The 144,179-nt window shown below is 35.4% G+C and overlaps 2 protein-coding genes across 7 annotated transcripts; one reads left to right on the top strand and one right to left on the bottom strand.

Annotated features, from left to right (window-relative positions):
- Positions 1-24,112: 24,112 nt before the first annotated feature.
- Positions 24,113-24,729, bottom strand: LOC136035124 (uncharacterized). Its single transcript, XM_065716700.1, has 2 exons — positions 24,622-24,729; positions 24,113-24,472 (listed from the first exon to the last, which is right to left on the bottom strand). The coding sequence occupies exons 1-2, from the start codon at positions 24,727-24,729 to the stop codon at positions 24,113-24,115; spliced, it is 468 nt and encodes a 155-aa protein (XP_065572772.1).
- A 7,263-nt stretch (positions 24,730-31,992) lies between these two features.
- On the top strand, positions 31,993-106,614 carry LOC136043076 (LIM domain only protein 3-like). Of its 6 annotated transcripts, none has more exons than XM_065728028.1 (6): positions 31,993-32,736; positions 65,919-66,050; positions 81,386-81,510; positions 96,124-96,249; positions 101,147-101,288; positions 104,291-106,614. In XM_065728028.1, the coding sequence occupies exons 2-6, from the start codon at positions 65,928-65,930 to the stop codon at positions 104,504-104,506; spliced, it is 732 nt and encodes a 243-aa protein (XP_065584100.1). In that variant the 5' UTR covers positions 31,993-32,736; positions 65,919-65,927; the 3' UTR covers positions 104,507-106,614. The 6 variants fall into 6 exon arrangements, with proteins under 6 accessions (XP_065584100.1, XP_065584111.1, XP_065584092.1 ...); XM_065728039.1 differs by having other exon boundaries at positions 31,995-32,736; positions 101,147-101,273; XM_065728020.1 differs by lacking the exon at positions 31,993-32,736 and adding an exon at positions 43,592-43,660 and having other exon boundaries at positions 101,147-101,273; positions 104,294-106,614.
- Positions 106,615-144,179: the final 37,565 nt, after the last annotated feature.

Here is a 144,179-nt window from a genome sequence, read left to right as displayed (position 1 = left end):
ATTAATATGCAAATTTCGTTTTAATTATTTATGTGCGGAGAGCTAAGATCAAAACATGCACTAATTAAAAAATGTCCAGAAATTAAATAAAAAAAAGTTTTTTTTTAAGAAAGTAAGGAGCGACATCAAAACTTAGAACGAACAGAAATTACTCCGTATATGAAAGGGGGTTTTCCTCCTCAACGCCCCGCTCTTTACGCTAAAGTTTTTTGCTGTTTTAAGAAGTAGAGTTAAGAGAAAGAGTCAAACTTTAGCGTAAAGAGCGAGGCGTTGAGGAGGAAAAGCCCCTTTCATATACGGAGTAATTCCTGTTCGTTTTAAGTTTTAATAATATGGCTCCTTACTTTCATTTAAAAAAAAGTCGTTTATTTTATTTAATCTAATCTTGAACTGATAGATTTTAGGGAATAAAGGAACCTTAGATATCAGGAAAAAATGTAACCTGGTCAAACGTTGTGAAACAGGAAGTACAAAACATTTTTGAAATTTTTACATTAACTAGGCTTGCCTGTTCTCTTCATGATATTGAATAAAAAAATAAGTTTTTTAAATCAAACAGTTCGTGGTAACGAACTGTAGTAAGGAGCGACCCGGCTCAATAGTAACCAAAACTCTAAAAAATTGAATTTTGATGTCAATAGTTACATCAAAAGAATCGCATTTTAATGCTGATTTTAAATATATAAGTTTCATCAAGTTTAGTCTTACCCATCAAAAGTTACGAGCCTGAGAAAATTTGCCCCATTTAGGAAAATAGGGGGAAACACCCCCTAAAAGTCGTAGGATCTTAGCGAAAATGACACCATCAGATTCAGCGTATCAGAGAACCCTACTGTAGAAGTTTCAAGCTCCTATCTACAAAAATGTGGAATTTTGTATTTTTTGCCAGAAGACAAATCACGGGTGCGTGTTTATTTGTTTGTTTGTTTTTTTTTTTCTTTTCCCCAGGGGTCATCGTATCGACCAAGTGGTCCTAGAATGTCGCAAGAGGGATCATTCTAACGGAAATGAAAAGTTATAGTGCCCTTTTTAAGTGACCAAAAAAATTGGAGGGCATCTAGGCCCCCTCCCACGCTCATTTTTTTCCCAAAGTCAACGGATCAAAATTTTGAGATAGCCATTTTGTTCAGCATAGTTGAAAACCATAATAACTATGTCTTTGGGGATGACTTACTCCCCAACAATCCCTGGGGGAGGGGCTGCAAGTTACAAACTTTGACCAGTGTTTACATATAGTAATGGTTATTGGGAAGTGTACAGACGTTTTCAGGGGGATTTTATTTTGTTTGGGGGTGGCGCTGAGGAGAGGGGGCTATGTTGGAGGATCTTTCCTTGGAAGAATCTGTCATGGGGGAAGAAAAATTCAATGAAAAGGGCGCAGGATTCTCTAGCATTACTATAAGGAAACAATGAAAAATTAACATGAAAACGTTTTTTCAAATGAAAGGAAGAAGCAGCATTGAAACTTAAAACGAACAGAGATTATTACGCATATGAGGGGTTCTAAAAATACTTTAGCATAAAGAGCGAGGTATTTAGGAGGAGATAAATACCTCGCTCTTTATGCTAAAGTATTTTTAGTAATTTCAACTATTTATTCTACGGCCTTTCTGATTCAGGGGTCATTCTTAAAGAATTGGGACAAAACTTACGATTTAGTGTAAAGAACGAGGTATTAACGAGGGTACAAACCCCCTCATATACATAATAATAATTAAAGAATATAAAAGTTTGTTACGTAAGTTAATTCTAAAGTTACGTATATTTTTTGCTAATAAAAAAATTCGTTAAAATTAAAATTAATAGTTGCCTTTTTATGTAACGGAAAAATTGCATGGCAACTAGGCCTCCTTCCCCATCCCATATTTCTCAAAATCGTATGATCAAAACTAAGAGAAAGCCATTTAGCCAAAAAAGGAATTAATATGCAAATTTCATTTGAATAGTTTACGTGTGGAGAGTCAAAATCAAACATGCATTAATTCAAAAACGTTCAGAAATTACATAAAAAAAAAAACTAGTTTTTTTTAACTGAAAGTAAGGAGCGAGATTAAAACTTAGAACGAACAGAAATAACTCCGTATATGAAATAAATTGTTCCCTCCGCAATCCCTCGCTCTTTACGCTAAAGTTTGACTCTTTGCCACAATTCTGCTTTTTAAAACAATTAAAAGCTTTAGCGTAAAGAGCGAGGGATTGCGGAGGGAAAAATCTATTTCATATACGGAGTAATTTCTGTTCGTTCTAAGTTTTAATGTCGCTCCTTACTTTCAGTTAAAAAAAACTAGTTTTTTTTTATGTAATGAAAGTAAGGAGCGACATTAAAACTTAAAACGAACAGAAATTACTCCGTATATGAAAGGGGCTTTTCCTTCTCAACGCCCCGCTCTTTACGCTAAAGTTTCGCTTTTTCTCTTAACTCTACATTTTAAAACAGTAAAAATCTTTAGCGTAAAGAGCGGGGCGTTGAGAAGGAAAAGCCGCTTTCATATACGAAGTAATTTCTGTTCGTTTTAAGTTTTAATGTCGCTCCTTAATTTCATTTAAAAACTTATTTTTTTTATTTAATTTCTGAACGTTTTTGAATCAATGCATGTTTTGATTTTGGCTCTCCGCAGAGGAATAATTAAAAAAAAATTTGTATATTTATTTTTTTTGGCTAAATGGCTTTCTCATAATTTTGATCGAATGATTTTGAGAAAAAAAGAGCAGGAGAGGAAGCCTAGTTTCCCTCCGATTTTCGGTTAATTAAAAAGGCAACTAGAACTTTTATTTTTTTACGAATCTTTTTATAATTAAAAGATATACGTAACTTAGAAATCAGCTTACGTAAAGAACTTTTGTATTCTCATGTTTTTATTACATATATGAGGGGGTTCTCCCCCTCGTCAGTACCTCGCTCTTTACACTAAAGCTTAAATTTGTCCCAATTCATTAAGAATGACCCCTGAATCACAAAAGCCGCAGAATAAATAGTTGAAATTACTAAAAATACTTTAGCGTAAAGAGCGAGGTATTAGGAGGAGGTGAGCCCCTTATATGGGTAACAATTTCTGTTCGTTTTAAGTTTTAATGCTGCTGCTTACTTCCAGCTGAAAAAACTTTTTCATATTTATTTTTTCATTGTTTTTTTTTAAGTAATGCTAGTAAATCCTGCGCTCCCTTCATGGAAATTTTCTTCCCCCATGACAAATTCCTCGATGGAAAGTTCCCCCAGCATATCCCCCTCTTCTCAGCCCCTGTCTCCAACCAAAAAATCCTCCTGAAAACGCCTGTACACTTCCCATTAACCATTACTATATGTAAGCACTGGTCGAAGTTTTGAACTTGTAACCCCTCCCGCGGGGACTGTAGGGGAGTAAGTCGTCCCCAAAGACATAGTTATAAGGTTTTTAGACTACGCTGAATAAAATGGCTATCTCAGAATTTTGATCCGTTGACATTGTTAAAATAATTAGCGTGGGAGGGGGCCTAGGTGCCCTCCAATTTTTTTGGTCACTTAAAAAGGGCACTAGAACTTTTCACTTCCGTTAGAATGAGCCCTCTCGCAACATTCTAGGACAACTGGGTCGATACGATCACCCCTGGGGGAAAAAACAACAAAAAAACAAACAAACAAATAAACACGCATCCGTGATCTGCCTTTTGGCAAAAAATATAAAATTCCACATTTTTGTAGATAGGAGCTCGAAACTTCTCCAGCAGTGTTCTCTGATACGCTGAATCTGATGGTGTGATTTTCGTTAAGGTTCTATGACTTTTGGGGGGTGTTTCTCCCTATTTTCTAAAATAACGCAAATTTTCTCAGGCTCGTTACTTTTGATGGGTAAGACTAAACTTGATGAAACTTATATATTTAAAATCAGCATTAAAATGCGATTCTTTTGATGTAGCTGTTGGTACCAAAATTTCATTTTTTAGAGTTTTGGTTACTATTGAGCCGGGTCGCTCCTTACTACAGTTCGTTACCACGAACTGTTTGAAAATTCTGGGGGCCTTCAGTTCAGAGTTGAAAGTTTCAAAGGCCGTATGTTTGCATTAATTTCAATGTGGAACATATTACGAAGGGTAATGGACCCTGTTTTTCACGCTTATTTACATATTAAAAACGAGCATGTATTAACTAAAAAGAAATTATCTGCTGGAAGTAAGTACAAATTTGAAACTTAAAACGAGCAACAATTTCAAAGTTACTTGACAGATTATAGTTTTTTTTTTCAAATTATTCGGGAGGGGTCAGATGAGGTTGAAATCTAGGTTATTAAAATTTATTTGACAAATTTGACAAATTAGTCAGATTCATTTCTGAATTTGCCTGATTTTGAAATAATAACTGATTTTGTTCTTGAAAATATTGTTATAAAATGGTAAAACATTTAATGACTTTGGTTTTACTTTAGTGCCGAAGTACTTGATTGACTCTAAAGTTTATGCAGTCACAGAGACATTTTCTTTCTGAACAAGTAATAATATGAAAAAACAACTAACAGCACACTTTTCTTTACCATTCAACACAATTTTTTGGAAAGACAATTGAGATAAGTCCTATTCTCAAACCGCTCAAGAAAATCCAAGAACACAAGCAATCAGCTAAAAGTCCGGGAATTATTACCACTGCTGGGTTTGTGTATATGATTAAAAACAAACAATACATGTTCTTTCTGAATTCTTTCCGCTGAATATTTATAGATTTGGTCAAATTATCCAATGAAAGGTACATATACCAACACGTGATCTCTCAAATATGTACTTCACAAGCTAGAAGAAATCGAAGAAGGAAAGACATTTTCAAAGGGTTTAGATAGAGGGGAGAGAAAGAGAGAGTGAGAAGAAGAGATACTTATATATATATGGGAGAGAGAGAGAGACAGTGTGAAGAAGAGAGAAGGAGGCAGAGAGAAAGGGAGGAACCGTATTTTTTCATACGAAAGATATACAGAAAGCGGGATTATATACGTAATATTTGCGCCCGCTCTGACGTCAGAGAGCTGGCAGATTCACCCTTTTCTAAGATTTAGTGGGGGCAGTGATAAGTTTCAAAGGGATTACGATGCCTAGTGGCCAGCTGCTTTTGGGATTTAGTGGAGCCACTCTCCCTTAAAAACCTGTCAAGCCGTCAGCGATGGTCTTTTATCTGATTTTTAAGAAACAATCTTATTTAAAAATCTATCTATAATTCTGAACATAATTGTTTTACAGTCCTTAAAAAACAAATTACACATAGTGAAAACCTAAAAATATAATGAACTCCTTCTTTCAAGATATATTAGCACCCCCTACTTTTCCCCAAACCCTACCAAGGTAATTGCGTTTCTTCTCTCGCTTGAACATACATCCAGGGGGCCTCATTTGGCAATGATGATGAATGTTGGGGAAAAAACCAACAGGTGGTTGAGGTATTCACACATAGTAAGATCCCAAAATTGAATTAAGTTTAATACAAAGCCAAAAAATAGATATTATTAATAACGTAAGTGATATGCTTTCTTTGACCTGTGCCCACCGAAAAGGGTTTCAGATTTCCTTACTGGAACGATTTCTTATTGGTGATATATTTCGAAGCATATAAATTGTTCGAAATATGGAACTTGAAAAAACTATAATAACAATTTTAGTATGAGTAATATGAAAAAGGACAAAAGTCTGTCAGGTCTACTTTTATGCGCTGATTTCCCAATTACAATGTAAGATATCAAATTTGGTCCTTCTGAGAGCAAACCATTCACCTATCGTGTCAAAGAGCTATGATTAATCGTATCTGTGTCAAGCATTGACTGATCAGACTATCCCATTTGACACAAAAGTCAAAATGTGCAATTTGTCACATCACACTTTGTCCCTCAATCCCTACTTTAAACTTCGTATAACATTGAATATTGTGTGCCAATAGCATATACTTGCCAGTCAATGCCTAAGTCTGATTGCAAGTCTGTTGGAAATTACGTATATATACCTAATCAATGTGAGAAAAAAACGGCAATAAAAGAAGGGTAATATTGACGGAAATGATAGAACCATAGAAAGAAGATGAAAACAACATATTTGATGAATTATAAGTAAACATCCTCAGGATTGTTTAAAATTTATGTTTTGGAAGGGGACTCAAACAATCAAATTAAATTCTTTTTCAAACGAAAGTATGCTAAGGAGAAATTGTCAGGCTGAATAGTCCACAAGAAATTTTACGGTGGGGAATGAGAATTTTCACCGTGAATTAAATTGCAAGAAGGAAATTTAAGATGGGAGGGGTGTATTTCACGTGGGAGGAACTTTCCACGGAAGAGTTTCCCTTGAGGGGTTGAAATTTTTCATGGATGTTGAGCCTGATTTACCGGCATTATTTGAAGACGATCAGAAATTAAATGAAAGAATAAGTATTTTCCAATGAAAGTAAGGAGCAACATTAAGACTCAAAACGAACAAAAATTATTCAGAATGTGAACGAGTTAACCCCTTCTTAACACCTTGCTCTTTACTCTAAAGTTTGACAGTTTGTCTCAATTTTTTAAGAACATGTAAACTTTTGAATTGATGTCAGTCAATGCTATCTTACAATGTATATTGGATTCTAGAACCCTAAGTAGGACACGGGTTTATAGAATTTATGACGCTGTGTCTTGTGGAAATGGGAATAAAAAAACTAGGTTTATAATACCAGAAGGTGGAACTCGGACAATTTTAATATAGTATAACGTGTTTCTAGGGACCTTGTAAGGCATTTACATACAAATTTCTGAAGTATTTAAAGTAGTTCCTCTCGTGCAGTCACTCTGTAAAGTTCTTCTCTTGTGTCTGTTTTCAAACCATATATAGGCAGTTCCTCCCGTGCAGTACCTCTGTAAAGTTCTTTCCTTGTGTTTGTTTTCAAACTAGGTATATAGACTATGTAGAATAAATGAATAGTTTATAGTAAAGAGACTTTTCTTCTATCTCCTCCCATGTGAACCCACAGCTCTGAAAGATTTGGCTATACGCTTACCAGCGCATGCACACCGATATTAAACGATATCAATGTAAACCAGATATCACCAGAAAGGAGTAGTAGAGGCTTACAAACGACTCCTGAAGCACAAGGGCCGTTTAATCAGAATAGGGAGCTTTTTTTTAAAGGTGCTAAAAACCTTAGGGCGAAGATCAAGCTATTGAGGAGGGGGGAAAACCTTTCATATACGGAAAAATTTTGTTCGTTTCGAGTCTTAATGCTGCTCCTGACTTTCAGTTGATTTTTTTTTTTTTTTTTTTTTTAATCCCCCTTTAAACCTGGTACCTACGGCAAAGAAAACCTTTACGTGTCAATTTTTTTCTTTATAAAGCCGACAAAATCAAGCTGTAAAATCAAAAATTCAGTGTCACCTATAAAATAACTCTTAAACGTTTACCAAATGCTGACTTAAGATCAACCCAATTCTTCACTTTAAATGCATGAGTTGTGACTTTCGTAAATATCCCCAAGAAGAATAACACGACCAGCTATATGAAATTTTCTAATAAATAGAACATTTAAATGCAGCAACATCGTGTGGTTTCATGTTCTTCTCTAAAACTCGGATGAAATCTAATCAACTTGGTAGGATAGGTCCGTCACTCCATTAAACAAGAAGGATTAGATCTGGGGAATATTGGATAAAGCCTTTCCATTTACCTTCTTAACACGATTGTGCTGTTCAGATTACCATTTTGAGGAGTTGGAATCTGATCAATTTATTTATGTAGAATAGAACATACCTGAATAAAACTTTTCCACTCAGACGGCAATACGTAGGAGCTTATTTCAAGGCGTGGAAGGTCAGGACCCACAATTTGGGAGGAAGAGGAATTTGTAAAAACGCGAAAATAGCCAAATTAAAAAAAAGCTCCTGGACCCAGGAAAAACTCACGGAAATAAAATAAGATTGTTTCGCCTGCTTACAGATATAAAAAAGGCGGAATAAGAAAAAAATGAGCTGAAAAAATATGAAGAAAAAATCCACTTTAAAAATACTAAACACGGAATTAAGCCAAAAAAAAACTTGTAAATAATGTTATATTGCAAAAAAGAAAACAAAAGACATATTTGTACTAAACATGTCGCTCTATGGATAATTAAACACATTTTAAAGCTTTGGAACAGAATGTTTTTAAAAAATGAAACTAATCCTCCAAAACAACGTGAAACTTATAAAAAAATTAAATAACAACAAAATCTCGAACGAACCTTCAGCTGCTCAGTTTTAGACAGTAAATTAAATAAAAAAAAGTTTGATTTTAAATGAAAGTAAGGAGCAACATTAAAACTTAAAAGACACAGAAATTACTCCGTATATGAAAGGGGCTTTTCCTCCTCAACGCCTCGCTCTTTACGCTAAAGTTTGACTCTTTCTCTTAACTCTATTTTTAAAACAGTAAGAAACTTTAGCGTAAAGAGTGGGGCGTTGAGGAGGAAAAGCCCCTTTCATATACGGAGTAATTTTTGTTTGTTTTAAGTTTTCATGTTGCTCCTTACTTTCATTTAAAAAAACTTGTTTTTTTAATTAATTTCTGGACTTTTTGAATTAATGCATGTTTTGATCTTGGCTCTCCGCACATAAATAATTAAAACGAAATTTGCATATTAATTAATCGCAATTAATCGGAATATTTTGAGAAAAAAGGAGTGAGGGAGCCTAGTTGCCCTCCAAGTTTTTGGCTACTTAAAAAAGCAACTAGAACTTTTAATTTTTTACAAACGTTTTCATTGGCAAAAATATACGTAACTTACGAATTAACTTACGTAATGAACTTCTATATTTGCATGTTTTTATTGCGTATATGAGGGGGTTCAACCTTCGTCGCTCTTTAACACTAAAGCTTAGATTTTGTCCCAATTCCTTAAGAATGACCTCTGAATCACAAAGGCTGTAGAATAAATAGTTGAAATTACTAAAAATACTTTAGAGTAAAGAGTGAGGCATAAAGAGGGGGTACCCCCCTCATATGCGTAATATTTTTGTTCGTTTTAAGTTTTAATGCTGCTCCTTACTTTCAGTACAAAAAACTTTTCATATTTATTTTTTCATTGTTTTTTCAAATAATGCTAGAAAATCCTGCGCCCCTTCATTGAAATTCTCTTCCCCCATGAGAAGTTTCTCCATGGAAATATCCTGCCACGTAACCCCCCCCCCCCTAAACAAAAAAATCCCCCTGAAAACGTCTGTACACTTCCTAGTAACCATTACTAAATGTAAACACAGGTCAAAGTTTGCAACTTGCCGCCCCTCCCACGGGGACTGCGGGGGAGTAAGTCGTCCCTAAAGACATAGTTATTAGGTTTTTCGACTATGGTAAATAAAATGGCTATTTTAGAATTTTTATCCGCTGACTTTTGGGAAAAATGAGCGTGGGAGGGGGTCTAGGTGTCCTCCAATTTTTTTGGTCACTCAAAAAGGGCACTAGAACTTTTAATTTACGTTAGAATCAGCCCTCTCGTGACATTCTAGGACTACTCAGTCGATACGATCACCCCTGGAAAAAAACAAAAACAAAAAAATGAACGTGCATCCGTGATCTGTCTTCTGGCAAAAAATGCGAAATTCCACATTTTTTTAGATATGAGCTTGAAACTTCTACAATAAGGTTCTCTGATACGCCGAATCTGATGGTGTTATTTTCGATAAGATGGTATGACTTTTAGGGGGTGTTTCTCCCTATTTTCTAATATGAGGCAAATTTTCTCAGGCTCTTAACTTTTGATGGGTTAACTTATATATTTAAAATCAGCATTAAAATGCGATTCTTTTGATGTAACTATTGGTATCAAAATTCAATTTCTTAGAGTTTCGGTTACTATTGAGCCGGGTCGCTCCTTACTACAGTTCGTTACCACGAACTGTTTGATCCAAAAGTGGCAAAGTATACAGTGGGTAAGACACAGCTTTAAGACAATACGATACGACGTGTTCTCCGTAATTACACGAGTACTATGCTTGTCTGGACCATGTACTAGGCCTGAATATTTCTCCAAAGTAAACTCTATAATTGTTGTACTTGCAATGCCCCATCTACAACAGATGAACAAGATGGGATTTTTACCACGGGCGTTCAAAATTGAAGAAATAGGATAGTAGAAATGTTTAATCTTTATCTTACTTAGCATTGAGTTGGATTGTCTCAGAAAATTTCTTCTAGGCGGTAGAACAAAATCCAATAGGTTTTATATTTTTAAGCAGAGTCAAAATGAAGATGATTTCTTATAAAAAAAGGAAAACCTACTAAGGGTAGAATCGAAATGAGCATTTGTTTTGACTTCACAATTTAGGCATAAACAAGATATTCTGATTGTTTCTCCTTTCCGGCAAAATTAATGAAGGCCGGAAAATTTTGGGGGACGAGACACCCTTGATGAGGTGAAACTGGGATATTAGTAAGATGCATTTAAAAATATGATATCTTGAAATGAGAGTTTGAGCCCTGAGGAACAAAGAGTTGACTATTTTCTAAAAAAGCCCACATTTTAAGCAAATTTTTATGAAAATTTCAAATCATCGCATTTTATTACTTTTCTAAGACAAATACTACAAAAATATAAATATATCAAAAACTCATAGAGAAGCTTGAAACTGTAATAAGGTTCGTTTTACTTGTTCTGATAACTGGTAAAATTTATTTTTCTACTTTTACGTATTACCTGCTGGTTAAAATAATAAACATTTTTGACTGTGTAGAAAACAATATTCCTTATTGTAGGACTATCAGCCCTTAATCCATATTTGTGTCTTTCCATCTTTTACGTCGAAGGTAAAGCAAATAATACAATTGCCTTCTTAACCCCCTTTATACCACAAATATTAAAAAAAAAAATTAGAGTAATTTTTTACTCTCAATTTACTTTATTTCATTTACTTCCATAAGAAAGATCACGGATGCGTGTTTATTTTTTGTTTTTTTCCAAGAGTGATTGTATCGATCCAGTGGTCCTAGAATATCGTGAGAGGGCTCGTTTGACCGAAAATTAAAAGTTTACCCATTGTATACATACAGTATTGGTTATTGGGAAGTATACAGGTGTTTTCAGGAGAAATTTAAACAGGTTTTAAACAGAAATTTAATACAGGTGTTTTCAGAAATTAAATAAAAATAACACGTTCTTTCAGCTGAAAGTAAGGAGCAACAGTGAAACTTAAAACGAGCAGAAATTATTATATATATGTGGGGGGTTTGCCCACCAGTCAACACCATGCAGTGGGCAAGGGATGCTATAAATATTGAAAAACATATGTTTGTGAATCTTTCAATAAATAGGGACACGGGAAATTTAAATATTGACCCAATTTATGATTATCTTTGTAAAAATAAACCAATAGTCAATAAGGGAATTAAAATTTTACATAATCAACAGGGGACAAGATTACCTACTGGACCAAAAAGAGTTGCTTCAATATTAGCTAACAAGAGGATTTTTTCGCAACAGAATAGTTAACTTAGTTTCAATTTTTATAATGTTTCTTCAGTTGCTTTGATGTTCTCATTGAGGTAACTCTAATAGCTTCTTTTCCCTACGTGGATCAGTAGCGACAATAGTTTTTATTATTATTTGTGGTGGTCTTATTTGCTTTTCGTTTTGTAGTTTTTCTTTTTATCTTGTGCCGAGGACACCTAGTTTATATACAGGCTAAATATCCGCGTTGTTTTAGTCTTTTCTCTCAACTGGTCGCAGTCTCGTTAGATGGTTTTTTTGTTCAGTTTTTTCTGTCTTTGTTGTCATGGCTGGCTAGTTCAGCTTAAGAACTTTCATTTGTCAATTGTACGGGTAATAATTAGCCGCTTCTGTCAATTATTATTTTTCTTTGGTTAAAAAAAAATACAAATTTTTTAAATCAGCAAATTTTCTTTAGAAATTGCAAGATGGAGTCAGTGATTTCCAAATCTAATAGAGTCAATACCCATTTTGACACTGAAAATTAATCAAAATAAAAAAACAAACCAATTAAGCCTCATGGCTTTAAATCACCTGACTTCCGAGCAAAAAAAAAAGATGTTTTAAGTTGTCCTAAGACTTAAATTTTGTCGAAAACTTTTTGAGGAATAACCTTCCATTTGACATATTTCTGAGAATTAAGGAAATGGCCGTTAGATCTTTTCACCATTATTTCCATTTATCAAAGGTTCGTTTGGCCGACAAGTTCAATAGACTTATGTTTGAGAAGTTCCAGGATTCGGATATTTTTTATCCTCGTTTTTGTCTGGGTCCTGCCACTAAGATTTTGTCATCTAAACCTCTTAGTAGTCAACAAGAGGTAGTTTTGTCGAAGGGTTTTAAATTCTGTTTTCCAACATCAATTTCTTATTCAAAAATAATTTCTAAGGTAGAGTCAGGAATTATGGCTTCTATTGAAAAAGTCGAAGCTCGTCAGGAGCTTAGAGCCGATATCGTAAGGAAACTAAACACTTTTAACATGAGAAAAATTGAAATTATACCACAAAAAAATGACATTAAAATACTTTCTATCACTAGAGCATTTCCTTACTATCACTAGAGCAGACAAATGCAACACTATTGTAATTATGGACACTGATGATTATGATCGTAAAATGAATACAATTATTTATGAAACCACTACTTACAAAAAACTAGATTTCGATCCCACGGATAAATATGTAAATTCGATAAGAAAGGAATTGGAGTCACTGAAAAACAATTTACACATTACCCCACAATTTTATAATACATTTTATCCAAGAGGTTGTTCCGCACCCAAGATCTATGGTCTATCCAAAATTCATAAGACGGCTCTAGCTGAACATACATTCTTTCATCCTGAACATTTTATAAAATTTGACTAGGCCACAGATTTCTAGTGATAGGGGTTTTTCTCAGTGGGCGAGGGATGCTATGGAAATTAAAAAACATATGTTTGCTAATCTTTCAATAAATAGGGGGCATGGGAAATTAAAATATTGAGCCAATTTGTGATTGGTTTTTGAAAAATGAGCCAACATTCAATAAGGGAATTAAAATTTTACATAATCACCAGGGGACAAGATTACCTACTGGACCAAAAAGAGTTGCTTCAATATTAGCTAACAAGAGGATTATTTCACAACATAATAGTTAACTTAGTTTCAATTTTCATAATTTTTCCCCAGTTGCTTTGATGTTCTCATTGAAGTAACTCTAATAGCTTCTTTTCCCTACTTGGATCAGTAGCGACAATTGTATTTATTATTATTGGTGGTGGTTTTATTTGTTTTTAGTTTAATATTTTTCCTTTTTATCTTGTGCCGAGGATGCCTAGTTTACATACAGGTGAAATATCCGTGTTGTTTTAGTCTTTCATCTCTTTTCTCTCTACTGGCCGCAGTCTCGTTTAATGGTTATTTGTTGAGTTTTATCTCTCTTTGTTAATTGTTGTCATGGCTGGCCAGTTCAGCTTAAGAACTTTCTTTAGATTCAATATGACTCACGCAGCTCCTGAGGATAGGTCTGAGGATGAAAGTATGCTAAGAATAATGTACGATCTATGAAAACCAGTTTCATAGCCACAAAGACAAATTATGGGTGATAGAATGCATTGGACTTGTATAACTTGGGCTATATATTTGCACATTAAGAGGTGGGGGTAAGGTTAGGCGAGGTTACTTTACCCCACAGCCCCTAATTTGCAAATATATAGCGCCCAAATTATATCATTTTATAAACTAAAGTATTACATTTTTATCATATTTTGGCATATTTCAATAAGATTAACATATCTTTACTTCTCCTTTTTATGAAAAAACCAATGAGACCAATGCTTATCGAAATTTGTGAAGGGTGAAACAAATTTTCCCATGAACACATAAAAAGACCATTTTCAAAATTGTCCTTGGTGTCTCAGTAGCTCAACTGGAGTAAAATCAAAATAGTTTCTATATTTTTTTTGGGGGGGGGGATGAACTGGGTTTTGAATCGACAAGGAAAACAAAGAAAAAGCAAATATTGCGAATATATTACCGATAACCAATTTTCAGTAATCGGGGTATAAGCCAAGGGTTCCAATTGGGGAAAACACAGAGATGAAGCAAGGACTTTGTTCTGTTATCTGCATAAAGATGCAAAAAGGCATTTTTCGAAATTTCAAGGGTAATTTTCGCTTGAGAATAAAACCTCAATCTAAAGGTACTTTTCCGGATCTAGGGGGGTAATTTTACCCTCTTCCTGTATATGTGCCTGTATAGAAAATAGTAAAGAAACAAAACAGCTATTAATTACAATGATAAAGTGTATTATAATTCTAATGATTTCAAGTCAGTAATTATGTGCTGATTTAGTAACTTTTTGAAGAATCTAGTGAATTTTTTTTCACTGGGTGGCATCCCTGGCTAGGAACTTGCCAACAAACCACGATATCTGCATTTTACTATAAATTAATACGTCAAAGCAGGGTCGCCGCCCCTAGTGATTTATCACTATTTATAGTGAGTTTTATGCTGACTAGTAATTTTCTTCTAGTTAGTGATTTTTGTTCTAAAACTGGGGTTTTTTTCCTAAATTTGGTGATTTTTTCAAAATATTTAGCGTAGGTTCATGATTCAATTGAATAAATCATACAAGAAGACAATCAATAAAAAAGAACCCGCAAAATAGTGATTCACTACAGTTGCTAATATGTCCCAGATTAACATATAACTAGATAGATTAAATCGACTGTAGTTTGATGATTGAAGTTGGTTCGGAGTAAGGGGGTGGGGATCTACTCTGGGAATTGTCTAGTGGTTTTAATCTTTGCTTCTAATATCTAATCGAAACTCCAATAATTCTCTAAATTCCCTTATTTGTAATTGAAACACCTAATAAGCGCAGTTAACGTCCTATTCCTTAAGTTTTTGGATTTATGCGCTAACATATCAAGCAGTTTGTGGTAACGAACTGTAAGAACGGAGCGACAATAGTAAACAAAACTCTAGAAGCGGAATTTTGACATCAATGGATATATCATTGGCTTATTATGTTAATTTCAAATATATAAGATTCGTTAAGCTTAGTTTTACCCATAAAAGGCTAAGAAACTCCAAAAATTTGCCTGAAAGAGGGAGGAAACACCCTCTAAAGTTAAAGAATTTTAATTGCGAAAAGAATTTAAAGCGTAAAGAGCGGGTTGTTGAGGAGGAAAAGCCCCTCTCATATACGGAGTAATTTCTGTTCGTTTTAAGTTTTAATGTTGCTCCTTACTTTCATTAAAAAAAACTAGTCTTTTTTTATTTAATTTCTGGACGTTTTTGAATTAATGCATGTTTTGATCTTGGCTCTCTGCATATAAATAATTAAAACGAAATTTGCATATTAATTAATTGCAATTAATCGGAAGATTTTGAGAAAAAAGGAGCGAGGGAGGAGGCCTAGTTGCCCTCCAACTTTTGATTACTTAAAAAATCAACTAGAACTTTTTCAAAACAGAACTGAAGTAAACTAACGCTAAAGTAAACTAGAACTTTTTTACAAATGTTTTCATTGTAAAGAGCCTGCATATAGCCTCCTAGTCTCAAAGGCTGTACTGGCGTGTACATAACGCTTGTCATAAACACACATGCAGTCAATAGAAATCGTCAGGTCAGATATGAGAGAGAGAAAGAGAAAGACAAAGAGATAGAGAAAGAAAGAGATAAAGAAATGGAAATAGAATAATAGAAAGCACTTTCAGTGACGAATTGGCAGCTTTTCTTTTATTTAAAAATGCTCTCAATAAACTCTACTCATATTTGGGTTATTTCTGTTCGTCTCTAGTGCTGCTCTGTAGTTTCGTTTGGTAAAGCCTTTTTATTATTATTATTTGTAACGAATAGTCTTTTGTATCTGAAAGTCTCATGATTGAAGCAAGGTGTTTAAGCTCGCTTGCAAGGTGTTTAAGCTCGACCGATAATCAGGCATCAATTGGAGAACCGAGCAATAAATCTATATATGTTATGTCGTTTTATCATCAGACTTGTTGAAGTTAAAATTTTACATTTTTTCCCACGTTTTGGCCAAAAAAAATTACAAGCCTGGTGACGACCCGACAAATGATGCGACACAAAGACCTTAATAGTCAAGAAGCGTCATTAATCCGACACAATACAATACAATGCATAACAAAGGATGTGGTGGGGCAGTGGGTTTGACCTTAGCTTAGTAATTAGGGACACACTTCAAGGCCGATACAGGGACCTGTATCAAAGAGACCTGTATACAGGGACAGTAGTCAAAAAGCGTTGTTAATCTGATTACTTACTTACACAGCAAGTAACCTACGGAAATATTGCCTGATTCTCATATAATGGAACTCTCCATCAATAAAAGGAACTTGAACTCTCCAACTAATGCCTGATTATTCATAGCTACTGATGAGCTTAGAGACCTTCTTCCAACTATTTATAATGGGGATAGCCTAACAAATTATCCTAATAAGCCTTATAACATCGTAAAGTAATTTATCTGGAAAACGTTTCTCTTTCATGTCATTATTATTTCCTCAAACCTTTTTGGTCCCTGCAAAGATTTTGGTTTTCTAATTAGCTAATTCCCTAGTTTCTTTTCAAAGCTTAAGGTGCTACTTTTTTTTTATGACTTTAGATACAAGAACTGAAACTTTTTACTTAGACTTTAAGAATTTATCAATTTTAAAGGACGCTTTTAAGTGAAAAGCAGTATAGCTAAAAGCTAATCTGTTAATGGGAATAACCAACCTAGCTTTTAGGAATAATGTACAAGTTTTCCAGCTTCGAACAGGAAGTTCGAAAGAACAGAATCGTCTATCATTGGGAAGTGAAAAAGGGGGGAAATGAATTTCTAATTCAAGTTCAATAATATGAGATTCTGATTTGCAGCCATCTTTTAGATATTTCCAAAATGAAAAGAAATTGAATTCCTTTATCTGAGACGCCTCTAAAGTTAAAGTCGTTGGTCTTGTAAGACTAAGCTTGCATACTGCTCGAGACAAAATTCTTAACGTTAATGGCACATCAGCCAGTTTGCTTGTGAAAATTATAAAATATAAAATAATTATAAATGCAAGTAAATGGTGATAATCTTAATAATCTTGGAGAGGAACTGCACATGACAAAAATACACCTCCTCCATATGTACGTGCCTGAAGGTACTAATTTGATATATTTTACATGCTCTGACGGCCTACATACATCAATCTTTTTCGAAAGCCGCTATTATTTGTGTTTTTTAGTATTTGTTATGTCTAGAGCCTCGAGCTATGTTCTGACATGTTTTAATGCATTTGGTGAAAAGAGGGGTAGTTGGGGGGAGACTAGTTGACCTCTATTATTATTGAGTCTTAAAAGGGAACTAGAGCTTCCAATTTCAACCAGATGAGCCACGTGTAAATTTTATAAAGGCATCATTTCTATAAGAACCTTAAATGCCCCAGGGGCTTAACTTACAACTGTAGCCATAAGGCTCTGGTAGTTTGTATCAACATCAAAAGTATGTTGTATAATCTTTGGACTATTTAGTTTAAAAAAAAAAAACTGTCTCGAAATACCTATTGGATCGATCTCAGGAAAACACAACATATTTATGTGTGTTGGGGGGGGGGTGTTAGCTGCGCTATGATCACTTTGACTCTTAGAATAAGCATTAGAACTTCTGATCACCAATCTAATGACTCCCCTCCAAAGCATATAAGACCATCCTTAATATAAGAACCTTATATGTCCTCAGGGTTATTACTTACAACCCTTGCCCTGAGAGCAGTAGGGGGGGGGGGGTCTTCCTCACAGACATAATTTCTAAACCCTTCAATTACGATGAACAAAATTTGTGTCTCCAAATTTCGATTAGAGGTGTTAAAGAGAAATGATGAGCGTGGAGGGAGGTGCTTGTTGCTTTCAAATCACGTTGACTCTTAAAAAGGGCACTAGAACTTCAAGTATCAAATCTAATGAGCACCATCTGAAGTTTATACAACCGCCGATTCCATAATAACCTTATATGCCCTCATGGCATAGCTTATAACTCTATCCCCAGGGCGCTGGGGCTGTGTCAACCCTAGAGGCATTATGATAAGTTCTTCGGACTATTTTGAACAAAATCACTATCTCACAATTTCAATAGAATGCGTTTGGGAAAAACATGGGCTGTCGAGGAGGCAGGGGTGGGGTAAGGGCTAAATGACCTCCATCGCTTTTGACGCTTAAAAGGGAACTAGAGCTTCCAATTTTGAACCAAATGAGCCTCTTCTAAAGTTAAACTCCGAAGTATATGCGACCACCCCTTCTATAAAAACTTTATATGCCACCGGGGCATAACTTAAAACCCTTGTCCAGAGAGCTGCGGGGGTGGGAGTTTCTTCCTCAAAGACATTATTTCCGAACCCTTCAACGACAATGAACAAAATTGTTATCTCCAAATTTTGATTGGAGGTCTTTAAGGAAATGATGAGCGTTGGGGGGGGGGGTCTGGTTGCTCTGAAATTACTTTCGAATCTTAAAAAGAACACTATAACTTCCAATTTCAAATGAAATGAGCTCCATCTGAAGTTTATCTGAACATCCATTCAATAAAAACCATACATGCCCCCAGGGTATGACTTACAACCCCGTCCCCAGGGCATTGGAGGTTTTTGTCAACCCTAGAGGCATTATTATGTGTCCTTTTGGCTATTTTGAGCAAAATAGATATCTCAAAATTTTAGTCAGATTCATTTGATAAAGAAGGGTAGTCGGGACGGGGGCTAGCTGCTCTTCGTCACTTTTAACTCTAAAGGATAACTATAACCAGCAATTTTCAACTAAATGAGTCTCCTCTAAAGCTTATGCAACAATCCCTTCCATAAAAATTTTGAATTCCCCCGGAGCATAAATTACAACACTTAACCCCAAGCTCTGGGGGTTTGTTTCAACCACAAAAACCTTATTATATGATATTCAGACTATTTTGAATAGAATGACTAACTCAAAATTTATATTAGATGCATTTCGGGACGATACCACGTGTGAGTGTGTGCTGGGGGGGGGGGGAGAGTAGTCGCCCTCTGATTGGTTTGACTCTTAAAAAGGGCACTAGATCTTCTGATTACCCATCCAATTAGCCCCCTCAGAAGTTCATTTGACCATGCTTTCTATAAAAACCTTATATGCTCCCAGGGCATAACTTACAACCCTTACTCTGAGGGCTGAGGGGGATTTATCGTCCTCAAAGACATAATCCGTAGACCTTTCATCTATGTTGAACCAAATGGCTATCTCAAAGTTTTGATAGGAAGTGTTTAAGGAAATGATGGGCCTGGGGGGGACATTTAGCCACCGATCACTTTTGACCATTAAAAAGAGCACTAGCCATCTCAATTCCCAATCGAAAGAGCTCTTTTTGAAGTTCCTACGATAATGCTTTCTATAAGAGCTTTATATGCCCCAAGGGCATAACTTACAACCCTTGTACTGAGGGCTGTGAGGAGGGGCTGTCATCCTCAAAGACATAATTTTGGAACTGTCAACTACATTCAATAAAATGGCTATATCAAAATTTTGATCGTAAGTGTTTGGGGAAATAATGGGCGTGGGGGGGCATTCGTCCACTGATCGCTTTCGACTATTAAACAGGGCACTAGCCATTTCAATTTCCAATCGAATGAGCCATTTTTGAAGTTTCTACGATAACGCTTTCTATAAAAAAAAAAAAAAAACCGTAAATACAACCTGTAAATTATAAATTACAACCTGTGCCCTGAGGGCTGTGGGGGGTTGTCACCATCAAAGACATTATTCCCGGCCTTTCAACTAACTTGAACAAAATAGGTATCTCGAAAATTTGATTGGATGTGTTTGGGGAAATGGTGAGCGTTGGAGGGGGGTTAATTACCCTCCCCCCCCCAGTCACTTTAGACTATTAAAAAAGGCACTATCCCTCCAACAGAATGCAAATTTCCAACAGAATTAACCGTTTTTTAAAGTTTCTACGATAGCTCCTTCGATACAAAGTCCCTTGGTCTATGACAAACAAACCAAAAAAAAAAAAAAATAAAATAGTAATCATACATTGTGCCAACACCGTTCTTTACTTAGCCAAAGCGCTATTCCGTTGCCTGTGATTCCTTTTTGATTTGAGTTTGAATATTGCATACCTTCAATTTTAATCCGGCTCTTTACTTTTCTTTGGGAAACTTGGTTTTGCAAAAAAAAAAAAGTTTATCACCATAAAGAAAAATAAAGGCTCCAGGTGCCAGTATGATTAATGAGTTTCTTAAATATGGAGGCTCTGAGGTTAGGAATAAGCTACTGAAGATTATGAACATGATTTTTGAAAAAGGGGAAGTACCCAATGATTTTAGGAAAACCTTAATTAAACCACTGTATAAGAAAGATGACAAGAGTGAGTGTCGTAATTATCGAGGCATTAGTTGGTCTCTGTAGGTAGCAAATTACTTAGTAATATGATACTTTTTAGACTGAGAGATGCTGTAGACAAAGTTTTAAGGGAAGAACAATGCGGTTTTAGAAAAAGTAGAGGATGTGTCGACCAAGTTTTCACTCTTAGGTTAATAATTGAGAAGTCCCTTCGTTGTCAAACACCTTTGGTCCTCAGTTTCATCGATTATGAGGAAGATTTCGATTCTGTTGATAGAAGAGCGTTAACAAAAGTCTTATCTTTATATGGTATACCAGAAAAATACATTAAAGTGATTTGTGCTATCTACGAGAATAATACTGCTGCGGTTAAGGTAGGAAATGAGGTTAGCAACTGGTTTTGTATTAAATCAGGAGTTAAGCAGGGTTGTGTTCTATCCCCCTTTATATGGATCATTTTGATGGACTTCGTCTTAAGGAGCACAGGAAAGGCAATTGGAGACCACGGAATCCAATGGGGAGGAAAAACGTTCCTGGACTTAGATTATGCTGATGATTTAAGCATATTAGATGAAAGTGTGAGCAAAATGAATGAAGTTTTAGAGGTTTTGCGAGTTCAGGGTGCTAAAATAGGCTTGAAAATTAATGTTAAGAAGACTAAGTCACTAAGGCTAGGAATGAGTGAAGATGTACAGGTGACATTAGGTAACGAAAAGATTGATCAGGTTAGGAGCTTCAGTTATCTTGGCAGTATTATTAGTAAAGATGGTGGGAGCAGTGAAGATGTTAAAAGTAGAATAGCTAAGGCTCAGGGTGTTTTTTCACAGTTAACAAAAAATTTGGAAGAATAGAAAGATAAGTCTGCAAACCAAGATTAGAATATTGGAAGCTACAGTGATGACAGTGGTCAAATATGGTTCTGAAGCATGGGCGCTCCGAAAAGCAGATACAAATTTACTAGATGTTTTCCAGAGAAATTGCCTACGGATTGTTCTGGGTACCCGGCTGACTGACCGTATTTCAAACAGTAGGTTGTACGAAAAATGTGGTTCAATCCCGCTTTCTAGGGCTATAATGAAAGAAAGGTTGAGATGGCTAGGCCACGTTCTACGGATGAAGGATAACAGATTACCGAAGATTGTCCTTTTTGGCCAACCGTCTGGGGCTATACGGAAAGCAGGTCGTCCTTGTCTGGGTTGGGAGGATGTCATAAATAAAATTATAAAGGAAATGGGAACTTCCTGGGAGGGTGTAAAGAGGGAGGCTTTAGATATATTAGGTTGAAGGAGGAGCGTGCGTAGCTGTGTTGGCCTCAGGTGGCTTGGTGCTGCAGTGAGTTATTATTATTAGTAGTAGTAGTAGCGTAAAGAAAACTGGCTTCAGCAGGTTTTCGCCAATCAAAAAGGTTGAGAAGTGGGTGCGATTGTGGATTAAAATGAATGACACATACATAGTCATATTAAATAGACAAAATGTCACTATATAAATGGGTAGGCTGAGGGACAAATGGGCTGAAGGGTTATTATATAATTTGGTATAAACTTTAATTTTGAGACTTAATGTTATGTTTTGAATTTTAAAACTGACTTTTTAAGGCATTAAGTCGTAAAGATTCAAAGGCTATATCATAAAACTGAGTCATCACACCCATCAAATTACGGCAATTCCCTGCCGTACGACTCAACTAGCCCAGGATTATTAAGCGTCCTTGTCGTTTCTAACTTTTAAATGTCATTATTTCTTGTACGAATCCTGTCTGATCGGTATTTCATGTCGCATCAAAATGTAGTGAAATCTTTATGTTTTTCGATAGTAAAATTATTTAATGTTTATTCGTGCTTCCCCTCCTCTGTATTATTGTTCATTTGGTAGTAATCGGAACTATATCATAGGACTGTGCTACTGGCTTAGCTCTAATTAAAATCTTAGTGTCACCGTTGTAGTAGCAAACGGGGGCTGTTATGTGAAGGAATAAATTCGCTGTTTTTTCTTAAAAATAAGACCATAACACTCTCGAAACATCATGAAACTGAACTTTATGGACATCATGAAGAAGTGGAAGTGCTTTTAAGTGAGATCACAATGCGAATTAGAAACTGGAATTTCAGCAGTATTTACAAAAAGCATAGAAAAGTAAATGCATCTAAGAATTAACAAGTAGAATTTAAAAATAAGCACAAAATTCCATTGTACTGGGAACAAAAATCTGACACAATTTTGGAAATGGGTTAGAAATTTCAGTTGATATCTCCTGACAATTTTATAAACTGACTGTGTTTGGAATTATAGGAGAGTCCATAATACGAATTACTTAACAGGAGACTGTTATCTCCCAGCAATAGGAGTTTTGGTGTCTAGGAGTAAAGAAATTTATGAGACTAATAAAATGCAACAACAAATACAAGATTTAAACGTACCTAAAACTAAAGGGGATATCGGACAGTTTTATTAGAAAATCAGTTAAAAATTTATATTCTTATCTCCTGTCAATTTTATGGAATTGTAGGAGTTTGTTTGAATTCATAGCTCAGATCTAGTTCATTATACAAATTACCTAACAAAAGAATGTTATCTCCTAGCAATAGAAGTATTGATGTCTAGTAGCATAGGATTTTAGGACACTCTAAGTAATAGAATGCAGCAACAGAAACAAGATTCATCAAACCCGAGACGAAACAGTGTATTTGATGCTTCTTTTTACAAAATGAGTTAGAAGTTTAGATTTATATCTCCTGTAGATTTTATGGAAATATAGGAGTTTGTTTGAATTCATAGTTCACATCTAGTTCATACAAATAATTATTTAACATGAGATTGTTATCTCCTAGCAATAGGAGCATTGATGTCTAAGAGTATAAGAGTTTAAGAAACCCTAGTTAACAGAATGTAACGATAAATACAAGATTTCATCGTACCCAAAACAAAAGGGAGTAATTGCCACTTTTTTCAAAAATATGTTTGGAATTACGATTGATATCTTTTGTCAATTTTATGAACTGGCTGTGTTTGGAATTATAGAATATTGTTTTAGTTTATAGTACATGTCTAGTCCATAGTATCAATTACTTAATAGGACATTTTCGTCTCCTAACAATAGCAACATTGCTGTCTTGTATTGTCTTGTAACAATAGCAGCAATGTTGTTGTGTATTGTTAGGATTTGTCATTACTAGAACAGTCCGGGCGTATGTAGTATTGATAGCCATGGTGGGAGTAGTTGTGAAACAGGAGTTGTTGAAGGAGTAATGAGGCAAGGAACATCTGTAAGAAGAGAGCTCGAGGTAAGAATGGCTTCGCAAAAGAAAAGTCGGTGAAGCAGTCGTACTGGCCAGAACAGCAGAGGGAGAAGCCATGGGGCTGGGAGAATTCGCGGTAGAAATTTAAGAGTAGAAATTGTCACAGAAGAAGCAGTTGTGGTAACAAGAGTCGTGGTATAAGTAGTTATAAAAGAAGTGATTGGAACGCGTATACCAGTATCAGTAGATCAAATCGGAAGATAAGCCGATCGGCATAAGACTTTATTTTAATTTCGGCGGGAACTATATGAAGAATTGTCTAGCAGGCACCACTGGACTTTGGAATTACGTCCAACGACCACTTTCGTCTGTCGGTTGCAGCTTCCCCAACGATTTTCAGTCATTCTTTGTCCTATGTCCTACCAAGCCAACAGAAGCCTTTTTAGTGGCCATGTCTTGCAGGCGTAAAGTAAAACGATCCGCACGGATTCTATGTAGACTCTGACTTTGGTCTTTGTCAAGATCTCAAGTCTGGCTCATAGTGCCTTTTTCAGACTGGTAAAGACTCCCCAAGTCCTTGAAATCCAGGCAGAAATGTTTTTACCAGCTCAACCATCTACTGCTAAAATGGATCCAAGGTACTTTAATTTTTTAACGTCTTCAATTGGTTTGTCGTCCACTGTACTTTGACAGGGAACAGAATTACTGACGACCATCACTTTAGTCTCTGAACTGTTTACGGTAAGCCCAATGCGCTTCGAAGCCGTCAGCTGTGGTTTCCAGCAAGGCAACATCGTCCACAAAATCCAGGCCTGTCTGTGATTGAGAAAAGCCATCCAGGTGAATATAGACAACTCTCCTGTGGAACTATTAATTATCCAGTCTATCGTGTAGTCGAATAATGTTGGCGATATAGGGCAACCCTGCTTGACACCAGACTCGACTGTAAATCTCGGAGTATTGTTACCCTAGATGCGAACACAGATATCAGTATCAATGCATACTGAGGTCTTGTGGTGCTCCATTTTCATGTATAATTCTCCATAGTTCTTATCTGACAAGGGAATCGAAAGCAGTGGTGAAACCAATGAGAGCAATGAGCAATGGTAGATGATACCTGTCGTAATGTCTCTGGATGAGCTGGATCGTGGGTATCTGCTCCAGACTGCCTTTCCTTAGTCTGAAACCTGCCCTTTTTAGGACGGATGTTCAGCTTGTCACGCATATCTTAAAATATATTCAAGAGAATGAAACAGACGCTTTTCATTGCATGGTCAATTTAGAAAATACCCCTATAATTTTCGCTAACAGTCTTTTTTTGTAGACTGTCCCCTTTTTGTAGACTGGAACGAGGACTGATACTTTCCAGCATTCTGGGAAAGCCCTTGTCGTCTAGACCATTACAAGCAGGTCGGCTAGGCGGTAAAATAGGTTTGACGAAGCCTTGTGCATTTTAAAAGGAATTCCATCCTCTCCTGGTATTTTTATTAATCTTTATGTAACTAAGCGCATTTAGTACTTCTGTGATACTCGGTGGGTCCAGATTTATATTTTAAGGTTCCCCAGCAGTACCCATAAAAAGGCAGCTGATCACATGAGGCTTTGACGGCCTTCAGTAGCTCTGAGAGGTGGTCTCGCCAGCGTTCCAATTGTCCTTCTTGGGATTGGATGATTTCCCCACAATTGTCTTTCAGCGTAGCAGCTGTTGAAGGGGCTTTTCCCGTTGCTTCTTTTAGCAATTTAATCATTACTATTATGATGTTTGGATGCATGCTCGAGCTCACTTGCAATGTTTGACCATTACTTTTCTTGCTCCTGCTTGACTGATAGTTTAATTGCTTTCCGGGCTTCTTTTAAGGGTTCTTTTGCACCACCTTGGAGGGGGTACATCTTTTCAACTAGCTCTATAGGGTGGTCAGAAATCCAGATTCTTTTTTTCCGGTTGGTGTGGCCAAGAACTTCTTCGGCTATGTTATGAGTAGCAGTTTTTATATGTGCCCATTCGTGGTCAACGTCAGACAACTGCTTCAGGACTTCGAATCGGTAGCTCAGCTTCAACTCAAGCTCAGCTTTGGTTTCTGGGTAACTTAATTTAGAAATGTCAAAGCGGTTTGTTCTTATCTGTCGCCTTTGTCTGCTTAGACGATGGCAGACTATACATACAAATAGATAGTGATTAGACCCATTTAAAGACCCCATATCAGATCCTCTATATACTCTGGCATCTAACCAGGAGCTTTTCAATCTTCTGCTCACTAGAATGGTTTATCTGAGATTTTGTTCCACCGTTGTTAGAGTGCCACGTAAGGAGATTATTGTGCTCAAAGAGAGTGATAGTAGCACATTTATTGTTGTACCTGGCTGGCTGAAGAAGCCCTACTCCATTAACGTATCTGTTACCAACAGTGTAGCTTCCAATTACTGAGGCTGCATCAGTGTCTGCTCTGCCAATTCGAGTGTTCCAATCTCCACCGATGGAGAAAGCATATCTCGCCTTGGTGTTCTTTCGATAGTCCTTTGAAGGTCATAGTAGAAGGCACTTTGAGTGAATCACATGTCCCATCAGTTAATGATGGGACAGGGGCCTCAAGTAGTGATAAGAAAAGTGTTGTTAAAGAGAGACAGGCAGAACATATTGAGGATGTGTTAAACCGTGATAAAGATACGAGAGATGATATAGAAAATAATTAAAAAGTTTGTGAAATATGTGCGGTTGCTAAGCTAAAGGCAAGTTATTAAAGGTTATGAATATAATTTTTTAAGGGGGAAGTACCAAGCAATTTTAGGAGCCTTTAACTAGAACCGTTTATAAGAAAGGTGATGAGAGTTAGTGTGGTAATTATAGACAAATTAGCTTGGTTTGGGTGGAATTTTGAGAGATCAGTGTGGCTTTAGGATGGAGAAAGGATGTGTTGACGAAACTTTCACTCTTAGATTAGAAATTGAGAAACGCCTGAGTCAGAAAACCCCATTAGTCCTCAGTTTTATAGATTATGAACAAGTGTTTCTTCAGCCTATAGAAAAGCTTTAGTGAAGGTCCTATACTCTTATCGTATACCAGTCAAGTACATTAAAGGGATCAGTGTTCTTTATGAGAACAAAATTGCTGCGGTTAACGTGGGAAAGTGATGTTACTAGCTGTTTTCGTATTTAATCAAGAGTTAAATTGAGCCTTCAACTAGAACCGTTTATAAGAAAGGTGATGAGAGTTAGTGTGTAATTATAGACAAATTAGCTTAAATTTTAAGAGATCAGTGTGGCTTTAGGATGGATAGAGAATGCGTCGTCCGAACTTTCACTCTTAGATTAATAATTGAGAATCGCCTGAGCCAGAAAACCCTATTAGTCCTCAGTTTTATAAATTATGAACAAGCGTTTTTTCAGCCTATGGAAAAGCTTTAATGTGTTCTATCCCCGTTTATAAGGATCCTACTGAAGTATTTTGTCCTAAGGAACACAGGAAAGCCTATGGAAGAGTATGGAATCAAATGGGAAGATAAAACTCTCCTAGACTTAGATTATGGCGATTATTTGAGTGTCCTAGATGAAAATGTTAGCAAAATGAATTTTTTTTATATGGTTTTGAGAGTTCAGGGTGTAAGAATAAACTTGAAAACTAACGTTAAGAAGACTATGTCCCTTAGACCAGTAATAAAGGTGAGGAGGTGATGTTGGGTAAAGAGAAGATCCATCAAGCGAAAAGTATCCAGATAGTTTTATTAGTAAAGATGTTAAGTGCAGTAAATACGTTAAAAGTTGAATAGCTTAAGCCCAGGGTGTTTTTTCTAAGTTGAAAAAAGTTTAGAAAAAAGGAAGGTAGTTCTAAAAAACAAAATTAGAATATTGGAGGCGACTGTGATGACTATGGTCAATACAGTTCTGAAACAAGAGCAGTTATGGAAGATGGAGGTGGATTCGATAGAAGTTTTCCAAGAAAATGTTCTACATATTTTTCTGGATGCCCATTTGACTAGCCCTATTTCAGACAGTAAGCTGTTCGGAAAATATGGTTCTATCCCACTTTCTAGGACTCTAACGATGAAAGATCAAAATGGCTTGGACACATTTGTGGAATGAAGGAATTTCGGCTATCCATCTAGGGCCAAACGAAAAGAAAGTCGATTGCTCTCGAATGGGGTGGGAATAGCTCAAAAGAAAGTATTTAAAGAAAATTAGAACTTCTTGGGACGCTTTAAAATGGAAAACTTCGAATACATTGAGATGGAGAAGGAGAGTGCACAGTTGTGGCAACTTCGGGTTGCTCGGACTTCAGTGAGTTGTTGTTGCTAGTAGTTTTATCGCCAATACTGCTACTACTACTTCTTCTAACAGCTTACCACTCCACCAAGCCGCTTGAGGTCAACAAAGCTAAACAAACTCCTCTTCCACCCTAATCTACTCAAGCCTGCCTATTTGAACCTTATCAGGGAGTTCCCATTTTCATTAAATCTTTCCTTACGACATCCTCCCACCCCAACCGTGGACGACATGCTTTCTGTTTAGACACTTTGGTTTGCTTTAAGATACTCATATTGTAATATTATCATATTGTAATTGTAACATTGAAATTTGTAATTTACAATTATTTCCATATTACAACTTCAGCTTTACCCAGACAGGGACGGAGCAACCAGATGCGGGGCCCAAATGAAATTTCCTGCGGAGCCCTTTCTATATATTAAGTTTGTAAGCAAAACTCAAGTTCAGTATATATATATATATATATATATATATATATATATATATATATATATATATATATATATATATATATATATATATATATATATAGTCGCATTTTCATGCAACCTTTTGCATAGCTGGTTGTGTCTCGTAATATTTCTTCCAAGAGATCTGTTGGGTTAAAACTGATCAAATATTTTAAAAGATGTAAAATGTGCTCTTTAACATCTTCATTGGGGTCTAAATAGTACATTTGGCCGCACGAATATGGTCCAAAATCGCGTTCAGGGGTCTTTAATGGGTGTGTCACTAAATTGATTTCATGATAAATTTGTCCAGCTATTTAAAGCTGAGAACATTACGACTATTTATGGATCTTCGCTAACGTTGAATGAAGCTAAAGTAAAACATGATTTCCAGGTTCCTTTTTGTTTGTGGCACTCTTTATAGAGCAAGTGCTGTCCTATAACAGGTCAAACTAATTCATTTGAAAATTGTACATGTGGCAATGCAATTCAACGAAGCAGGTCCCAACGACTTATAAATAAAACTTAGGTAGTTTACAGCTTCTTTGTAGGTTTTTACTGGCTTTTAGGCCACATTTTGTTGGCATCGAAGTTGCGATAGTGTTGTTCTTCTAACATAATATTCATTTCTTCAGCATTTTCATTTTAGACTCACTCAGATTCTCGCTGTCTTCTAACAGCATGTTATTTTGCTCTTAACTGTAATTTTTTGCCCTTGCTGATACTCGCTTTCACGTGTCTGCTAACCCTACGATTCTTTGTTCTTCACTTTCAATTTTTGACACATTCTGATTCCTACTTTTGCTTGCAATTCTCGTACATGAGTATCTTCTAACTGCAAATTTCTTAGTTCTCGCTGTCGTATGTCTTCTAGGCACACATTTCTTTGTTCTTTATTTTCATTTTTATTCATTCTGATTCTCATTGTCGCATTTCTTGTAACCATATATTTTTTTTTCCTCAATTTTGTTCTTGAAATGTTCTAATTGTCGTTTTCGCTAGTATTCTAACTACATTTTTCATTGTTCTTTAGTTTCGTTTATCATTGCTTCAGACATTTTTTCAGTGCCTTTCACTTAAGCTACTTGGATTGGTCTTGTTACTTTTGATGGTCTAGGTCTAGATTGTTCATTACCAACCGTACATTTACATTTCTCAGGTCTTACTCTTGGTCTTGTCTCATTTGATGGTCAAGTTTGATCATATTAAACAAAACAAAAAACAAGTTTTTTTTAAATGAAAGTAAGGAGCGACATTAAAACTTAAAACGAACAAAAATTACTTCGTATATGAAAGGGGCTGCTTCCTCTTCAACGTCCCGCTCTTTACGCTAAAGTTTGGCTCTTTCTCTCAACTCTACTTTTTAAAACAGTAAAAAACTTTAGCGTAAAGAGCGGGACGTTGATGAGGAAGCAGCCCCTTTCATATACGAAGTAATTTTTGTTTGTTTTAGGTTTTAATGTCGCTCCTTACTTTCATTTAAAAAAACTTATCTTTTTTTGTTTAACTTCTGGACGTTTTTTAATTAATGCATTTTTTTTATCTCGGCTCTCCACGCATAAATAATTAAAACGAAATTTGCATATTAATTTTTTGGGGGGCTAAATGGCTTTTTCATAGTTTTAATCGGAAGATTTTGAAAAAAAAGGAGCGAGAGAGGAGGCCTAGTTGCCCTCCAATTTTTTGATTAATTAAAAAGGCAACTACAACTTTTATTTTTTACGACCGTTTTCATAAGTAAAAAATATACGTAACTTACGAATTAATTTACGTAGCGAACTTCTATATTCGTATGTTTTTATTGCGTATAGGAGGGGCTCACCCCTCGTCGATACCTCGCTCTTTACACTAAAGCTTAAATTTTGTCCCAATTCCTTAAGAATGACCCCTGAATGACAAAGGCCGTAGAATAAATAGTTGAAATTACTAAAAATACTTTAGCGTAAAGAGGGAGGTATTACGAGGAGGTAAACCCCTCATATGCGTAACAATTTCTGTTCGTTTTAAGTTTTAATTCTGCTCCTCACTTTCAGTAGAAAAAACTTTCCATATTTATTTTTTCATTGTTTTTTTTTTAATAATGGTAGAAAATCCTGCGCCCCCTCCATTGAAGTCTCTTCCATAATAAAACGTTCCTCCATTGAAAGATCCTCCCACGTAACCCTCCCCCCTTCAACTCTCCCTCCAAAGCCAAAAAAATCCCCCTGAAAACGTCTGTACACTTCCCAGTAACCATTGCTATATGTAAACACAGGTCAAAGTTTGTAACTTGCAGCCCCTCCCACGGCGACTGCGGGGGAGTAAGTCATCCCCAAAGACATAGTTATTAGGCTATTCTACTATGGTGAATGAAATGACTATCTCAGAATTTTGATCCGGTGACTTTGGGGAAAAGTGAGCGTCGGAGGGGGCCTAGGTGCCCTCCAATTTTTTTGGTCACTTAAAAAGGGCACCAGAACTTTTAATTTCCGTTAGAACGGGCCCTTTTGCGACATTCTAGGACCACTGAGTCGATACGATCACCCCAGGGAAAAAAAACAAAAAAAGAAATAAACACGCATCCGTGATTTGTCTTCTGGCAAAAAATGCTAAATTCCACATTTTTGTAAATAGGGGCTTGAAACTTCTACAGTAAGGTTCTCTGATACGCTGAATCTGATGGTGTGATTTTCGTTAAGATCTTATGACTTTTAGGGGGGTGTTTCCCTCTATTTTCTAAAATCATGCAGATCTTCTCAGGCTCGTAACTTTTGACGGGTAAGACTAATTTTGATGAAACTTATATATTTGAAATCAGCATTAAAATGCGATTCTTTTGACGTAAGTATTGGCATTTCATTTTTTATAGTTTTGGTCACTATTGAGCCGGGTCGCTCCTTACTACAGTTCGTTACCACGAACTGTTTGACTGAGATTACATTTTTGTTCTATTTTGTTCATGTTTGTCCTCATTCTTTGCTTGCGTTAATTACGCTTGTGTCCCCTAGATATTATGAATCTGCTGAAAGTGCCGTTTGAAATTTACGTCGTCGAGTACAGGTACATGAACTTACATATTTCTAAATTTTTGTTCTCGAATTTCTTCTGAAACAGCTTTAAAATCTATTTTCTTTGCGTCTTATTTTCAATCAACATAATTGCTAAACTATTTGTCTGTCCTGATTCATTGTTGATATCAGATATTTTATTTTACTGGTTTTAACCTGGAAAATGATCTCTTTCCAGAAGCAACTTTTACTGGAATTGTTAAGAATATTTCATAATTTCAAAAATCAATTGTTCATTCTGATGGTAGCACCATGCCTTTTCAGACGCTGGGGCCAAACTGTTCCAATCGCCCTTTATCTGACCCAGTAACCAGAAAATACCACTCAATAGTTCCATACTATATAAAAACATGGTCCTAAAGATAAGCATAACGATGAAAAAAATTCATTGGCATATATCTCTAGCCTATTACACTAGTAGGCCTATAATTGCCGAATTTCCAATGGCAAGCTTTTTTGCTTATAAATTGTATACATTTGTTACTCACAGATTATACAATTTTTGTGACACAATATTAGAATTGGCTGTTTCACCCTATATTCCAGAGACTTACCTTTAAAGAGGCTGCTCTACACCCACCAAATGACCTCTATAATGGTCCATGCCTCCCAAACAGAGTGCATTTTCATATTGCAATTAAGTGCTGATAAACTTGTTTATTGGTCTCACCGTAAGGACGGGAATGAATTGAATTTGGTTTTGTAGTCAGTTGTGTTTTGGATTTCACGGGCTGAGTTAATATTTGTTTCTTTAAGAGTGAATATTAGGGCAAAAGAGAACGAGGTGTTTTAACACTGGGTAAAAAGTGCATGATAATTTTTTTTTATTTAATACCCTAAATTTTCTTGGGGGAGGGGTTTCAGACAACTCTCATATTTACTGCTAAAGAAGTGTTTTCAGTAATTACTATAATATCTTTACAATACAAAAAAATGTTAAGATTCGTATTTTAGTTTACCTTATTGCATGATTTTTGGAGATCGTGGGCCGTACGGGCCCAAAGGCCCTAACTTATCGAATATGAACTCATTAAAGGCAGAAATTTACGCCTTGATTGACTAATTGTCATAGAAATGTGTAGCTATTTTAATGTCTAAGCTGAAAATAATGACTTGAGAATTAGAATGATCAAATACGCTTCCCTACAATATTCACATGCAGTTATTCCGTTGCCCCCCTTCGCGTTTGACAACACACTTTAGTAATGAAAAGACCTACTCAAACGTGTCTCGCTCCCATCACCTTATTCAAACCCAATCAAGGCAATCCCCCTATTCATACTTAATTGATCTAAGTGATTGAATATGTGATTGTAACTGATCCTCGCGCAGATTCCAGTCGCCTATTCTGCTCCGTCTCTTCTGGACATTTTGAGATGATGAGGATTCCAGGCTCAGTTGATTGTTGAATGTTCTACTGGAAACAAGTGTTGTAAAGGATTACAGTACTACAAGGGAAATAAATATACCATAATTGTAAGTATTTTTACCTTTACAGGAAAAAATATTTCGAAACAGAATAAGTCAAATTTAGGAACCGTAAAAAACTTATGATTGGAACAAACAGATCATTTTCCAAGAAACATATCTCTTGATACAATTCATCGTGAGAGAAAACTTCCGGACCTTGATAACCAGATAGGATTAAGCTGCCTTTGTATGGCCCTTTGGGTATAGGTGTCAACAGGCTTAAAAAACATATTAAAAATGGTAGAGTTTACTGTGTAACTTTCATATGTAGCAAAAAAGTGACATTGGAATGTCGATAAAGGTCTAGAAAACTGGCTTTCCAGAAGGAGACATGCTTAAACAGAAATAAAGAAATTTTCAATTGTTTTTCCACATTTTGTCTGTTTTTGAATAAGTTTTCATCAATTATTATGGTAGTTTTTTTTCCAGAACCCAGGGCTATATGAGACCATTAATGGGGGCTGGGAATGGATTCTCAAAATCAAGAACAAAACAATAAGAAATCACATAGAATTGGCAATCTTTAAATCTCTTTCATTTTCTTGTAGCTTGCCTCGTTCTGAAGAACTGCTATTCTAGACCTTTACCGTGATGTTAAGTCTGAATCCAAAATAACTCCCAAAGGGGTTAAACTTCCCTATCTTAGAAACACAGTGGCATTTAACTGCTGTTGGGTGATCTTAGTGTTATGGGTGAGCAGGTTAGCTTGAGACCATGTCCTTTTAGGTAGTACATTTTTAACCACATTGTTATTAATGCCTTTCTTTGTGACGCTTTTGCACCGGGAAAGGGGTGGTCTAATATATTCCTGGAGAGGGGTTAACACTTTTCAAGTTCCAACCCCTGATCCCCACTATTTGCCATGGATACATCCTAGAGACATTCAATAAAAGTTTTGCCCTGTATTTTTGGTTAAAATTGGTTTCTGTGGAAATGTTCCCATTATGTAAACTAAAGTTTTTCTTGGCAGGCATGAAAGGTGGAATGTTCAAATATATCAATTAAACGACTCTAAGAGGAATCTAAGAAATCTAAGACTTATCGAGTTTCCACCAACAAGGCTGTCATTCTTTAAACAGCCTTGTGGTTCAATAATTTATTACCTTGTTGGAGGTTTTTCTTCTGTGAGACTACCCTTTCAAAAAGGGAGGTAGGTCTCCTAACATAAACTGCTATAGCACGGTTGTCAAGAGGGACATAACTATGCTTTTTGGAAACATTCTCAATTGGTTCAGTATTTTTAATATTTGGCACATGAGGGACAGTATTAAAGAAACAGAAATAACATGACCGTTTCATGCATCGAGGCCCTCAATTAAAAAAAAGTCCCCATTTAAATGTAGTCCAAACGCCTATTAAGATTCACCTCTGAAAAAAAAGCCCAATCAAGTTCAAGTTATTTGCACAAAGACTACAATAGAACGCAATATTTTGAAATTAAATTTAAAGTATTATATCTGGGTGCATAATCTTGCGTTTCAATAATTATTAGTAAGACAATATCTATAAATACGATTTTTTGTTATTTGTAAAACATTATTTGAACTAAACCTAAATCTCTTTTAATGTTGCAAGGACTTTTTAATTCCAGACAACCCTGTAGTGTGTCTCTAACTGTATTTGCTCTTTATACCTTAGCAGTGTTTTAACGCCACCGCGGTTTTCCGCCACCTTTTAATTCAGGTAGGTCAGAATAGACAAAGATATAGACATAAGAACAGACATAGACTAACCTTAACTGTCTATTCTGACCCAACTAATCCTCTTGATGATGCAAGATTTCCTGGGTGGCGGAAAACCGCGGTGGCGTTTAAACACCCACACCTTTTATACAGCCCATTGCTCATTAAGACAGCTTGCTACCTTTTTTTGACAATAACAGTTGATTTTAATTTTGTAGATTATCCTATTCCGTAAAAAAAAGAAATTATAGATAAAGATACTTAAGGTTCACGCAGATGTTCAAGTATAAGTGATATTTGCTTGTCATGGCAATTTAATTGCCAAATTAAGCAATTTTAGCTGCTTTCTCAAGCAATTGGCGCAAGAAATTCAATTTCTGTCAGGCAGTTCGGCAATTTTTTCCACATAACAGTAACATTCATGTAAATCGGTGGCTAAATTTCTTCTAGCCAACAGCTGCTGTAGAGGATACAATTCTGTATGAACATAACGGCAACTATAATTGCTTATTGGCCTAATTCACGAATATTGCCTTTGGCAATAATCTTCTTTTTTTTTGTGTGAACCTAGAATTAGATGACAAATCTATACCGAATCAGCGCTGCTTTTACATTTTGCTGGATTAAGCCTGGTCCCAGGGATCATGGTGTGTAGATCAGAGGACTTGTCACATCAATTTCCCATTTTAATAATGTTTTGCTTGTGCCTTTCCTCCGCTAGTAATATCAAAATTACTCGCAACTAGCAGATAATCTCTGCAGACTCGGTCTTGTAGTCTACTTAGAAAAAGAAGAAGAAACAGACAGAATAGATGGTGAAAAGTAGTTTGAAGCAGCGTCACCTTTATTGCTTGAATTTCTGGTTGAGGGTGTTGCTCCGATTAGACGGAGCGTTTCATCTAAACGATTAGATGAGAGCGTCAGCGATATGCATGGCTTCATCACCAACCTCGGCCCTTGGGTGGGCAATAGCAGGGAAGGGAGACGTGAGCTCTTTTCAAAGAAGGGTGATTAAAAGTGATGGCTAATGGTTTTTCCCATTGTGGTAAGTTGTAAAATAATGGTATAATGAATAAAATGCCCCACAACGAGTATCTGCCATAATATCTTCTCCACTTTGCAGAGGAATAAAATGAGGGTTATTTGAAATTCGACTACTTGTCTCCAAAAATAGTCTCACTTTTTCTTAGTTATTTACTAACACAGGAGTACCTTGTAATATTAGTTCTGTCATTTCACCAATTAGTAAAAGGAATATGCATAAAAACATTAGAGCTTTTGGTGTTAGTTCTTAGCGTGCAGAAAATAAAATTTTATTTGAAAGAGTTTTCTTGGCAAAAGGCAAACTTTGAGGCTTATTTGGTATTCATTTTAGACACACAGAAAATACAATATTTAGTAGTTCTAGGACAAACTATGAAGAGATTGTAGTGGCAATTTTGAATTGAACTCATTTTAGTCTGTTGGGGATTGAAAAAAAATCGTTAAGCTCTGGAAAACGTAGTAAATATGATAGCTAATCATTGTTAATGTTTACAGTTATGTAAGACTTTGAATTGCAATTAGCAAGACTGGCGAGTTTAGAATTTGACAATATAAAATAAAGGAGGCATTAATGGCATTTTATGCCCATTAACTTACTTCCTTGGGAAGTAAGTTAAAAAACTGCTAGGAATATTTGTAAGAACGCTTTAAGCTTCGTACTTGAGTGAAGTCACTTGTTCTTTCTGAGTGACACATCTTAGGAGAATAAGAGGAAATTAAGGGAAACAGAGAAGGTGTCAAAGTGTGATATAAGGTATTTGAAATGGAGGCTATGGATAAAATTGTCGAGGATGTGGAAGATGAGGATTTTGCGTTGCAGCACATTATTTGCTGTAATTCTTGGAGTGTAATCCAGATATGCTTGGAATGCATCGCTGAAGGGGTTGATTCACTTAAGACGCAAAAGATATTAAATAAACTAAACATTGGTCCGTGACGTGTTGAAGTTGTATTGATATAACTGAATGTATTGAAATCACATTTGCTCCACGCTTCACAGTCAAATGTTTCTTTATTTTAAGTTTAGTTCTCTAAATAGAAAATAACACGAGGATCAGACGACATAATAGCACGATTTTGTGTTTTACTTTAAGAGATTGAGAGGAAATAGTTAGTCCAGACTTTTAAAGATAGGACAGGGCCTCAAGTAACGATAAAAAAATTACTCAAGAGAGCCGGGCAGGAAATTTTGGGAATGTATTAAGCAGGAGCTCTAAAAAATGAAAAATAACAGAACCAATCTTTTTCTAATAATTCAGTAGCGAAGGAAGAATCAGAAGGAGCCAGAGACAGTAGGCTATCTGCAAGCATTGAGAAATAATAAGGCCTCCAGTGCTGATAGCGTGGCTAATGTATTTTTCAAATATGGTAGTTACGAAGTAGAACACAAATTGGGGAAGGTTATGGACGTGATTTTTGAAAATGGGGAAGTACCTAGGGGCTTTAGAAAATCATTCATCTAACCCGTTTATAAAAAAGGTAATAATAGGGAATGCTTTAATAACAGGAGTATTAGCTGAATTTCTGTAGGAACCAGATTACTTACTATGAAAAAACTTTTACCACTAAGAGATGCTGTTGAAACGGTTTTAAGGGAAGAACGTTGTGGTTTAAGGAATGAGAGAGGATGCGTCAACCAGATTCTTACTCTGAAATTAAATAAAAAAAAAACAAATTTTTTTAGCTGAAAGTAAGGAGCGACATTAAAACTTAAAACGAACAGAAATTACTCCGTATATGAAATGGGTTGTCTCCTCCGCAATCCCTCGCTCTTTACGCTAAAGCTTTTAATTGTTTTAAAAAGTAGAATTGTGGCAAAGAGTCAAACTTTAGCGTAAAGAGCGAGGGATTGCGGAGGGGACAACCCATTTCATATACGGAGTAATTTCTGTTCGTTTTAAGTTTTAATGTCGCTCCTTACTTTCAGCTAAAAAAATTTGTTTTTTTTTTTATTTAATTTCTGAACGTTTTTGAATTAATGCATGTTTGGTTTTGGCTCTCCTCACATAAATTATTAAAATGAAATTTGTATATTAATTCTTTTTTTGGCTAAATGGCTTTCTCTTAGTTTCGATCAGACGATTTTGAGAAATAAAGGGTGGAGAAGGAGGTCTAGTTGCCCTTCAATTTTTCGGTTACTTAAGAATGCAACTAGAACTTTTAATTTTTAACGAATGTTTTTATTAGTAAAAAATATAAGTAACTTAAGAATTAATTTACGTAACAAACTTTCCTAATCTTATATTTTTATTATGTATACGAGGGGGTTTGTACCCTCGTTAATACCTCGCTCTTTACACTAAATCGTAAGTTTTGTCCCAATTCTTTAAGAATGACCCCTGAATCAGAAAGGCCGTAGAATAAATAGTTTAAATTACTAAAAATACTTTAGCATAAAGAGCGAGGTATTTATCTCCTCCTAAATACCTCGCTCTTTATGCTAAAGTATTTTTAGAATCCCTCATTTGTGTAATAGTCTCTGTCGTTTTAAGTTTCAATGCTACCCCTTCCTTTCATTTGAAAAAACGTTTTCATATTTATTTTTCATTGTTTTCTTATAGTAATGCTAGAAAATCCTGCGCCCTTTTCATTGAATTTTTCTTCCCCCATGACAGATTCCTCCAAAGAAAGATCCTCCAACATAGCCTCCTCCCCTCAGCCCCACCCCCAAACAAAATAAAATCCCCCTGAAAACGTCTGTACACTTCCCAATAACCATTACTATATGTAATCACTGGTCAAAGTTTATAACTTGCAGCCCCTCCCCCAGGGATTGTGGGGGAGTAAGTCATCTCCAAAGACATAGTTATTGTGGTTTTCGACTATGCTGAACAACATGGCTATCTCAAATTTTGATTCGTTGACTTTGGGAAAAAAATGAGCGTGGGAGGGGGCCTAGATGCCCTCCAATTTTTTTGGTCACTTAAAAAGGGCACTAGAACTTTTCATTTCCGTTAGAATGAGCCCTCTTGCAACATTCTAGGACCACTTGGTCGATACGATGATCCCTGGGGAAAAAAAAAACAACAAAAAAAAAAAAAAAAACAAATAAACACGCATCCGTGATTTGTCTTCTGGCAAAAAATACGAAATTCCACATTTTTGTAGATAGGAGTTTGAAACTTCTACAGTAGGGTTCTCTGATACGCTGAATCTGATGGTATCATTTTCGTTAAGATTCTACGACTTTTAGGGGGTGTTTCCCCCTATTTTCTTAAATAAGGCATATTTTCTCAGGCTCGTAACTTTTGATGGGTAAGACTAAACTTGATTAAACTTATATATTTAAAATCAGCATTAAAATGCGATTCTTTTGATGTAGCTATTGCTATCAAAATTCATTTTTTTTTAGTTTTGGTTACTATTGAGCCGGGTCGCTCCTTACTACAGTTCGTTACCACGAACTGTTTGATTAATAATTGAGAAGTGGCCGAATCACCGGACTGCCTTAGTCCTCGGTAGATTACAAACAAGCATTTGACTCAGCTGATAGGAGAGCTTAAGTGAATGTCCTATCTTATATGGTATACCACAGAAATACATTAAAGTGATTGGTTCTATGTACGAGAACAACATTGATACAGTCTAGGTAGGAAGTAGGGTTAGTTGTTGGTTGAGTATTCAATCAGGAGTTAACCAGGCTGCGCTCTACCCCCGTTTATGTGAGTTATTTTAATGTATCTCAAGGAACACGACAGAGGCTATGGAGTATGAAATAAAATGGGAAAATAACACCCTTCTAGACTTAGATTGTTATGTTTGACTATACGACTCTAGACTAGACGTTTGACTGAAGGTATATCATACTGCTGATCATACAGTAAGCTTTGCAAAAAAAGTACCTCTGTCCCACTAATTAAGTCCTTAGCGAAAAAAAAGGTTAAGGTGGTTAGATCACGTTTTACGGATGAAGATTACCAAACATTGTGCTTTCATACCGCCCACCTGGGGTTAAAAAATAACAAATGTATGACTCACGAAGTATTCTGAGGAAGCGGATGGGGAATGTTCTTTTTCAGTGTAGTCCTGAAGAAGGATGTATAAGTCGATTAGCTGGACGAATTTATAGTTGTTGAATAAACAGGGGTTGTTGGTAATTTTATAGAAAAGTGTTTGGGTAAAAAAATTGAATGGTTGATTGACTAGAGAGTGAGAATTATTCTGTTTTGGGGTCCACCCCAAAACAGAAGGAGTCTGAATCCCCGCCAAGAGATGGAGTTTGAATAGTTATTTTGAAACATAAGAGAAAAATAAACGTAATTTATATTTTTAGGGATAGCAACAGGTCCAGATCCTCAGAAAACTCCTCTGATTACGCCACGGATTGCCAATGGATAATAAATAAACTTGCATTTACTGTCAGATCATCCTTCTGACCCCCCCTGCCCTCCAGTTTGGCTTATCCTGTAGGAAATTGTCTTTGAAGTTGGTTAACTTGCTCCCTATATTGACGCATTGTCTACATTACTTTTTTGATAGTTCCCTTTCTTGGTCATACTTAACATGGATATAAAATGTATTAATAAATATTTTCTTGGGCTTTTTAAACAGAGCTGATAGTTTTTTTTCCTCTGCCACTGGAAGTATTCAATACTACGGATTCAGTCAGTCCCTGCAATCCGTTCTCGCTAATCTTCAAAATTAGTAACCAATAATTATTTATATCGATGAAGTCTTCTTCATTTTTGAATTAAAATCAACTTGGTGGACTGTGATAAAAAGTTGAGAGCCATGGCTAATTGAAGAAAAGGTCGAGACAAATGGTCTGAGTGGGAGGCAAAGCTGGCATAATCCTTTTGGACAAGATTATGATTGAAACTCCTTTTTCAGGGGCTTCAAGCTTCACGCATGTTCGTTTTCCCATATGGATCCAGTACGAAAAAGATTAATTAAGCCGTTAATGTTTACTGTTGTTTATAAAGTAGAGCAAGCAGGGTTAATTTCATTAACCTCCAACATACACTTTATTACTAATTAGATCACTTTATGACTTCAATATCAACTTTCAAGTTGGATATTTTTGGCTATTTCTTATGATTCATTTGGCATTTTCTAATTCTATCCAGCCACAAATTGGATTCTTCCTTTATTGAAAATCAGCTGAACTCGAATTAATTAAGCGTAGAAACTAATTATCCAAGTTGATTGGAGTTAATTTTCAGCACCTACTAATTTATAATCCATGCTGAGAATCAATTTAAATTCTCATACTGTGGTTGTCTCATGACCGAAATTGAAGATCATCCTATGTCCAAAGGAAATTGAAAAGCAAACCGCTAAAAATGTAATTATAATGATTTCTAATAGACTGTCAAGCTTTAATAAGTTTTCGCATAAGGTATTTTTTGATTACCTGTCAAAAATTACCATATTGCGCACTGTCGGCTAATTATATTTGTGAACGAAAATTTTAAATCACAAATTCACGAGGAACAAGGGTGCATTAAATTTATATCTCTTACGGAATTGGGGGGGGGGGGGAATTGAAACACTACTCCGGGGATTTAAGTCAGCCACAAAATATTTTTTGCTCAAGTTAGGCCCATACGAAGAAAGTCTTAGGGCTTGTATAAAAACTAAAATCTCGAGATTTTTTTATTTGTTTTACCTTAGTTCCCCACATCTTTTACACAATGTGTCTGTTATCCAGGTTATATCCAAGATTTTTGTTGGGGGGGGGTCACAGTATTTCTCCCCTCTCCTGGTACGAACTTGTTTGATTTGTTATGATTTATTTTCAAAGCCGTGCAGACCAGTTTGTGCATGAGGGAGCCATAGTTCAGAAAGATTCAGCTTGGCGAAAGTAAGCAAACCGTGGCGAAAAAGTATACCAATCAGGCACGCACGCGGTATTTTTTAGGGTGGGGTAATAAAAGAATTATTTGATAATTTGAATTTGAAAAACCAGCGTTGGGCCCCATGGACCGCCTCCTGTGTACGTCCCTGGTGTGACGTATGCCACATTCATGTGGCGGAACGGTTGTGCTTCGAGATGTACACTAGGTATCGGAGAGTGGGCCCCCTTCATTATTTTCATGGAATGCTCCTAGAAGGGGGTATAGGGACACCAAAGGATTCTGTAGATATGTTTTTTTGAGTGGTGGGAGGGTGACAGTCAAAGAGTTATTTATGAGGAAAGGGTTAAATTTTAGGAAATACTATTTTCGTCAATTTGTTGGACATTGGTTGTGGGCGTGTTTAAGTCAAGCCATTAAGATTATATATAAATCATAAATAAATAAAAAGGAAAAAATAAACGGATAACTAAAAGAAAAGCGAATAGCAAGCAACCACGGTTGGACCAAGTTTGTGCACAATTTTTAAATTTCCATTGATTATATATATATATATATATATATATATATATATATATATATATATATATATATATATATATATATATATATATATATATATATATATATATATATATATATATACGGAAACTTTGTCACTCTGAGTTTTTTTCTGGCTTTGTTACTTTCTGAGGGAAAGAGGACTGCAAGATTAAAAATTCTTGTATTTTGAAAATTTCGTTGAAAGTTCCAAAATAAAAAATTTAGTTGATTTTGAGATGAAATCAAGTAATATATATATATATATATATATATATATATATATATATATATATATATATATATATATATATATATATATATATATATATATATACTTCCACACTTTTATTCTTAAAAATTTTATTTTTAGATAAAAGGTAAAATCAAATTAGCAATTCTGAATGGGCATTTAATCTGTTTGGTTAACGTCAGGGGAATGATTTATTCACTATTGAAGTTTCTTACAAGTTATAGACATAAAGTACTATAACACTTTAAGTCATTCTCTGGCATTTTGCTACTTTACGAGCATTAAAACCAACACAATAAATTCAACTTTTATGGATTAACTTCAGGATAAATTTTGTTTTACAAAACTCATGCAGGCTGATGATATCTCTTTGATGAGGTTTGGTTTTTTTTTTGTACTAGTCTTACTGGAATATTCTTTTGGTGGATGTTTCAGTGTTTTTGCATTCGAATTCTGCAGTCATGAATCCCCACCTTGCTTGCTCTCAGGTGTGCCGATTCATGATGCCATTGTAGGGGGTGGCCAAGGTTTTTTTTCAGTTTATTATTAAGACATACAAAGAAGCATATCCTAAATCTACCCCTCTAGCTCGCGCTCCTCCTTGGTCTTGAGGATTAAGTGCTGGTTATCAGGAGAAGCTTGAAAGTTCCTTCTAGGGTACACCATCATCAAAGTCAATGTTTTTACTAGTCTAAATAAAGAAAGTGGTAGTTTCACTTTTTCTCTTCCTCGAATATTTTTGCTTATTTACCATCTTTTTTCTCTTTTTCTTCTCCTTTAAGAATTATTTCTTTTTTTTATCAAACATTTACGATTATATTCTAATGTAAAATAGTAGCTTTTACTGGATCTAGATCTAGAAGAAAGGAGGAGTGATATACAGAGAAATACACTGAATTACATGAAATTTATAACAAATTGGTTTGTCTAATTCAGTATTTTACAGTAAACATTTTTGAAAGAGGGAACTTGATGACAGTGAAGCTCCTCTTATTACTAGGATAACCCTGAAGCTTCCCCTTGGCAACTAAACTGCAGTTAAACAAACTAACATTTAGTTTTTAACTTACATCTTGCTTATACCTTATATTGGCGGTTTTTCATCCGTATCTATTTTAGTTGCAGACAGATATGTACAAAGGAGCCCATCCCCCCAATAAAAACTATTGCATATTTATTCCTATTTAATGGTTATTTCTTAAGTTTTCACGAACATGTGCCTCCCGCCCCGGCTATCCCAAAATAATTTCGTATATACTGTATACAGGTATTTATTTAGAACAGTGGGGGCGGGAGAAATCTTCAGTCGTTTTTGAGCAGATATGTATGTAGCATATGTGTCTGCTTACCTGCTACTTAGAAGCATTTTTTTCCTCTAGTATTATTGGAAGCCAGCGTGGTTAGAAAATCAAAATCATTTTCATTAATATCTGTGATGGACATACACAGGTGATACACCCGGATGGACATTGGAATTAATAGGGTGTGACGTGACCCGGAAACTCTGTTAAAATAAGCTTCGTATTTGGAGCAAGTTTCTGCTCTTTCAATTAGAGAGCCTCATGACAGATAAGCCCCAATTGGGTCCTTTTACTAATTATTTGGCCGCATCAGAGGTTAGTTAACATTTTTGTGTCCGTCCAGACAAAAAATTGGGAGTTTACAGTAGAGATAATTAAGAATCCAAATACTGATTGGAATTCTTCTCTTAATTAAAGTAAGTTATATGAAGCATGATGCTTAAAGAGAATATATCTCTGTCAGTGGTCTGAAATAATTGGATTCCTTCTGCTTTTAGCTGGACGAAATACATAAACTGTCTTTATTATTTCGAATTGTTTACAATATAACTACAATAAATTATGATTTATATTCTTCACATTTGGTCAATATCATAGGTAAATTTTGAGATTTTAATGCCAGTTTTTATTTTGAGCAGACAAAACAGAAATTCCACAGCAGGTCTGCATAGTAAGGAAATCAGGGTTTCGGTAAGCCCCTCAAAAGCTTTCAAATCATTTTGTAATTTCTTGGATACGACATTTTCATAAGTGAATGTAGAAATTGTCATACCTTTATAATGATTAATAGAAGGCTATACATTTAAGGGACGTCCATGGTGAGGGGGAGTAATTGACGAAGAGAATTTTCCCTAATCCATTGATATTTTTAAATTTGCAATTTATGGTATTTCAATGAAAAATAACATTTGGTATTTTGATTAGAAAAAAATTGAAAAATAAATAAAATCGTCCCCTCCCCTTAGATTAAAAAATACTCCCGAATTTCTGGGTTTCTCCCCTCCTTGTAATTTTTTGGGGTTCTCTGCTTATTTTGAAAATCAGTTACGCACGTAGATATTATTTTGATAATCGGAATAGGAAAAATATTTTAATTTCTGTCCTCAATCGGTTCGAACAGCCAGAGACTTATGCAGATAGATGCTTTATTTCGTGATTGAAACAAAACAAGGTATTTCACAGAAGATTTTTGCAGGTCTGCTTCTTAAATTTTAGTAACTGAAAGTCAAACTCTTTATTTAAGGTCAAAACCATGTTTCTGCCTGCTAGTAAGTGGTACACTGTCTTATTGTTCAAGCTTTCAATTATAATTTTGACTTCTCATCACAGGGAGACGGTTTTAGATGACAAAAAAAAATTATATGCTTAGGAAAGTTTTCTAATATATTTCTGTATAGACCTACTAGTTTACAAACATGATCCTTTTTTTCTAGCTCTCATTCTTTTTAGTAATGGTTTTTGAAGCTGTTTGGTTGGATTTACTGGTGTTTCAGACGAAAAACTTCCGAAAAATATCGGTGTACAAAACTAATGTAGCCTATGTTGAAAAAAAAAGACCTGAAATTTATTTTTGTTTCCAGCATACAAATACAAAACTAATACTATTCGTATTTTAAGTCAATAAAATTTAATTTTAAAAATTCAGAAGAGCCAAATTAAAAAAAGAAGTTTAAAAATGTATTATACATAAAACTCTGATAAGCAAAGTTGTGTTTACATTTTCGTATCAGTTACCAAAGTCTTAACAGTCATTTGATGTCAGGTATTGATCATGGAAGATGGTTTGGCAGAATCCAATAAAAAGGAAGAATTACAATACAAAATTCAAATCGTTCAAAATCAGTCAAGTTTATAAACTTAATGGGCGTCTCACACGCCCTAGACCGTCCCCTGGCTGTGACTCTGATCTTGGAGGGCCATTTTTTATTACAGTAACTCTGACGCTAGTCAAAGGTCAAAATTATTGAAGTTGATGGGGAAGGGTCTTTCGCCTGACTGCTATTTTCCTTTGTATATACAGCCTTGTAGAAAAGCTCTTTAGTAATAAAATGAGCCCTTGGAATCTACATTGTTCAGGAAGACATTGATTTCAGGGAAGAGAGGATAGTAAAAACGGCCAAATACGCTAAATAATTTTTGTCACACATAGACTAATCCCATTAAAAATCTGATAAAATATATATAAATATAAAGTTTTTTAAAGTATAATTTTTACAATATAAAACTTTTTTGACATTAAAAAAATCCCCTTCTTACTATTGGTTTAGCTCCTCCCTTGATTTATTATAATTGTAGTATTCCCGTTGGAAAGAAAGTGCAATTAGAGCTATAATCATAGAATCAGTTCGGCAGATTTGATATGTTCTCTAAAGCATGAACCAATTAAAAGTCTTATCTATTCTTTCACCTTAATTGTGAGATGCGGTGCAACTTTTCTTTGAACCTATTTTGAAAGCTCTTACTATAGAACTTTCTAAAATAAATTGCGGGCTTCCTACTAATGAGATTCTATCATCATTCTTCTATTACTAAGTCGTCTTTTGTTAATTACTCTAAGGGGCGAAGGCTCTTTCAAAATCCCTGAGTTGAGTTTTAGCCTTTTCCTAACAAGGGACGTAACAAGTATAACGAATTCCCGGTTCAGTACACTGTGCTCAGCTTGGTCTATGACAAAGAAAAGATCAGCTCTTATGCCGCGAGGACTTTCCTTGTTATTTTCCTTGATGAGATTGTTAGGCGAACCTAGATTATTAGACTCAACTTAGGTCAACCGTCAGATACAATCTTGTATAATGAGAGGTCGCTTGAACACTGACCTCTTTTTTGTATTTACAACTAAGGGTTTCGTTACTCCTAAGCCAACAACAAATCTTAAAGCGTTCGAAGAAAGATCATGCCCACATATTTATTTACAGTGGGAAAACTCTTTATTTACTCAGAAATGTGCTTTGTTTAAGAATAAAAGTTCAATCGGTGCTCTATTTCACTTCATTATCTTTCTGATTGTGAAATTATAGTACAGATGGTATTTAGTTTAGGGGATACGTATGAAAGTATGAATAAAATAAACTATACCTTAGGGGAGTTCAAGCCTTGGCCAGTAGTGGAGTAAGTATTACTAGTGCCTTCCACGTACTCAAGACATTACGCCCCTTTTCCCACTGCTGCAATTATAGATGTCACATATAGACAAATTGTCTCTCCCTTGTCCCATAGTAATGGTGGCCTTGGGTTAGTACACGTTTTTATCGTGGTTTGGTATCTGGTATGAGATGGGCTAAGAGGTTTGAAAACAATCTTTTAAATGTTACAAAATGTGCCTACAACCCTTTAAATATTTTTTATAAATATTCTATAGTAATTTTATTTAATTACCCTTAGTTATTACATGCTTTGCTTCCTTCTCCGGGAGATTTATGATTCACAAGAAAAAGCAAACATTTTAGGTATTTGGGGAAATCTGTGGTAAAGAAAAAGAAAAACAGAAAAACACTTTCTTCAAGCTTGTGAAGAGCTGCTGGTGCCAAATGCCTATGAAAGCTCAGTCCTTTTCCAGGTACAAAAATCCCCCCCCCCTGTGTTCTTGTCTCTCCCCCCTGTGTTCATAGCCAGTTATGGTGTATTTAATGTATGAAAGTTCTTAAGCCGAACTGGCTAGCCATGACAACAAACAGCAAAGAGAGAGAGAGAAAAAAAAAACATCAAACGAGACTACGGCCAGTAGAGAGAAAAGAGATGAAAGACTAAAACAACGCGGATATTTCGCCTGTATGTAAACTAGGAGTCCGCAGCACAAGCTAAAAAAAAACCACTAAACTACTAAAAACAAATATAACCACCACCAATATTAATAAATACAATTGTCGCCACTAATCCACGTAGGGAAAAGAAGCTATTAGAATTACTTCAATGAGAACGTCAAAGCAACTGAAGAAACATTATAAAAATTGAAACTAAGTTAACTATTCTGTTGTGAAATAATCCTCTTGTTAGCTAATATTGAACCAACTCTCTTTGGTCTAGTAGATAATCTAGTCCCCTGGCGATTATGTAAAATTTCAGTTCGATATTAGCTAACAAGAGGATTATTTCACAACAGAATAGTTACCTTAGTTTCAATTTTTATTATTTTTCCACAGTTGCTTTGACGTTCTCATTGAAGTAACTCTAATAGCTTCTTTGCCCTACGTGGATTAGTGGCGACAGCTGTATTTAATAATATATATATATATATATATATATATATATATATATATATATATATATATATATATATATATATATATATATATATATATATATCGTGGATTAGTGGCGACAGCTGTATTTAATAATATATATATATATATATATATATATATATATATATATATATATATATATATATATATATATATATATATATATATATATATATATATATATATATATATATATATATGCATGTATGGATGTATGTGTACATGTATATGTGTGTGTGTGTGGGTGGTTGGTTGTATATTTTACAGCTGGTAAAGCCATTTACTAAACTGATAGAATTAAGTAAAATAAATCAGCAGATACAAGTGAATGAAAGGAAACTCCTATTTCTGAACCCTTAAATCCTTTAAAATAAAATTACCTATTACTACTATATATTTAGGGGACGTTGATTTAAGGATCCCGAATACTAGCTCATTATCCCGGTCATTAAATAAATCTCCCCTTAGATTTGCCATTTCAGTATACAAGCATTTAAAAGTATATTTAATACACATGTATATGCGTGTATTTAAAAGCCAGTGGCCATATACACAAAAGAAATAACGAATGAACAAATCGAAGAAAAACACAAAATTGAACAAAGCGAAAAATAACACTCAACATGTTTCATTTATGTTATAAGTTAAAGGTTTATATTATAAGTTTATATTATAAGACATTATATACTGCAATATATTACGTAAATATAGGTAAGACTAAGGCCGTGTCCAGGGGAGGGTTAGGGGGTTTGGACCCCTCCTCTACTCCACTGAAATTTTAGTCCAATTAAAAAAACATTACAAAAATACATTTGTAAACAAATTTTTAATGAGTTTTTTAGTTGTTTTTGTAATCTCCCCTCCTACAAAAATCCTAGATACGGCCTTGGGTAAGACACTATAAATATATTATAAAATAGGTAAGACAAGGATGCAGACATTGTTGCCCAGATTTTTCTTCCTCTGGGATCTTTGAAATTAAATGTAAAATACGTTTTTTGTAATTTCGTAAAAAAAACCGTAAAAATACGTTTTTTTTACACTTAGCGGCTAATTTCTTTCCCGTAATTGAACTGTCCTCCCTGTGAAATATGTTAGAACCACCGAAATAGAATTCTAAAAAAAAACTTCTGTGTCACAATCCTTTATAATGCTGAGAATTTTAGTAATTTACCTCATTTAAAAACTAATGAGATATTTTAAACCCAATTATCTAGCTCTGTACATCCATCAACTTTTTGTATGCTCTCCCTTGTTGTAAAATTAGCGAGGGTATTCGAAGAATCGCTTTTGAAGCGCGCTAACGAAGAACATAATTACGTCTTCAGCTTACAATCAACTTAACAGCATAAATCAACCTCATTATATGCCACAATTTACCCGGTTATTATATGTATACCAAGCAATAATCATTTTTAACATCATTACCAAACAAATGAGTGAAAATCAACTATCATTGTCAAGTCAAAACTTGAATTAAGAATTTCTTCAACACAACAGCCCCTGATTGCAAGGAACAGTAGCATTATTTGCTGTAAGTTTGAACTGAAAAGGCTCATTAGAGATTCTCAGCTAGAAAACAAGTCTAATTCAAAGTCTTCGAAGATATCCGCGTTCATTTGCCGCTATTCACAATTGTGTCGCGCTTGATGTCAGGCGTGATTAGCCCCTTATGTGGCTGATTAGAGTAATGAATCAAGCCGAAGAGATTTTGGGCTACCTCCTGGGAAGCTATGGCGTTCGATACCCGCTACTTCGCAAATTAAACACAGATGTTTCAAAATTAGTAAAACTATCAAATGTCGGCCTTCCATCTATTTATCAAACAGTTCGTGGTAACGAACTGTAAGCAAGGAACGACTCAATAGTAACCGAAACTCTAAAAAACGGAATTTCGATACCAGTAATTGCATCGAAAGAATTAGAGTTTTATGCTGATTTTAAATATATGCGTTTCATCAAGTTTATCCCTACCCATCAAAAGTTACGAGCCTGAGAAAATTTGCCTTATTTTATAAAAAGGGGAAACACCCCTTAAAAGGCATAGAATCTTAATGAAAATCACACCATCAGATGCAGCGTATCAGAGAACCCTACTGTATTGGTTTCAAGCTCCTATCTGCGCAAATGTGGAATTTTGTACTTTTTGCCAGAAGAAAGATCACGGATGCGTGTTTATTTCATTTTCTGTTGTTATTTTCCCCAGGAGTGATCTTATCGGCCCAGTGATCCTAGAATTCCGCGATAGGGCTCATTCGAACGGAAATTAAATGTTCATGTGCCCCTTTTAAGTGACCAGAAAAATTTTAGGGCAACTAGGCCCATCGCCGGAACAGAATTTTAGGGCAAAGTCGCCGGAACAGAATTTTGAGATATCCATTTTTTCCAGCATAGTCGAAATATTTAATAACTATGTCGTTGAGGACGGCTTAATCCCCCCGAGCCCCCAGGGGAAGGGCTGCAAGTTGTGAAGTTTGCCCATGTTTACATATAGCCTAGTATTGGTTATTGGTAAGAACATTAACCTTATTTCACTTCTTGATTGGGATCGCTATGATACATAAGTACCTATATATAAGTAGGAGGGTAATTTGTGCCACTGTTTGGTCGTCGGAAGGTATCATAAGAACTTGAATATATAACCTTTTGGTTACCATTCTTATCTATTGTTATGTCTAGATTAAGGTGTCTAGGTGTAAGCAGTGAACTATCCTGCAACTAAGCTGCTACGGTACTGTGTTATGCTGGTACACTCGACATTTTCCGCCAAACTCTGTTATGTGTCTTGCTGAAAGGTTATATCCTATGAAAGAATTTCTTATTCTTGGTCTTCTTTTCCTAAAAAAGCTCATAAAACTGTCAAATCTTGAACAAAAGCAATGGTCATTGTGTTTAAACTTTCCTTTTTTGAAATTCAAAGCTCACAACCGATTTCAATCAACAAAGCAGTTGGTTGTATTTGTTTTGTTTGCATGAACGAAACAAAGAAGAACACGAAATGGTTGCTGATTTCTGAACCCCGTTGTAAGCTGGTTCGTTCCAGTCTGTCGGTATTTACCTCATTTTATGCATCAAGGAGTTTGATTTCATGGAGTGCAAAATATTAATTTCCTTGAATGAGTGAAAAGCGCGATACCGGAAAATTATTGTATTAGAATATACAGGTTAAAATTTAACATTTCAATGGAAATTAATCTTGAATGTATTTTCTCTTATGAGAATATTGAAATTCCAATGGAAATTTTTGTTATGTACTGAGGCTGGAAAATAAAACTACAATGTTTTTAAATGAGTCCTGGCCTGCAAACGTCTCCTGTAGATTCCTAGGTAAGCCAGGAATTACCAAGGGTCCCAGGCCTAGGGGGCGCACAATGCCAAGAGGTGCAATAAATTATCACTGTGTTAATGTTTTTTCTTAATGAAACTGAACTGTTATGATTTATCGTCAAAGTGCCAGATGCACTCCACCACTCCACTTCCTATTAAAAAAAATGATTTTAAAACAACACAGGAATTCCGTGGCCACTTATAAACTGTCAAATGTTTCCCAAGAACGGCAGCTGAGAGCTCGGTATCTCCTCTCTTTTTCATTAATTTTGGCTCATTAGTTGTGTTCTGTTCAGTGCTTCCACTATCTCCGAATTTCCTAGGATTTCCCTGAATCATACAGTTGGTGGTAACGAACAGTAGTGTGGAGTGACCCGGCTCAATAGTAACCGAAACTAAAAAACGGAATTTCGATACCAATAGTTGCAAAAAAAATCGCATTTTAATGCTGATTTTAAATATATAAGTTTCATCAACTTTAGTCTTACCAATTAAAAGTTACGAGCCTGAGAAAATTTGCCTTGTTTTAGAAAATAGGGAGAAACACCCCTTAAAAGTAATAGAATCTTAACGAAAATTACACCATAAGATTCGGCGTATCAGAGCTCCTGGATTGATTTTCTAGCTCCTATCTACAAAAATGTGGAATTTTGTATTTTTTGCCACGAGACGGATCACGGATGCATGTTCATTTGTTTGTATCTCGCAAAAACGGAGTGGCAAAAGTGTTTGGGCCTAGAAGGGTTACAGGTTTAAATCCGACCCTGCTCCTAGGCAGGAATTTATTCTGTAGAGAGGAAAGAGAATACGATGAGAACATGGAAACGAGTGAGTTATATAAAAAGGGTTGAAATTATTGCTAAAATCCTTCAAATACTGATGTTTGGGGTTTAGCGAGTGGAAGGAAGAACTAACCCTTGCCTATGTTGCTATTCATCTCAAGCAAAACCCATTCACAGTGAGGTATTGCTAATTTTGGGATTTAGTTAGCGCTAATTTGAGCCATTCAGAAGCTTTAATGAAATTTTTCAGCCAGTTGGAAAATTCTATGAAAATCCTATTGGCTGAAATTAGCAGGATTCGGTATAGTAAAATCTCATTGTAAATTGGCCTATAAATGAATCTCGTGATTTGGCAATTTCAACTGAATGGCAATTATGCTCTTTGATAATTCTTGTATGATTCACGATTCACAGCATTATGGCAAAGCCCCTGTCACCGTTCCTTCAAATTTGAAAGTATCTGGTGAATATCCAATGCATAGCCTAATTGAACTTGTTTCCAAATTAAGAATAACTAATTTACATCTCCTAAACGATATAAATGATTTAAACAGGTCTTAAAATAATCTTCATTTTTTACAACTCTGTTGTCTACCACGAGCGCCTGGAAAATTCTCCTAATTAAAATTACTGACTTGTTTTTAAAATCAATTGCAAAGCATGGTTCATTTTATAACAAGCTGAGACTGAAGAACCATTTATAAAACTCATGTCACTAACATTAATAGGAACCTGATGTAGACACTCATTAAAACTAATTGGGAATAGCCTCATCTGTTCATGGAGGGGTTCACAAATTCAATGTCTAATTATTCTTGCCGATCTTTAGATGACGAAGATATTCTATGACTTGCTTAATCCGTAGTTCCTCTTTGGAATTGGATCATTTACAATAATCATACACGAAGCTTGCTGCCTGTCACCATAATACGTAAAAATGTTATATTAAAGAAAAAAAACTATTGAAAGCATTGATGCCTTCTGAGTTCGCTTCGGGGGGAGGGAAAGGGTATAGATGCAAATTTAGGGGGAGAGTTGAAGACTTGCCAGAAGAAGTTTATAATCATCTTATGGCAGAATTAGAGGAAAAATCTCCAAGGCTTATCTAGAGGCCAAAAGTTTTTCATTCTTAGTCCTCAGCTCACCGTCCATACATATCTCCCTTGCAGCTCCCTTATTTTTTCACAAATCTTCTGTTGACTTAAATTAAAGACCCGTGAAGGTTGAAAGCCTTGATCATAAATGGGAGGGGTTTCAAAGCACATGGTCAGGTGACTTTTTCTGCTGGACTTAGATGAAGTATCAGGCTGGTAATAAACCATACATTGGGGACAACAGGAATTATAAAACAAGTGGTATCATACAAGGCTTGATGGCAAAGGGGAGTATACTTGCCTGTAGCCTTGGTAACTTAGGTTTGAATATTGCACAAGACAAATTTTTGTCTGAGAGAAGACTAAGGAATTTTTTCGTCTTAGAAAGGACTAAGAAACTGAAAATAATAATAATAATAGCTCGCGTTTTCACAATGGACTAAAAAGTGGAAATTTTTTCTCGAACGCCTTTAAATATCAGTGAAAAAGCGAGGCTAAATCGGATACAGCTTTGCATAATATGAACTTTTTAACTCGTTTTTCTCATCCCACCGACTTTCTTCATTTACGCCTTTATAACCTGGGCCAGTTTAATATATTCTTTATATAAAGTCTGATCATTTGCTAACGAGTTAATTTTCTTAGTATTTATAATTTATAAATTCCTGTCAAAATTTAATGGGTTTAGTTTAACTTCTGATAACAAAAAGAGTTATCATTTGCGTGGCAAGTAGGCTACTTTACAAAAGTACCTTCTTGTGTCCAAAAAATTAGTGCCATAATGAAGCAACTTTTTGCGGCCAACAGGAATGTCAAATCCCCTCCACCGATGCAATATCTGTTTATTGAGCTGCGTCTCCGATAGTGTCAATTGTCAAAATCTAATAAAGAATGCAGCGAGATCATGCTTATCCAAGCAGTATTTGTAATCCCGACCCCCTTGCACACAAGTATTAGGAATGCCAGCTTTAAATGGAAATTCAACTTGGTGCATGCCTAGTAGCTGTCGCCGGATATTAGGCAACGAACTAAGCTTTTGTATTCTTTGACACTTGTAGCGATTTTTCACGCCCGCACTTGAAATTGTTAACGGATATACGCATTATAGCGAAAATATGAGAATAATGAATAGCCTGATGTGGAGTGACAGGGGTGTAATCAAACTAATCTTATTACAGATTCGCTCCTTGTCTTTCAAAAATATGACAACTTCAAATTTTAACTTGTTCATGCGAATGTTAGAGTTTCTGCTCTAATGCCTGGCAGTGTACTAGAGTTTTTTTTTTTTTTTTTTTTTTTTTTTTTTTTTTTTTTTTTTTTTTTTTTTTTTTTAATATTCTGGTTGTTTACAAATTTAATGAAATTTTAATCTATCGCTGTTTCAAAACTGCTGATATTAATAAGAGACTATTTGAATATATTTGACTGTTGCAAAAGCTACATTATTTTATCAGAAAAAAATTATGAGCTAGTACATTTATTCTAGATTAATTTCTGCGGTCAAGCATCTGCATAAGGGAGAAGTACCGCATTCGGACTAGTTCTTTTCTCAGAAATCTAAAGACTTTATGGTTTTGTTTACATTTTCCCTATTGCTCAATTCTCAAAAATTGTTTATTTGCTTCTGCCACGACCATCCAATGGAAGACAAAGTTGACTTCGACTGGTGTTCCGCTTTCCGCCACCTGTTGTACATCTCAGAGCGCCACTTTGGCCACACAGCTCCATCACACATGGCACAGTTCCACCTCGCTTGCCGTACCTTCGCCACACTTGGCAGGCACCACCCGGTGAACATGACTTCAGAAGGTGGGCAACCCTCGGTTTGCTTATGATACGGGGTAGTGAAAATCATCGTTAAGAACGGCTGAAAAAGCAAAATATTAAAAATTCAGCCATGCTTCTATTGCCCTAGTGAGCATATCCCAGCAAACTGACATTTCTAGTTGGATCTCAGTTACAACTGCAAGGTTTTCGAAAATATTGTTCATTTTATAAAGTCATTGATGTTCAAAATGAAGAGGAGAGTGAAAGTTTTAGTTTTTTTTTTTCAAAGCCATGGTTGTATGTATTCACTTGAATTTGGAAATGGAAAGATGGAAAGATGGAAAGCTTTCAGATGGAAAGCTAAGCCTGCTTTGTTAGCTAGCTTGCATATAACGCCGTATAGTGACCGCTTTTGGAATACAGAGAACATATGTTGTCTTTATACTAAATGGAAAAACAAGGACGGCTATGCGGCCTTTTGTTTGACAGCCTCTAAATACATTTTTGTATAATTATTATTTGTTATTAGTATCACTTTTCCCTATTATTATCACAACTCTCTGGCTTCCTTTGAGGCCGGCGTTTCTTTGCCAGAGTAAGTTCTTATAAATTGCTGAAATTTTCGCTCTCTCTCTCTCTCTCTCTCTCTTTCGTTCAGGAGTTAGCGTTTCATTAGTATGTATATCATCCCCCTCTTTTTCAGAGGAGGGAGAAGATATAAATACTAGAGATACACGCTAGGAGGTGTTATCCCTCTCCAAACAGTGCCAGTTATTTGTTGTCTGATTTTGTTTTTTGTTTGTGAAGATGTCTTATCTTATTATTTACCGAAGTAATTCCTGCTCAAACATTTCAGATTCGCTCCTTGTCTTTTAAAAATATGATAGCTTCAAATTTCAATTTGTTCATGCGAATGTTAGAGTTTCTGCTCTAATGCCTGGCAGTTTTTTTTTTTTTTATTTATTTTTTTTTTTTTAAGTGGACATTCTAGCTGTTTACAAATTTAATTAAATCTATAATTTTTAAACTTCTTTAATCTTTGAGATTTTAATTTTATCTTTTTAAATATGAAGGTATAAAAACAAATCATTATTGTATACATTTAACCAGGAGAGAGCAGCAAGTGAAGCACCAATACTCGATCACAGAGGAACAGAGTGATGTAAATAAAAATTGCACTCAAAAATGTAGTTATTTCTCATACATTTAGATTGTTTACGAAACAAAAAATTAGATTTTATTCTCTTTTTACTCGCAAAAATTTGACATAGCAACGACATATGACTTCAGCGACAGGTGAAAAGGTGGGCCTATGTGGTTTCCATTTTTGGGGGGCTGCTGATACAGGTACTTTAACTAATTTATTTTTCAACGGAAGATAGTATTGGCGAAGAATGCTACTTTAAGTTAAAATCACCAGTTAAATGCATTATGAATCTAAATTTAGATGTGTGCCAATGTCTACCACTAGAAACAAATTGGATGGGCTTCTCTTTTCAAATTGGCTATGAACTTATCGACTGTGCAGTATTTTAAAGGATGGATAGGAACATCTTGTTCTTAGATATGATGATTTAAAAAACTAGGAGAGGGGTCAAATAATCTTGAGGACTATTTACTCACAAAAATTCACGTAAATTCACGGAAATATTGGTTGAGAAATGTATTGTATTTTTCAAAGTATTGGGGGATAATTATTTTGTTTTATCAATTTTTTTCAATAAAAACATTAAAAAGGGAAGATTTTCAAACAAACACTAAAGGAGGTATTTTTTTTTAAATTTAGAGGGCGTAGTTACCCCCTGCCTCGCCCACCCCCCATTGACCTGCCTGGTCTTAAGATGTATTTCAATCTTCATATATGATGAAAGCAATCGAATTTTATGGTATACGTTCAATGTTTATGTAAGGCTGGACATCTGTTTAATCAATTATATCGCATAATCAAGTGTACATCACTACAAATTACTTTTCGTAATTTCCTCTGATTGATATTGTCTTTAATGGGCAAACATTGGTCTTTTATAGTTATTACCTCCTTATTATTTAGAAAAGGGAGTAACATCGCTCGGCATCTATATAGACATTTTATTACTTTTATTTTTTACTGCATTTCTACATGATTAGATAAAAAAAACAAGTTTTTTTCAGCTGAAAGTAAGGAGCCACATTAAAAATTAAAACTAAAAGATATTATTAACTATACGAGGGGCTCGCCCCCTTGCCAATACCTCGCTCTTTACGCTAAATTTCAAATTTTGTTCCAATTCTTTAAGAATGGCCCCTGAATCACAAAGGCCGTTTAATTAGAATAAATAATTCTTTTTAAAGTAAAAAAAACTTTAGCGTAAAGAGACGAGGGGGTGAACCCCCTCGTATACGTAATAATTTCTTTTCGTTTTAAGTTTTAATGTTGCTCCTTACTTTCAGTTGAAAAAAATATATTTTTAAAAATTTAATTTCTTATCGTTTTCGAATAATGCTGGGAAACCCGGCGCCCCCTTCATAGACAAGCCTCTTCCCCAATGAAATATTCCTCCATGAAAAGATCCCCCCACATAATACCCTTTCCTTTATCCCCCCCCCTCCACCAGAAGAAATCCCCCCTTAAAATGTCTGTAAACTTCTTAATAGCGATTACTATATGTAAACCATGGGCAAAGTTCATAACTTGCAGCCCTTTCCCCCGGGACTGTTGGGGATTAAGTCGTCCTTGGAGACATAGTTATTATAATTTTTCGACTATGCTAAACAAAATGAATATCTCAAAATTTTTGATCATATGACTTTGGGAAAAAATAAGCGTGGGACGGGGCCTAGTTGCCCTCCAGCTTTTCTGGTAACTTTAAAAGGGCACTATAAGTTTTTAATTTTCGTTCAAATGAGTCCTTTCACGATATTCTAGGATCCCTGGGAGAAAAGAAACAAAAAACAAATAAACACGCATCCGTGATCTTTCTTCTGGGAAAAATACGAAATTCCACATTTTTGCAGATAGGAGCTTGAAACCTCTACAGTATTGTTCTCATACACGCTGAATCTGACGGTGTGATTTTCATTAAGATTCTGTGACTTTTAAGGGGCGTTTCTCTCTTTTTTTTTCAAAAATAAGGCAAGTTTCTCAGGCTCCTAACTTCTGATGGGTATAACTAAACTTAATGGAAGTTGTATATTTAACATCAGCATAAGAATCTGAGTCTTTTGATGTATGTGTTTTTTAGATTTCGATTACTATTGAGCCGGGTCGCTCCTTACTTACTGTTTATTACCACGAACTGTTTGATGGATATTATAATATATCTGAATAAAATTAAAACAAACATGAAAATAGAACTTGAATTAGCTTAGTTTAAAAAGGAAAAGAAATTAAGGCCCTATCCAGGATTATTTTTCGGGGGAGAGATTACCCTGGATATGGACGGAAAGAAGTGGAGGCAAAGCATAAAGAGCAAAAAGAACCAAACTACTGTTTGGACAAGTTTGGTTCCGTCAGGTGTAAACGCTGAGAAGCAGGAAATTTTCTTGTGAAAAATGTTAGCAATGACCGCCCTTTGGATTTAAGCCGACACATAGGGAGTAAGCCGGAAACTGCTAGCCCCTCAAGGCGTTATTACATTCACCTGTGCAATACTATATCGCACCTGTAATGGTATAGCACTGCTATGTAATGGGGAATGCCTGTTACGTAATAGGGATTGTTTAGTTATACAAAAGCTACGTAAAAGGGAGGGTTTTCTAAAAGATACAGGTGATAATTATGTCGTCGGGAGGGCTTTCTAAACGATGCGTGTGTTAATTACCTAGTAGAGGATGTTTAAAAACCTTCAGGGCCCCTGCCAAATAAGGACTTCCTTGGTTGTTACGTAACCCATCCCGCCAAATCAGAATTTCTTTGGATGCTACGTAATAGGGTTTAGTTGTTATATGATATTTTTTTTGTTAACACGTCCCATAACGCAACAGTTATAAAATATGATGTATGATGTATAAATATGATCAAATTTTATATAAAATAATAAAATATGAACCCCATTATATGCCATCCAAAGAAATTCAGATTTGTTGGGGTCTCAGAAGGTTTCTAAACACTTTCTATTAGGTGATTAACACCTACGTCTTTTAGAAAATCCTCCATATTATGTAGCATTTGCTTAACTAAACAATCCCTATTACTTAACAGGCATTCCCCATTACTTTGGCATACTATACCTTTGCAGGTGCGCTAGAGCAATGTGCAGGTGTTTGTTATAACATCTTGAAGGGCTAGTAGCTTCAGATTCATCCCCTATGTGCGCGCTTGAATCCAAAGAGTGATCACTCTAAATGTTTTGACTAAATAAACATCGTTGTTTTTATTGGGTTAGAATTTTATCCATAAGAACCAATCAAGCTTAGTACTCTTTCTACTCAATCAAAATTTGTCGCAGTAATTACAGGAAGATACAACAATGAGCAAAACAATAATGGGATTGGCTAAAAAAGTAATTCACAAAAATAACTTTTACTGTTAGGTGAACATAAATAGCAGTAAGGATTCCTGAATTAAATTTGAATTAATCAAAAGTAGTGGAGAAAACCTGAAAATAAATTTCATTAGGCAGTTTTTTTTCGAAACTCGTTCTTTAATTTTGTCTCAGTAAGGGGACTGGAAGCAAAAGTATTCATGGAGAGGAATTGTAGACTTCCAGTTAAAGGTTTTCGATGATTTAGGTTTCAATGGTAATCTTGTAATGATTCAAATCCTTCCTACTGCAGAAATGGCGCCAAAAGTGCAATTTTATGCCATGTGGATCTACACGATAACGTTATTAAAAAGAATTTATAAAAATAACAAAACACATCAGCGTTTAAAGTTTTTTCGCAAAATTCACAGAAATTTGTTTTGTGGTCAATTTTTACTATTAGAATATTTATTATTAACTATTATTATTCGTGAACCAAATTCAAATGAATTAATATTTTTTCATTAGCCAGTTTTTTGACGGACATCGCCCTCTTCTACTTAGAACATATCTGGTGTATGAGGGACCATTTGTAAAAATCATTTTAGAAAATGGGATTTGTTTTAAGATAATGCAATATAGTCTAACAGGTGATTTTCCGAGCATATATCGACATTTTCTTGCAATACTTTTGATGCTAGTACGCGATAGTGTACAATAGTTATGTACATAGCAATTCATTTAGGGGTAGGTGCCAAAATTTACCAAATTTACCCAGCATTTTCGAGATTTGGAGAGTAACTCCAAAACCTTCTTCGTATCCATTGGGCATGTCCCAGGATACTGGAACTTCCAATTTGCAAGCACATTAATGCTGTTTTGGCGCTTGCTTGGTGAGGGTAGAAATAAAGTGATTACCAGGGAGAGGATGGAAAATAAGTCTAAAAAGAAAAAAAACAGGTAGGTTATGGAAACATTATCGAAAAAATTGCGGTAGGCGCATGCAGTAAGATAGCTCACTGGGTCGGGAACATGCTAATGTCCATATATTTTTTTTCTTTGGGTTGTGAGGGGTAAAATCAGTAAAAAAAAGCCATGCAAGTCAGGATTTCTATAAGAGACATAAGTATTTATTTGGAATTAAAAACACATGATATTTCGAAGGGGTAATATTGCCCGTTCCTTTTTATGGATTTATTGGAATTAAATAGGCATTTATTTGGAATTAAAAACACATAATATTTCAAAGAGGGTGGGGCTTAATGACCCTAGCATAAGTGACTGGTCTAGACTCTTTTGAGGCTTGTCATCATCTCTCCTGGGGATATATACAGGGTTGTCGACTGTTCTTAATTTTATGAAGCTTTGTTCTTCCTTTAAAATTTTTTTCATCTTTACAGCTAACAGCTTTCTGATTGCCATGACCTTCGACGATCCAATGTGCAATAGATGGTGCCACCAATCCTGCTATTAAAACACATAAGGCTAATAAACGGGTAACATTATAGTCGCACATGGGTAAAATCAAAATTAGGCTTGGTTACAGCGCAATTTCGTATCCCATTCGTAACTTCTCGAGTTGAAAGATATTTGACTTTCAGGTACACAATTTACGAATGACTAGCAAGACTAAAGATATAAATTTTTGAAACTAAAAAGATGGAAGCTTGGAACAACAGTCTTCCTGTTTTCAAGACGAATCTGGCGAATAACAAGACCATAGTTGCCTATTAGTAGGCAATAGTTGGGAATAAATTAGTGTCGATACAAGCTTTTCAAACCAATTTCAAAACATTTCAATTTATGGATCTTTTCCGTCATACCTATACTACTATTTAATCGTTTATGAAGTTACTTCAGTTTAAGTTGAAACAAAGGTGGATTAGGCACAGATACTGGTAAACGGAGGACGTGAAATAAGATTATGAACAATCAATGTGCCTTAATGTGGCGGCACCCTAAACACTACGACTGGCAGGCCGTGACAAACACCAAGGAATCACCACCTTCTGATTTACAGCTTCTGTTACCTTAGTATGATGCATATATTCGGGAAACAAAGAAGCAATAGATATTAGCTGACAAATCATGTCTCTTGTGCTGCAGCCTGATTTATAACATTCAGGTGGTAAATCCTATCGTTGAGACAATTAGCATGTCGTTGCTATAAGATAGGCTGTCGGTTAAATAGACGAATTTATTGGTTATGGGAGTTCGTGTACAGGCCCTTTGGCGGCAAACAAGCCGAAAAAAACAACAACCAACGAATGAAGATCACTAACTAAAATATAGTATTGAACAAAAAACAAAATCCTCAACCTCTTAGATCGGTTTTAAAAGGAATTGAAGGACTCTTTTGAAGGAGGCGTGAAACTTGGGGCAGAGCACAAGTACAAAATAGGTGAATTAAGGGGTAAATATAAAATCACACAATTAATCGCAAAAACGTTGATATTATAAGGAGTAAATGAAACCAAATGCACCCGTCTTGCGCGCGCGGGTGCCTTGAGAAAAAGGAAGAACACATTATTGAGACATAAGAAACATTATTATTCTCAAAATGACGCTAAAGCCTCTTGGTGGTCACCGAAGTGATTAAAAGGGGGGTAATGCCCATAGATATATTTTTAGTGATTGTAAATAGCGCATTGCAGCTTCAATGCTAAAAGGAGATCGTCGTGATGTAGCACTACTCCTGAGACAAACGCAGTCGAGGATTAGGCTACTAAATTAATATCAGTATGCCACGTTCTCAATAAGATATTTGGATGATTTGTTTTGTATTACCTTTCTATTTTGAGTTGATAAAGTAGTGTCAAAATTTAAAGTATAAATGTTTCTAATTTACATTTTTCTTTACCATAGTTGACGAAAGCGGTAGAAATGTTAAACATATATCTCTGTTTAATTGATCTAAATGCTGATGATGAACACTGTATATGTGTTCGAAATATCCAGTTAAATAATTTTATATCTATTCACTGTCAATAAAAAGGCATCATCCCTATTTTGAACTGTTTTACTTTCGTCATGGAAAGTCAGTGTGGTCTTCGAAGTTATCTAATTCTTTAAGAATGACGCCCGAATCACAAAGGCCGTTTAATTAGAATAAATTTGAAAGCACTAAAAAAAAATTTAGTGTAAAGAGTGAGGCATTGACGAGGGCTAAACTCCCTCATATACGTAATCATTTCTGTTCGTTTTAAGTTTCAATGTTGCTCCTCTTTCGATTGAAAGAAACCTGTTTTTTCATTTAATTTCTGATGTTTTGTAAATAATGCTGGGAAATCTGCCCCCCCCCTTCATGGAAAAATTATCTTCCCCAATGAGAAATTCCTCCATGGAGATATCCTCCCGCGTAAACCCTTCCCCCGACCCCCCAACAGAAAAAAATCCCCTTGAAAACGTCTGTGTACTTCCCAATAACCAATGCTATATGTAAAAAATGGGCTAAATTCATGACTTGCAGCCCTTCCCCCTGGGACTGTGAGGGATTAAGTCGTCCTCAAATACAGAGTTATGAGATTTTTCGACTATGCTGAACAAAATGGCTATCTCAAAATTTTGATCCGGTGACTTTGGATTCCATTGATGTTTTAATTCTTTTGATTCTTTAGAATCAATTCTTTAATTCTTTATTTTTTCCCAATTTATCTATTACTAATACTACTACTAACAAATCACCGCAGCACCAAGCCGCCCGAGGCCAATCCGTTCCTTTTCATTGGGTTTAGGACCTATAGTAAGAATGACAGATTTTTTTTTTATACAACAATGATACTTTCGGTGGTACGTGAGCAGGCTGTAATCAGTGGTTCTGTATACCTTTTTAGTGGTATCAATTCCCCAAAATTCAGGAGGATAGAATGCATTTTTAGATATCTAGGGTTGACAAATTTTTTGATTTTCTATTTTTAATTGAAAACATTCATTTTTAAATGAAAAAGCTCATATAGAAGGTATTTTGAAAATCTTGGTTGAAAGAACCCAGGGGGCACACGGCTCCCTGCCCCTGTCCCAATTGACGCCAACGTCTCTAAGATGTTTTTTATCCAAGAGTAAAAGAGAGATTATTTTCTAGTGTTTTTGTGTTTAAAAAATATGTTTAATTCCATTGGCTTATTTCTGTGACGTCTTTTCGTAAGTCAATCACATTCTTCATCTTTGGAGAGATAAACACAGGCTTTTCAAAGCCACACCTACCTGCATTAAACAGTTTGATGCTCATAAAAATTTTTGTGGGTAAAAAGGGGCACAGTGTCCAAATGAGTTTGATAACTACTGAACTATTCTAATAAAGCATTATGAAGCTTATAATTTTCAAGTTATACATCTATTCTTGTTTACTACAAAGCTGGTAGCTTTCTATGTTATGAACCTAGATGTAGTGTCGGGGCTACCATCTCAGTTCCATTTCATCCTAGACTGTCACCCTAAACTTATTCAGTTAAATAGAGCAAGAACATTCATGGCTGAATTCTGTGGGAACTGATACTATTACTAATTACTTTTTACATTGTCCCTATGCTTTGTCTGGTATCTATTTTGTATATTGATTTTAGAGTTTCAAGGAAGTCTCAAACATGTTTTTGAATTATTCCTATTTTTTTGCTTCTCTTTTTTCCCTGTCGATTCAAAAGCTAGCTACTTTCTACATTATGGCAGTATTTTCAGTTCTATCTCTCCCAAGACCGTCATCCTAAACTTATTCAGTTAAATAGACCAAGAAAATTCATAAGTAAATTATGTGGGAACTGATACTTAGTCCGAAACTGATACATAGAACTGATACTTTAGAACTGGAACTGACACTTAGTCCCTGTACTTAGTCCGCTATCTTACATATTGATTTTAGAGTTTCAAAAAGTCTCAAACATATTTTTGAATTATTCCTATTTCTTTACTGCTCCTTTCCCTATCGATTCAAAAGCTAGCTACTTTCTACATTATGGCAGCATTTGCAGTTCTATCTCACCCAAGACTGTCACCCTAAACTTATTCAGTTAAATAGACCAAGAAAATTCATGGCTGAATTCTGTGGGAACTGATACTATCCTTTAGAGTTTCTATCGGTGATAGCGGTTTCTGAGGAAGGCAATGGAGCTTGAATAAGATTAGAGAATGAGTAAGCGTTCCAAAACCGTCATATTTCTCCGGAATATGTTAGAAGGATGGACAAATAATTCACTTTTTGTGAATAAGAACTATGTTTCATTCATCAGTCTTTCTTCTGCCTTATTCTATATCAAACCCATCATTGTAATGATCTGTAAGTAATGAAAAACCTATGTAAATATTAACCAAAGCTGTTTTAAGATTATTGCCGTGTGTTAGAAGGGAGGAGGAACGCCCTGTGAAATTAATGTAATCTTAATTAAAATTATGCTGTCAAAGTTTATATATCTGGGCATCCTCAAAGAAGTATTTCAGTCTTCTTTATATGAAAATATGACATTTTGTATTAGTGTTCAAGGACGGTTAAGGACATGTGTTTATTTGATTGCCCCTCCCCTCAGAGATCTTTGTAATAAATCAGCGACTATAAAATATTAAAAGTTGTATAATTTCAACATGTATTTTTAGTTCTAGTGCTAAATTTAAATCCTAATTAAATTAGAAAAAAACAACTGAAAGTAAGGAGCAACATGAAAACTTAAAACGAACAGAAATTATTACGTATATGACGGGGGTTGCCCCCTCCTCAGTAAGTCACCCTTCACAGTAAATTTTTAGGACTAAAAAAATATCTTATTGTTCAAATTAAACGACCCTTCTGTTTCCAAAGTCGTTCTAGTCGTTCATTATCACGAACTGTTTGATAGATAACATCCCACAGTAAATCGCAGTTTTCAGCCATTTTGTGCCTTATAACGAGAATGTCATGATAAAGTTTATTTACTTTGTGGTTATACGTATCCTTATGAGAAGGTGATGCTAGCTAACTAGAAGATCAATCAAGCGGGTAGTTTTTTTGCCTGGATTATGTAACTAGTAAAAAATGTTGCCGATTCATGATCAGGAGTGTCTAATTTACCTATGGCCTCTCAGAACGTTTGAACTGAAAACTTTACCAATGAAAGCAAATATGCCTAAGTGAGCCCATTTACTCTCAGAGTATTGTGAACTAGACTGGAACACAAAGAGAAGAGGGAGAGGAGAAGAGCAGGAGGGTGACATCCTCGCTTTTACTTATGGTAATCCTTGTTCGTTTTAAATATCCTGTGGAAAGTGTCCACTTCGCTTTCATGAGAAAAATGTTAATATGTTCAATGCCGTCTCCAGGATTTTTTTGGATGGGGTTACTTTTTCTGATGGATTGGGGGGGGGGGGAGGGTGAAAAATAAATTAAAAATAAAGTAAAAATTATTTATAAGCATTGTATTACGTTTTTATGAGCTGGAAAAACATTTGGAGGGGGATCCGAACCACATAGCCCCCTTCGGATACGGCCTTGAAATACTCATTATCTTCGAAATCTGTTGTTTACATTTTGTTCTCCGGATATAAGGGACATCTAAAGCTCACCCCTTTCCCTTATGAGTCCTGTGCGGCGTAATACTACAGTGGTTATATATTCATATCAATGACAGAAAATTTACTTACCTCAAACGAGCTTTTTTTAAAATGTATATTATCTCATTTGTTTTAGTCTTGGGATTTATGCTTTGAATAATGTATGTTTGTAAGGCATAATAAGCACAGACTGCAGTAAAACAAGATTAGTGTGAAAGTGTGTGTAATATCATGGCTTACAGTCTTCCGTTACCCAAAGGGCAAAGATTTTTTCTTGTTTTTAACTTATTTACAGGGAGCCAACGCAAAAATCCCAAAAAATAAGTTATATTACAGATAGAAGAGTCAATAGTATGCATTCTGAGTTAATGAGACTGCCATAATAAATCTTTAACTTACTATTTTAGGGTGTAAGGATGGTGCGTTCAAGTGCACCGAATTCTGAGAGAGAATCTGGGATAATTTCCATTCCGGCATCTGACAAACCACACAAGTGTTGCGGATGTGGAAAGATCATTGCTGACAGATTTCTGCTTCAGGTAATTAACGCCAAAATTCGGTGCGTTACCTTGCTCTATTTTTTTTTTTTTTTTTTTCATTTAGTTCACTTTTTATTGGCAGAAATCAAAGAATAGGGGAAATTGTGAGAGCGGAAACTAGCGCTAGTTTTCGAAAAGGAAAATCATCAGTACCATCTAGCTTTTGGCGATTTTTTTTAACCCAAAATTGCTGCATATTTGTATTTTCAAGCACTTGGAAATGCAGGAAAGGGTAAAGAAAGAAGGTTTTGTTGAAGGTTTAGCTTGCGTGCCAGCTTACATTCAACTAGCCTAAGAAACCATCCAAAAATTTCCCTAAGCTAGCCTAGCTTTACTTAGTGCAGACGGAATTTTGACTTAAATAATTCTTGAAAATAAAAAATACTAATAAATGATCACTCAGAGATAGAATAGAATATATTTATTCACTACAATAGCCGGAGCTAGCATTAGCATGTCATGACAAAAATAATTTGTACCTTCAAAAACACTCAGAGGAATATTTTATCAAACATTATATATTAGTCATGTCAATATTATTAAAATGACGGGTAAAATATGGGACAAATGATTTACGATATCTCTCAGTACTATTGGCTGAGCAAGTCAGTAACTGTGGACAATTCTTTTTATTTGTCGGAGTCTAGTAACTGGTCCTTCGGTTGGGGGGCTCTCAAGGTTGGGTAGTAGACTATTGTATTCCAGATTAATCATGCACAATATGGAATCTTTTACTTTTAAATGAAGTCACCAGACGCAAAAACTGTATGTCAATGGCTTCAATTTACGAAAACTAGGGGAACACAAAATGTACTTTTTTAAAATATGCAGGGACCCTTTTTTTTAAATTCTCTATGGAAATACAAAAACTGGTATTTTTCAAAATCTCCCCGACCCGCTTAATTGACCGACCGTGTAAATGGCACTGGTAGTCTTAACTATTATTTGTACAGTGTTAAAAAAATTGTCGTTTGGTTTTGTGTCATAACTATCTTGATTTTTAAATGATCATCAAGATGAAGTATTTAAAACTTACGCTTTGGTAACATTTGTTAAATTTTCTTTTTTGAAATATTTTTAAGTGAGAGTTCTTCAGTAAATTGTTTCCGCAAATTGATAGTTTTCAAAATCACTGAAGCCCTTCAATGGAACTCTTTTAGATATGTCTGCTCATATAGTTTATGTAGAACAACTCGGGGGAGGGGGCACTTTCCGTCACCCGGTACTCATATCAGAACACCAAATGGGCTACGTAGTTCTGCCACACTCGACACAGCTTCTGCCACGCTTGTCCCAGTTTCCACCCGCATGTGCATAGTTTGCACCAGCTTCGTGCACTTACGTCACGCTTGGTACGTGCCGCCTGGTTTACGTGATTTTTAAAATTGGACACCCCCTCAGAAAAACTGAAAGAAAAATGCTTTGGAGATTCGTTCTAACCTGCTGCGTACAGCCAAACATGCTCCTTCAAAGGCTGTGGAATTGAATAATTATGTCCAAAACTGACAGTCACCATCTCGAGACAATCCGTGAGTTGGTTGTAGTATGGCACAATTTGAATGGAATTGTTTAGTTTTGTCATGTCATCCCCTGATCAAAGCTGTCCACTCTTGCTGGTTGCTAGTCATCAACAGAGGTAAGATGGATAGAAAAAGGCACCTTGGCGGATGTAGGAATTTTTTGGGGGGTTTTCCTGAACAATTTTTAAGGTAAAAGGGGCGATCCTTGTAGGTTTGAATGAAAATTTTGTATCGAAAATCTCTAAAATAAGATAACATATCCAGGGTCAAACCTTAATTTCATAATAAATAGGCTTTTAAATATGAATAAAATGACTAAAACAATTTAGAATAATTGCAGAATGTTATGCAAGGAGTTGATAGAAAAATACACTGCACGACTGCTGCACTTGTGCAGGGTACGGCGGAGGAAAAGTGCGTGCCAACGCGTTTGGCTCAGACAAACTAATGTTTCCTCTGAAACGTGCAATTTACGACACGTCTACACTATAGCTGTAACTTGCATTGAAAGGCAATCATGTCTCTGGATTCAGTAGTTCTGGATCTGTTGTTTCACCGAGCCAGAATTATGATGCTGATTAGTTTTTTTTTCTTAGAGAATGATCTGACTTCATTTGACAAATTTAAGAATTTTGCCATGTTATTTGCCTATTTTCCAAATATTTTTCAATCTAAAGAAAAACTAATGCAATAAATAGAATCTAACTTTGTAGATAGATTATCGAAGGGTAACGGAATTGTCGTTTAAAGTGGAACATTGTCTGTGAGCTAAGCAGGGCCGTATCCAGGATTTTTTTTTTCGAGGAGTGTCTTACTCAAGGATATATTTTTTTTGGGAGGGGGTTACGCACAAAAAACGCATAAAAAATTTGTTTATATCCATTTTCGTTATGTTTTTACGAGTCAGAGAAACATTTCGAGTGAGGTCAAACCCCCTACCCCCCTGGGTACGGCCTTGGAGCTAAGCTTCCTGATTCTCATGTAATACTACAAAGTGAGAAATTAAAATGAAAAAAAATGTATCAAAGTAAATAATAATACAAACACGACGAAATTCAATGGGTCATGGGAAGATTGATATCAAACAGTTCGTGGTAACGAACTGTAGTAAGGAGCGATCCGGCTCAATAGTAACCAAAACTCTAAAAAATTGAATTTTGATATCAATAGCTACATCAAAAGAATCGCATTTTAATGCTGATTTTAAATATATAAGTTTCATCAAGTTTAGTCTTAGCCATCAAAAGTTACGAGCCTGAGAAAATTTGCCTTATTTAGGAAAATAGGGAGAAACATCCCCTAAAAGTCGTAGGATCTTAACGAAAATGACACCATCAGATTCAGCGTATCAGAGAACCCTACTGTAGAAGTTTCAAGCTCCTATCTACAAAAATGTGGAATTTTGCATTTTTTGCCAGAAGACAAATCACGGGTGCGTGTTTATTTGTTTGTTTTTTTTTTTGTTTTTTTTTTTTCCCCAGGGGTCATCGTATCGACCAAGTGGTCCTAGAATGTCGCAAGAGGGCTCATTCTAACGGAAATGAAAAGTTCTAGTGCCCTTTTTAAGTGACCAAAAAAATTGGAGGGCATCTAGGCCCCCTCCCACGCTCATTTTTTTCCCAAAGTCAACGGATCAAAATTTTGAGATAGCCATTTTGTTTAACATAGTCGAAAATCATAATAACTATGTTTTGGGGATGACTTACTCCCCAACAGTCCCTAGGGGAGGGGTTGAAGTTACAAACTTCAACCAGTGTTTACATATAATAATGGTTATTGGGAAGTGTACAGACGTTTTCAGGGGGATTTTTTTGGTTTTGGGGGTAGCGTTGAGGGAGGGGGCTATGTGGGAGGATCTTTCCCTGGAGAAGTATGCCATGGGGGAAAAAAATTCAATGAAAAGGGCGCAGGACGAATCTGGTCACGTTAGAAAAAAACGTCAAATTAAGAGCTTAATATACAATGCTGGGTGTTCGGAGCCTCTCTATTATGGAGTATAATTTGAAAATAACACAACTATACGAGCGATAAAACATATATACCACAACCATAACTCAACTAACGAAAGAACTGCTAAGAGATAACACAACTATAAAGCGAAAACAGGTCAAAACTAACGGGAAAATAAACGAACTAAGAGGTGGAAGGGGCCCAGAGAAAAAATATAATCCTTTTTCAATTTTGAGCCTAACTTCCGCAAAGGAGTAATAATTTCAGAAGCCCCGAAATACCGAATTATTTTCTTTTCAAACAGTTCGTGTTAAGCAACTAAGGGGCGACCCGGCTCAATAGTAAACGAAACTCTAAAAACGGAATTTTGATGCTAAAAGATACATCAAAAGAATCGAATTTTTACGCTGATTCTAAATATATAAGTTTCAATTAATTTAGTCTTTGTCATCAAAAGTTACGAGACTGAGAAAATTTGCCTCATTTTGGAAAAAAGGGGGAAACATCCCCTAAAAGTCATAGAATCTTAACGAAAATCACACTATCGCATTCGGTATATCAGAGAACTGTATAGCAAAAATTTCAAGCTCCTATCTAAAAAATATAGAATTTTGTATTTTTTGCCAGAAGACAAATCACGGGTGCGTGTTTATTTGTTTGTTTGTTTTTTTTGTTTTTTTTCCCAGGGGTCATCTTATCGACCAAGTGGTCCTAGAATGTCGCGAGAGGGCTCATTCTAACGGAAATGAAAAGTTCTAGTGCCCTTTTTAAGTGACCAAAAAAATTGGTGGGCAAATAGGCCCCCTCCCGTGCTCATTTTTTTCCAAAAGTCAACAGATTAAAATTTTAAGAAAGCCATTTTGTTCAGCATAGTCGAAAACCATAATAACTATGTCTTTGGGAATGACTTACTCCCCCACAATCCCTGAGGGAGGGGCTGCAAGTTACAAACTTTGACCAGTGTTTACATATAGTAATGGTTATTGGGAAGTGTACAGACGTTTTCATGGGGATTTTTTGGTTTGGGGGTGGGGTTGATGGGAGAGGGCTTTGTTGGAGGATCTTTCCTTTGAGGAATATGTCATGGGGGAAGAAAAATTCAATGAAAAGGGTGCACGATTTTCTAGCATTACTATAAAAAAAACAATGAAAAAATAAACATGAAAACGTTTTTTTCAAATGAAAGTAAGGAATAGCATTGAAATTTAAAACGAACAGAGATTATTACGCATATGAGGGGTTCTAAAAATACTTTAGCATAAAGAGCGAGGTATTTAGGAGGAGATAAATACCTCGCTCTTTATGCTAAAATATTTTTAGTGATTTCAACTATTTATTCTACGGCCTTTTTGATTCAGGGGTCATTCTTAAAGAATTGGGACAAAACTTACGATTTAGTGTAAAGAGCGAGGTATTAACGAGGGTACAAACCCCCTCGTACATATAATAAAAATATAAGAATATAAAAGTTTGTTACGTAAGTTAATTCTTAAGTTACGTATATTTTTTACTAATAAAAACGTTCGTTGAATATTAAAAGTTCTAGTAGCCTTTTTAAGTAACCGAAAAATTGGAGGGCAGCTAGGCCTCCTTCCCCACCCCTTATTTCTCAAAATCGTCTGATCAAAACTAAGAGAAAGCCATTTAGCCAAAAAAAAATTAATATACTAATTTCATTTCAATAATTTATGTGCGGAGAGCCAAAATCAAACATGCATTAATTCAAAAACGTTCAGAAATTAAATAAAAAAAACTAGTTTTTTTAACTGAAAGTAAGGAGCGACATTAAAACTTAAAACGAACAGAAATTACTCCGTATATGAAATGGGTTGTCCCCTCCGCAGTCCCACGCTCTTTACGCTAAAGTTTTTAGTTGTTTTAAAAAGTAGAATTGTGGCAAAGAGTCAAACTTTAGCGTAAAGAGCGAGGGATTGCGGAGGGGACAACCCATTTCATATACGGAGTAATTTCTGTTCGTTTTAAGTTTTAATGTCGCTCCTTACTTTCAGTTAAAAAAACTAGTTTTTTTTATTTAATTACACCTAGAGTGTAAGCTGTTTAGTCTAGTTTTTTTATTCATTTATAAAAGTTTCTGGATGTGAGGACGAAAAATTCAGGCTTTTTTTATTCAGGAGAAACATTAAGGACAAAAATTCTTGCTGATGAGATAAATACCGGCAGCACAATATTGTTAAGTTACATGTTAATTTTGAATGATGTTACTCTTTTTCAAAATGGCCCAAAAAGTTAAATTGCATTTAATTATCAGCAGTAGGTATCCCATGCCCTAGTGCAGGTAGTTGGAGAGGGACTAGAAACTAAGGCCATATTATTATTATCTCATATTGTTATGTTAATATTAAAAATTCTGAGCAAAAAAAGCATGATAATAGCAGGCATCTTTCAATAATGGCAAATTTCATGCCCGTGTTTCTTCAGCAATTAAAATGCAACAAGCTATATCATAGGAAAAAGATTGTTTTTTTAACGTTTTATTAAATAAAAAAACAAGTTTTTATAACTGAAAGTAAGGAGCGACATTAAAACTTAAAAAGAACAGAAATTACCCTGTATATGGAATGGGCTGCTCCTTCTTCAACGCCTTGCTCTTTGCACTAAAGTTTGACTCTTTCTCTCAACTCTACTTTTTAAAACAGTAAAAACTTTAGCGTAAAGAGTAGGGCGTTGAAGAAGGAGCAGCCCATTTCATATACGGGGTAATTTCTGTTCTTTTTAAGTTTTAATGTCGCTCCTTACTTTCAGTTAAAAAAAACTTGTTTTTTTATTTAATTTCTGAACGTTTTTTAGTTAATCCATGTTTTGATTTTGGCTCTCCGCAGATGAATAATTAAAGCGAAATTTGCATATTTATTTATTTGGCTAAATGGCTTTCCCATAGCTTTGATCGAATGATTTTGCGAAAAAAGGAGGGGAAGGAGGCCCAGTTGCTCTCCAATTTTTTGGGTACTTAAAAAGGCAACTAGAACTTTTAGTTTTTACGAACGTTTTCATTAGTAAAAGATATACGTAACGAATTAGCTTATGTAACAAACTTCTATGTTCGTATGTTTTTATTACGTATATGAGAAGTTTCGCCCACTCGTCAATACCTCGTCAATAACTCTTTGCATTAAAGCTTAAATTTTGTCCCCTGAATCACAAAGGCCGTAGAATAAATAGTTGAAATTACTAAAAATCCTTTAGCGTAAAGAGTGAGGTATTAGGAGGAGGTGAACCCCTTATATGCGTAATATTTTCTGTTTGTTTTAAGTTTTAATGCTACTCCATACTTCCAATTGAAAAAAACTTTTTCATGTTTATTTTCTCATTGGTTTTTATGGCACTTGGTATTAACCAAGTGACATATAGCAGTCGCCAATTCTGTCGGTCTGTCGGTCTGTCTGTCGGTCTGTCGGTCGGTCTGTCGGTCCCGGTTTTGCTACTTTAGGCACTTCCAGGTAAGCTAGGACGATGAAATTTGGCAAGCGTATCAGGGACCGGACCAGATTAAATTAGAAATAGTCCTTTTCCCGATTTGACCATCTGGGGAGGCGTGGGGGCCCGGTTAATTCGCAAAAAATAGAAAAAATGAAGTATTTTTAACTTATCAGCGGGTGATTGGATCTTAATGAAATTTGATGTTTGGAATGATATTGTGTCTCAGAGCTCTTATTTTAAATCCCGACTGGGTCTGATGACATTGGGGGGAGTTGGAGGGGGAAACCTAAAATCTTGGAAAACACTTATAGTGGAGGGATCGGGATGAAACTTGATGGGAAAAATAAGCGCAAGTCCCAGATACATGATTGACATAATCGGAACTGATTTGCTCTCTTTGGGGTAGTTGGGGGGGTTGTAATTCTTAAAAATTAGAAAAATTAGGTATTTTCAACTTACGAACGGGTTATCGGATCTCAATGAAATTTGATGTTTAGAAGGATATCGTGTCTTAGAGCTCTTATTTTAAATCCCGACCGGATCTGGTGATGGGGGCGGGGAGTTGGGAGGGGGAAATCTAAAACTTGGAAAACACTTAGAGTGGAGGGATCGGGATGAAACATGGTGGGAAAAATTAACACAAGTCCTAGATAGATGATTGACATAAACGGAATGGATCTGCTCTCTTTTGGGTAGTTGGGGGGGGGGGGGTATTTCTGAAAAAAATGAGGTATTTTTAACTTACGAACGGGTGATCGGATCTCAATGAAATTTGATATTTAGAAGGATATCGTGGCTCAGAGCTCTTATTTTAAACCCGACCGGATCTGGTGACATTGGGGGGGGGGGAGTTGGGAGGGAGAAACCTAAAAATTGGAAAACACTTAGAGGGGAGGGATCGGGATTAAACTTGGTGGAAAAAAAACACGAGTCCTAGATACATGATTGACATAACCAGAACGGATCCGCTCTCTTTGGGGTAGTTGGGGGGGGTTAATTCTGAAAAATCAGAAAAAATTAGGTATTTTTAACTTACGAACGGGTGATTGGATCTCCATGAAATTTGATTTTTAGAAGGATATCGTGTCTCAAAGCTTTTATTTTAAATCCTTACCGGATCTGGTGACATTGGGGGAAGTTTGGGGTGGGGAAACCTAAAATGATGGGAAACGCTTAGATTGGAGGGATTGGGATGAAACTTGGTTGGAAAAATAAGCAGAAGTCTTGCATACGTGATTTACATAATTGGAACGGATCTGCTCAATTGCGGGGGGGGGGGGGTAATCCTGAAAAATAAGAAAAATGACGTATTTTTAACTTACGAAGGAGTGATCGGATCTTCATGAAACTTCATATTTAGAAGGACCTCGTAACTCCGATATCTTATTTTAAATCTCAACCGGATCAAGCGTAATTGGGGGGGGGGGGCAGTTGGGGGACCGGAAATCTTATAAAATACTTAAAGCGGTGAGATCAGGATGAAACTGGATGGGAAGAGTAGAAACCTGTCTAAGATACGTGACTGACATAACTGGACCGGATCTGCTCTCTTTGGTGGAATTGGGGGGGGGGGGTAATATTGAAAATTGAGGTATTTGTAACTTACGAAAGGGTGACCAGATCTTAATGAAATTTGATATTTAGAAGGATCTTGTGCTTTAAAGTTCTAATTTCAAATTCCGACCAGATCCTTTGACATTCGGGGGAGTTGGAGGGGGGAACCGGAATTCTTGGAAAACATGAAAATTGGAGTATTTATATCTTACGAATAGATGATCGGATCGTAATGAAATTTGATTTTTAGAAGGAATCCATGTCTCAGAGCTCTTATTTCAAATCCCGTTTAGATCTTTTGACATTGTGGGGATTTGGAGGGGGGAAATCTTGGAAAAACACTTGGAGTGTAGGAATCGGGATGAAGCTTGGTGGATAGAATAAACAAATGTCCTTGATACGTGATTGACAGAATCGTACTGGATTCGCTCTTTTGGGGGGAGTTGGGGGGAGGGGTTCAGTGATTTGGCGATTTCGGTGCTTCTGGACGTGATAGGGCGATGAAAATTGGTTGGCGTGTCAGGGAGCTGCACAATTTGACTTGATAAAGTCGTTTTCCCAGATTCGACCATCTGGAGGGCAAAAGGTAGAGGAAAAATTAGAAAAAATTAGGTATTTATAACTTACGAGTGGGTGATCGGATCTTAATGAATTTTGATATTTAGAAGGACTTTGTGACTCAGAGCTCTTATTTTAAATCTTGACCGGCATTAAGCCTCTTATTTTCCTTTTTAAATCAATCTATTGATTCATAGAATTTTGTTAGAGCTCATACCATATGATCTCTTGGCTCTTTGCTCTTCTCGCCTCGTCACAAGTGCCATATGAGCTCTTAGCTCTTGTTTAAATAATGCTAGAAAATACTCCGCCCCCTTTATGGAAATCTTCTTCCCCCATGACAAATTCTTCCATGGAAAATTTCTCTCACATAGCCCCCTCTTCTCAACCCCCCCCCCTCCCCACCAAAAAATTCCCCTGAAAATGTCTCTACATTTCCCAATAACCATTAATATATGCAAACACTGGTCAAAATTTGCAACTTGCAGCCCCTCCCACGGGGACTCTGGGGGAGTAAGTCGCCCCCAAAGACATAGTTATAAGGTTTTTCGACTATGTTGAATAAAATGGCTATCTCAGAATCTTGATCCGACTACTTTGGGAAAAAATGAGCGTTGGGGGGGGGGCTTAGGTGCCCTCCGATTTTTTTGGTCATTTAAAAAGGGCACTATAACTTTTCATTTCCGTTCGAATAAGCCCCCTCGCAAAATTCTAGGACCACTGGGTCGATACGATCACCCCTGGGAAAAAGAAAAAAAAGAAACAAATAAACACGCATCCGTGATTTGTCTTCTGGCAAAAATACAAAATTCCCCATTTTTGTAGATAGGATCTTGGAACTTGTACAATAGGGTTCTCTGATACGCTGAATCTGATGGTGTGATTTTCATTAAGATTCTATGATTTTAAGGGGTGTTTCACCCTATTTTCTAAAATAGGGCAGATTTTCTCAGGCTCGTAACTTTTGATGGGTAAGACTAAACTTGATGAAACTTATATATTTGAAATCAGCATTAAAATGCAATTCTTTTGATGTACCTATTGGTATCAAAATTCCGTTTTTTAGAGTTTTGGTTACTATTGAGCCGGGTCGCTCCTTACTACAGTTCGTTACCACGAACTGTTTGAAAGAAAATAATTCGATATTTGGGGGCTTCTGACATTATTACTCCTTTGCGGAAGTTAGGCTCAAAATTGGAAAAGGATTATATTTTTTCTCTGGGCCCCTTCCACCTCTTAGTTCGTTTATTTTCCCGTTAGTTTTCACCAATTTTCGCTTTATAGTTGTGTTATCTTTTAGCAGTTCTTTCGTTAGTTGAGTTATGGTTGTGGTATATATGTTTTATCGCTCGTATAGTTTTGTTATTTTCAAATTATACTCCATAATAGAGAGGCTCTGAACACCCAGCATTGTATATTAAGCTCTGAAATTGACGTTTTTTTCTAACGTGACCAGATTCGTCCTGCGCCCTGTGCCCTTTTTATTGAATTTTTCTTCCCCCATGACATATTTCTCCAAGGAAAGATCCTCCCACAAAGCCCCCTCCCCTCAACCCTACCCCCAAAACCAAAAAAATCCCCCTGAAAACGTCTGTACACTTCCCAATAACCATTATTATATGTAAACACTGGTCGAAGTTTGTAACTTGCAGCCCCTCCCCCAGGGACTGTGGGGTAGTAAGTCATCCCCAAAGACATTGTTATTATGGTTTTCGACTATGCTGAACAAAATGGTTATCTCAAAATTTTGATCCATTGACTTTGGCAAAAAAATGAGCGTGGGAGGGGGCCTAGATGCCCTCCAATTTTTTGGTCACTTAAAAAGGACACTAGAACTTTTCATTTCCGTTAGAATGAGCCCTCTTGCGACATTCTAGGACCACTTGGTCGATACGATAACCCCTGGGGAAAAGAAAAGAAAAACAAAAACAAACAAATAAACACGCACCCGTGATTTGTCTTCTGGCAAAAAAATACAAAATTCCACATTTTTGTAGATAGGAGCTTGAAACTTCTACAGTAGGGTTCTCTGATACGCTGAATCTGATGGTGTCATTTTCGTTACGATCTTACGACTTTTAGGGGGCTCGGCTCGTAAAATTTTCTCAGGCTCGTAACTTTTGATGGGTAAGACTGAACTTGATGAAACTTATATATTTAAAATCAGCATTAAAATGCGATTCTTTTGATGTAGCTATTGATATCAAAATTCAATTTTTTAGAGTTTTGGTTACTATTGAGCCGGATCGCTCCTTACTACAGTTCGTTACCACGAACTGTTTGATAAAGTAAAAGCAAATATTTAGAATGATTCGAGAAACTAAATATACGTTTTAAATAACAAAGTGGTATGTTTACTTGAGATTTAAGACGATCTTAGCGGGAAGTCCATGTGAAAAAAAGAGGGGGGAGGGAGCAAATCTTTTAAATGCGGCAATGCTTACTTGATCGATTTACTGCTGATACGCAACAAGTTTTAAACGAGTAGCAATAGGGATTTTAAATGACACAGCCTTTCACTTCATTTAAAATATTAAAATTTGATATGGCCTTAAACCCGAATGTTATAACCAGACTTAGCCTACCTTCTTTCTGAACTTTATAAATTATTGACTAGTGTTCAGGCTTAAGATAACAAAGTAACGTTTTTCTGGTCGTATTTCTTGGGGATAAGGGATCAACTTTGGAATGAAGAATGGGGATGATTCAAAATCCGCTTTCTACCTACAGGTATAAATTTAAAAACTTACTTTTTAGGGGGTGTGGCTAGTTGAATATTTTTTCCTATGAGAAGGGTGATTTCATACTCCAATCCTGCATCATTTGATCCTAAATATTTAATTGACCTTGATTAGAATGGTGACAGGGTCTCTGAGATAGGTCTTGGGAAAAGCTTTTTCTCTTCTCCTTTTTATATGAAAGTATTAGTGAAACTAAAATCGATTACTGCCAAAACAGAGCCACTGGCGAAGCTTTTTAGAGGGCCCTCTTTATTTGACTTTAAAATTTGCGCAATCCCATTTCAAATTAAATTTATCGAAGAATCCGGTGATATGCCGACAGCGTCTCCAAAGTAAATCATATTGAAAAAACCTATCAGATCTCCCAATTTGGACCATAAAACTTTCAGTTTTGTTAAGACAGGAAAATCTATAATTTGAAATTTTTAATTTTCACAAGCCCTGGACCGAAATTTAATAAAAGAAGGTTATATCCCCAAGTTTGGCGTCACAGTTTCTTATTTAACACAATTAAAGTCTCCCTACCTCCCATATCTTTTGGTTCATTTATGTTAGCTTCCCTTTTATTAAATTTCACATTTCATGATGTTCTTTGGGTGAGTCCTAGACTGGAAATTTAATTTCTCGCTTTATTAATATTTACAGGAAGTTAATAGAAATTCAGATGAGATTTGTGGTGGTAATTGTTTCTTTGTATTGTTGATAATTGAAATTCATTAATTGATCCGCCTCTTCGCAGTCCTTTGAATGACCAGGAAATTACTTGGTGTTTTATTTAATTATTTCTTAACATGGAAGGATATGCACACCAAGCAGTATAATAAACTAATTAAAATAAATTAAGCCAAACTCATTAAAATTTTAATAAGACAAAGTAGTAAAAAATATTCATCTATTGTTCTAAATGTCGGAAAACTCTTTCTAAAGCAACATGATATAGCCTATCGGTACTGTAGTGTTTGATGGTTAAGACACATGCTGAATGGCTTCATCCCAGTGTATAGCCCTTGTTTTAAATTAATTTTTAAAAAACTCAGACAAAGAAGTTTTCTAAAGAAAAGTAAAGGCTATATTAAACTTAAGATCAGAAGAAATAGAAACCTACCATAACTCAAACTAAAAACAACCAGAAATTACTATTAATGAAAAAATAAAACCCAAAACGAACAAAAATTAAATAAACAATCATAGCAAACAAACAAACAATAGTTACTAATATAAATGAGTAAATGAATCTTGAAACGATTAAAACTTAAATCGAATATGCAAATTCAGCTTGTAACAAACAAAAATCTCAACAAAGAAGAGTTGGGTTTTGACTCCTTTACACTTTTACAATTAGGGAAGAGGGCAGTATCCAAACTCTTGTTTGTAGTGAAGCTATAATTGTCTTGACCAGTATGGAAAGAATTAATAAGATTAAACTAAATATTTGATATATAATGTTATTAATTGTTGAAAGCTCAACAGTCCAAAATTTAATTTTACTGTAATTTCTATGTTTATTTTTAATGTTGTAATAAATACAAAAGAAAACATTTGTAATATAATTCATTTTCAGTAAAGTGCCAATGACGCAGTAGGTCTTAGACTTTTACAGTGAAAGAAGGAGGCAAAACCCAAACTCTTCTTTGTAGAATTTTTTTTCGTTTCATGCCTGATTTGCATATCCAGTTTAAGTTTTACTCGTTTTAAGATTTACTTACTCATTTATATTAGTGACTTCTGTTTGTTTGTTTGCTATGATTGTTTATTTAATTTCTGTTCGTTTCGGGTCTCATTTATGCCTCAATAATAAAATATTTTTGCTCGTTTTAAGCTTGATTCGCATATTCAACTTACGCTTTACTCGTTTTGAGATTTATTTATTCATTAGTATTAGTACCTGTTGAATGTTTTTTTGCTATGATTGTTAATTTAATTTCTGTTCGCTTTGGGTTTCATTTATTCTCTAATATTAATTTCTGGTTGTTTCTAGTTTGAGTTATAGTGGGTTTCTATTTCTTCTGATCTTAAGTTCAATATGGCCTTTACTTCTCTTTAGAAAACTTCTTTTTCGACGACTTTTTTTTAATCAATTTCTGTTCGTTTTTAATTGCCAAAGTTTCAAGTTTTTTTAAGTTCCCTATTTCAAAATATTTTTTTGATTTTAAAATAGATCAACAGTTTTGGTAAGGATGAATAAATTTAACTGAATATTGCTAAAAGCTCACCAGCTCAAGAGTGTGTTTCACTCAGCCCGGATTTAAAGCTTTGACGCCTCGAGGCCAACCGTTTTTGCCGCTCTGTTTTTGTAAGATTTTCTGGGAAACCCCCAAAACTTTAGGAATAGAGAAAGCCGCTGGGCCTAGTGGGCTTGTTGGTAAATCCTTGTCTGGTATAACAAGATGACTATCTCAAAATTTTTATCGGATAGATTTGGGGAAAAAAGGCCGTGGGGGGCTAGTTGCCCTCGGATCTCTTTTGACTCTTAAAAAGTGAACTAGAACTTTTAGTTTCCTATCAAATGAGCCCTCTCTGAATTTTATACGAGCATCCCTTTCATATGAACCATATATGCCCCATGTATTTGGGAAAAAAGGGCGTTAGGTTTTTTTTGCCTCAGATCCCTCTTGACTCTTAAAAAGGGCACTAAAACTCTCGATTTCCAATTGAATTAGCCGTCTTTGAAGTTTATACGACGACCCTTTCCATATGAAGTGCTTCTGCGAAAAAAAAACAATAATAATAACAAAACATTGGAGCCGTTTGGCCTTTACTATAGGCAACGCTATAATGTTGCCTCTGATCGAATATTTTTTTTCTTCGTGATATTAGATTGGCGCAATATAGTTCATTTCAGAGTAGTACCAGAGATAGAAATAAAGAGGAAATGTGCCCTTTTCAAGCAACATATCTTCCCCTACATTCCCCCCCCTCCCTTCTAGAATTTGCCTTATCTGTAGGTTGTCTTTTCGTAAGTAAAAAAAGACGGTGTCCCAGAGAGGATATTTGAGAATATTGAAAGTAACTAAAGGGGGTGGTTTGTTTTGTGTTTTTTTTTTTAATCTTTCTACGGTCTTCAGAAAAGTCTTTCACCTGTCAAACTCTGTATTTTCCTATTTTCCATATGTTCTTTTGTTGTATTTGTTCTCATATGTTCTATTTTTTCGCGTGCAAAATTAATCACGTAATCATCTGTAGGGAGTTAGAACTTAAAGAAAGATGTGGTGGTTGATAATTTTTAAAGGGGATTCCAATACTTGTGAAGCTGATACACGTGTAAGGGAGCCCTGGGGCTTAAGTCCTTCAGTAAGTCGCGTGATTATTGATTTTTTTCCTAATTTAGATATGAATTCTTCGTTTTGAAGAATTTGATTTCCTGATCTTGCTTCAAGAATTTTAACCCCCTGATCTCCCTGCCTCTCTCTACTCAAAATAAAATCTAGAGTGAGTACTCATTCTGCGGATTAAGTTCTCAGGTTCAAGTATCCCTATTTTCGGTAGTATATTTTATAGGACTGTAGATGTATATATGAAAAATTTTCCCCATATGTCTCTTCGCAAACATCCCTTGCATCCTTTAATTTCACAGGCTTTGGATGGCTACTGGCATGAAGACTGTTTAAAATGCGGATGTTGCGACTGTCGCCTTGGAGAAGTTGGGTCGACGTTATTCACTCGAGCCAATTTAATATTGTGTCGGAGGGATTATCTAAGGTAAGATTCGTTTTCCAAGTTAAAGTGAAAAAGTGTGTCTTTTATATTTATCTTCGATTGAAATAAACAGTATGAATTCAGACATGGTATTGAATTGAGAAATACAAACGACAAACATGACTGTATGCTGTATGGTGGCCGACGTTCACCCCCCCCCCCTCCCGCCCCGGAAAATACCCCCGTTGAAAATACCTTCTCATGGAAAGGCTTTCTAAATTAGAAATTTTTATTTAAGTTTTTTTTTTCCCTAGGGGAAGGAATTTTGATACTTGTGTTTCATGCGTCACTCACTCAAGCTTACGCTGTGTAAAACTCTAGAACAAACCGTTTTCTTTGTTCGTTTCTTTCAGCTTAGCGTGAGACAAAACAAAGACAGGCGACAGAATAGATGGGGAATGTGTAATTTGGGCTACATATTTGCACATAAGGGGAGGGGGTAAAGTATTTGAACAGTTCGAAGTCAGAAAACAATTCTTACTTCATAATGTGAAGAATAACTGTACTAACACACTTTGCATGCAGACCCGCTACACTTTACCCCCCCCCCCTAATGTGCAAAGATATAGCCCAAATTTGGTTCTAAAGTAACGAAGAAACCGCTTTGTCCCCAAGTTTTACACATCGTGATCTTGAGTGAGTGGCGTACAATACACAAGTACCGGAATTTTTCATGGAGAGAGAGCCAGATTTCCTGGTATTATTTAAACACCATCTGAAATTAAAATTGTAAAACAAACAAGTTTTTTTAACTGAAAGTAAGGAGCAACATCAAAGCTTAAAACGTAATAAAACTATTACGTATATGAAAAGAGTTGCCCCTTCCACAAGACCTTGCTTTTTACGCTATTTTATCCTAATTCTTTAAGAGTGATTCCTGAAACACAATAGCCGTTTAACCAGAATAAAAAGCTTTGTTTTAAAGTTCTATAAAAAAAACTAGCGTAAAGAGCGAGGTCTTGAGGAGGAGGCGACCCCTTTCATATATATAATAATTTCTATTCGTTTGAAGTTATGATTTTGTTCCTTACTTTCAGTTGAAAACCTTGTCTTTTTTAATTTAATTTCTGATAGTTTTTTTTAATAATACCGAGAAATCCGGCTTGTGTATTATACGCCACTCACACAAGTTTACGATGTGTAAAACCCCAGAACAAACCGATTTCTTTTTTAGTTTCTTCGTTACTTTAGAAAAAATATGGGCTATATATTTACGCATTAGGTGGGGGGGGTAACGTATAGCGAGTCTGCATGCAAAATATGTTAAGTACAATTATTCTGCATATTATGAAGTAAGAATTGTTTTCTGACTTCGAACTGTCGTAATACTTTACCCCCCCCCCTTATGTGCAAATATATAGCCCAAACTATATATTTCCCATCTATTCTGTCACTGGTCTTTGTCTTGTCTCACGCTAAGCTGAAATAAACTAACGAAGAGAACTGTTTTTCCTCGAGTTTTACACAGTGGAAAATTGAGTGAATGGCGTATAATACACAAGTTCCAAAATTTCTTCCCTCTACGGAAAATAAAGAAACTAAAGTCAAATAAAATTCTCAAATTTGAAAAACCTTTTTTCCACGGGGTTATTTACCAGGGAGTATTTTCCGCGGGAAAAAGTAACCCTCTCTCATATACGGAATAATTTTTTTTCGTTTTAAGTTTAAATTTTTCTCCTTACTTTTAGTTGGAAAAAAATTTCTTTTTAAAAATTTAATTTCTGACCAAGTCCCCCCCCCCCACTGAGGAAAGTTCCTACCCCCCACTCCAAGAAAAGGTCTTCCATGGAAAGTTCTACCACGTGAAATCCCCCCTCGATAAATTACCATTTGAAATTCCATCTTCTCTGCGAATTACCCACCCCCATCCCCCAAGAAATTTTCTTACTTACGATTCACCTGAAAAACTCTCGTTAAGATGCTCTAAAAAAAACACCTTTTTCAAATTTAATATATGGTGGTTTTTCAATTTATATCGGAAATCCCTCCTGTGTAGAAAATGCTTCCAGGATCAAACCCCGCCCCTCCACTTTTATGTCCTCCCGCAAAAAATTCCCCAAGGAGAATTATTCCTGTTGATAATTTCCCAATGAAGAATCTCTCCCAAAGAAAATCTCCCTCCACAGAAAAATCCCCAAGAGAATTCTAACTTTACTGAAAATTTTCCCCAAAAAATCTGCACATGTAAAATTAAGTCGCCAGAGAAAAAGTAAGAACAATAAAACGAATTTTGTGTAGGAGCTCTAGCAATTCCCCCCCTCCCGTGTAAAAATTCCTTTTGGTAGCTCATCCCCAGAAACTACCTCCCAACTGAAAATTCTTCCCGTAGAAAACCGCCCCGTAGACAATTTCTCCCTCCTCCCCCCCCCCCCGAAAAAAATATCTGCGTGCTTTTAAATAACAAATGCTGCATGCAAACATTGGGCAAATTTTATAACTTCCAGCCCTTTCGGTGGAAACTGTGAGGGGTCATGTCATCCTTAAATATATAGCTATTGGAGCTTTCAACTATGCTGAAAAAAAATGGCTATTTTCAACGTTTTGATTTTGGGGCAAAAGAGGCTGAGGAGGCGGGCCAGTTGCCATCCAATCTTTTTGGATATTTAAAAAAAGGAACTAAGGCTTTTAATATCCTTTTAAGTAAGCACTCTTTCAATTTTCGAGGATCATTGGTTAGGCACGAATAGCCAGGAATAAGAAAAAAAAATTTAACACGCATCCATGGTCTTTCTTCTGGCAACCAATACAAAATTTCATAATTTTGCAAAATGGGAGCTTGAAACCTCTACAATAAGGGTTCTCTGATATGCTGAATCTGATGGTGTGATTTTCAGTAAGATTCCATGACTTTTGGTGGATGTTTCCCCCCTTTTTTGAAACTAAGGCAAACATTCTCAACCTCGTAATTTTTGATCGGTAGGATTAAACTTAATGCTTCTTTTATATTTGATATCATCATAAAAATCCAATTGTTTTGATTTGTCCATTGTTATCAAAATTCAGTTTCGTAGAATTTAGGGCAATATTGGGCCAAGTTGCTTTTTACTTACAGTTCGTTACCACGAACTGTTTGACTATTAACCACCGCATTTCAATTTATGTTTTTGATTTTCAGCATAGTTCTCTTATAAATCAAGGGCCATTTTTCTTTCTACATATCAAAGTTTCATACATATAGGCCTACATACATAAAGTGTAAATTTTATAAAGTGCCAAAAGTAGACAAATTATTTGAAAAATACATAATTATACCGGAAAAAATTGAATTAGCTTCGACATCTCGGTGGGGCCATGGGGAAATTCCTGAAGTTTTCCCCGCTCTAATTGTATACATACTTGAGTTTAGGGTTAAACTGGATAAACTTGTTAACACAAATACAAAAGCATCCTCGGAATCAGATAGCAAGTGGCTATGCTTGAATAAGACCTCGCGTCCGAATCCATGTGCCGGTGCGTAGTAATTTTTTCTTTTTTTTTGGGGGGGGGGTATCTTTACGGATTATGCTGCAAGGGAAGAAATTATATTAAGGGCATTTGTGATAATTTTAGAATAGCATGAATCGGGGTATGTATCCTGGTAGACAACAAAGTCATTAATAAATATTCCCCCTTCCCAATAGACATCGTGCGCCCATATCTGTCAATGGTACAATTACAATATTCTGACGAAATGTCTCTTAAACTACTTCCCTGAAAAAAGCATTTTTCAGCGGATTGCTGCTTCCCATATCAAAGAGCTACTTAAAGCTTTCTTCTAAAGCTGCCTTTTTTTTAATCTAGAAAAGTGCATTATCAAAGATGGGGAAAAACGGCTTTGTACACTTGGAAAAATGAGATCATCCTCCTGTTTTTATATGCAAATATTTGAAAGCTCTCTACTGTCAACAGAAGTGATAAAAGCGATGTTTGAATGTCCCTTCATTCAAATAATAGTGTGCATACATAGACTCGTATTTGCAGTTGTGATAAGAATGAGCATGCAGCATTTAAAGGATTGGTATAGACTTGCTAATGACCAAGACCAGCTTTTCCCGTGGTAATTAACGATATTTAAACAGCAAACACACTATTAGCTAAAGGATATGGCTCGTTTGAAAAATCTTGTCAACCAGATGTGAAGTGACAAACTGGTCGTGGCCTAACGTCAATTTCTTTTAGCAGTCGTTAAAGCCAACTCTCTTAGCATTATAGAAAATTTTCTATATAAATAGTCTTTTGAGTACCTTAACACTGAACATATACTTTTTTCTTACCATATCAGGAATTTTGTTGATTTGAATACAATTCTGCGACAAAAAGTTAAGTTCGACAAAACTTGGTGTATCTAAAAGTAGATAAAACGAATGCGCAAGACGGCATTTTGTTTCGCAATCTCACACAAAATGAAATTGACCAATGAGATTTTCATGTTTCCTTTTATATAATAAAAAAAAAAAAAAAACAGAAAAATCTAAAACTACTTTGGTCACATGCTACCCTTAAGCTTCACATAAATATGTTCTGAGACCGCACTGGCTGCACATTTATTCCTAATTTTTTCTCGTTCTTTTTTTTTGTCGTAAGTTGTGTGTAGTCAGAGCGTGTTTGTACACTATTCTGTGTCTGCCGGAAAAGTAAACTTTTAACTCCGGGTCCAAAACTGAAGTGAAAAGAACGTTAACTAGCGATTTTTTTTTCTTTGATTTGAGTTTTTCGTTCGATTTTTTTTCTTTGATTTGGGTTTTATTTGATACACAAGAAAAAATACTGTTAGATTAGTTCTTCTACTCTTGCTTTTAATACCTTCAATTGCTCATCTTTCGAACAAGACGCTTTAATTCACTTTAAGCAAAACTCCGATAGCCAGGAAAACCAACTCTCAACTGTTATCCGAAACAGGAGCGAACTAAATTATAGCCCACATAAAGACATTTTTTCGCTAGACGACGTGAAATCCGACTGTCGAAACGAAATTTGACACTTATCAGAACGTAGCTTAAGACGGAATTTTTTTTTTCTGCCACAAAAGTATAACCGAATAGTTTCTAGTTAATGTTATCTAGTTAAACGAAGATTAATATTATCAATCACCTGATGTTCTCAAATGAAAGTTAAGAATAAAACATCTTTATATAATTAAGATTCGTTCTATATCTTCAAATAAAGAAGAATTCCCGATGATGCACTACTAAAAAAAAAAAAATAAATAAATAAAAAATATAAGGTACTAAAAGGAGCATTTTTATTGAGAAGTTTTCTATAATACCAGAAAGACTGGTCTGAAAGTTTCATGTTTAACCTAAAATAGGGAAAATGTAGAAATTCTCCCATAGAATTTTTTTATTACGAACAAATAAGAGTTCCAATTGGGATAGGTCCTTTTATTAGACAGTAAAAATAGATACGAAAGTTCCGGATATCCCGATAACCGAAGATCTTCAAAGATCAGTTATCATCATCAGCAGAGAAACTAAAGTATTACAATGAAAACAAACTATATTTATACAGGATAAAGTAATTATTTCCTGGTCACAGATAAAATCAAGCGACTGAAGTCCGTCTCCCATTAAAGTGAAGCCCAGAGGATATAAAAATAAAAATATATTTGCCCCCCCCTGCACTCTTTTTAAGACTGTTAATACATGAAGATTTGTCATGTGGCTGTGGAAGTTTTTGGAATTGTACTATTTTTTGTCAGTGTTACCTTGTTGAACATTAAAAAGAAATAAGCAAAACTCATATGCTAAATTTTGCAAAAGTTTTGTCCATAAAAAATCTAACATTAACAATTTGGTGATTTCCAAAGGCAACTACAACTTCAAAAGCTAGGCTTTCTTATGTTATTGGTGCCAGAAGTTTTTGGCTTCTTTTTTGCTGATTTCAAACCCACGTTTTTTTTTTCTTTTACTTGGTGCCCAGTAATACCAGTATCTGCACAGCAGCATACGAGGTTTTTTTTCATTAAAAGTTTATTAAAATTTACATTTAACTAATTCCAACTATCTGATTTCATTTTACTGTTCTTGACAGGCTACTTGTACTTGAGGCTACTTGTCCTTGAGGCTACTTTAACAGCAAGATGAATTAGATTCTAATAATATCGGCATAAAACTTCATAAGGAAACATGGTATCAAACGATATCAACTCTAGACAATTTGATAATGACACAAACAATTTAAAAAAAATATAGTATCTAATGTAAATTGATCCGTCCGTATTAATTAGAAAGACCAATTCACAACTTCCCGTCATAATCAGACCCACATGAAATTCAATATCTACTAGACAAAATTTTCAATTAGGACGGGGCCCTGCTATATAAATTGGCAAAGCTATTATTGAAAGAAAATTTGAAATATAAGCCTGGGTTACGATTAATTATTTTAATTGAAAAAAAAGAGAACTGGACTGCGAGTTTTGCTACGGAACTTATTATTTGAAAGACACCAGTTAGCACGACAAGGATCGATGAAAAAAATCATTTTAGTTGGCAGAGATGGGTCTTTTGAAGAGCCTGTTTCGCTATAAAGTCATAGAGGAAGTGAGTTGGTATCCCCTCCACCTCCTATCACCCAGCAATAAAAACGTGTGAAGGCACAATTTTCCACAACAGGGAAATGCTGTGAAACAAAAGTTTTTTTTCTAGGAAACATTTATTGTTTAGTTAGTAGACATCACTGTTTAAGTTGGTTTAGAAAGTCTTGTCAAGATATAAGCTTTTTTCGTATTTAAAGCACACACACACAGAAACGAATATATATATATATATATATATATATATATATATATATATATATATATATATATATATATATATATATATATATATATATATATATATATATATACATATATATATATATATATATATATATATACATATATATATATATATATATATATATATATATATATATATATATATATATATATATATACATATATATATATATATATATATATATATATATATATATATATATATATATATAAATATATACTATAATTAATATTTTTTCATACTAAACTATTTATGGTCTTTTTCTTCTTTTTTTTCTAAGACCCTTCTATAGGCACTTGCTCTTAGATAAGTTTTAAGCCCGCAGTGGCGAAAGATGTCGAACGAAAATAACGTATAAGAACTAAATGAGGAGAATTTCGCAGCTAGAAAAAATGAAAAATGATCCAAATGTTGTGGCCAAGATCTCTCATCCTTCCTCAGTGCAAAAAGAAGAAAAGTAAAAACAAAATGAAAGTTTCTTTTTATTTCGTTTTGAGGTTTATTTCTTTTTGAGTATTATCTTCCATTTTATTCGTTTCTTCTTTTTGTACTAAGGAAGGCTGAGTGGAAGTTTCGGCCGAAATATTTGTCTCCTTCTATCACTTACATCTTTTCTTAGATACAGTCTGTATTCTGTATTCTTCTCCATTCTGTATCCATATTCTATATAAAAAGTTAATGTATTCTTGTAAATTCTACGCGGTTTCCCTTTATACTTAATATTAGATTTGATTTAAATATTATTAAAAAATCTGATAAAAATCTGAATCATCTTTTGCATATTGTATTCGATAACCATAGAATAGAACTGCGTTTTTATAGAGTCGCTAATAGAATTGGTAACGAAACCAGCAAAAAAATCCTTTTACTAGCATTCTATAAATGAGTTACAAATCATATTAGTAATATAAGAATTTTTTTTTTCGACGACTCAATAAGAAAAGATTGCTTCCATGAAAGACAAACCTCCGCTGAGATCATAAAAACTTTGATAAATGAGCTAGGCTTGGATCACGGATAGAATTGCAATATCCATGATAGGAAATGAAATCGATTGGACTATCTCATACTGAGCTGAAAAAAAAGCATCAGTAGTAATTAACATTTGGCTATTAAATAAAGTGGTATTAACTTTTTTCTGTATGGTCTGCTATTTGATATCGAGTGATATATCTTGTATCATCACTAAGTAAGGTAGTAGTTTTGAATTTATAAGGAGGTGGAATGTTTTCCTTTATAATTAAACTCGACGTAGTATATGCATCGACAGCAAAGTGTTATAGTCCAGGATGGAAATTCTTGACTTGGAGAATACGACCGTTAGGAGAGTAATTACTTTTTAAAGAAGAAAATTTGAGAAATGTCTAGGGAAAGTTGATGTCTTTTCAGGTTACCTCAACGTCAGAGGCTTATCCCTGGGGGGAGTACCTGGTTTCAACCTCCCCACATGTTTCCTACTTGTAATTTTTTTTAAATCCAGGTAGAAAAAAAAGCTTAAACCCCTCCCCCTGAACAGGAGTGTTTTGATAGCCCCCCCCCCTCTGAACAAAACTCTTGGATACAGTCCCGTTCTACATCATAAGGAACTTTATTCTGGAACAATGATAAGAAGAAGCATACATGAAAAGAAGAAATATTCATTAAAGAGTTTTAAGATAGTAATTAATGAAAAAGGCAAATTAATATCGACCGAATAAATACAAAAATATCAGCATCTGAACACATATCTGTTTAAAAAAAAATCTTTTTTCTTTGTGCTACATGACTGCTTTTTCTTCCTAACCAGCTGAAATTTATCAATCGTTAGCAAGTAAAAGCAGCAGCGATTAGTATCTCATAGTTTGGTATACTAAAGAAGTCTGAATGTCAGAAGACGCCTAAATTCTTCGTAGCCTGAATTTTTCGAAATGACAACTATTAGCAACAATGACTTTGGCTTTTGATTTTCCACTTAAGTTCCTTATCCACTAGGCAAGATTACTTGTCCTTGGTGTTTCCAACGTAATAATAACCCGAGAATAGAAGAATCCTCTTTATGGCTAGGATCACTTACGCCTATTGATCCTGGAAAAAGCAGGACTAGCAAGGAATACAGCTGATATCATATTCTTTTTGGTTCGCTATTGTTCTACCCTACCTTAGACATTGGACAGATTCCGTCCCTAAGAAAGAAAACTCGGATAATTAAATCGAGTAATGATCAGCCCAAACAAAATTTAACTCTCACAGAACCCATGCAATAAAACCACCCATCCCACCCCCCAGAAAATCGTACGGAGCTAAACTTAACACGACAAGAACCAGCTTAAGGAAAAGTTTACTTGAAAAACTAATCCGAAAAGTTTTAACCAAGCAAAACTCAAACTATACAAGTCAAATGAAACCAACGAGACATTGAACCAAACAGTGTTCAATCTATGTATAATTTGCCTCAGTAAAATCTACGGAGAAAGATCACCTACATAAACTATAAGAGTATGTTCAAAAATTCAATTAGTATTAATATGCGTTAATTACTTGCTAGTACTTTCAAAATTAAGCGGCATGTAACAACCTATTTATTCCCTAAAAAGAACATAAGGCATGATAGGGGCTAATATTGTAGTCCTCTGCCCACTTATAGTTACAAAAGCCTTTCCTGTTTTCTGCTATTCAACGGACTATACAATTTTATTGTTCAAAGGCCCAGTGGTTAATAGATAAACTATAATTAAGAGAGTTTCACAAGGGCGACAGCCCCTCGTCTTTTTAGAAATATATTTTATCCTACTTCTAGCAGTGACAAGTCAAAACAAATTATTATATTGAAAAAAAGTTAGTTTTATGTTCCGGGTTGTTGGGTGTTTTTCAGTTCTATTCACAAAGGTCACTCCGTACTTGTATAAACTGAACAAACCCTGAATTTGGTCTTTAGGGTTGTTTTTCGTTAAGATCATAACTTGTAAAGTAGGCCTATCATGTATATCACATAGAGGAAAAAGTTTTCGGTTACGTCTTAGCTTGAACCTACTAGACGGTATTTTTGGAACTATTGATCTTTACTAAGATCTTAGCATCATTTCATGAAGTCAAATAATATAACATCAAATAAATAATAATAAAAAATGATACCAAAATACTCCGTTTTTTGAAAAAATTGCATTTCACATTATTTACATCATGAAAATTTTCCGTAATGCCCATATGCATAATCATTAGCTTTCAAATGGGCATTTGAACAATTATCTACGATATCCCGGTGCCCACCAGCGCCGGGAAAAAGGAGACATTACTGGTACCGCAACTAAAATGTCACTTCCTTCTGTTTCAAAAATTTGGGGCTGAAAATCTGCGGTCAAAGTATCTCAACTACGGAGGCTTCAATGGTATACTTTTGTTTGATCTGTCTCCGTTTTCAAGGGGTTTGAAGCACTTTTTTGAAATTCCCTTAAATTTGTTATCATCACTACTTTTTAATTTTTGGCTTAACATAGTATCTACCATTCCTTAATCAATGTCAAATAGTCATTCTTTTATGTTTGAAAATTTATTCAAAGACGTTTTCTTTTTTTTCGATTACAATTGTCTGTGGTTTGCTTTTTACTACGTTGGAGCTATAACATCATTCAAATTATTTTTCCTAAGCCGTGGCTGGTTAAGCATTGTCGATGTGGACTGTATCCGGGGAAGTTAGGATTAGCTAAATATATAATCCTTATGACATTGAGACGTACATCTAAGTAGAGAAGAAGAAAATAAGAGCTAACCAGTTGGGTTTGTACTAGAAATATCCAGAAAGGAATTTCAATTGTTCGATAAGAACAGATTAGATACATATTAAAACAACTAACTATTTGAGGAATAGGTGCAAATAAAATAAGTTATCTTTCAAAATAGTCCCCAAAATTACTGAAACATTTATTTTTAACAAGGCACTAGTTTTTCTAACCCTTCGTAATAGAAAGTTGTCGGCTGCCAATGCAGCCAGGTGTTAGCAGCTTCTTCCACCCTGTTCATAGTCAGGAACAGTGTGATATAGTGTCTAGCCCCTTGATTAATATATCCTGTCAGTGGTTGGTCATATAGAAAATTCTTATGTTTTAACAAAAATTTTATCAGAAGGGTTTAAGAGGCACGTACTTGTGAGTTTATTGCTTGGAGCAAAATTCGTCTAAACTACCAATAAATGAGTTTTTTTTTACTGTGAATCACTTAGAATTTCGCAAGGATCTGAGATACCGGGGGACAGCAACCCCCCCGCCCACCTACCCGCCCCTTTTTCCGACGTATGTATCAGACAGCGGTAAAACCTATAGATAGTAAAAGCATCAGCGTGTATAGGTAAAGGTCTAAAATTTGGCCGTTAAATTGTATCTTGAATTACTTCCTATTTGCTGGCAACCCTGACTTGTACAAACAGCTGTGAAAAGCAGATCGGTAAAAACTGGGAAAATGATACAATTTTTATTGTTCCATTATAGATTTAAGATTATAGCTTATGTTATATTGTGGTCACACTTCTCAATCAAAAGAAAATTAATTTTCGTTTTTTCAATTGCATTGTATCCATGAAGCATGTTAGTTCAACTTCTAAGTTGATTTGTTTGCGGTTGCGGTTGTTAAGTTCATATGAAAAAACTGGAAGGAAATTGGAAGGGTGTGTGCTTAGTATAAATAATGAGATTGGTATAGGATTTCAAGAAAAACGAACAAAAACAATTTACTTGAATAATTCACACTAGTGTTTGATTACTATCAAATAATTGACGAAGCTGAATACTGTGTATTAGCTTTCGTGATATTGTGTAATTATTTTTGAAATTTGATGGCAAGAATTGTCATCAAGAAATCCGTTTTACTGCGCTCTAACACAAGTGATCCAAAACGAACGAAAGAAATTTCTGCGAAAAAAAAAAATGCTGTTTATTTTTAGATCATAATTCACATCACCTTTTTTAGACTAGATGCACTGGTAGTTGCGTTGCCTTGTTTGGTCAGATATGTACGAAGAAGTTTATTTCGTAAAGGGAAGGAGTGTGTCAAAAGAAACACGAATATAGGGTGAAATTGATGAAAGAATGGGATGTATTTTGGGGAAATTAAATTCGAGAGTAGGCTACTCACTTACAAAGATCATCTCACCAGGTGAGTCGTGCCAAGCATAAAAGAAATTGTGCTAAGCATTGTGGAAACTGTGCAAAACGTGATGGAAACTCTGTTAAGCGTGGCGAAACTTAGCGACACACGTGGCATTCTGAGATATAAATCAGGTGGTGGAAAGTGGATGTCCCCTAAAATAAATTGGTCTGAATTAACTTAATGGCACTCCTTAATTGGCGAATAGTGTTAATAAAGATCGTCCATTTTTGATAATAGGACAAATAAGGTGAATAGCGCTAATAACAGTCAAGTAGTCTAAAGTCAAGTAGTCGTTATATTTTTCTTATTCATCTTGGCATTGAAGCAATACTCAGTTACAAGTTCAGAATGGCTATTGGTTCAGAAAATGAGGAAGATGTGTTTTTTCTTATCATCTATTTACAAGAAGAGTAATAAAGGAGAGTGTGCCGTAACTGAAATGTTAGGCTGAACATTTGCTTTAGTGAACTTACTCATGCCCTAGCTCTTGCAGAAAAATCGGCAGTACCTATTAGGCGAGTAAAAGTTGGAACTGAAGAGCCTGGCTGGTCAACTAATTATAATTGCGAAATGCTTGCTTTTCTGTTACGTTTTGGCTTTCAGTTTGGATTGAAGCGGATAAACCGCGCAGTGGGCGACTTCGAAAACTGTATATCTATACTAAACGCCAATTTGCAAAGCTGCTTTCTCTGCATCGGATTTCCGTTATTTCGTCTTGTTCGGAAGAAGTTTGGTCTCCGCCAAACAAGTTGTAGTCCAGTCTTGTAAAAGATATGCCAAGTCGAATATCGTCTCGTATACCAGTTTCCTCATGGGTTGAGCATTATAAAAAGGAATTTTCTGCTCCAGATCCACGTCTGCAAAATAGTTATAAAGTGAAACTCTTGAGTTTTTTTTTTTTTTTTTTTTTTGTTTTTTTTTAGCATGCTTCTAGTCCTGGACTGATTATTACAAAGAGTCTGATTATTTCTGTAATTGGTAAACTTAAAAAAAGTCCAAGGATTTGATGAGATTTCTGCACAGCATTTGTCGTTGTGTGGTGAACTGTTTATGGGACACTTAGTCCTCCTTTACCAAATGATATTTAATCTGGGATTTATCCCTGATTCTTTTTGAATTGGATGTTTGACTCCTTTCCCTAAAAAGAATAAACCTCATTCTGAATGTTCGTCTTTTCGCCCAATTAAATAAAAAAAAAACAAGTTTTTTAACTGATAGGAAGGAAAGGAACAGTTTTATAAGGTGGTAAATAAGCGGAAGCTTGATCGTCGCCTGTTGCCCCCAGGTGTACAGTGCTGATTTCGCCTCATTATCTGTACCTTAGCCCATTTTGGCGCATTTTAACGGCTACAGATAAACTGAAATTACGCTCTCTGTATTACAAGTATACAAAGTTTTTGCTGCGTTTACCACCGTGGACAAGCAATAGGTATGTTACGTGATAGTACAGTGTTACTAACCCTGAAGGAGCGATTCTGTCGCAAATTGACTGATATAATTCATCTGTCCAGACCCATTCGTGGGCCAATGTTTTACAGCAGTAGTCGGCATTTGTTTCTGATTGTTTTTTTTGTGTTTTTTTTATGATTTAGTGTCTTATGCACACATTTTTTTTGTGCTCCATCTGTTTTTTCATTGATGGGTGTAGAATACATTCATTCATACATTCATATGCTCCTTAATTAAGACGGTTCTTTAAAAATTTGTATTATCCTAAGTTGGAAGTATCTGTTGACAATTCTTGAAGTGAATATTCTTCTTAAAATGTATAAAAAACTGAATTCTGATTTTAATACTTACATGTAGATAATGCAAAATAAACTAACTACGATTTTGACACACAAAAATCTTATTCTGGTCATGATCCACGGTGTTATGCTGTTAACCTGCGCCTGTTTTCGTTTTAATCGAATTTTGAGTCTTGGCTTTCGTTTTGAAGAAAAGGCTTTATAAGAACTCTTCTCTAAACAAGTTATGTCATATTGAACTATAATAAATTTCTAATCATTTCATGTTTGAACTTGATCCGTATATAAGACTGATGCCGCTTTCTTTCTAAAAGTCTTATGGTAAAAAGTCTGACCTCCAGTTACGAAGATGTAAGGCCATGGTCAAAGATCTTGGGCCAGATGGTGTGATATGGTTGGCTAATAAGTAAAAATTAGAGGAGGATCTACACTGTCGAGATGAACTACCTCATATAAGAGACAGAGAAACAGGAGTATAGCATATGGTTTATATGTAAGTTATTTAGTTTAGGATGGTAAAGTTATAGCATAAATGTTAGCCAAACGGAAATGTCTGCTTGGCCTGATAATTATAATTTTTAGAAATAATTGTTTATTGACTTTGAATATTCCTCCAAATATTCGTGATTACTGTGTATCGGCGCTATAGTTTCTTTGATTGTGTATCGGCTGGCCAATAGTATTGCTGCAACTTTACGTTCCCTCCTGTTCATCTGTCACTGGATAAACATAAGAAAGTTTAAACTGATGACGAGCAGGCAAATAGGCAAGAGCTCTTGTCGAAGGGGACGAAAAATGTGAAAAAATAACACCAAGAAAAAAGACTAATTAAACAAAAACATTCTAAGTATTGTAGGGAAAATTATCAAAATATTGGTGTCTGGAAGGGGATGGATTGGAGTCTCCTCCCTCCAGTACACGTGTCTGATGTCGATTGTTGTGTTGTATTTGATTTGAAGCATATTTCAATTTGTATAATTGCTTTCTAGACTTTTTGGGACTACTGGGTCGTGTTCAGCATGTGGCAAGGTTATTCCTGCATTTGAAATGGTAATGCGTGCGAGAACAAATGTCTATCACCTTGAATGTTTCGCCTGCCAGCAGTGTAATCACAGGTATAAATTTGTGCAACTTCTAGGCTAATTCTGCCCCTGTCAGTTTGTTTATTTGGTATTTTTTTTTCACAATTTAAGACCTTCTTTAAATATTCTTCTATCAAAAAGCCAACTATTTTGCCGTATTTAGCCTTAATTAGCCTCTACATTCGAAATATTGTCGCAATAAATAGTCTTTAAAAACATCACCAATAATTTTTTCAAATCAATTTTTATTATTCAAAACTATATTAGACACCCTTTCAGTCGGAAAATTTTGTGGTAGTTGTTATTATGAGTATTTTTAACGAGCTGAATTAATGACAAGGTTGAGGGTTATCACCCCTATCTTCATTGGTCATTAGAGTAAACTTTATCATTTTTTTTTGTTTTTATTTTACAATTTCACTAGCTTTTTAATGCTTTTAATCATCGTCTAATAAAGCGCTCATTTTCCAGGTGCTGTCAATGTTGTTAATCCCTCTGCTAGTATGTTTCTAAGCTTTCTTGCATAATATGAACTTTTGAACACCTTGCCGATAAAATATGTTAATGAAATAAAGCCGCTGTTTTCTTTAACACCCTTACTCTGGTTCCCATTGCTGTGATTTCGCGCAAATCCTGCGACAAGCGACAAATGACACAAATCGTGTGACAAACGACGCAAAACCATCCGTTTTACTGCAATGTCGGATGCGTTGAATAATTTCAACTCAGACGACAAATCGCATGCGCTGTTCTAATTAAAAAAAATGAATCATAACCAAAGTCATTGAGCTGATTGAAAAGCTAATTTTGGCTGTTAGGTCCCAGTTAGAGTCTGTCGCAGCGACGCAAAAGTCTGCGTTTCTTTGTGAACCTCCGTCCGATTCTGTCGTACGTCTGTTCCGCCAAAAAAAAATCGTGTCAGGATTGACGCAGCAGTGGGAACCAGGGGTTATAGTTATTGAGCTATATTTTTTGAAAGGATTTATTCATATTTTTTCAAAGGATTACTTTAAAGAGATCCTAAAAGAATCGAATTTTTGCGCTGATTTCAAATGCATAAATTTCATCAAGTTTAGTCTTGACCACCAAAAGTTACGAGCCTGAGAATATTTGCATTATTTTCGAAAAAGGGATAAACACCCCTAAAATTCATAAAATCTTACTGAAAATCACACCATCAGATTCAGCGCATCGGAAAACTCCACTGTAGAGGTTTCAAGCTCCTATCTGCAGACATGTGGAATATTGTATTTTTTGCCAGAAGAAATATCACGAATGCGTATTTATTTTTTATTTATTTATTTATTTTTTCTTCCCAAGGGTTATCGTATCGACCCAGCGGTCCTAGAGTATCGCGAGAGGGCTGGTTGGAACGGAAATCTAAAGTTCTAGTGTTCTTTTTAAGTGACCAAAAACTTGGAGGGCGACTAGGCCCCTTCCCAAGCTCATTTTTATCTAAGTAACCCGATCAAAATTTGAAGATGTCCATTTTGTTCAGCCTAGTCGGAAATCTAATAACTATGTCTTTGAGGGTGACTTAATCCCCCAAAGTCCCCAGGGTAGGGAAGGGCTGCAAGTTGTGAGCTTTGCCCATTGTTTACATATAATATTGATTATTGGGAAGTATACGGCCATTTTCAGGGGGATTTTATTTTCTGGTGGGGGGGGGGTCGGAGGAAAAAGGTTACGCGGAAGGATCTTTTCATGGGTGAATTTTTTCAAGGGGGGAAGAGAATTTTCCATGAAGGGGCGCTGGATTTCCCAGCATTATTTAAAAAATGATTAGAAATCAAATAAAAAATTATCATGGCCCAATCAGTTAATTAAACTCAATATTCTAATTAAACCCTTTATGATTCAGTTGTCATTTTGAAAGAATTGGAACAAAATTTGAATTTTAGCGTAAAGAGCAAGGAATTGACGAGAGGGCGAACTCCCTCATGTACTTGATAATTTCTTTTCGTTTGAGTTTTAATGTTGCTCCTTATATTCATTTGAAAAAACTTGTTTTTTTTATCAAAATTAAATAAAGTATTGACTGGGAAGCAATTATTAACCTCAAATTACTAGATACTATAATTCAGCTAATTAAATTTTGCACATGAAAAGCTTTCAATTACTTTAAAATAAAGCCCTACGGTAAGGGCACTTACCACCAAATTAACTTTAATTGCATTTTTATAATCTTACTGATAATATTCTCATTAGGTTATTGTATTGCTTTAGCAATACGTTCATGCTGATAACTACAATAGCAGCAATGGCAACAGGAGCAGTCATGCTGATAGCAATTGTACTAGTAAATATGATAATTGGGCCGCAGTCAGGATTACGTTTGAAGATAGTTGGATTCATTTTGGGTGGGGGTGGGTTCAAGTACAGAAAATTTAATTTGATAAATTTTACTTTATTGAATATTTTACACATAATCAAACCAGAAAATAATGCCAGCACTTAAGACCAAAGAATGGAATGTATCTCTGTTTATTTTCGAAATTGCTTCAGAATTTTATATTTTTTCCCGTCTCTACAAACTCAAGGAAACGCAATTAACTTAATGAGTTCATTCTGAAAAATTCTATTTTGTTACTTAATCAACGAAAGTGTTGTACGTGATACACTACTTCTGGATTGTTTCTAGATTTCTTGTAACTTTTTAATTTGTTTTTGTCGGTAGAGAAGATACAAATGAAATAAGCGAATTAATTATGGAAATATAATTAAGGCACAAAAGGAATTTTAGGATATGTACTTTAGGTTGGCCCATTTAAGAAACTGAAAGCAAAGGGTGACGTTTAAATTTAAAACGAAATCAAATTATTCTAAATAATAAGGGTACCAGTACCCCTCAGCTTCCTGCTTTCTATACTAAAGTTTAACTTCCAGTTTTTAGGTCATTTTTTTTTAGGTTTAAGGTTTAATAATTTTTTGGTTTAAACCGTTTTTAGGTCATTTAACTTTTTTACTTTATATTACAGTATTTCTGCTTAAAAAAAGTTAGTCCATTTCTTCCTTTACAGAAAAAAATAAACGACATATATTTATGTTTTGTGGCGCAAATTAATAGAAACTGTATTTATTCAGGCATGGCCTTACTTTGCTAGCTTTAGATTGACACTAGAATTTAAAACATATCAAATAGTTCGTGATAACAAACTGTAGTAAGGAGCGACCCGGCTCAGTAGTAACCGAAACTCTAAAAAACAGAAATTTTATACCATTAGTTACATCAAAAGAATCGCATTTTAATGCTGATTTTAAATATATGAGTTTCATCAGGTTTCGTCTTACCCGTCAAAAGTTACGAGCCTGAGAAAATTTGCCTTATTTAGAAAGGGGGAAACACCCCTTAAAGGTCATAGAATCTTAACGAAAATCACACCATCAGATTTAGCGTATCAGAGAACATTACGGTAGAAGTTTCAGCTCATATCTACTAAAATGTGAAATTTAGCATTTTTTGCCACAAGACAGATCACGAATGCGTGTTTATTTGTTTTTTTTTGTTGTTTTTTTTTCCCAGGGGTGATCGTATCGATCCAGTGGTCCTAGAATGTCTCGAGAGGGTTCATTATAACGGATATTAAAAGTTCTAGCTCTCTTTTTAAGTGACCAAAAAATTGGAGGGCACCTAGGCCCCCTCCTACGCTCATTTTATCCCAAAGTCACCGGATCAAAATTCTGAGATAGAAATTTTATTCAGCATAGTCAAAAAACCTAAAAACTATATCTTTGAGGACAACTTACTCCCCCACAGTCCCCGTGGGAGGGGCTGCAAGTTACAAACCTTGACCAGTGTTTACACATAGTAATGGCTATTGGGAAATGTACAGACACTTTCAGGGGATTTTTTGGTTGGGGGAAGGGTTGAGGGGAGGGGGTTATGTGGGGGAACTTTCCATAAAGGAATTTGTCATGGGGGAAGAGAATATTCATGAAGGGGGCGTAGGATTTCTTAGCATTTTTTTAAAGAGCAATGAAAAAATAAATATGAAAAAGTTTCTTCAACTGAAAGTAAGGAGCAGCATTAAAACTCAAAACGAACAGAAATTATTATGCATCTGAGGGGCTCGTCTCCTCCTAATAACTCGCTCTTTACGCTAAAGTAAATTTTATTAGTTTCAATTATTGATTCTACGGTCTTTGTGATTCAGGGGTCATTCTTAAGGAATTGGGACAAAATTTACGCTTTAATGTAAAGAGCGAGGTAATGAATAGGGAGCGAACGCCCTCATATACGTAGTAAAAACATACAAATTTAGAAGTTCGTTACGTAAGTTGTTTCATAAGTTACGTATATTTTTACTAATTAAAGCGTTCGTAAAATTAAAAGTTCTAGTTGCCTTTTTAAGTAACCAAAAAATTGGAGGGTAACTAGGCCTACTCACTCGCTCCTTTTTTATCCCAAAATAGTCCGATCAAAACTATGAGAAGCCATTTAGCCAAAAAAAAAAAATTAATGGGCAAATTTCGTTTTCATTATTCATGTGCATTAATTCAAAAACGTTATGAATTAAAAAAGAAAAAACAAGTTTTTCTAACTGAAAGTAAGGAGCGACATTAAAACTTCAAACGAACAGAAATTACTCTGTATAGGAAAGGGGCTGTTGCCTCCTCAACGCCCCACTCTTTACACTAAAGTTTTTTACTGTTTTTTACAAAGTAGAGTTGAGAGAAAGAGTCAAACTTTAGCGTAAAGAGCGGGGCGTTGGGGAGGGGACAACCTTTTTCATATACGGAGTAATTTCAGTTCGTTTCAGTTAATTTACATTAGTAGTTTAAGAATATGAACAAAAGAAAGAGCAAATAACAAACAAACACACAATAAATTGCAGAAGTAACAACAGAGACTTTGACAGCACTAATACTACTCGGATAACATTTTGAGGAAGATTTCGACATCTTGGTTTTACTTCTTTCTTTTTTTCAGATTCTGTGTGGGGGATCGATTTTATTTGTGTGACAATAAAATACTATGTGAATACGACTATGAAGAAAGGATGGTATTTGCCAGTATGGCTTATAGTCCTGGATCCTTAGCTCAAGCCCGAAAACAAGTGAGTGACATTCCTGTAAGTCTATTTTAATTTTCATTTTCAGGATTCCCTGAAGGTAATTTCGCGATGGCCAGAAACGCCGCGTACCCCTTAGTTTTGAAACGCAAAAAGAATGTGCCAAATAAAGAATATAATGTCAACTGGATTAAAATGGGGTATCCTTCAGTTTTATCTCCACCCCGACAATTCCTTTTTGGGGATAATGATATTTCTGTAAAAGGTGTGAACAAAACTAACCCCACCACGTCACGGAAACAGCTCTGGGAACAAGTTACTCAAAGCATGAATTGGAACAACTTCGAGCAGAATGATGGTTCTGTCGCAGTTTTTGGAAGGTAGCGTCCCTGTTTGAAAGGAATAAGAAAAAAAGATAAAATAAGGGAAAAAGCAGAGAGTTTCTGTGAAAAGAAGAAGCATTAAGACACCTTACCTTTCCTACTTTTGGTACTTAGCAGCGAAACACTCAGACTATAGGCTATCCCTTTTGTAGGGGAGTAGCTCCAGTGTTTTATTGGGGGGCAAGAGGGGTCCACATCCGGAGAGTCAAGGGGCATGAGCTATAAAATATTTTTCTCTCCAAATTAGTTTTGAATCAAATGCCCCCTCCCCCCACAAACAACGCCTTGTGTAACAATTCCGTTGCAAATATACTAATCAAATTGGTTTTACAACATAATGTACTTTTCCAACTAAAAATTCTGCGCTTGATTTCACCATTTCATCATAACTATTTTAGGGCTTCACGCATTTTAGGGCTAACTATTTTAGGGCTTCACGCATTTTAGGGCTAACTATTTTAGGGCTTCACGCATCTTCACAGTTATTAGACATAAACTATGTGGACCTAACTGACACAAATTTGTTAACGTATGGTCCCAAATAGCTTCCCATTTCCGCACTAGTTTGAATTCAAACTTTTCTGAGTTAACTTACTACATAGGTGTCATTGCAACATGGAATCCTAAAATCAAAACAGTGTAAGAAGATAATCAATATGTGTTATTTGAATTCCATCGAGAGCTCAAATTTGCCATTTTGCCATGTCTTGGGAAAATTTTATCTTCTGGATAGTTTTTTTTAATATCTGATCTTTTGGAAATTTGTTGGTTCGTTACTGTTTTCAGTTTTACTCTTCATTTTTTCTTGGGCTTTCTCTTCTTTTAAAGTCGTGTTCTTTTTTATAGCGACTGTATTTTACCGATTTTACTTGCTATCAAAATAGATTGCTTTTGAAAGTTCCGCATCTTCGTCTGCTTTAAGGGACAATCAAAAAGGAAACGAATATAAGCTATTATAATAATTTCAAATCAGAGTTGTCGGTCTCAAAGTTTGAAATCAAAGCTTTAACCATTCAATGCTTTAAATATTTAAAGCAAAACTATGTATTACATTTGGACTTTAAATATAAAATTTGGTATCTTAGGGACGTATACAGGGTAAGAGGGAAGTTCCTGAGACCCAGGACCTGTGGCTTCAATTAGAGAAGAGAGTTTGCCCCTCCCCCAAGATTTCTCACCACAACTAGGTTTTTAAAATATCTTTTTGTGGTATTTTATTGAAGAATGACTCTTGGAATTTTCATTGAAAGAACTGAAAAGGGAAAAATTAGTCACTTCCTTAGATTTAAAAAAAAATTCTCACCATGTAATATCTGTAAATTGACGCCACTACCCACGGCCCTGTAATCCTAAAATTATAGTGGCTTTCTCGGCGTTTCTTATCTAAAAACCAAAATAGGTTTTTTTTTTCTACCCCTGAAACAAAATTTGAGTGCAACGAAATTGCACCCTAGATTTTGCAAATACATTTTTGCCCCCCTTCCTCACCCACTAATTTTCTGGAATTGAAGCCACTGCCGCTTTCTATTTCTGCAACTTTCTGGTTGTTTCTTATTCAAACGCAATTTTTTTATTTGTCCCCTTAAAAAAAAATGTTATGCACGTTGTCTGTGGTTTTCCGATTATGGGCGTTAATTTTCAGGGATCGAAACCTCTTCCTCTTGCTACTCTACTGTTTCTTGGACAAACAACGGAAGAACCATTTTTTTCAATTTTCCAAATTTTTGCTCCCTCGTTTTTACATAGTCATTTCCTTATTGTTAACGGCTGTGTATTGTTGCCAAATGAGATTAATTTTCGCAAGTTCAGCTTGTTAATTCCTACTTCCGTTGACAGTAAAAAAGTAATTACGAATAAACCAGTATTAGCTTACTGCATCAGCACTCTGTTAATTAGTCTCGCACTTCTGTGACTAATGGAGCTTATTATTATTACTATTCTATTCTAAGAAAATGATTTATTTCTAAAATTTCCATTAATAATGATAAGCTAAGGTGCATGTTTTTCAGGATCCAATAATGCTTTTTAAGGTGCACCACGACCTCATTGCGGTGAGGTATGAATTAAAAATGAAAATATATTAAAGGGTATGATCAGGTGGAGCTGTCACCCTTTTGCTAACATTAAAAATCGGCAAATTTGTCTTAAAATGTGATAGAAAGGAATTTTTTTCTCAAAAATGAAAAATCGTTCCTTATTTTTGAGGAATCAAATCTGGATACAAGTTCAGAAATAGAACTGAGGTTTTAAACTCCTATCTTCAAGAAATAGTCAAGGTTACATCTGCATAGAGGAGAAGGGGAGGTTTTTGTGAAAGCTCCACCTGATAACCTCATCCTAGGAATAGAGCAAGAACATGAAAATGTTCAAAAATCTCGATACTTCGGCTAATTTGACCCCGGAGAATTATGTTTTTCAGTTTCCACATATGATATTGTGGATGTTGTCGTTTTTGACTAAGCACCTGTGCAACTGTAAAATACTCTATTTCTACCTGCTAACTTTTGTTTAGGCTGTCCCCGTCCCCCAGTCACATTCTTAAGCTTTTCTTACGCTAATCACATTCTTAAGCTTTTCTTACGCTAACAAAATTTTCAGCTGAAGATAGTAATTTCGGCTATTTCTTTGGAAAGAAACATTTTTTTTTTCAAAAACAATCACAATTTTTTTTTATTTTAGCAGCCATCAAATGAGGAGGGATCTTTTTCTTCCGCCAAGATACCTGGCCGACATATAGACGCTAATCCGCGTTTACAACCTCCAATGCACCCTGGAACTTCCAACATCCTGTTGAATCTTAAGCTACTGCAAGGAGGACCGAAGCCATCCGGCTCACCGGAAGGAGGGTCATCTAGTGGTTATGGAAGCCCCAGCTCCCCAATATTCGAAACTTAGTAGATCAAAATCTACGCAGGCTGTAAATAGTGTGCATAAACCTTGCGAATATGTGATATAAAAAATCATTTAACTGAGTTGGTCGCATAGATCTAGTTTTATATGAAAGAATATTTTGTTTGTGAATAAGTGGAAAGTTGTATTGCCGTATATACTGCAATTAATAATTCGGTACTGTTAAACATTGAATGAGATTGTGATCTGTTAAGGATTTTTTTTTATTATTAAATATTTCTGAAAAATTAAACCAGTTAATCTAGAATACTATATTTACAATCTACGTGTGTATATGGGTGTACACTGTGGTTTAGAGGGGTTAATATTACCCGAAAATATTTCTATTTGTCCAAAATATAGGCACAATTAAAAAGTACATGTTTTATGTGAAAAAACGACTGTTAAACTATTAAAAAAAATTGAAAGTTTCTTTCATCTAAACTAAATTTCTTTGTAACGCTCGATGCATTGGATTTTAATGGCCCGGCCGACTAATTAAAAAAAAACCCAATAGTGTCTGAGTAACATGATTTGCAGTATTAATTGTAAGATTAGCTCTCTCTCTCTCTCCCTCTCTCTCTCTCTCTCTCTTTCTCTTCCTCCCTTTCTATCACTCTTTTTCTCCCTTTCAGCTTTCTGTTTCTGTATACAGATGCGTCCTAATGTCTTGTAATTTTTTCATACAGCTTATGAAATGCATGAACTTTCTAAGAAAGTTGCTCAAAATAGAAAGATTTTAAGAGTGTAATCAAGTTCTTGAAAGAAAAATTTTAGATGACAAAATTATTCCAAGCACCATATTTTTTTAGATGAAAAAATGATCAAGCGTATAAAACAGTAAACTCATTAGTAAACTTCTGATTCAAGTAGGTGATGTGACGTCACAATAGACAGGTAACCAAAAAACGTTAGATATGGCTGGTTTATTTCATCACATTGAGAAATACCTTAACTGGTAGTTAAATAGGTACATAGAAAGCCGTGTCCAAGGAGAGGGTAACCGGGTTTGAACCTCTCCGAATTTTTTGTCCAACTCGTAAAAACTTAACGAAAATGTATATAAACAAATTTTTATGCCTTTTTTAAAGGTTTTTTACGTAATTCCTCCTCCCGAACAAAAATCCTGGATCGTCCTTGGCTACATGCAATAGTATAGCCAGTTGAGGGGGGGGGGGGGTCTAAGGCAGGCACATTATAAACAGGAGGGATACTTTCTGGCCCTTACACTAGATGAAGATTTTTAGATTTTTAGGATTTTTCAATTTAAATATATTCTTATCAAAGTTCCTCCTTCTCAAGTTCTTTCCAAATTTTTCCCCCTCCTCCCAAAAGAAAATTACCTTAAGATCTTTTATATGTAATATCTCTGGAATCTGAAAAGTCATATTTGTTTTTACATTAAAAAACCCCTGCTGTACTCCCTATCTGACCTCGAATTTATTTGAACCCCCTTCAGCCTGCGGGAATACGACCGGTTTTGTAGAAAAAAGGAAACGAAAAATGGTACATTACTACAGAATCGTATCCAGGTATTTTCAGCGGGGTGTTACAAAAGGATTCTTTAGGGGGAGGGTCTACAAAAAAGCGTATCAAAACTTGTTTATATTTATTTTGTTACGTTTTAAGAGTTGTATATTTTTTGGGGGGGGGGGAGGGTCATACCCGCTCCCCCCTTGAATACGGCCTTGCACTACAGGTAAAGATTTTTCTACTATCTTTATGGATTTTCAAGGGATTGGTGGAACTGTTTTTCCATTAGCGCATCCTAATATTCATTGTCATTTTTTGCGAACAGAAAATATGAAGTTAAACTTTGTTTAATAGCGCATATGCGTCGGCAGCGAACCTACTAAAACGATTAAAGTTTTGATGTTCAGTTCAAATGTATCTTTTAAGCCATTACAAAGGTTATAAAATGATTATATAAAACTGTGATTTCGTTTGTAAAGCACTTTTTTCATTGTTATTTTGTATACTAGTCATTAGTTTGAATGCAGTATCGTTGCTAAACTTTAGAATCGGTCATTGTCAAGACTAGACTATGATAGTTAAAAATTATATAATGCCTTGTTTTAAGTTGTTTTCATGAGATTAAAAGTATTTTATGCGCCTTTTTGTTTTTGTTTTTTTTAGCATTTTGAGGAATAAAAACCTTAAATTCAGACTATTTCAAATTTTAAAGCAAAAATAAACAAATACAGGAAAGAAGAGATTTTAGTAGAAGAGAAAAAAGTGAAGGTTAAATAACGAGCATCTTGGTTTGTATATGCCAAATAGAAAAGAGGGATAAATATTATAGACTTCTAATTTTACCAGAAGCACCTACAGAGAACAGGAAAAGTGGACGCTCCCACAAGCAAGACCAAGATTCGCGAAAGAGATGTGACACTTTAGGGAAAACAAGAAATTTCCTCATACCTTTCCCCCCTTGTAGAAATGTATACTAGCTCTCCAGTCCCACCCTGCTCGGATGTATGGAAGTATTCCGTTGATTCTGTTCCTTGTACTGGCGTCAATTGGGGGGACGGGGCTATGTGCCTGCCCCTAGATTTTGAAACTATTTTTGTATTTTCATTCAAAAATGCATGTTTCCTAAATTTCCACTGAAAAACTGAAATATAACAAAAATTCCTTACATTTTGAAAAAAATATATTGTCCTCCCCCCTAATCTTAATGATTTGGCGCCACTGCTTACTTTGTGTGGCTAAGTCAGAAATCTGTATCAAACAGTTTGCGGTAACGAACAGTAGTAAGGAGCGACCCGTCTCAATAGTAACTGAAACTCTAAAAAATGGAATTTCGATACCAATAGATGCATCAAAAGAATCATATTTTATGCTGATTTCAAATATACAAATTTCATCAAGTTTAATCTTACACATCAAAAGTTACCAGCCTGAGAAACTTTGCCTTATTTTAGAAAATAGGGGGAAACACCCCCTAAAAGAACCAGATTTACATCAAAAGACATCAAATACATTAAAAGAACCAGATTTTTGTGCTGATAGAATCTTAACAAAAAATCACATCATCAGATTCAACGTATCAGAGAACCCTATTGTAGAAGTTTTAAGCTCCTATCTACAAAAATGTGGAATTTAGTGGGGCTTTTTCCCAGAAGACAGATCACGGATGCGTGTTTATTTTTTTCCAGGGGTGAACGTATCGACCCATTCCTCCTAGAATGTCGCGAGAGGGCTTATTCTAACGGAAATAAAAAGTCCTAGTGTCCTTTTTAATTGACCAAAAAATGGAGGGTACCCGGGCCTCCTCTCACCCTCATTTTTCCCAAAGTCACCGGACCAAAATTTTGAGATTGCCATTTTGTTCAGCATAGTTGAAAAAATAAATAACTATTTCTTTGGGGACGACGTAATCCCCCACAGTCTCCGAGGAAGGGGCTGCAAGCTACAAAGTTTGACCATTGTTTACATATAGTAATGGTTATTTTGGAATGTGCAGACGTTTTCAGGGGGACATTTTCGCGTTTGGGGGTGGTCCGGAGAGTTGGTTATGTGGGAGGATCTATTCATGGAGGTATTTATCATAGGGGAAGAGAATTTCCATGAAGGGGGCACAGGATTTTCTAACGTTATTTAAAACGAAACATTGAGAAAAATAAATAAAAAAAAAAGACAAGGTTTTCTCAAATGAAAGCAAGGAGCAGCATTAAAACTTAAAGCGAACAGAAATTATTACGTATATGAGGGGGTTCGTCTCCTCCTCAATACCTCGCTCTTTACGCTAGGTATTCTTAGTAATTTCAACTATTTATTCATCGGCCTTTGTGATTCAGGGGTCATTCTTAAAGAATTGGGACAAAATTCAAGTTTTATTGTAGAGAGCGAGATATTGACAAGGGGGTGAGCCCCTTCATGTACGTAATAAAAATATACGAATATAGAAGTTCGTTGCATAAGTTAATTCGTAAGTTACGTATATTCATTACTAATAAAAACGTACGTAAAACAATAAAATTTATAGTTTGCCTTTTTAAGTAACCAACAATTTAAGGCCTCCTCCCCATCCCTTTTTTTCTGAAAATCTTCCGATCAAAATTATGAGAAATCCATTTAGCGAAAAAAATTAATATGCCAATTTCGTTTTAATTATTCATGTGCGGTGAGCCAAAATCAAAACAGCCATCAATTCAAAAACATTAAGAAATTAAATAAAAAAAAAATAAACTGAAAGAAATAAAAGAAGAGCTGATGCAAATCAAATAATAGGCAACTATTAAAATGGTTACCTTTTCCTTATCGTTATTTTTAGTTTTTTAGTGAACGTTAATACTTACCTGACTCGAATCTCCATTTGAAGAGACTTTTTTTTAGATAGGTTCAAATTTCACTTAATGAAAAAAAAAATAAATAAAAAATACTGATATTTAATTTTCTAGATATTGATATGGAAATCATGGAATTTCTCAAGAGTCTAATAGGAAAATATTTTTTGAAGTTTTCATAGCATTTGTAATGTTATTGTTCTGCGTTTTTCTTTCTCCTGAAAACCACGATCCCTCTCAAATCAGCACTCTCGATAGGCGCTTGTCTTACACATTTTCTAAAAAGAAAAACGGAATTAATTGTTGGGAAAAATGAACGAGATCTTACAAATTTTATATCTTAAAGTTTTTTTGGATATGTTCTTGTTTTCGTTTAAGTCTTACTTTTTCTCTCTAATTATTGAAACAGAAATACAATATCACCTAAAACTTTTTTCTGTAAACAACACACATAAAATAATATATAATATACTTGTTCCCATAAAATAATATATGAAGCATAATGCACTTAAAAAATCAAGCAATTTTAGCAAAAATCATACCATCAGATTCAGTATATCAGACAACTCTACTGTAGATGTTTCAAGCTTCTACCTACAAAAATATTTTTTTTTCTGGCAAAAGGAAGATCACAGATGCGTGTTTATTTATTTTCCCCAGGGGTGATCTTATCGAACCAATGGTCCTAAGAGACGGGAAAATAGCCCATTCGAACAGAAATTAAAAGTTCTTGTTCCCTTTTTGAGTGACCAAAAAGACTGGAGGGAACCTAGCCCCCTCCCACGTCCAGTTTTTCCAAAAGACACCTGATGATTCAGAAAGCCATTTGATTCAGAATAATCAAAAGGTCCTATAACTATGGTTTTGATGATGAAATGAACCTCCATAGTCCCTAGGGAAAGGGCTGTTAGTTATGATTTTAAGTGAGTTTCAGTTCAGTCTAGAATTTCTGGAAGAAGGTGCGCACCAAAGCCCCTTTTAGTACTATAATAATGAAGTACATATATTATATTGTTTTATTTGAAACAACTTCTTAAAATCTTTACCACCTATCCTTTTCAAAATAATATTTACCTATGTTTGGTCTATCTGTACCATTATTCGTCTTTCTAGATGTCTATCTTATATGATTTAGTGTTGAGCGATATTCAGTATCAGTATTAATAAATCGATGCATCGTAGCAAATATCGAAACCGGATATCGAAACATAAACATCGATATCGAAAACGGTGCTTGGAATTTTTGACTGTTTTCAGCTTTTTCTCTATCTAGCAGTGAGCGTCCTTCAGAAAAGATCCAACGTCGATAATTGTTTCCGAAAAGGCCGAGAAGAAGAACAATGATGTATTTAATTGATTGCACACTGATGCACATCATACTTACCTGTATCCATAAGTTAGCGTAGCTTGTTCTCAAATTCAAAACACGTTTAGTGAGAGTGGACTTTCCAATGGTGCTGAGGACCTCCAAAGGACTTGGCTGTATAAAATACCTCCTAGGCTTATAGGCCTTGCTCAGATCACACCCCTCATGATTGCCACATATCCTGATCTGCGTTTCTTTGAAATGTATATATTCCACTGATGATCTTCTCCAAGGTGAGAGTACAGTAGAGAGAGATGTGGATTTGGCGTTTCTGGTTACAGAAGCTGTATCAATAGATGCAATTGCAATGACAGTCCCTGTGATTAAGCAGCGAAAGAATCAAGTTAGTTTGTGGGGAGTACGTGGCAAAACTTCAGTTGTAAATGAAATGCATGCTTCGCCAGGAACCGAATCTATAAAGGCTCCGCAGATTTTCAATAGGGAGTCTTCAGTTCCAAGAAAAATTGTTCCATTCAAATTGTGGACGTCTCGTAATAATTATACACTGGAAGAATTTGCTAGAATTCGTGTACAAAATTCTTTTTATACGCCTTGCTTTCGCTTTTCTGTCTGAATTTACACATGGAATTGTTAAGGGTAATTGTCCTGTGCAAATTTTCTCCGGGATTGAATTGTCTAGAGGATGTTTACGTGGGGAGAGTATTTCTCCGCGGAGGCTGGGCCAGATTTCCCGGCATTACTTAAAATAAGATTGGAAATTAAATTAAAAAAAAACACATTTTGTCAACTGAAAGTAAGGAGCAACATTAAAACTTAAAACGAACAGAAGTTATTACGTATATGAAGAGGGTTGCCTCCTCAACTCCTCACTCTTTACGCTAAAGTTATTAGTAAATTTAAAAAGCTTCTTATTGTTCTAATTAAACGACTGTTGTGTTTCAGGGTCATTCTTAAAGGATTGGGACCAAATTCGAACTATAGCGTAAAGAGCAAGGTGTTTAGGAGGAGGCAATCCCCTTTATATGCGTAATAATTTCTGTTCGTTTTAAGTTTCAATGTTGGTCCTTACTTTCAGTTGATTTTTTTTTATTATTTAATTAATAAACAAAGACAAGGGCTCTTGAAAGACCGCTTTGACATATCCAAATTATTGACACATTAATAAAGGCAAGTCGTTTCTTAAGTTGACTAATTCTCAAAATTTTGCAAGTTTGTAAAATTAAAATATAAACAATTCTAATGTTCAGGACGGAACAATTACAGTGTTCTCTCTAGTAAAGTCAAAGCGAAAAAAAAACAAAAAACATTTGTCCTGTGCTTCTGTGTTAAAAGAAATCCTCTGATGCCATCGGTTTATTTTAGTGACTTATTCTCAAAAGTCAGTCACATTAATTCACACCTCTTGAGAGTAAAACAACCCTGCCTCTTGAAACAGGTTTAATAATACTGGGTGGCATTACAGAGACTAAGAAATTCTCAGGAGAGACGAGTAACTCCGCCTTTCAAAAACTTAATTGGCTCTTCTGTGAGAAATGTTGAGCCAAAAAGAATAACTAAAAGTTTTTGAATAGTGCCATTTTTAAAAGCAGCTTCCGGTATAAATTTAGCTTTGCCTACAAAATGCTTAAATTCCTACAAGAAAAAATCCATGGAATAAAGGGAATGTTTGAGAGCCTCTTTTCTCTGGCAGCGTAATAACACTACCTAAGTAAAGGGCGATCCTCAGCTCTAGTGATCCTCAGTCAATCTCTGTCCCATCTTCTATCATCCTTACGAAGCCTCCCATGGCTCAATATTCTCTTCGAATTTTTGCCGAATATTTCTTGTCTGTCGTCTCCAGGATGTTACTGGCTCACAGATTGAGAATTCTGTTCAAAATTCGAAATAAATCTGCTGTCAAACACAAAAAAACCTAAGTCAGAAATTTTTTGTATACAGGCATATACGGCATTTTTATGTAGCTGTTTATGTGTATAGCTTAAATTAAACAAGGATATGCACTGGTAAGCAGAATATGTTATATTTAGAAGGTATTACTTCATTAAACAGGCTGAATTGATTCAGAGATGATATTTATGTCTGTAAAGGTAATTTTATTCAAAATATTTGCAGGTAATTACATAGTAGGGCATATTGTGAGGTAAGCATTTGATTTGAGCTGCTTATACAACATAAATCAAACATACAAACACAAAAAATAAATATTAAATTTGATTCACATTTCAAGGTCTAGCCAAATATTAATTCAAAAACTTTTTCCACAAAACAAGTTTTGCAAAGATACGTAAAGAGCTCCATTAATCCAAAAATGAAAAGAAATAAAGTCAAATAATCGTCAAAGGGTAAAACTACCAAAAATTACTATCAATCAGTAAATGGAACTCGACACGAATAGAAATTACAATAAATAGCCGCTTCAGACTCAAAACAAGCAAAAATTAACAGGAATAGGGCTGATGATCCCATGAATTTTCTATGACCATGGATTGTCAGGTTAATTTAGATACACTGACACTTATTCCTTAAAGCTTTAGTAAATTATTATTTTAAAAAAAGTGGAAACGTTTAAAATACATTTCGCTTTCAGTTAAGTGAACAGAATCAAATGGGGAGGGAAAACGCTCCTGGTCTTAGATTATGCTGATGATTTAAGCAAATTAGATGAAAGTGTGAGCAAATGAATGCATTTTTAGAGGTTTTGCGAGTTCAGGGTGCTAAAATAGGCTTGAAAATTAATGTTAAGAAGACTAAGTCACGAAGGATAAGTGAAGATGAAAAGATGTGTTCTATCCCCCTTTATATGGATCATTTTGATGGACTTCGTCTTAAGGAGCACAGGAAAGGCAATTGGAGACCACGGAATCAAGTGGGGAGGAAAAACGCTCCTGGACTTAGATTATGCTGATGATTTAAGCATATTAGATGAAAGTGTGAGTAAAATGAATGAATTTTTAGAGGTTTTGCGAGTTCAGGGTGCTAAAATAGGCTTGAAATTTAATGTTAAGAAGACAAGTAACGAAGGATAAGTGAAGATGAAAAGGTGATGTTGGGTAACGAAAATTTTGATCAGTTGGGCAGCTTCACTTACCTTGGTAGTATTATTAGTAAAGACAGTGGGAGCAGTAAAGATGTTAAAAGTAGAATAGGTAAGGCTCAGGGTGTTTTTCACAGTTAAAAAAAAGTTTGGAAGAATAGGAAGATGTGTCTGCAAACGAAGATTAGAATATTAGAAGCTACAGTGATGACAGTGGTCAAGTATGGCTCTGAAGCATGGGTGCTCCGAACAGTGGACGAAAATTTGCTAGATGTTTTCCAGAGGAACTGCCTACGGATTGTTCTGGGTACCCGGCTGACTAACTGTATTTCAAACAGTAGGTTATACAAAAAATGTGGTTTAATCCCGCTTACTACGGCTATAACGAAAGAAAGGTCGAGGTGGCTAGGCCTCGTTCCGCGGATGAAAGATGACAGATAGCCGCAAATTGCTTTTCGGCCAACCGTTTGGGGCTTCACGGAAAGCAGGTAGTCTTCGTCTGGGTTGGGAGGACGTCATAAATAAAGATTTAAAGGATATATGAACTTCATGGGAGGGTGGAAAGAAGGAGGCCTTGAATAGATCAGGTTGGAGGAAGAGCGTGCGTAGCTGTGTTGGCCTCAGACGACTTGGTGCTGCAGTGAGTTATTAGTAGTAGTAGTAGTAGTAGTAGTAAAATACAAATTATTTTCAGATCTCGAAAAGGCAGTGGGTTATCAGCCCTGCTAATGTTAAGTTTTGGTCGTTTTGAGTTGAAATCGGCTATTTATTGTATTTAAAAATCATATATGTCCTCAGGGCATAACTTTTAAATCTTGTCCGGAGGGCTGTGGAGTGGGGGGGGGGGTCTAATTTTCAAAGACATAATTTCAGGACTTTCAAATACTCGGAACAAAATAAATATCTCAAAATTTTGATTGGTAGTGTTTGGAGAAATGATGGGCGTGGGGGGGGGATAGCTGTCCTCCAATCACTTTCGACTATTAAAGGGAACACCGGTCGTTTCAATTTTTGATCGAGTGAATTCTTTTCGAATTTTCTACGACAACAAATGGCCATTTCAAAATTTCTATCAGGCGGGAAAATACGATGTGTGGAGGGGGTATCTGTCTTCTGACCACTTTGACTCTTAAAAAGGGCACTAGAACTACTAATTATTAATCCAATGAGACCCATCCAAAAATTATATGACCACCCTTCTTATAAAAACCTTATATGCCCCCAGGGCATAATTTACAACCTTTGCCCCGTGGACTCTGGAGGGGGGGGGGGTTGTCATCCTCAAATGTATTATTTTCGGACCGTTTAACTACATCGAAAAAAATGGTTGTCTCGAAATTTTGATGTTTTTTGGAAATGATTGGCGTGGGGGGAGGGGCTGGGTACCCTCCAGTCACTTTTGACTATTAAAAAGCACACTAGAATTTCAGATTACCAATCCAATGAGCCCCCTTCGAAGTTTATACGACCACATTTTCTATAAAAACCTTATTTTGCCCTGGGGGATAACTTTCAACCCTTGTCCTGAGAGATATCTGGGGTTGTCATCTTCAAATACATAATTTCTGGACCTTTCAACTACATTGGAAAAAATTGCTGTCTCGTAATTTTGATCGGATGTATTGGGGGAAATGGATTGGCGTGGGGGGAGGGGGTGGAGGCTGGTATCTCTACAATCACTTTGGGCTGCTAAATAGCCTTATCAATCATAATTTTGCCTCAGCCCCACTTCCCTAATAGGGCCAGATATAACCATAGGCTATACTCTGAAAACCGTAGAGTCTTTTTTTGTGCTTTTCTTTTTACTTATTTCTCATAAAAGTCGGTTCAAAATTCTGAAGAAATTGCAGAAATTGAAAGAAAAAAAAAACTGAAATTAAAGGCCTTGTTCTCGAGTATCGGGACTTTCCCCTTAATAATAAATGGTTTTGAAGGGAAAGGGACCTCTCCTTCTACTTCAACCTTACGAACCCACTTTGGCTTACAATTTGAGTGATACTTTGCTTTTGACAGGCATAAAACAAAGTAGATTCAAGCTTTTTATTAAATAGAGAAAGGAATACATATTAAAAAGAATTTCGTATATGAATTTTGGCAAATCCCCCAGTGTTAATTTCCCTTGAAAACTTTACCACCTGGAACCTTCACCCCATGGAAAATATTCATACTCAAAAAATACAGCAGAAAATTCGCATCCCCCCCCCCGCACCCGAAAAAGTTATGTATACTTCCCAATAAGAAACACTATGCGTAAACAATGGGAAAATTTTATAACTTAAAGACTTTCCCCTGGGACTTTGGACGGTTTTGTTATCTCTAAATCATAGTTATTGAGCATTTCAACTACACTGAACAAAATAGCTGTTTCAAGATTTTTATCAGACCATTTGTGGAAAAAAGGGCATGGGAGGGGGCTTAGTTGGCCTCCAATTTTTTTGCTCACTTAAAATGGGAGCTAGAACTTTAATTTCCGTCCAAATGAGCCCTTTCCTAATATTCTAGAACCACTGAGTCGATACTATTACCCCTGAGAAAAAACACACATCCATGATCTTTCTTATGGCAAAAAATACAAAATTCCGCATTTTTAATTACAAAATTCCGCAAAGGAGCCAAGTCATTTTCAAAATTGGTTCATTTCTCAAGTTTCTGTAAGCAAGACAAAATTTAAAAAAAGGAACTTCAATATCCAGAACAACTTCCAGAACAACAAAATTCCGCATTTTTCTAGATAGGAGCTTGAAAAGTCTATAGTATGGTTCTCTGATACGCTGAATCTGACGGTGTGATTCTCATTATTATCCTTTGTCTTTAAGAGGTGTTTTCTTAAATTTCAAAAATCAGGCAAATTGTCTCAGCCTTCAACAGGTAACACTAAACTTAATAGAACTTATATATGTGGAATCAGCATAATAAGCTTTTTTTTATATATCTATTGGTATCAAAATTCCATTTTTTCAGAGTTTTGGTTACGATTGAGCCGTGTCGCTACTTAATTACAGTTCATTGCCACAAACTATTTGATTTTTTTCATGTGTTCCCTTCTGGCAAGGATAAACTCTGAACGACAGCTTATCTTGTGGATAGAAGTTTGACCTGGAAACCCTCATTCGCTGCCACTGTCTCTTCTGCTTCGGTCATTCTTGTTGCAGGCAACAGGTACAGGTACAGTTCAATCGTGGTTATGAACTGTCGTGGTTAGAAATTTCACAGGGGGGGGGGGGATTTCCTATCATTTCTTGTAGCTGAAATCTCATACTCTTTGAAGCTTACAGCACAAAACAAAACAAAAACAAAACACCATTTGTATTAGGACTCTCTGTCTTATAAGCAATTTGTTTGATTCCTTATATCCGAGCTCTAAATAGGAATGCATAACTCATTGGAAAAGAAAACACTTCAACACATCAAAATAAAAGCAAAGGAGCCAAGTCATTTTCAAAATTGGTTCATTTCTCAAGTTTCTGTAAGCAAGACAAAATTTAAAAAAAGGAACTTTAATATCCAGAACAACTTCCAGTTTTCTTCTAGCTGAGCCATCAACTTCCACTTCTCATGTGTGACGTTTTCGATTCCTCGGAGTTAATTGTAAAAAACTATTTTCGTAATTGCATGACTTTCCGTCAAAGAAACAAATGATTCTATTCCCTGGATTGCTTGGAAAAACAGTCTTCCAATTAGGAAGAGTGAAACGGGAAGAAAGTTTCGGGGCGAATATGCTGACTTTTCAGCCGTAATGAGTTGAGACTCTCAATTTCGAAAATAGGTTTTACTAGTTTTGCTAATGTGCTTGGATCCTCTATCTAATCAAACTGCAGAATAAACAGCACTCGAAGATTACAAAGTTTATTGAGTTAGCGTGTAATAGGAAACTGGTATGCATGTCTTTGGGAATGCCATGTTAATGCTTAAAGACCAAATTGGCTTGAGTTCTTAAATTAAAAAATTAAATAAAAATTTTTACAGAGTGCATCTCTAATAACTGGTAATCCTATTTTTCATACTGCAAAAAATGAAAAAACAAAATAGAATAATGAAAATACATTTTTAAAAGCAATTGATTATTGAAATTTGAAAAAAAAATATTCAGTTTATTATACAGTTCATAAGCTCTTTTAAAAAATATTACAAACTTTAAAATTAGTATTATAAATTAAAAACTTAATAATAAAAAATATGAACGAAGAGCCCCCCGTGCCAATACCAACTATTATTCTGAGAAAACGAATATGTTTTTAGTAAAATATATGAATCAAAAGGATCGTGTTTTTATAGTTATTCAGAATATATATAATACCATAATTACTATTAAATTTTATCATTATTTTTTTCTTGCGATCATCGTGACAAAACGCGAAAACGTAGGAAAACGAAGAAAAATGAGATAAAGCACAGTCAGGAAAAAAAAAGATAACGTACAAATCTCTCAGCTGAGACCTCTCAACCATTCTCAGTGCAAAAAGAAGAATCACACAAAAGAAAAAACTTCACCAGGCAATATGAAAAGACAAACATTAAAACAAAACTAATATAGAGAACATTTCTCAAACCACGGTAAAAAAAAAAATGCAATTTAAATATTTTGTTTTTCTCTCTGACTGAGGACGGCTGAGCAGAGGTCTCATCCAGGAAATTGACATTCTCTTTTTTTCGCTGGCTCGTTTTTCTTCATTGTCCGTTCTCGTTTTATTGTATTTAGCCAGGCTGACCTCAGACGCCATTTAGGGATCAGGCCGAAGTCTAAGCTGATAAATTCGCATTCATAATATTTTTCAATGGTTGTGGTTTACACCATTGTTCTTCGTTCTTCTATGTTTTCTCGTTTTGTTATGTTTATCCAAGGTGACCTCAGAGATTATTTAGGGATAATTTTATCAAATTGGTGGTTGTAGAATATCGGAAGAAGGGTAACTCTAACGTATACTTATTTCTAAGTCCCTTTTTTTAATAATAAATAGGTCAGAACTCAGCAAAGTGTCGATTTATGTAATTTTATGACACAGAACAAGAGAGTTGGCGTAAATGGGGTTAACATAGTGTCGACCAATAGCTCTGAGGGGACTAATCAGTTCAAAACTGGTGAGAAGATAATTTTACAGTCTTCTAGCTTCGGAGGACCTACTAGAAAGCGGTAGCACATTTGACCCTAAGGATTTAGACAATCTACACAAAATGAAAGGTTAATAATTCACAGTTTATTCAGTAGTTTTAGTGGCTACGTAATGATACACAATTGCACACCAAGTATTAGGAAGGGTTATTACATATTTGAATTAGGGGGAGGGTATTTAAAGCCTCAAAAGAGTGTTTATATCCCTAATTTTTCAAAGTTTCCATGAGAAGTCAGCTGGATGAGAAGGGGGATGTTATCTCCTAACCATAAGGGACAAATCCAAGGAAGAGGAGTGATATGGCTAACCACCCCTAACCCCCAAAATAATAATTGAAGTTTTTCTCAAACAATATTTCACGTACACATTTACGTATAAGATCAACCTGACCTGGCTATGGACAGATATTTTCAATCTGTTTTCATTTCGGACCCAAATGTGCCCATGGTCCTTCGAAGACATCCCAGTATTCATGGGTCAAATTTTTTTTCTGTATGGTCAGAGGCCGAAAGTGGGTCCTTGGACAATCTTAAACCAATTCCCGTTGACAATATTTCAGCACTGAGGTAGCCAGCCATTTTTTATTGATCAACTTGAAATTCTTGGGACAAGTATCTTGGGCCAAGGGGATAAGAAAATATTAACCTTCCGGGGTGTATTTCGCTTCTTCAATCTCTAATGGGTTTGAAAATTATGAATTAAGTAATTTTGGGCCAAAGGGGCAGAGCATATGGATTTTCAGGGGCGTCCAATATTCTTGAGTCGCACCTACTTTTCGAACTGTACTGTTCACACGGATTTTCAGGGGTGCCGACCACTTTTGAGCCAAACTAACCAGCCTTCCAGACCAAGGTTTCAGCATTCACCTGTCATTCGGTAGGATGGTACCTGCAGCCAAGGTGAAGTCAACCCTGAAATTTTAGGCAGTTGAATTTTGCAGCCCGGGCACAAAAAGGCTTTAGTATTTTCATTGTTTACTACACATTTCTCCTCTACAAAAAAAGACTTGTAAATAAGAATCATAAGGCTTATTCGTCCTCAGGTAACGTGTTTGTGCTAATTAGACAACCTGTTTGTTCGGTCCCGAAAGATTTCAGGGCAGGAAGATTTATCTTCATTCAAAATGTTCTGTAACGATTATAAGTAATAATGCAACGCAAGACGTTGTTTCCCAACTATTATCAAAGGGTTTTTATGAAAATCAGTCAATAATAGATGAAAAATCAAATTATATTTACTGTCAAATCCATAGGAAACAATTTTTAAGCTTTAGATTTTGAGGCATAATAACGTAACCTTCATTTGTACATGCTGGAATTTTAGGAATAATATCACACACTCGGTTAAATGGTATGTTTTAGGGCAGAAAAATAAGGCATCAGCTTTCAAACATTATGTATTTAAAACTAACAACAATGATTGGACGTCAGAAAATAGAAAATAAAGTTTGTTTAGAAATAAATTTTGAGACCGTTTTTAAGGAAAAGTAACCATCGGTTTTATTATTTGTTTTTTCGAGAGAAAAATCTTCTTGGTACATACCATTCTAAAAATTTGAGGGGTTGGCCGCTACATCACTCAATGGATGGCGAAGATATGAAAATACAGGTTTGCTACCCCAGCAGTTTTGTTGGTGGAGCCAACCAAATGTTGCTGCTGTATATCATGTTGCTCAGGCTGCGTAAAAGTGGCGAGGGGGTTTCAGGCTTAAACGCATCCCTATCCATTTGAAACCCAGCCCTGAAACTTTTTTTAAACTTCTTCGTCACGAAGGTATATATTACGTCTTAGGGAATGTTTTCTAAGATAGATAGGCGTTATTTACGTGATTGAGAATGTTTTCTAAACGAAGCGTATGTTAATTAGTTAAAACCTAAGGGTTTCGGGACAAACCTTCAGGCCTGCCGCTAAATGATGATTTCCTAGGTTTTTATGTAATAGGGTTTTGCTGTTACATAATAGAGTTTTTTCTTTAAAAAAAACTTACGAGGGCCAGGAAAAAACCTTCAAGGCCTGTTAGTGGGGAACCTTCAAGACGAGAAATTCTAGCGAGCAATTCCACTAGGCCGCTAGAAACAACTTCAAATGGGGCCCACGCGAGGAGCTCCAACGTGGGACCCGTAGTAACCAATTCCACGCAAGGGCCTAGCAGTCAATTCAAACGGGGGGCCTAGCATTCAATTTAAACGGGGGCCCTAGTATTCAATTATTCTGGGGTTCCTTGCATCCAATTTCACCGAGCCCCATAGAAACCAATTTCAATGGGGCCGTTAGTGTCCAATTACAACAAAAGACCCCTAGTATTCTGTTTCAACGTGTGTCCTAGCAACCAATTCCAACGGAGGGCCCTAGCAGTTAATTCCAAAGAAGCCCATAGCACCCAATTCCAGTGGGGCCCAAGCAAGCGATTTCAACCATTCCCTAGCATCAAATTCTATCGGGAGAGGGGGGCAATAGCAACAAGTTTCACCGACAAGATGTTTTTCAATACGTTTCCAGATTTCTTTGGATGTTATTTGGATATAGTAGGTGAATATTTACTTGTGTAAAGGATGACGCAATTTCACTTGATATGGTATAAATTAGAGGCCCATGGGGAACCCCGCTTGCAACTCAGGAGGGCGCATACGTAGGGTGCTATTTAATGACAATGAACACGTAGGTTGTTACATAAAACTTTCAGATATTTTCTTTTTCTTTCAGTGCGTTTATTAGAGATTTCTTCTTCTTTCAATACATTTATTTCAGGCAACCTTTATAATCTAAAGATTTTTGTCTGCATTTTGGATAGAAAGGAAATCCCGCTCAATGGATTGGAGCTTTAGACAGGTAGACTATGAAAGCCTTTCTATCATCAATATTCGAGGAAAACTTTCCACATGAAAACTTATTTCATGCACGGAGAATTCTCTAACCGCCTTCTAGAACGATTAAATGGTTCACATGTTTCCAACTCTTTCCATACGAGAACCCAAAAGCATTTTAATACTATTGATTTTTGCTCTATTAGATACACCTTCATGTTGCAGCTTTGTTATTTTTCTAAAATAACCTAGACAGTTTAAGTTAGCTATTGAATCAGTGAGATGTTACATAGCATTGGCCTTAGATATTTCATTGCGTAAATGAGTACGTATTGAAGATTTGTCCTGGAACAAGAAATCTAAAGAAAGAAGGCTTTTTATTGTGCATACAAGTTTTGATAAGAAAATTCTGGGAAACATGCCAAGAAATTCTCCGTATCAAAAAGGATTCTAAATCCCCTTAAGTCAAAAAGTCCCGAAAAACTTAAATTACATATAATCAATGTTAAAGTTCTTACAAGCTAGAAATGTCGTTGACTCAGTTGTTATCTCAAAACACAACATGTGAGGGCTGTCACAGGATTTATTATACTGTTTCACTCACAACCTGAGGGATTATACAATACCAGATAACACATCCTTCTTGAAATTCTCAAGATGTGAGGGCTGTCACAAGATGTATTGTATTGTTTCACTGACAAAATGAATGACTAAGTAATACCAGATATCTTTCTTGAAGATTCTTGAGATCATTCTTGATATTCTCAGAAACATACCAAGGAATTCTCGGAAATCAGGATGTATGTTATTGGAATGCTGCCTAAAAGGTGTTACCAATTCCAATGGTATATAAGAGAATGGGCTGCCAGAGTATCTGTGCTTCAGAAGACTAGATGTGAGGGCTGTAGCATGTTATATTGTATTATATGTTGTTATATTGTATTGTATTATATATGTAAATTCTCAGTTTTCCAAATCAGTAAATTTAAAAAAAAGAATAGAAAGCAGCTTAGAAGCTAAAATTGTGTTGACTCAACTGTTATCTCAAGGACCAGATGCGAGGGTTGTAACAGGATTTAATGCTCTAAGTCCCAAAACCCATAAACCTCATAAAATCAAAGGGCAACCGCTTAAAAGCTAAAAATGTTGTTAACTCAGTTCTTACCTCAAGAGACCAGATGTGAGGACTGTCACAAGATTTATTGTATTTTTTCAATGACAACATGAACAATAACGCAATACCAGTGACGCATCATTCCTGAAATTTTTCATAAACATGCCAAGAAATTCTTGAAAACCAGAATTCATATTCTAGGAAGGATGTCAAAAAGGTGTTAGTATCTCCAATATTACATCGGATTATTGGCTGCCATAGAAGTATCTGTGTCTCAAAAGACTAGATATGACGGATCTTACATGATGTATTTTATTGTTTCACTGACAAAATGAATGATTAAACAATACCAGATAAATCCCCAAGAAATTCCAAGTCCAAAAAAAGTCCTCCCACCCCAAAAAAAGTGAATTTATCATCGGAAAACAGCTTAGAGGCTCAGAAGCACCATCCTTGAAATTCTCGAAAACGTGCCTTACAATTCTAGGAAACTAAAACAATTGCGCAATAGCAAATAGCGCATTATTTTTAGAATTCTCGGAAACATGCCAAGAAATTCCCCAAGAAATTCTAAGTAAAAAATAAAAACAATTTCACGTCCCAAAAAAATATCAATATCATAAAATAAACAGAAAACTGCTAAGAACTGCTAAAACTGTTGTTGACTCAGTTATTATCACAAAAGACGAAATGTGAAGGCTGTCACAGGATGCATTGTGTTTTTTCAAAGACAACATGAATGATTACTGAATATCAGATAATGTGTCATTCTATAAATTTTTAATGTCCCAAAATAATTGCTTAGAAGCTAAAATTTATTTTTGACTCAGTTGTTATTTCAAAAGACCAGATGTGAGGGCTATCATGACATATATTGTATTGTTTCATTGACAATATGACTGATTACGCAATACCAGATAACACACAATATTTGAAATTATCGGAAACATGCCACGAAACTCTTGAAAACCAGAAGGATTACGAAATACCAGATAACACATGTATTATTGATAGTAATTCTTAGAAACGTACCAAAAGATTCCTCAAAAGTTCTAAGTAAAAAAAAATAAATAAATCTAAGTCCCAAAACCGTAGATTTGAAAAAAATCAATGGAACTACTTAAAAGCTAGAACTGCTGTTGACTCAGTTTCTATCTCAAAGAATCAGAAGTGAGGGATGTCACAAGATGTATTGTATTGTTTCACTGACAACATGAATGATTACGTAATACTAGATATCTTTCTTGAAGATTCTTGAGATCATTCTTGATATTCTCAGAAGCATACCAAGGAATTCTCGGAAATCAGGATGTATGTTCTTGGAATGGGGCCTTAAAGGTGTTAGCAATTCCAATAGTATATCAGGGAATGGGCTGCCAGAGTATATGTGCTTCAGAAGACTAGATGTGAGGGCTGTAGTATGTTATATTGTATTGTTAACTGACAACATGAATGATTACGCAATACCAGATAACGTATCATTCTTGAAATTCTCAGAAACATACCACGAAACTCTCGGAATCACAAAATAATTCTAAGTCCCGAGAATTCTAAGTATAAAAATTAAAATAACTTTAAGCCCCAATTAAAGACAACATAAATTTCAGAAAACCAATTGAAAAGTGAGTTCATTTTATGAAAGATAAGTCAATCTATCATCCGAAAACAATTCCCCCAATAAGTAAGTCCTTGGGGTCCTGGAGGAGGACACGGGCCCAGAAGGGGAAAGTGGGGATCCAAACCGGTGCACAAGCTCCGGTAAAGAAAAAACTGATGCGCTCAGGACCGTTACATTACAAAAAAGATTCCTGTCCGGTTGTAGTCATTACAATTCTTAGAGATCGAAACAAGTTTCATTAACCAACAAAAGAATATATCTTTCAAGCAAGCTTCTTAAATTCTCATAGTATGAATATTCTTGGGATGATGCCAAAAATCGTCCTGGAAACAAATATCGATTGCGCAGTTAACTTATTATGAGATAGTGACGCTTAACATCAGTTGGCCAGTGTCACAAAAACAACACATTCATTGCCTTAGAATATATTTCTACGAACATAATATTATCAATGACATGTAGGCTCGGTCGAGCAGTGTGTCGTTCTTTTACCATAGGCAGTAATGGGTCTCACTTTCGGTTCCTACAACATACATAATTTTCACAAAATCAATGGAAAACTGCTTAGAGGCTAAAAATGTATTGTCGGAAAAGAAAACGTGTCACAATCTACGACTACGATTAACAATAACGCCATCTGTATTTGGGTTATGGTTATTTAGATGGCAGTATTGGTGGAATCGCCGTTAATTCTTCTTTGTGATATTAAACCACTATAGAAGAAAAGGGTAGGATGGACTGGCAACTTAAACTCACAGGGGGGATACTACTCACTTGTTTCATCACTCAATTATTTCTCATTGTCAGCATTCAACGTGACGATAACTTTGTCATGCACACACATTTTCTTGGAATATTTTAATTTTACCTTTTAAAATAAGTTGTGAGTGTTTATCCTTCCAATGTAAAATGATACTGATCGAAAACGTATAATAAACTAGCTATTGTCGATGACCAGCCACACACTACAACAGAGACAGCCGAATAAAAAAATTTCGAATTGGTGGAACTTGGAGCAGAACTGGCTAAATCAGAATTGTGGAATCAGGGGTAGAACTGGGGGAACCAGAACTGACACAACCAGAATCAGATTTGATTTTCGGATCAGAGCGGGCATAGTGGTAACAAGAATCGGTTGAACCGGGGTGGAAGCCAGCAGAATTTGAGGTAGAAGCCATGTAACTGGGGGTCAGAACCGGGGGAAGTCAAATTGAAAATCACTTCATAAAAAAAAGAATATATCTGGAAAAATTTCTTAGGAATGATGAGGGGCACCCAAGGGCCAGTCATTGTGTGGCATAATGGAGTGAATTGCCATGAAGGGCTTCACGTTCAGTGGTGGCCTGCAAAAACACGAATCAGTGAACTTTAAGCATGATTTTTAACAAGAAAATATTTGGAAAATGTCTTAGGCATGTAAGGGGTATCAGAGGGCTAGTAATAGTGTGGCACACTGGAGTGAATTGACATGGTGTATGAAAGGGGGGGCTTGTAAAAACACAAATCGAAGGACTGTAGAAATAATCAAGAAAATATCTAATAAATATCAGATATTATTAGGGGTGCCAGAGGGTCAGCCATAGTGCGGCATGGTAGCGTGGATTTTCGTGGAGAGCGTCACGTTGAGGGATGGCTTGCAAAAACACGAATCAATGGACTTTAGACATGATTATTAACAATAAAATACCTAAAGAACATATTGCCATGCCACATATTGCCATGAATGTGTGAATTGCCGTGGGGGTATTACGTCGTGGGTTGGCTGGAAAAAAACACGAATCAGCGGACTTTAAGCATAACTTTTTCAAAAAATATCTGGAAAGTGTCTTATGAATGATAATATGTATCATATGGGTGTCGTGGGCCAGCCGCTTGTTGCCAGAGTTGCATGAATTGCTGCAGCAGGTGTCACGTTGCGAGTGGATTGCATAAACATGAATCAATGGACTTTAAGCATAATCTTATCAGCGGAGGGGACTGAAATCTAACACCGGGTCAAGTAAACAAGGCATTTTCATTAATAGCTCTCAGAGATAACTCTTAATTTGGTTTATATTTGTCTGTAATAACAACCCTCCCCCCCTCTGGAATTGCTTGCTATGGTGGGGTGCCCTTCCAGTTCTGTTTTCAGTTACAGTTTGGATGCTTCCAGGCACTTAGATCACTTTGCTAGGTGTTGGTAGATTTTGTTGGGAAAGGAGAAATTTTGGTTGTCAGTGCATATGATATTACTAATGCATTTGGTTCATTGATTCATTCACAGGCGATGTTAGAGCTGATTAGGCGTGGCATTGCAACTGATTTTGTCGGCCCGCTGTTTTATATGTATTACCAACTAAAGGTGCGCCTGAAAATTGAGGGGTCAATCATCCCGATTGGTATCCCTGTGTATATAGGTATTTAACAGGGCGCAATTACGTCACCGTTCATTTTATGAAAGATAAGTCGATCTATCATCCGAAAACAACTCCTCCTATAAGTAAGTCCTTGGGGTCCTGGAGGAGGACACGGGCCAAGAAGGGGGAAGTGGAGATCCAAACCGGTCTGGTAAAGAAAAAACTGATGCGCTCAGTCACCGATGCTGTATATTAATACTACACTGCCAGCTGAGGATAGCATACCGATTTCGTATGTTGTGAAAGCGACTAACGCGTCAGTATTATGTTATGCAGATGACTTGCTAAACTTGGGTCGGTCAGTGTCTAGTCTAGAGGAGAGTTTTAATGTGATTTCGAGTGAATTCATAAAGAATGGTTTGAATCTTAACACTGGGAAATACCAAGTTCTTCTGTTTAATTGCCCGTCTGAGATGGCTTCAACTTTAGTGAATCTTAGTGGAGCATTCGCTTCCCCGTCTCAAGAGCTTATTTACCAAGGTCTTCCTATTGGAGACTCAATGTCTTCAACAAGATAGTTCTTGGTGGCCAGAACTGAAAAGAAAATCTGGACTGCTTATTCTTCTTTAGTACTGTCACAAACCAATATGAAAAAAAACTCCTTGCAAAAATATATAATGCTGTTTTTCTTCCTTATGTTTTGTAATTAGCTCCGTTCACAGTTATTCTGAATGAAAGTGATAAGAAGCAGATTAGACAACTATTTTTTCGTTATGCGAAGTTTCTTCTGTGCGTTCCAATATGGTCCCGTAACACCGTATTGAAACGAAACTATGGAGTTCTCGATCCGATCGTACAGCTGGATAATTTATATGTAAAATTGTCGTCAAAAGAGGTTTACCACCCTTAAAGTGGTTTACTTTTTTTAAAGTCTAGTTTATTTGTGTTTTTGTTTTGTATATATTTGTTCCAGTTTTTGAATATGTCTTTCTTTTTCTTTTTCTTTTCTTTTTTTTGTGATACTCCATCGCCATGCCTTTGTGTTGTTGATGGGTTGTAAAATAAATTCATTCATTCATTCATTCATTGTCACGGTAGTGTGTATACGCATAACCTTGGCTCAAAGAAACGTAGCAGGACAATTAAAACCTCTCAGAAATAACCAAATGCAAAAATATGTCTCTTTTTTTACAGGTGCGTCTAATAGAGCAATAGAAATGTGGCATTTTCATTAATACCTCTCAGAAATACCTATTAATATGGATTAAATGTATCTCTTATAACATGCCTCCCACTCTGGAATAGGTTGCTAGGGGGTGGGCCAGCCATATATTGTCATCTTGGCGTGTAATATACATAGTCTCGGCTCAAAGAAACATGGGACTTTCATTAAAACTTCTAAGAAATAACCTAATGCAAAATCTGTCTCTTTTTTCTTCGTTTGTATATTTCATTTTTCAAAATGTGATTTTGCTAGTATCAAGATTTAAATTAATAAAATGTAACAGGAAGGTACACCCAATTATGTATTATCATCAGGGCCTCTCAGAAATAACATATAGTATGTTTTAAATTACTTCTATTAGCAACCCTCCACCCCCAGTGATGGTTGCTAGGACCCTCTCCTTTCTTTAATTTACGCTTGGTTTTTGCTTAAGTTTTATCCTGTATCAGGTTTTTTCACGTTTTGTTTTTTGTTTGTTGCGTTTTAAGTGCTTTTTTGTGATTTTATGAACATTTTTATTAAAAACAGTTGTATGTACAATAAAAAGCCTTCATTCTTTAGGTTTCTTGTTTCAGGAGGAATGTTTAACACGTAATCATTTATGCTATGAAAAAACTAATGCCAATGCTGTGTAACATCTCGCTGATTCAATAGCTAACTTCACCTGTATAGGTCACTTTAAAAAATTAATATGGATGTAACATGCAGGTGCATCTAACAGAGTAAAAATAAATATATTGGGATGCTTGTGATCTCTCATCTGGAAAATGTTAGAAACATTTGAAGCATATAATCGTTCTAGAAGGCGGGCAGGGATTTCTCCGTGCATGCAAAGGGTTATTATGTCGAAAGTATTCTTCGAATAATGGTATCAGAAAGGCTATATTAGTCCACCTGTATAGGGCTCCATTTTATCGAGGTGAATCTTTCTTTAATCCTAATGCGGACAAAATCCTTCGATTATAAGGGTTCCCTGAAAAAATCTTTTTGAAAGAAATGAAATCTAAAAAAAACGAATGCACCCACGTGTGCATTGTCATTACATAACACCCTCCTTGTTTGTCCTCCTCGGTTACAAGTTGAGGTCCCCCACGGGCCCATGAAGTCTCCATGTCAGGCGAGATTACATTATCCTTAACGCAAGTAAACTCTCCCCTATTACACAGCATCGAAAGAAATCTTGAAACGTCTTGAAAAACGTCTTGTTGGTGAAAATGGCTGCTAGTAGCCCCCGATGAAATTTGATGCTAGGGCCCCGTTGGAATTGGTTGCTAAGGGTCCCCGTTGTCGGGGGAATTGGTTGTTAGGAGCCCGGTGGAATTGCTTGCTAGGGGCCGGCGTCTTGAAAGTTCTCCACTAGTGAGCCATGAAGGATTTTTCTCCACTAGTGGACCCTGAAGGATTTTTCATAGCCCTTACAGGCTTTTTTAAGAAAATATCCTCTATTATGTAACAGCCCAGCCCTTTTACATAACAACCAAGGAAATCATAACTTAGAGGGGGAATTAATATTTTTTACAGTTCATGTTTTCAGGGTTTCATAGCCTATCCACCAATCGGCATCATAGATTCAGACTTATCCACCTGCGATACTATTTGTTTTTAAGCTTGCCTTGCATTTTTTTTAACTGAAAAATACCTTGAAAGATTTCCAGAAACACATGAAAATAAGACACATTTTTGTTTATTTAAAATATATTGTAAAATTTGTAGCAATGGGTTAGTGAGTGTATGGCAAATTTGAAACTAATTAATGTAATCAAATAAATATAACGTCCTTTTGGGGCAAATTACAGCTGTAGGCTTGTCACAAAATAATATTTTTTGCAGGAAATATGATTTTCAGTGCATTAAATCATTTCAGTAAATGAACTATTTAACTGTTTTGCTTATGCAGCAGTAAATATAAAAGCCTGTAAGTATACATCATTTTTTCCTTATTTAAAGAAAAGTGTAAAAGTTTATGTATGAAAAGTGGAAGTATACACATTTTTCTTTATTTAAGAAAATTAAATTTATTAATATCTAAAAATTATTATAAAATTCGTGGCAATGGTTTAGTGAATGTATGGCGTATTTGAAACTAACGAATCTAATAAAATAAACATATTGTCCATTTGGGGTAAATTACAGCTGTAGGCTTGTCACAAAATAACATTCTTTGCAGGAAACATGAGCTTCAATGCATCAAATCTTTTCAGTAAATGAACTATTTAACCGTTTCGCTTATGCAGCAGTAAATATAAAAGTCTGTAAGTATACAATTTTTTTGTGCAGAATAAAAGCCCATGAATACAGAAAATCGTCTTTCTATTACTATAATAAGTTTCCACTGCTTACAATAATAAATTGTCATATTAATGTTGGTCTCCATTATGGAAATGAGATTGGATTTTTCTGTCTTTACTATTTTCTGTGAGGCTGTTTTCACAAAATAGCGGCCATCAAACTAGTATTGCCAACAAAGCAAAGAAAATTAGTAATATTTGGTGTTATTCTTAAATCACTAAATTAAAAAATAAACATTTTTCGGAAAACAGAAGTTTTTCAAAAAATATAATCATTCAAAAATGTAAATCATTCAATTTCAAGAACATAAAGATACATAAAAGACAGATTTTAAACCAGACAGCATTTTTTTCAAAAAGCTTGGGAGGGGACGCATACAAGAGAGAGTCTATTAAACTTTTTTAAGGTTTTCAGCCATGGAGATTAAAATAGTACCCTTGTTATGCTTTCCAGTCTTTTCAGTCTAGAAATAGCACCAAAAGGTTTATTTTTGGTACCGTATGCTAGTTTACGATGGAGTGATTAAGATAAATTTGCAACATCTCTCTGCGATCTTACAGTAGAAAGCTTGCCTTAGCAGAAAAAAATAGAATTAAATGCTAGCCATGCAAATAAGCGATTTGCCTCGTTCTTAAGGGTAGGCTAAAATCTCCAATTGAGGATTTCAGACCATGAAAAACTTACTGGCTAAATCTCGGCTAAATCGATTGGAAAAAATTGTTAAAATATTGCAGACATCCCTTAATAGTTTTTCTGCAACCATCTAATCTGCATCCTGAAATCTCTGCATCACGAAATGCGATTTTCTTTGTGTGATGGAAGGTTTTATTTCTCTGGTTGAGTGTTGGTCCGATTGACCTGACCATCAAATTGATTGGCTGTCCCAGAAATAAAACTTGCTGACAGCTCAGGGTAAAAATTGCTATTCAAACAGTTCGTGCTAACGAACTCTAGTAAGGAGAGACCCGGTTCAATAGTAACCAAAACTGTAAAATACGGAATTTTGATACCAATATTTGCATCAAAAGAATCACATTTTAATGCTGATTTTAAATATATAAGTTTCATCAAGTTTAGTCTTACCTATCGAAGAAGAGCCTTAGAAAATTCGCCTTATTTTAGAAAAGAGGGGAAAACACCCCTTAAAAGTAATACAATTTTGACAAAAATTACACCATCAGATTCAGCGTATCAGAGAACCCTATTATAGAAATATCAAGCTCCTATCTGAAAAAATGTGGAATTTCGCATTTTTTGCCAGAAGACAGATCACGGATGCGTGTTTAATTGTTTTGTTTTGTTTTTTCCCAAGGATGATCGTATCGACTCAGTGGTCCTAGAATGTCGCGAGAAGGCTCATTCTAACGGAAATTAAAAGTTTTAGTGCCCTTTTAAGTGAACAAGTGAAAATTGGAGGGCACCTAGGCCCCCTCCAACGCTCATTTTCCCCAAAGTCACATAATCGAAATTCTGAGATAGCCATTTTGTTCATCATAGTCGAAAAATTTAATAACTATGTCTTTGGGGATGACTTACTCCCCCACAGTCCCCGTGGGAGGGGTTGCAAGCTACAAATTTTGACCGTTGTTTACATATACTAATTGGTATTGGGAAGTGTGCAGATGTTTTCAGGGTTTTTTTTCTTGGGAGGGGGGAGAAGTTGAGGGGGGTTACGTGGGAGATTGTTTCCATGGAGGAATTATTTATGAAGACAATTTCAATGAAGGGGGCGCAGGACTTTCTAGCATTATTTAAAAAAACAAGAAAAAATAAATATGAAAAGTTATATCAAATGAAAGTAAGGAGCAGCATTAAAACTTAAATTAAACAAAAATTATTACGCATATGAGGGGTTCACCTCCTCGTAATATCGCGCTCTTTACGCTAAAGTGTTTTTAGTAATTTCAACTATTTATTCTACGGCCTTTGTGATTCAGGGATTATTCTTAAGGAATGGGAACAAAATTCAAGTTTTAGTGTAAAGAGCGAGGTATTGACGAGGGGGTGAACCCCCTCATATACGTAGTAAAAAAATACGATAATAGAAGTTGGTTACGTAAGTTAATTCGTAAATTACGTATATTTTTTACTAATGAAAACGTTCGTAAAAAATTAAAAGTTCTAGTTACCTTTTTAAGTAATCAAAAAATTGGAGGGCAACTAGGCCTCCTCCCCCGCTCCTTTTTCTCAAAATCCTCCTATTAAAACTATGAGAAAGCCATTTAGTCAAAAAAAAATAAGTGGAAATTTCGTTTTCATTATTTATGTGCGGAGAGCCAAAATCAAAACTTGCATTAATTCAAAAACGTTCAGAAATTAAATAAAAAAACTAGTTTTTTTAACTGAAAGGAAGGAGCGACATTAAAACTTAAAACGAACAGAAATTACTCCGTATATTAAAGTGGCTTTTCCTCCTTAACCCCCCGCTCTTTACGCTAAAGTTTTTTACTGCTTTAAAAAGTAGAGTTAAGAGAAAGAGTTGATAATTTTTGGTGGACGTAATATTGTTTATATGGATGGAAATTCTGCATAGCCTTGAATCTTCTACGCGCCTGAAGCTATCGTGACCTCTACGATAGGGTTCTAATGCGTCTAAATATATTGTTTATTTATGTTTGAACAAACTGATACCTTGCATATAAATGGGAAAAGTGAAATATTAACATTTAAGATCGCTGGAAAAAGCCCCTGGTAGCAATTGCCCCACACCGCCTCACTGAGAAGGCTCATGATCACTGCTTCACCTTTTCCACCTCTGTGTCATTAGGCATGTAAATGAGATACTTCATGCTACGTAGAAAAAACCGTCACTGTTATGTCACTTTTGCCCGATTACTTGTACTCTTTCATAATGCAATAAGATAAGTTTTAGAAAGACAACATCCCCTGGGAGGGAGGGCGGCCTTATGCTTCATTACGTAGGAATTTCAAGGACTTCAACAAATGATATAGATCATTTGATTCAAAATGCAGCTCAATAAAAATTGTTCTATACCTCAAAAAACTTTCAAATATATTTGAGTTACTAGGTGGTGATTTCTCTCACACTACTTTCAGAAGCAGCAAGTGACGGCTTTGGAATTTATCAGTCCCTATAAAATGTGGTTTCTACGCCATAAAATTTTGTGTGAATTGTCTAAAAGTTAGGGTTTAAATGGCTAGAATAATTGGGTTTAATGGCTTAAGCCTAAAGAGAAAAATTTAACAGCTTTCAAAAACTTGGTTCAAAAAGAGCTACTTATTGTTCATTGAGCCTTCCAGCTATCGTAAACTTTGCAAATTATGTCACTTCAACCAAATATATTTATTATCAGCAAAATATGTCTTCGGAATATTGAAGTTATCTCTACTTGCCAAAACCCTGTATTCAGGAAGTACGCTCTCAGTTACTCAAATTAAATGGAATTTGCATCTGCTGAAAGTTTGTTAGGTCACGTCATGATTTAACGCTTGTCAGATTTAACCCGTTCTTATTAAATCTAAATCACGATTTAACCTGTGCTTTTCGATTCTGGACACTAGTACAGTATATAGTTGTTTCATTAGTGTTCAAAGGATATAAGGTTCTTTTCCTCGGAATTCATTCTTAGGATTCTGGTGGTGGCTCAAAAATTATATTCTAGACGAAGAAGAAATTCGATTACATCAGCTGCTTTGGCGCTATACAAGGTTCAATTCTTATGACGCATGGATTTCCTTTCAATAAAGTGCATCTCATTAATTTTCGCTTGAAGGAATCAGCAGTTAGCGTTAATGGAAAAACTTTTTCAGATAGATGATTTCGATAGATGATAGATTATTGCAATAGACGAAACAACTCATGATTAAATTTTTAAATCTTGAATTTGGTCTAAATGCTTTTTAACTTTCAATTTGATCTTTTACCAAAAATACAGACAAAGCATGCTTCTTTTTCTGAGCTGATTCTATACGATAGTATAAAAAGTCCTTTCTTTCATGATTAGTAAACGTTGATCCGAATTGTGATAACCTAATAATTAAAAAGGTCCTAACATAAGTTTGTTCTTTTTCTTTTCATAAGACTTCTATTTTGATGGTATAGCCTATCTAAAAAGAATTGTTGTATTCAAATGTCTCTATACTCTCCCATACTTTTACTGAACAAAAAAAAACGTTATTACTATTACAAAAAATTCATTTGGAGTTTAACATATCTTTATGCTCTTGTCAAAGCCTTCTCAAATTTCGACACCCTAAAACTGTTTTTATTCAACCTCATGTCAGCCCCTGGGGATAGAGAATTTTTACAATTTTTGGTTCTATTTGATGTTGATATTTCATACTGGAAAATATGTGTAAGATCTGGTCAAATTAAATTTTTAGAATAAAAAAGATTCTCTAATTTTACAGTAAGAATTTATACGTTCCAAGATATAGCAAAATCTGTTTTATTGGTTAAATATCCGTAGGTAGGATATAGAGTTTTCTGCATGTAGGAAAGTGTGGCCATTTTTTTTCCGAATTTGCCTATTAAAATACAAGCACTTTGCGAGGATGCCAATTCATGTTAATATACTGAAGGGTTGGCATTTTCGTTCAGTTTTTTAATGAAAAAAAACAAAAATATTCTTCAAAATTCAATGGGAGGGTGATTTTTTATTATTTTTTTTCGATTTTTCAACGAAGACACCGAAAGAAAATTTATTCAAAATCCAGGAAGGGATATAAATTTTTAAGGACAATTGCTTAACCTGCCCCACCCTGTTGAATTAGTATCCCTGGATGTTCGTTGTTAAGTTCTTTACTGAGCATTGGAAGGAAAGAACTCCTTTGTCGCAAGTGAAACTGATAGACAAAAATATATTGTGTGTATTCTTGCAATACTATATTTTTTTTTAATTAGATACTTCAGATACTGATCCCCAATCAGTAGTTTAACTATGGGTCGTTCCCATCATAATGCGAAGCTGTTGGGCCAGTTTTCCGAAATTAGCCAAATGTAATACTGGCCATCTGCTTTAAAATGCTTTAATTTACTAAGTATTGGACGAAAAGAACTTTTTGCCACGGGTGAAAAAAATCTTATTTCAGTTATAAATGTAAGTTAAAAAACCTAGCTGGGCTAAGATGTCTCTATTACCTACAAACTGATGTTGAAAAATAGACTGTTATTTTTGTTATAAAGGAGTCACTTAAGTTTGGCTTGCTAGCATTTTTCACAGATACAAAATATTTAGTTTTATCACGTTTGCGACTCTAAAGTAATTAACGATTGTAATTGTGTATTTTTGTTCTTTGATGGTAATACATATCAAGTTAGCAAATCAATCCTGAAAAGTCATGTCATAAGGAAGCCATTATTTTGGTCACGTTTATTGCCTTAATTGCCATATTGATTATTTTTCCGCTAATTGCTAATAAGATACGCTATTTCTTTAACAATTAATTGTATATTTGTGAAGAAATTGGATATGAATAATCTGCATTGAAGAGTATATGGTATAGCTGTGGCATAATGCCGCTTGAAAACGACAAGAAGGGTCCAAAGCCAGGCACGAGTCAGGGTTTTGTCTGTCATGAATATATATATATATATATATATATATATATATATATATATATATATATATATATATATATATATATATATATATATATATATATATATATATATATATATATATATATATATATATTCATGACAGACAAAATATATATATATATATATATATATATATATATATATATATATATATATATATATATATATATATATATATATATATATATAGATATATATATATATATATATGTATATATATATATATATATATATATATACATATATTAAGACAATTAAAAAGCAACATTAAACCTTAACATAGATATAGATTGCCACTGATTGAAGGGTCAGTGCCACGTTCTCCAGTTCGTATTCGTAATTATGGCACGTTGTTTGAGACCATGCACCAATAGAAAGGGACTTTGGATGTGAAGGTTCTCAGAAACACAAGATTTTTTCAGTTTGTTCCATAGTTTCCGACCCCTTTTGAATTATATGCTTTTTGGAGATTAACAGTTCTTGGTTGTGGCCAGTGGCTTTGTAAGGTGGTGGTCCACCCTTAAACCTAGATGCTGTTAATTGCATCAACTAATAAAAGACAGAGACTTTGTAAAAAGCAGTTTTATCCTATTTTACAGCCTAATCATACAGAACAGATAATCAGAGGAAGTTGAAAGAGGTTTTACTTGATCCAAAACCCCAACTAATGTTCTCCTATCATAGCGGGATAATAGTCATGCAGTACGACGCAACCGATGATTGACCGATGATTGATCAAATCTGCGAATTGCAACTAAAATGAATGCTTTTTAGTAATTCTGCTAAATTATTTATAAGAAAATTGCTAGAAATTTCGATCAGGCAACCAGCCTGAGATAAGTAACACAGACAAAACTTTAGGTAAATATCGAAAACTTATGATGAAATCCTGAAGACACGTCGCCCTCCCATTCGGAAGATGTCAGCACAATCCAAGTTCTACTTCTACAGTTGATCTACACCGAATTCAGTTTCCTTCCGTCATTATTCGTAATACGGCTTCAAAGAGAAACTTTAGCGCAAGAGCGAGCTACTGAGGAGAGGCAAACAATCTCATATACATAAAATTTTCTGTTCGTTTTAAGTTTTAATATTGCTTCTTGCTTTCAGCTGAAAGAAACTTGTTTTTTGTTTAATTGCTGATCATATTTTAAATATCGAGAAATCGATCTCCCCCTCCCCCTCCCCCTCCCTTCCCCCACGAGAAATTTCTCCACGGAAATATTCTCCAACGTTACTCAATTAGCAATATTTGCGGGACTAATTTTGCAAGTCATAGTAAAAAACAGCCAATGAAGTTGAAACTATTTTTATGAAAATGAGAGTCACAAGCTGAGCAATTCTGAGATGACTGAAGTAAATGAAAGAATAGATCTTTAAAAGATTACATAAAAAAAAACTAGTTTTTCTAACTGAAAGTAAGGAGCGACATTAAAACTTAAAACGAACAGAAATTACTCCGTATATGAAATGGGTTATCCCCTCCGCAATCCCTCGCTCTTTATGCTAAAGCTTTTAATTGTCTTAAAAAGCAGAATTGTGGTAAAGAGTCAAACTTTAGCGTAAAGAGCGAAGGATTGCGGAGGGGACAACCCATTTCATATACGGAGTAATTTCTGTTCGTTTTAAGTTTTAATGTCGCTCCTTACTTTCAGTTAGAAAAACTAGTTTTTCTTATGTAATTTCTGAACGTTTTTGAATTAATGCATGTTTGATTTTGGCTCTCCACACATAAATTATTAAAATGAAATTTACTTTTTAATTCCTTTTTTGGCTAAATGGCTTTCTCTTAGTTCTGATCAGACAATTTTGAGAAATATGGGATGGGGAAGGAGGTCTAGTTGCCATGCAATTTTTCGGTTACACAAAAAGGCAACTATAAATTTTAATTTTTAACGAATTTTTTTATTAGTAAAAATATACGTAACTTAAGAATTAACTTACGTAACAAACTTTTATATTCTTAAATTTTTATTATCTATATGAGGGGGTTTCTACCCTCGTTAATACCTCGCTCTTTACACTAAATCGTAAGTTTTGTGCCGATTCCTTAAGAATGACCCCTGAATCAGAAAGGCCGTAGAATAAATAGTTGAAATTACTAAAAATACTTTAGCATAAAGAGCTAGGTATTTATCTCCTCCTAAATACCTCGCTCTTTATGCTAAAGTATTTTTAGAACCCCTCATATGCGTAATAATCTCTGTTCGTTTTAAGTTTCAATGGTACTCCTTACTTTCAATTGAAAGAATTTTTCCATGTTTATTTTTTCATTTTTTTATAGTAATTTTAGAAAATCCTGCGCCCTTTTCATTGAATTTCTGTTCCCCCATGACATATTTCTCCAAGGAAAGATCCTCCCACATAGCCCCCTCCCCTCAACCCCACCCCCAAAACCAAAAAAAAAATCCCCTGAAAACGACTGTGCATTTCCCAATAACCATTATTATATGTAATAATGGTTATTGGTATAAATGGTTATTGGTAATGGTATATGTAATAATGGTTATTATATCGTAAACAGTGAGGTACTGACGAAGGGACGAACTCCCTCATATACGTAATAATTTATGTTCGTTTGAATTTCAATGATACTCCTTACTTTCATTTGAAAAAACTTGTTTTTTATTTGATTGTATTTATTTACTGCTGGTAGTTTTTTAAAGTAATGAAGGGATATCCAGCGCCCCCTTCGTAGAAATTATCTTCTCCTATGAATAATTCGTCCGTGGATAGATCCTCCCACGTAACCCAATCCCCCCGATCTCCCCATCGGAAAAAAATCCCCCCTGAAAACGTCTTTATACTTATTAATAACCAATACTATATGTAAACAATGGGCAATGTTCAGAACTTGCAGCCCATCCCCCGGGGACTGTAGGGGATTAAGTCGTCATCAAAGACGTAGTTATTAGATAATTCGACTATGCTGGACAAAATGGCTATCTCAAAATTTTGATTCGGTGGCTTTGGGTGCACAATGAGCGTGGGAGGGGACCTAGTCGCCCTCTAATTTTTTGATCACTTAAATAGGGCGCTAGAACTTTTAATTTCTGTTTGAATGAGCCCTCTCGCAAAATTCTAGGGCCACTGGATCGATACGATCACCTCTGGAAAAATAAATAAAATAATCTTTCTTGTGGCAAAAAATAAAAATTTTCCATTTGTGCAAATAGGAACTTGATACCTCTATGGTAGGATTCTCTGATACGCTGAATCTGATTGTGTTATTTTCACTAAGATTCTATGACTTTTAAGGGGCGCTTCTCCTTTTTTTCAAAAATAAGGCAAATTTTCTCTGGCTTGTAACTTTTAATGATGGGTTGGACTAATCTTGATGAAATTTATATATTGAAAATCAGCATAGAAATCCAATTCTTTTGATGTATCTATTGGTATCGAAATCCCGTTATTAGAGTTTTGGTTACTATTGAGCCTGGTCACTCCTTACTGACAGGTCGTTACCACGAACTGTTTGATTATATTATAAGCGTTATTATGTTATTGTATCATATATTATATTATTATATTATATTATACTATAAGCCTTTATTGAAACATTATATATACTCGCTTATATATATACATATATATATATATACATATATATATATATATATATATATATATATATATATATATATATATATATATATATATATATATATATATATATATATATATATATATATATATATATCAAAATTTTACAGAAGTTACTATAAATGAAGAAATGAAACCTAATAACAGAAATTATAATGAAAAATTAAGTCAACGTTAAAACAAACGTATTTTACCGTATAGTATGCTTGAATAAAATGTATTAGAAGAAAAACTATTGATGAACACTCACTAGCCAAAAGAAAAACTCCTCGGAAGCTGGGTAGTACTTCATATTTTATATTGTGATGATACAAAAGGAAAAAACTGTGAGATTTATTTTTACATCCAGTTAAGTGAAAATAACACTCCAGCCTTTCCGAAGGGGGGTTTGAAAGATGGTATAATAAGACCCCCATATTTTGTGACAATTTATGTTTGTTTTTTCTTTTGCTCCAACTTTCATTATATTTTCAGTATATGAGCGACAATGTGGTCTGTCCGGCTTTCTCTTAAGCAGCATATTTTTTCTTCTTTTTTTCTTATAGAAAGTGGTCAAGGTCTAATTTATGAAATTTTTGTAGAAATGGTGGGCTAAGGCCGGGAGCTTTGCAAACATTAAGTTTTGGAAAGCTATGTATATTCTTTTCTGGGATAAAAAAACACAAAAAAAAACGTTTTCGCTTGTCTTGAGCCAGAGCTCAAAATGCGTCTACTTTTGAAGACAAGGTTCTTCTCATCAAACAGTTCGTGGTAACGAACTGCAGTAAGGAGCGATCCGGCTCAATAGTAACCAAAACTCTAAAAAATGGAATTTGATATCAATAGCTACATCAAAAGAATCACATTTTAATACAAGCAAGCAAGCAGGCATCTGTTTCAAATTGATAATGTCTGATAGTGCAAACCCCCGCTCTTGGCTTCGGAAAGGCCCTCTTTTAATTAACAAAACAAAAAACCTGTACAAAAGAGTCTTTAAAAGCGGGGGGTTTGGGGGGCGGCAGCCATCCAACTGCCAATCCTAATTCCTGTACGTTTTAAGGTTCGACTTTGGGACGCAGCCTCTTTAACTCCTTAAGAAAACGAAGTATTTTTCATATTTTGTGAAAAAAAACACCCGATAAGGGACTTGAACCCTTGACCATAGGATCAAAAGTCCCACGCTCTACCGACTGAGCTAACCGGGCATGTTTGAAGTCGAAATACCTGCATGTGTATAAATATAACTTTTAAGAATTTCATAAATTAACATGGGCTCTTATGGGGAAATGGGTTTTTCTAAGCTAGAAAATCGGGGGGTTAAGATTTTCCAACGAAACTTTCCAGGAATATTATTCGGAGAATTCCGCGTCGAATGAGTCTTCGTACACCCAGATCTGATGTCGGCTGTGACCTGTAGGCGTGGCGAAAAAGAAACAAAAGGAGAACATGAACATTAAGTGGCTTTGCGTGGTTTCTGGAAAACAGGGAAGGAGTTATCGGATCGAGCTGAAATTTCGTGGATAAGCTCCTGGGCCCTAGGGGATCTTAACTTGTGAATTTCAGTCCGATCGGACAACGTTAAAGGGGGGGGTGGGGTTGGTGGGTCGAAACTTTCGGCCAGATTTTCCCCATGAAGGAAAAGTCGGAGGGGGGTGAAATTTGGCGGATTTCTTAGTTGGAGCTCGGGCTACGAAATGCATTCCTCCCCATTCCTCTGCAACCACTGGAACCGAAGATCGCTTAACATTGTCGTGGTTCGCCTCTTTAAAGAGGCACAAGTGTGCCTCCTTGATTTTGGTTGACTAAGTTATTTCAGTTTGTGCGTTTGGGACTAATAGTCAGAGCGCCAGATTCTGTATCGTGCACCCACCCATGCCGGAAGGTACAAAAATGCTGAGGATGGGTCTTAGGGTAGTCGACCATGCTGAAAACGAATATCGTAGGGCGCATGTTCGCCGTTGAGGCGTTTCTGATATATAGGCCAAAAACGCCAAATTTAGCCTATAACTAAGTGTGACAATTCAGGATTGTTTTACGAGTTATTGGGCTGACAAATCCGGCGTAATGTTATATCACTCAAAAGAAGAGATCTAGATCTACAAGAATATGATTTTTACATTGATAAAAAAACACTGTTTTTTTCTCTATTTACTGCAGTTTCAAAATAAGTGCTGTAAAACTCGACAAATATCTCAAAGAAAGGCTAAAAACTCGAAATTTCATCAAGGTAACAAACTTTTTTTCATATTCGAAAAGAAAGTTCATTCAATTCTGTACAATTTGAGCTAAAAAAAATATAAACTATTTTTATTTTTAAAAGGTCTGCGATTTTTTTTTGTAGTGTCACTGAAATGATCACTAGCCGTATCGTGAAAAGGGACATAATTGTGTTTTTCTTCAAAGGGTAGGAATACTTCAAACTTCCTAACTGTTTAAAATTTTTAACTTTTACTTAAAAATAAAAACAGGTTTACAAAATGTTGACTAAAAAAAGTGTTTTTTTTTAGAATATACGAATATGTTTTCTGGTGTACCAAGGCGTCTGCAATTACCTTTTTGGGACCTGATTTGCCACTGATACGACTGAGATATTTACTACATGAAAGAATTCTGCTTCACAGGTAGATTCAGTCGGCACACTGGAGTTGTCTTACTCGGCCTGCCTGTAAAATTGGGTAATAGTAACTGATTAGGGACCTGTTGCAATTAAAAGTAAAAGGTATTAAATAAAACTTTCAAAAATAGTCCTCATTTTCTTCTTCCGAGAATTCAGATGGGGCAGGGTCAGAATCCCTGCATGCCCTCCTCGTTCCGCAGCAGGAGCATAAGCTGCAGCATCCTTTCATTTTTGAGTAGCTACAGTCTTTCCTGCATCTTCCACTTTTGCATCTGCAGTAAGCTTCCAGGCTTGATGCTTCTTTACAGCTTGAGACGACCGCATCTACTCCCCCTTCAGCCATCTTCCATCCATGGAGGAGTGGATCTGGAATGCCCGGCTGAGCCAGTACTGACGACAAGATTATCCATGTAGCGAATATGGCTCTTTGTATGCATGGCTTGAGGGTGTCGTCAGAAGGTGGCAGTCTTCTCACATCTTGTTTCTGGCACCAAACGTAAGCCCTTACACTGGCCAGTGACAAGATTATCCATGTAGCGAATATGGCTCTTTGTATGCATGGCTCAGGAGATCGGTTCTAGGGACACCCTTCACTTTCTGAGTTTTTCTCGCTGAAGGGAAAGTTTGGAGTGCAACCTTTTTCACATCATCTTTCCCGTTGCACAGAAAGTCCTCAACCACCTCTTTTTTTCTTGTGGCTACGCAAATAATATCAGAAACAATCTTCTCATCTTCCACAACTTCTGAAGTCACAATTTTCCCCAGGTCGAAGTCAACTCTGCTGCAAGATTGCCACATGTATTAAAAATGTCTCGAACTCTATCTCGCGAAAGTTATAATTGCGTCGTCGTCGACTGATTGTCTTCATGATGTTTCAATGTCTTTGTGCATACATTGACTACTTGCAGCAAACCATTGCTGATGGCAGCGAAAATCAGTATGGTAGGAATCCAAGCTTCAGCCTGTCTCTCATCCATTTTTTCTCCTATTATTCCGGCCGTATATTGTTCACTGTACATTCCAGTATCTGACCGGACCAGGTGGCCATGGACCTGGTGTGCGTTCTCTTCACTGCAACGTATCCTTTCATGAACTTTCTGTGTACATCAGGAAAGGTTTGTGGTAAACTTCGTATGTCTGATAGGTACTGTATGAGACATCTTGTATGCTGAGGATGGTCAGCCACCGCCAAGTACGGCAACATCTGAGCAGTTGCTGTCAAATCAGACTCCCAGTCACAGTCTATTTCAGCATGAATGAATTGCATCGCTATTTCAAGTATTTCCAAGAACTGCCACCAGAAAGCAAACGTGGGCCACGCATTTCGCAGGATGTCGAAGGCATTCATTATGGGAGCCAAAGTGAAGAAGGTATCGTTTGCCTCCTAAATTGCAGTTCGCGTGTTAGCACCGTTTGCCAATGAAGTCCTGAATAACTCAATGGCGCTACCCAGCTGATCCAGACGGGATAAGTCTTCTTGTGCTTCGTGGTAATACTCTTCCAAGGACTCCCAGTAGAGGGCTAGCAAGACCTCGTACAGTATGAAGTAGGTATTGATAGCTTGGTAGTAGCCTTTCCCTTGAAATACCTTTTCGCAAGTACCAGGAAGCAGCAGCTTTGCCTGCACTATAATCTCTTTGAGTACGGAGCTGTCCATTATCTTACCAACTGCCTTGAGATAGTTGAGCAGGAGGTGGAAGCCTCCCATCCGTATACGTTTTTCAAGTCATCCGGGTATTTACTTTTCACTCCCTGTGCTGGCTGATAAATGAAGAGATCTTGTGTGACCACCGTATCGTCACAACCGACAGCTTTACTTGTCGCCATGAACGTTCGCAGAGATTTTTCGACTGTTGCATGGTTGTTTGGTGCTTCATGAAGGAAAGGCAAGTAAAACATGTTGCTTTTAGGAACATTTTCCTTCGAGACTTCGAGACCATATTCCTTCGAGACTGTATTTCACTATGAAATGATAAATTAGATTCATAACCAACTTTTGTTCTTAAAACACACATTTCATCTCTGGAACACGTATTGCATTATTTTTTTAGAGTAAACACAGGTCAAAAAATATACATCAACTGGTCAGAGGTACAGCATAGATCATGTACCTTTGGCCACTTTGTGTTGTAATTTTGACTACTTTCATAATTAGGTACAAAAATAAAAAGGAACAAATTTACTACTTGTTCTCCAGCAAGTATCAACTGTTCTAGATTAATTATTGACAAATCAATTTCAAATCACAGATATTCCATTTGACAAGCAGTCCCACGGGTTTTCACTAGAACTGGAAGTTCGAACATTAAATCTGATTGATCAATATAACATGCCTTTTGATCTAAAGGAGTCAGTATCACCTAGTTCCTTGTGATATTTAGTTTTGTAAATTACTTTGATTAAGTCTCTTACTTCCGCAAAAAAAAAAAATTACACTTCTTTTGCCAGCCAACTTTACAACACCAAAAGTACTTTTAAAAATTCTTATTCTTTAATTTTTTTTTTTATCTTCCAAATTTGTTTCATATTCTTCATTATCATCCATCAGCAAATCAGTATTTGCGTCAGAATCATATGTTGAATCAACCTGAAGTAACTGTTTTTTCTTTGTTTTTTTTTTTTTTTTGTCTTGGCCTACCTGACTCACTTTTCTTTTTCATCTTCTGCTTATCAATTTCTTCTGCTTAGCATATCAATCAACTTCCCGCTAGGTAGCAGGTTACTAAACAAAATTCCTATTATCGGGTATACTCGCTAAAAACGTTGCAGA

This window comes from Artemia franciscana, chromosome 2 (assembly GCF_032884065.1).
Source record: "Artemia franciscana chromosome 2, ASM3288406v1, whole genome shotgun sequence".
Lineage (NCBI taxonomy): Eukaryota > Metazoa > Arthropoda > Branchiopoda > Anostraca > Artemiidae > Artemia > Artemia franciscana.
The sequence above is the reverse complement of the archived record's forward strand: the minus strand, read 5'-3'. Positions and strand labels throughout refer to the sequence as shown.

Bases quoted from the DNA above. Each gene is read 5' to 3' on its own strand.
- LOC136035124 (XM_065716700.1), bottom strand. From the start codon at position 24,729: ATGCGTGACAAGCTGAACATCCGTCCTAAAAAGGGCAGGTTTCAGACT. The intron at 24,473-24,621 runs GTATCATCTACC...GTTCGCATCTAG, and splicing joins ATCCAGAGACATTACGACAG to GGTAACAATACTCCGAGATT.
- LOC136043076 (XM_065728001.1), top strand. From the start codon at position 43,607: ATGACAGATAAGCCCCAATTGGGTCCTTTTACTAATTATTTGGCCGCA. The intron at 81,511-96,123 runs GTAAGATTCGTT...ATTGCTTTCTAG, and splicing joins TGTCGGAGGGATTATCTAAG to ACTTTTTGGGACTACTGGGT. The intron at 101,289-104,290 runs GTAAGTCTATTT...TTTTTATTTTAG, and splicing joins AACAAGTGAGTGACATTCCT to CAGCCATCAAATGAGGAGGG.